The sequence below is a fragment of the Pyxicephalus adspersus genome, chromosome 1, assembly GCF_032062135.1.
Source record: "Pyxicephalus adspersus chromosome 1, UCB_Pads_2.0, whole genome shotgun sequence".
Classification (NCBI taxonomy): domain Eukaryota; kingdom Metazoa; phylum Chordata; class Amphibia; order Anura; family Pyxicephalidae; genus Pyxicephalus; species Pyxicephalus adspersus.
Window position 1 is genome coordinate 116,277,650 of NC_092858.1, and position 144,179 is coordinate 116,421,828.

General features: G+C 36.9%; 5 protein-coding genes across 25 annotated transcripts in view; 2 read left to right on the forward strand and 3 right to left on the reverse strand.

Moving 5' to 3' along the window:
* The window catches only part of NFASC (neurofascin), a 91,454-nt gene extending 72,502 nt beyond the window's left edge, over nucleotides 1-18,952 (forward strand). For 6 of the 21 annotated variants that reach the window (XM_072424736.1, XM_072424800.1, XM_072424759.1 and 3 more), the window contains 10 exons: nucleotides 1-47; nucleotides 1,300-1,473; nucleotides 1,875-1,889; nucleotides 5,752-5,934; nucleotides 7,228-7,344; nucleotides 10,172-10,324; nucleotides 11,315-11,446; nucleotides 13,994-14,063; nucleotides 14,448-14,459; nucleotides 16,249-18,952. The exon at nucleotides 1-47 is cut by the window's left edge and continues 76 nt beyond it. In XM_072424736.1, coding sequence (XP_072280837.1) covers nucleotides 1-47; nucleotides 1,300-1,473; nucleotides 1,875-1,889; nucleotides 5,752-5,934; nucleotides 7,228-7,344; nucleotides 10,172-10,324; nucleotides 11,315-11,446; nucleotides 13,994-14,063; nucleotides 14,448-14,459; nucleotides 16,249-16,480 — 1,135 coding nt within the window. In that variant the 3' untranslated portion in view covers nucleotides 16,481-18,952. Of the gene's footprint in view, nucleotides 48-1,299; nucleotides 1,474-1,874; nucleotides 1,890-5,751; nucleotides 5,935-7,227; nucleotides 7,345-10,171; nucleotides 10,325-10,974; nucleotides 11,447-13,993; nucleotides 14,064-14,447; nucleotides 14,460-16,248 lie in introns of those variants that run through there. The other 15 variants (XM_072424852.1, XM_072424843.1, XM_072424860.1 and 12 more) reach the window with 7 other exon arrangements.
* Nucleotides 18,953-35,390: 16,438 nt separating this feature from the next.
* CNTN2 (contactin 2) lies at nucleotides 35,391-98,925 on the forward strand. The gene is made up of 23 exons (XM_072424900.1): nucleotides 35,391-35,552; nucleotides 57,477-57,535; nucleotides 58,940-59,084; nucleotides 63,948-64,123; nucleotides 66,154-66,249; nucleotides 67,782-67,991; nucleotides 69,306-69,408; nucleotides 71,084-71,259; nucleotides 71,963-72,099; nucleotides 73,446-73,575; nucleotides 74,600-74,750; nucleotides 75,882-76,009; nucleotides 77,142-77,317; nucleotides 78,187-78,307; nucleotides 79,362-79,520; nucleotides 83,078-83,227; nucleotides 84,515-84,585; nucleotides 87,921-88,155; nucleotides 94,366-94,475; nucleotides 95,172-95,358; nucleotides 95,445-95,557; nucleotides 96,648-96,816; nucleotides 97,782-98,925. The coding sequence occupies exons 2-23, from the start codon at nucleotides 57,484-57,486 to the stop codon at nucleotides 97,883-97,885; spliced, it is 3,099 nt and encodes a 1,032-aa protein (XP_072281001.1). The 5' UTR covers nucleotides 35,391-35,552; nucleotides 57,477-57,483; the 3' UTR covers nucleotides 97,886-98,925.
* Nucleotides 98,926-105,053: 6,128 nt separating this feature from the next.
* Nucleotides 105,054-111,931, reverse strand: LOC140339978 (retinoblastoma-binding protein 5-like). The gene is made up of 3 exons (XM_072424911.1): nucleotides 111,820-111,931; nucleotides 109,355-109,546; nucleotides 105,054-105,578 (listed from the first exon to the last, which is right to left on the reverse strand). Exons 1-3 carry the CDS (start codon nucleotides 111,848-111,850, stop codon nucleotides 105,550-105,552), a joined length of 252 nt encoding a protein of 83 aa, XP_072281012.1. The 5' UTR covers nucleotides 111,851-111,931; the 3' UTR covers nucleotides 105,054-105,549.
* Nucleotides 111,932-113,386: 1,455 nt separating this feature from the next.
* On the reverse strand, nucleotides 113,387-119,606 carry LOC140339986 (retinoblastoma-binding protein 5-like). The gene is made up of 4 exons (XM_072424925.1): nucleotides 119,405-119,606; nucleotides 116,453-116,478; nucleotides 115,504-115,676; nucleotides 113,387-115,280 (listed from the first exon to the last, which is right to left on the reverse strand). Exons 1-4 carry the CDS (start codon nucleotides 119,421-119,423, stop codon nucleotides 115,142-115,144), a joined length of 357 nt encoding a protein of 118 aa, XP_072281026.1. The 5' UTR covers nucleotides 119,424-119,606; the 3' UTR covers nucleotides 113,387-115,141.
* An 8,690-nt stretch (nucleotides 119,607-128,296) lies between these two features.
* The window catches only part of DSTYK (dual serine/threonine and tyrosine protein kinase), a 48,894-nt gene continuing 33,011 nt past the window's right edge, over nucleotides 128,297-144,179 (reverse strand). Inside the window, exons 6-13 of the mRNA XM_072424935.1 lie at nucleotides 143,942-144,118; nucleotides 142,049-142,178; nucleotides 141,370-141,526; nucleotides 139,611-139,743; nucleotides 135,675-135,788; nucleotides 133,705-133,819; nucleotides 132,595-132,729; nucleotides 128,297-131,954 (exon numbers count right to left, since the gene is read on the reverse strand). Coding sequence (XP_072281036.1) covers nucleotides 131,773-131,954; nucleotides 132,595-132,729; nucleotides 133,705-133,819; nucleotides 135,675-135,788; nucleotides 139,611-139,743; nucleotides 141,370-141,526; nucleotides 142,049-142,178; nucleotides 143,942-144,118 — 1,143 coding nt within the window. The 3' untranslated portion in view covers nucleotides 128,297-131,772. The remainder of the gene's footprint in view (nucleotides 131,955-132,594; nucleotides 132,730-133,704; nucleotides 133,820-135,674; nucleotides 135,789-139,610; nucleotides 139,744-141,369; nucleotides 141,527-142,048; nucleotides 142,179-143,941; nucleotides 144,119-144,179) is intronic.

Below are 144,179 nucleotides of genomic sequence, written 5' to 3' on the forward strand. Positions count from 1 at the left end.
ACATCCCAATGGAAATCTAACTGGATATAGTTTGCGCTTCCAAGCATGTGAGTAAAAATCCTGGAATCAGGCACTGTGCAACAAGATAAATGCTTATTGAATACTATTCCATTGACTTTTTAACTTTTTAAGTCAATAACGTGGAAGTATTCAAATTAGTACAAATTCAGGGAAAGTAGTCATAATATTAAGAAGGTCAAGTATTTCAGCTTTGTATCAGAACAGGATTAATTTACTATATTGGTGATAAAAAAGCAAGCATGCTTTCAGTGGTAGAGGTTTCTCATTTGGAGACCTAGGGGTCTATTTAAAAAGCAGTGATATGTCTGCAGTACAAAAAAAGCAAAAAGGAAAAAACTACCAAGTTTATAAGGCAGAGTACTGTGCTTTACAATGTGCATTTCATTGTACTGTATTTGAGGATTCCATAACAGGCAGACAGGAAAATTAAAAATGAACAAAAAAAGTAAAAAAAATAAAAAAGAAGGGGGTAGCAAGAGTGACCTTTCAAGGTCTCCTCCAACTTATACTATCAATAGGCGCAATTATCACAAGTTTGTAAGATCTGGGATAGACAACTTTTTGAAATGTCTGTACTTTTTGGGTCTGATTTATTAAAGCTCCTCCTGACTGGAGAAGGTACACTTTCATCAGTGAATCTGGGTGATCCAGCAAACCTGGAATGGGTCTGGTCCATGATTGAAAACATTTGCTAACAAATACAGGTTTGCTGAATCACCCAGGTTCACTGATGAAAGTGAATCTTCTTTAGCTTTGGAGAGCTTTATTTAAATCAGGTTCATTGTGTATTAAAAAAAAAAAAAGCATTGTAAAAGAAAGCTACTTTAAAGTTAAACTAATGCAAAAAATTGCAAAAATGAAGGTTCTTTATTGAAGAAGAGACAAGGGGTGCCCCTTCTACAAAAAAACATTTTTTGTTATTTCGACTTTTATTTACATTTTTTCCAATCTTCAGCTATTTTGATTGGCTAAGCTGGGAGGATGTAACTGCTAGCATATCCCGGCATCATGTATGCATAGTTCAGTGATCTTGAAAAAGAAGATTGTGAACAGACAGGTAAGCAGGTTTTTATTGCAGCAGGTACATCATCTGTCAATTCTGCTATAAAAATCCTGCCTGTTCACAATTTTGAATGTGGAACTATAGTTCAACTTTAATTGAGAACATCAGATTTAATGGAGAATGGATAATATAAATGATTAAGAAAATAGTATAATGTCAAGCATAATTGTTTATTATTGTATTTAATAAACCTGATAATATTTGTTCCTTTTAAGTTAATGGAACCAGATTTGCAAGAACAGTGAGTGAGGTGCTGTCACCAAATCAGACAAAATACACCTTGACAAGAACAGATCCTATCTCACGCTATCGAATCACACTGAGTGCCAGGACCCAGGTTGGAGCTGGAGAAGTTGTCACTGTTGATACACCTCTCAGACAAGATGAAGGTAAAAGATAGATCTTGGGCGAGTTGACCAATAGTTTTTTTTGTAGAAAATATTGATATTGCAATAGTTTGACCATACAATATTTTGGAGTGTAAATGAATAGTTGATGTTTTGTAAAATAATCTGACATAATCGATTGAAAATGTTTGGCTTTAAGTAAATGTCTGTGTATGCAGATAGTTAACATCGGCTTTGGTGATGTCATTTAATTTCTAGCATGCATGCAGCCATGAATATATAAAGCTGGGGTGATTTCAGATGCATAAATACCCCACTAAACTGGTTTCTCATCGTCTTTGATATATGAGATCCTTTAGTATGTGTGTTCATGTGTTCCATTCTATTTCCTTCTTTCTGTTCCTTTGCTCTTGCTTACTCTTGGCTTTCTTTGAGGTCTGCAGTTCCCCCCACTTCAGGTAAAGTAGTGATAGCAAGGTAACATGCATGGGGGTATCATGCATGTTTACAGTTGAAATGTTTGCATGACTATCTTTCTTCAGTTCAGGAAATTATTTCTGGTGTGGTTGGCATTCAGAGTATACCGCAAAGTGACTGTACTTTGTAGAAATTTGAACACTTGGTTCTAAGTCGTAATAAGATAACATTGAATATGCAATTTTTTTTTTTTTTTTAACATTAGTCAACAATGACAAAATGGTATGCTATTTTATTAACTGGCGGTTGAAGATTATCTGTCCCTATACATGTACGCTGAAACAATTGTACCAAAACATCATTGAAGCTATGTAACTATTTTCAACAAAAATTGCTCCAACGTTTTTATGTTGTAACAATACTTAGAAAGGAAGATTCCCTAGTGTCTTCTATTTTTTTAGACTGTAGGCAAATATTGACAGTTATAATATACTAATTACAGTTATATTATACTAATTACATTATCAGTTAGTATCTGGTTAAAAGCTAATACAAACCAAAATCTTCTAAAAACAGTAGGTAAACTGAAACCCTTTTATCATGAGATAAACTTCAGCTATTTCCATGCCAAAAATTGCTTTTATGCTTCGCATCTATGTATAAATATTGTATTTTTGTAACTTAGGGGTCTATTTATATAATATATTTTGCCCAAGATTTACCTTTTTAACATTTTAATGGATTAGAAAATAAAACATAGGTGAAAGCTAATTCACACATTTTCTAATTGATTCTAACCTGAAAATGTGTAAGTTTGTGGAAAAAGTTAGATGAGTATTATTAAAAAAAATGTATAAACAGACCCCTAAAAGTATTAAATGCTCAGTGGAATCAGTTGAAGTTTTTTCATCCCAGAAAGAAGAAATTAAACTATACAAGTAAACTACAACATGGAGAACTTCAGTTACAGAACCAACATACAAATCATTTACAAGCCAAAGTTCATTTGAATCCTTAACAAACAATAAATCAGCTTGTCTCTAACATTGGGTGCGCTAGAGACTCATTGTTGTTATAATGACTTTAGAGGCTATTCTAACAACATTTTTTTTTTCACGATCCCTGGTATAATCAATGATAAGAAAGATATTGATATTGATTAACATTTTTATTCATGTCTTTTACCAATCTCCTATTCTTCCCTTTTAATTGAATTACTTGCATTTTCTTCTATATTTCCTATTTTTTTAGAATGTTTCTCAATTTGATAATTCTTTATCTTATTTAACTGCTTTAAACACGCTAATGAGTAGAATAGTTTGTCCTCTACATTGGGAATACCATTTATCTATGCTTTATAATGGTAGCCATTTCTGGAAAAAGTTTCAGTTTGTAGGTTTAAAAAGTTGCACAATAAATTTACTCTCCTCTATAACTGATATATTGTCTAGCAACATATTTTAGTTAACATCAGAACATAGAACACTGCATTCTTTGTTCAGTTTCATATAGGTTTAACAGATGCACAATTTGAAAGTGGATATGGTTAAGTTTTATTCTGTTGCCACTTCAGAACAACCAAGGGATGATTCATAAATAAAGATGCCTAATTATCAGAAATCAGAAATATTTACTCTCAAATTGTCGAACTGTTTTGAATTAGTATTGCCTGGCTATGCAACAGCATTGATAAAGGCTCCACAACATCCTTACCTTTGTCATCTGCAAGCTTTACTTTACTACTGTTTCTTTTAGTTGCGACAACTAGATATATTTATTAAGTCACACATTTGGTATTGTTCATCTTTTATACTATAATTACAAAGTGACTATGTATGTGGGAAATAGTTGATATTTGGCATAAATGGTTGTTTCAGAAGTTTCAGTAGTGTAGTGTACTTTGTGATATGTGCTAAAGTATCAGCTGTTGCAGCGAGCTTTACACTTTTGTAATGCCCACCTTCTGTAAATGTCTTTGCATAACTCATTTCCTGCATAGGTAATTATAACTTTATAATGTTTTGTGTTCTGCAAGTGATGGTGATAACCAAACCACTCACTCAAACATGGTAGTTTAGCAGAATTTAAATGAATATAGTTTTAGAAAAAAGATTACATAAGACAATTTAGATTGCTTGGTAAAAGTTACAGAAAAAACACAATGACATAGGCTTACAATACTAGGAAATTAATTTACTTAGTTTGAGTTGGTATTTCAATCATTTTTTTTAATTTTTGTAAATAAGTGAAGTTTTACAGTCAGATTTATTAAAGCTCTCCAAGACTGGCGAAGATACACTTTCATTAGTAAACCTTGGTGATCCATCAAACCTGGATCAAATTAAAATAAGCCCCCCACCTGAAGATCCCACAACACAAGGGTCAGGTTATGGGGAAAAGGTGGGGACATAATTCATTGTGCCCACTTCTGTTATACTGTCAGCGACAGTTATATCATATTATATCATACAGCTCTTTGCCGACAAGCTTTATTTGTTCCAGGCCAAATGGCTGTTGTTTTGGCCAATTTTCACACAGCTAAATTTGTAATTAAGATTCAGGAGTGCAGCTTGTAAACATGGGTGCATACCAGGTAAGTGTGTTTGATATGCATTAATTTCACTGGACAACATGGTACTTCGGAAGTATGTGTTTATTTTTTTTATTTTAGTAAAGTACTGTTTCATGTGTACCTACATTTAACCCTGGGTGTGAATGGCTATAAGGGAATTTATTAAAATCATTTTTTTCATTCCTCCTGGAGGAGACAAGTATCTGCTCACCCCTAACAAATCCCCCCCCCTAAAAAACCTTTATCTCTTTTGTATATAACTCCCTTTAGTAAAATTAAAAGCATGTGGTTTGGTTAGGTACAGGAATGGGGCAGTGCACGCTTACTGCCTTTCCTTTCCAATCCATGTCCAAGCCACATTCCTTGATAGGGGTCTGTTTGAAACTGAAACCTTCATTTAAATTGACCAGACCAAAGATACCAGGGATGGTATGGTCAGTTTGTATAGTTAACTAAAAAATTGTGTGTAGTTCAATGAATCTGTGCAAAGATGTAATATGAAATACAACTGTTTTGTAGGTTAATGTGTAAAAGTCGTTGGATCAGCTAGATGCCTAATGCCCTGTGTTTTATCTGTGTTTTGTTTTATTTGCATGACGTACTGTTTCTGTATGCTTTTTCTTCCTAACCATTATGTTGGGAAAGAAAACTTTGCAATTTCAAATGTTTCAAGTTTTAGTTGCTAGAGAATCTGGTATTTTTTTAGTTTTATCTACAAACAAGAGTAATACTCTTTGTGACTTTGAACTCTGGTTTACTCCAGAATTTAAAAGATAGCTTCATTTTTAAGGAAAAAAGGTGGGCTTTATGTTGCTAAACTTCCCAGCAGCTATGCTAATGGCACACTGGTAACATTTTTAGGGTCTCTTTCATAGTAAAAGAAAAGGCTAGAAGTAGAAGGAAGGAAGGGGGAAACGGTTTTGTAGTAAGGTTGCCAATTAATGATAAGTTCCAGACTCCAGAATATTTTCTCAACCTACCCCTTATAGTTTTTTGCAGGATCACTGAAAATGTGAACAAATTGTAACTAGATCCCTTTATTGAACATTACAAGAGTGCTACAAAATGAAGAGTATTACTTTGTTCTGCTTTCATAATGGGAATGATATGATGTCCCACTGCATGTACTTGTATTTGTACTAGCCTTGTTTCGAGTGAAGCGAACGCATTGCACCAAATATTTTTACAATCTGTAAAAGATATAGTGCATGAGTGTAAAATCGAAATTTACATTTATAAATTGATATTTGGACCTAATATCATAATGTTTGCTTTATACCTCTTGTATAAGGCTTGCATCTTTCTCTTCTACTTTCTTGTCTCATTCCTAGTTGCCCCTACGTCTCCTGTATCTCCCACAGAGGTACCAACAGAAATACCAACTGTTCCCCTGACCACTCCTGGTACTACCACTACTGTTACTACTACGACTAGCACAACCACACTCTCTACAACCACCATCATTACTTCTATTGAAATCAGGCAAACAACAGTGGCTAGCATCCATGAAATAGGTACTGCCACACATAGCTATGCATTCTTTCCTTTTTATTGGTCATGTAGATAGGGTTATCAAATTCTAAACTAGATCAAAGTTATATTTGTCTGTTTTTTTGTAAGTAGATGGCGAGCAGATTACAAAATTTTATTTTGTGCGTGTATCAGACAGTTAGTTGATTTGTGATAGAGGTAGAATGTGTTAACTCTTGCAGTGAATTTTCATTTAGCTAAGTAAAAAAGGTAAGTCTAAGTGAAAACTGATATTGCAAAGTATCTGAAGGAAAATGTACTTGCAAATAATAAGATGACTGGGTAGTCTTAGTACTGGGTAGCAATCTGCTTTGCGGGGTTAACATGCTTTATTCTCTCATTGGTGCTTCACCTGGGTGATGGATTACCAGAAAAGAGTGAGGATAGGAATTCAGCACCTGGGATTGGGTCAAAGACAGAAGAGGGGAATAACAAACAGTGAAAGCAAATCAAAAGCAACCGATGGGAAAAAAAGTCAGTAGAAGCAGATTGTAGTGGGGCAAGGAGAAGCCTTGAAAAATGCTGAACAGAAGGAACACAGTCAAGCAATATTTAATTGTATTTTATAATTACTGTAGTTTAAATAAAGTAAGCCACAAAATGTAAAAAAAAAAAAAAATCAACTTTAATACTCCCTATATGGGATTATTTTACTTTTCCTTAGAGATGGTATCCCTATGCTTCTAATAACCTTTCCTTTTTGCAGTTTATACATTACTGATTTTTGTCAGTAAAAAAGGTCACGAATTGGAGGTGTACCTTGTGTTTCGGTGCCAAGTTTGGAGCTAGGTTTTTCTTACCTATAGGCCCCTGAAATGTAAATCAGGCCCTTTCACAACAGTATCATTGGGCAGTCTTGGGCTATCTTGCACTATGCATTTCCAGGGCAAAACAAATCAAACAGTTTTATGACACACAAATTAAGTTTGCATCAATGTGTTGCATTAATGTGTCCTAAAAATTAAAAAAAGGAGTCATATATTTGCATAGTGCATTCTGACACGCTATAACATTGTCAGTATTCTGAAGTGCTTAGTGCATAGTAAAAATAAGAGTAATGTGCAATTAGTGTTAAAGTTACACAGACTTTTATATAATATTCACATTAACACTGTACTGTGGTATAAATAGGGCATTGCAGAGGGTAATTGTTTTTTAACAACATGAATAGAAAAGATATAATTGTTATACGTTGAAAAAATAGACATCCAGATTGCAAGAATATTTCCCTAAATAAGCTGCTGTTGGTCTTAACCTGTTTTAAATCACTTTCCTAGCAACACCTGGACAACCTATTTGGAACATCACAGCTTTGCCCAACAGCCACTGGGCAAACATCACCTGGATGCATAACTTAGGGCCTGGCTCTGAGTTTATGGTTGAGTATATTGATAGTAAGCATCACTTCAGCATGTGTATTGTGTGTAGCCATAATTGATTTTTTTTAGCTACCACATACAGTCACTGACTTATGCACCATGATTGAGCATATTACAAAAAGGCACTTCAGGAGCTGGCTCTGAATACTAATTATTTGCCAGCTGTTTTTTTGTATTATAGCCACAACACACACTAGTTGTTTGGGGTAGTTAATAACCACTTCCCTACCAGATCATTTTTTTCACATATCTTTCACACACATGTTAAACCATGCATTTTAAGGACTTAAAATTACTTGAAACCCCTTGCACAGTACATATTTTTAAAGCAGAGAAAATATATTAAAAAAATGTTGGTTTGGGCTAGATTTGTGCAACTGTTCAAACCTTTTAAGTAAAGTCATGAAAAAAAAAAAATTTTTTTGGTAAAATGTAAAAGATGACTGGGTTGTATCATTCCTTATTACTTTTTGCTCCCAGCAAAAAGCCAAAAGCTACCATTCTCATACATGCACACTCCCTACATATGTGTATGCGGAGGGATGCTTCTTTTGTTATTTTGTTTTATTCTATTATAGTTTCATACTTTTAATTTGGTTTTTTAATAAACGTTATTGCTTTTAAAAAGGGTCTGGCAAAACCCCTTATGTGCATTAGGGAGGAGACAGATTTGCTTTAAAACACCTGTTGTTTGTCCTTCAATTTAACTTGGAAAAGCCAAAAAAGCTTTGTTAGGTGTGCTTCTCAGACACTCAGATCACATCCAATTTGCCTCTAAACAGGGAAAACGTAACTGAGAATAATGGTTGATTGGGAATAGCAGTTTCCTGATCCACCTTGAATTTTATGTACTGCATTGGAAAATCAGGTTAACATGGAACTAGAAGAATAGAAATACAAATAAAGAAAACCTCCCATATACTTTCTTTTTAAATCTAGATTATTAATGAGACCAAATAATCAGTACATACATGTAACTAACATTTTCCTCTTATACCCTCTATAAGAATTACAAAAAAATGGGTTTTGGGATTATTTAAACATTTTATCAACATGAAACTTAGGCACTTTACACAAGTTTATCTTCCTAAATACAGTGATATACAAGATTGAGCATCTTCCTGGTTTGGACAGGTTTCTCCAAGTTTCCCACTCCTGGAGTGTCTTTTTTGTATTTAATCAGCTTTAAGATAAGGTTAAGTGCTACGTCTTTGCATACAAGTCTATAGGAACTTTCACCATCTGTTGTTGAACATAAACCCAGATCATATTTGACATTTTATAATATAAGACCATTACACATGCTCCCAAAAGTGCAATAGCTCTAATTTACAAAACATAATAGTCTTAATAGGTATACTCTGAACTTTCTAATCCAAAAGCACAATAGGATATTTTCATCTTTCTCTGGGGTGGAAGTTCCTATATATGACTATGAGCTTGGGACTTTGCATAAATAAGGTGTCCAGGTAAACTTTTGTTTGGCATGGCATTTTGCCCATTCATTATGTTATCTTATATTAGAAAGGTCTTGCCACCTCATATACTGAAGAGCTGATATGCATTGCACTGAACTTGCTTTGCGTGTGTGTTTATTTGCCATGTTTATTTGTCATGCTTCATGAGAACAGCTTCCGTATAGTCCACTACTAAAAGACAAAGCCACATGGCTGCACTAGTGGTGATAAGACTTAAGATGGAAGTGCCTTGTTATGAGCATTGATTAACCAGTGATATGCATTGTTCACAATCATTCCTGTGTTTCCAAAGGCTTACTATAAAGTCTTTGCTACAATGATGCTTATAATGGGGTTTTCCTTCTCTTTGACAGATTACATGACATCAGTTGCTCATATGAGCATGTTTTGAAAAACTATACATATAACCTAATAAAAACAATTGTTAGATTGTCAGGTTTATTAGTACGAATATTGTGCACACTTTTTTCTAAATTAAAAAAAAAAAAATTTCCCGTTTATATTATAGACTTGATTTTAATATGAAAATTTTTGTTTACCTAAAATCACTTTCTTTATATCATACCGGTAAATGGCATTACTCATACCATAATAAATCGATGTTGCCTGCTACTCTATTCCATCCTTCCAATACCAGATTAAAAATTCACTGCTTCCTTCTCAGATGCCATGGTCTAAAAAAATGTCTTATATAGCTATATTATATATATATATATATATATATATATATATATACATATATATATATTTATATTTATATAAATATATACATTATTGTCAGCACTGATAAAAATAATTGTCACAGAGACTTCCTTTCTCTGAAAATTAAATTAGTTAAAATTAACGTAGAAATACATATGTCTAGAATAGAGTAGGAAAAGTTTAGAACAAGGTTTAATAATGTCTGTGCACCCTTAGACCGATTCATCTTTATTTCTTTGTCTGAAAAACTCCTGTTATCAAAACAGCAGATAAAGGGAACATTATACAAATAGAACACAGATAGTAAAAAAAAAATTGACAATTTCTAATTATTCCCTACTATACTAAAAAAAGGTCCTGTGTTTGTACCTCTGTAGAAACTTGGTAGAATTTGGTGAAGATGTCCAACTATTGATGGACTAGGGAAAGATGGATCTGGATACCTGATCTTCACCATCAGGTTTACATACTAGATTCACACATTTGGGTATTTTTGTAAGCAATGTTATGGCCAGAGTGTTTGAAGGTGCAGTTTTAATTTAAAGCCATTATTTGTGTGTATGTGGGTCTGCAGCTCATTGCATGAAACCTTTGCTCTGGCTTTCCTCTCCATCTCCTGCTCTCAACTCAGCCAACATTCATCCTTAGCTCTTTCCTATCAGGTAATAACATGAACAGAACTGTTCCAGTTAAGGGTCATCCCCCCTCAATTCAGCTGTCTGACCTGGTCCCCGGGATGACCTACCGAGTACGGGTTTATTCCCGGGAGCACCACTCAGTCACAAGCCCATATGTGACGTTCGAGACCAGCTCAGGTGAGGGCTTTGTGTTCCTTCAATGGCAACACAGGTACAATATTTCTGATCTTTGTAAAACAAAAAACTGATGCGTTTTAAGCGATAAAGAGGATACTTTTAAGTGTTTGTATAATTTGCGGTCTATATGTTAGTCCATTCCATTTTATGTGTTTATTACAGGCTTACTTAGGCTATCAAATCTGTTCAAAAAAGCAAAGCATATTGCAGTTTCTATTTTGCAACATAAAAGGTAATACCTTTTTAACTGGTACACCCCTATCTTGGTTGACTAAGCTTTTACAATTGTTAGCAGGAATCCACCTTCTCATTGCAAAATATTAAATTTAGTATTAAGTGATCAGTCAGAAATATTAATTATCCTTTTTTTCCATAATGCAAAATAAATGCAAACTAGGTTCAATTTCTATGAATATGATCAATAAGGTGTGAGTTTTTTTTTTTTTTTTGTAAAGTAGATTGTATTTATGTTTTATGCTACAAATACATGTTTTCCTCTAAGCTCTTTATTGTTTGATACTCAACTTTCTTGCAAGATGCCATTATGTTGAAGAATTTCGCATGCAAATTTTGTCCACACACTATTGTTCCATTACTGTAGGCTAAGTCATATTCTTTTCTCCTTTGCTTTTTTGACTGTCTAACTACAGAGGTTCCTTTCTTCGATCCTGAACAGCCCCCCTAAAAACCTGGTTACTTGGTCTCTTCACATGAGCTCCAGAGAAACTGTGTGATTGACCCATACATACCAACCTTCTATCCTGTAAAGAGATAAAAAAAAGACTACTGTCTGAATTGAAGGACAAGGTTGGGGCTCTGTCTTCTACAGTCCTGATGACATACAAACTTTCATCATTTTTTTTTAATACTGTTGAAACTGTTACCTTCTTTCTTGTGTGGGTTATGTATTTGTTGTACACACACATTGCTGTTTGCCATGTTTACATAAGGCATAGTCCATCTGACTTATTCTTTTCTTACCTCTGGCAGCTTATACAAAAAACCAAGTTGACATTGCCACTCAAGGCTGGTTCATTGGACTCATGTGTGCCGTTGCTCTGCTTGTACTTATCCTGTTGATTGTGTGTTTCATCAAGAGGAGTCGAGGAGGCAAATACCCAGGTAACAGGCAAATTTCCTGCTGCATCTAAGATGCATGAGAAAAATAAATCTGATTTTCATCATTAATTTCACATTTAAATAATAAAGGTCACTAATGTAAAAACTAAACAAAACATGGCTATACATTGCAAAAATAGTGTAATAGGTTAGATTCACTAGACATATTATTATATAACTACCGGTAATGTCTATTTAATAACACTTGAAAGAGATATTTGTCAGACCTGCTCATTTTCCAAACAAGAATTAATTGTCCTTTATTAACAATGTTTTTTAGCCATTTTCAAATAACAATCGTCGAACAAAAACAAGATTCTCCAATGTGCCAGGCTTCTTCCATGTATAGATTTCGACAAATATGATTTGCCTAACATCTGTTCGCCAATGAAAATATGTTTTCCAGTACTTTTTGGCCTATTCCTAACTCACTAAATGAAGATTCCCTCTGAAACATTCCACTGCCGTCACCATTTTTTGCATAGCACAATATTTAAGTAAATTAAGATGTGTATTTTATGGACTTTTTTACTCTAAAGCTGTGTAACCTATGGAGATTGTTGAACCTGTGATTTTACTACAGGTTCAGCCCTTTTTTTTTTTCTTTGTGGAAATGTAACTAATAGGCGGAAAGCACCCTTTGGCCATTTTTCGACCAAATATAGGGTGTGAAGACAAGGGAACTACACCCAGAATTTTCTGGGCCCATTGGGGGGAATATTCACAATGCTGGAGTGTGGGAGCTATGTTCCTTCTTCTTTTGAACATTTAACACTAGATCAGGATGTTTTTTTTTTTTATACCCTGGACTTTAAAAAAAACATTGTGTGTAGTGTGTTGATTTTTAGCTTTAGGCATTTCATGGATTGGGTAAGGGATATTATGTACCCCTGTACTGATTACTGAGCAAGGGGCAGAAATCTGGTGACCCCTTGCCACAAACATTTGTTAAAAGTGGGGGGAGCCCCGCACCATTTTCTTTGTTTTTGTTTTTTTTTTTCAAGTATTAAAAATACCTTGCATTTTTCATTAAAAAAACATTTCATTAACCTTTGTTGCTATTTGTTGCATTTTGAAACAGATAGCCCAGATACATTTACCTGCAACACTACAGTTGATGAAATAGGTAAAAATACCTACTACTGTACTTTTAGGATTTGCTGTAATATTAGGATTACTGAGATTTACACAGAGAATGTAGCAAAGTATTCAGAGACAGTCTTAGTAGAAATTGCTGGGTAAATCCTATCAAATCTTTCAGAACAATGTATCTGTTTTGTTCTTGTGAGTGGAAATCTCTTGGCATCTCTGATAAATATAGCCCTATTAATATAATTTTTGTTGTTATTTCAGATATACATATACATTTTCTGCATATACTGGCTACTAATAGGCCGTTCTGCACATATTGCCCCATCTTTTATTCTCTTCACGCATCTACTGCATTTACTGCTTGCTGATACTCTCAAGGCTTTTTCCTGTGCATACTAGCTGCCATCATGCTATGTGCAGAACTTTTATCCTGCACATGCTGCTTACTCTCTTTCCATCACTTCTCTTCTGCACATCCTGCTCACCTTCGTACTCTCCAGCACTCCTCTCCTGCACAAAATGACTACTATCCTACAATCCCACACTAATATCCTGCAAACCTGTTTGTTATCACACTCTTCAGACCCTTCTCTTGCAGATTCTTCATCATACCTTTTGCAATCCATACTGCCTGTTGTCATATGCTCTACAGGCTTCTTCTGTAATTATTGCTCCATCTTTACACTCCTACTCTTATACTTTTCACACTCCTTTCCTGCAGATCCTGATCATTTTTATGTCCTCGGCATATGTGTCTTGCACATACTTTAGGCCCTTCTCTCTTACAAATACAGTCCTATTTTGCACATACTGGCTGCTATTATACCCAATTTCATTTTACTCCTGTGCATACTGCCCACTGTCATACCCACTAACACCCCTAACTGCACATACTGCACAACCCCATACCTTCCTCACTCTTCTGCATGTACTGACTATTGTATTGCTCTCTACACTTTTCCTGCATGTACCGTTTGCTGTCATACCCAAACACTCCTCTCTTCTACAAACACTGCCTGCCTGTTAACATCCAACACTCCTCCGCTGAATACCTTCCTCACTCTTCTCCTGCACATACCCATGTTGTCTTACTCACCACACTACTTTTTTGTTTGTATTGTCTACTGTCATACCCACCACATTTCTCTTCATTTATAGCCCACTCTCGTTGTTATGCAAAAAATGTTCTTGCATATACTTTATGCTCTCCTCTCCTGCACATACTCCCCACTATCATACCCTTTGCAGCTCCTCTTCTGCACATACTGACTGGTATCATGTCGTCCTCTTCTGCCACACTAGACATTGTCAAACCTTCTGCACATACAATCTGATGAAACAATTATATTTGTTTGCTGTATCATTTCTCTATGACCATGCCTCGCAAACTCTTGCTTCTCAATTATTTCAGTGATGGAGCCCCATAAAAATGTATTTAAAAGTCCATTTTTTTCTTAGTGCGAGAAAAAAAAGAAGTGGCTTTGGGTCCTGAAGATCAGAAGGATGAGGATGGATCATTTGATTACAGGTGAGAATAGGTTCCAAAAGTATTAATACATGTAAAAGGAAATGACATGTAAATGCAATACAGATAGATACCACTAAATAATACAATTGTAATAAAATTATTTTTATTCTTACTTATGTTTAAGTACAATACTACAGATACTGTAAAATAAGTAAAATGCATGTGTTACTTTACACATATGCAAGATACAACACTTTAGGTAATAAGTGTCACATATTTGTTTGCAGCAAACAAAATGTTTCAGATATATGTCCAAGACAGTCAGACTTGTTGAGTGGCCAACACACAGGGTTACAGTGTCACACAAAGGACAATTCTCTGCCACTGTTTCATATCGGCCTGTGCATGTAACACGTGTGCCTTTGTTTTCGTCCTGCTCTCCAGGAAAGAGCACAGGTGAGGCACGTCACTGCTTACGTGTCACCCTCTGTGCGTCATGTGTGCCAGCAATCTGCCAATAGAACAACCAATAGTGTGCTGTGTTTTTGGACAAAATCTTTAAAGGGCTAAGCCATGTGCATCTTTTTGGAAAAGAAAAGATAAACAGCACACAAAGAAAAATCTGCTTATCAAGCAAGGTCAAATCTCAATAAAGTAACTCTAATAAAATTGAACATAATTTTTCAAAAAGCTATAGTGGATTCTTTCTTTTTTATCATTTAGGCTGATAAGCATCAGTAAATGTGTCCATGTTATAGCAGTGCGTGTGCTTCTTTTTCCCTTTTCCTTTTATGCTTACTATTTTTTTCATATTTTGCGTGTCTCTGTATTCTTTGTATCTGTTTTCCCTAAATAATGATCATATTTCTATTTGTTCCCATTAAGGTTTTTTGGAAGGTAGGATAAAGTTATTTGTCTGGAAAAGTAAACATTTCCTTGTTGATACTAACGTTAATAAAATAACCTAGCCACTCCTGTGGCTTGTGGAATAAAGAAGGGTGCAAAAAACTTTTTTTTACACTAACATAAATCTCCACTGTATATGGAATACATGTGCTTCAGGAAGCAATCATTATTCAGAACCTTAGGTTTTCCAAAACACAGAGAGAACGGTTTGCAAGCACACTAGTCGTACATTTATGCATAAATAGATGAGGTACACAGAACCAATTACAGTAATTATTTACTTATTTATTTTTGCAAAACAATATGACAAAATCTATGTGCATTTAAATAATATATGCTTCCGCAGCACTCTAGTCCAGCTGCAGCATGGGATCACTAAGTTTTCAGCAGGCATTCTAAATACTTTTAACTTGGTGGTATGACAAAGATTTTTTTTTTCCTCACCTAGTATTAGACAGATATATACTAGAGCTGTGTTACAAGTAAAAATAATTTTGAGGCTTCTTAAGAGAGAAGACACACTTCATTAATATTCTACATGATTCTGTAGCCATTGCATTTACTAATCTGCTGTAGACTATATGCCATCCTTTCAAATCCTTAATAATAGCTGAACCAAGATGATTTACCTGTTTTGTCCTCCCTGAAACAGTATATACAATTCTCTATGTTTAAAGTATATCTAAAACCAAAACCTTTTTTTTAGCATTTGTGGATAAAGTGGAATAGAGTTCAAACAAATTTTTTCTGTTCCATTAGACATTTGTAACCGGTAAAAATTTCCCCTAATTACCTGTGACGACTGTTAACTTATAGATTTCCAAAAATTTGTGTCCCAGTAATGATGGCATGGTTTGTCTTCCCGGTGGGGACACAGACTGCAGAAATAAACATTACTAGGTTTTAGGCTGGGTTCACATTTTTCTGCTGTGGTGCCTTGCAGTAACATCCACCAACATGCTAAGGCAACGCTCAAATGCCCTTGCGTTGTGGTACATTTCATTACCATGATAATGCTGGTGGGAGTTTTTGATGCATTTCTAGTTAATCTATTGGAATAAATTGCTATAATATATTGCACACTAACCCAATGCACCTGAAAAACGTGAACCCAACCTTAATAGTACACTGCTATATCCAAAATGCAAAATAGATATACTTTAACTTGTGCAACATGTGCCGTAAGCCCTAGCAATCAATCACCATTTTATTTTACTTGTTCTGGAAGGTCTTAATTTGTAAAATAAACCTGATTGATATGGATTTCTGCATTTTGTTGCACATATCTGTTAAATTAGCCTGCTTAACTAATATTTTCTTTGTTTTTGTTTTTATTAAGTGATGAAGACAATAAGCCACTTCAGGGTAGCCAAACGTCAATAGATGGAACCATAAAGCAGCAGGAAAGTGATGACAGTCTTGTTGATTACGGTGAAGGAGGAGAGGGGCAGTTTAATGAGGATGGCTCCTTTATAGGGCAGTATACAGTTAAAAAGGACAAAGATGAGACAGAAGGAAATGAAAGTTCAGAAGCCACTTCACCAGTTAATGCCATCTATTCTTTGGCATAGGACATCACCACTTCCCTTACCTATTCCTTTACTACCACCTCCATGTCTTTGCCTCTTCATCGTGCAAGATTCAGATGGTAAACCTGCACCTGAGTGTGGATTCTGCTAACATCCAAAGGACAACTACCATCTTAAATGCAACTAGGAGGCATGGAAGTGTAGTGCTCAATCTCCTCCTACAGCTGCTGCAGTTTCTGTACAAGCCACACACAGTATTATTACCTGCTGGGACATCCTTGAGCCTTGCCTTGCAATCTGTTATTTGTAGTTTCATTGAGTTCCTCAGGTGGAAAACTGTCTGATATTCAAAATGCGTATGAATTTCCTTAGAAAGCTTAACGTCTCCTAAGGTTCACAATATTTGATCTAAAGGTCAAATTCTTGTCAGACTGAACTGATTATTTGTTATTTTGTAATGTGACATTACAATAGTATAATTAATGATCAGCTGTGTACCTAAACCCTATGTAACAAAAATGTTGTAACAATTAATTTTAGCCCTACCTCCAATTTTTTATGAGTTATATCTTCTGCTCCAGGGTATTCTGATAATATGACATATATAACTAATAGGGCAATAATACACTCTGGATTTGTGTTGTTTCATTATCATTCCCCACAGGACAGTGTCTTCTCCACTGTTTTTACGGCTTATGGGGAACCTGGTACTGCCATTGGACAAATCTCAGTCACATGGACCATTGATTGTAGCTGCTATCTTTACATATCCCACTATCTTCTTGTGTAAGGGCCATTTCCTGCCATTAACACTTTTTCTGTGAGAAGGATTTAAGGAGCAACACAGTAGCAGTACTAAGAACATGAAAAAACTGTGTTACATACATAAAACTCTACTCTCTTTGGCACTAATGATCTATGCAGAAAATATCTGTTCTGTCTCGTCTTCAGTTTGGATCACCCAATTTTGTCAACTACTTCTAATTTTGAAGATAATTTTTGCCACAAAAAAGGTGTAGATGGGACCAGCAACAACCAAGGGTGTGTAAAAAAAACTTGTGAAAATTCTTGCGAGAGATCAGATGCTGAATGAAAGTTATAAATAATTTGCTAGGTTAGGAAAACTGCAAAAGGTCCAAAGTTGAAACTGTGCACACTAATAAGAATGCTTGCGCATATGCATACATATAAGATGTGTGTTTTTATGTGGGTACGGCACCCTTGCTATATTGGTATGTGTTTCCATACCTTAACAGATGAGTATGCTAGAAAAATATTGGTGACAGATACACTGTCCCTTCTATTGCATTTTAAGTGTGAGAAGAAGGCTGGAACTTCCACTGCCTATACTGTACCTTATCAGAGTTTGTTAAAATTAAGGGGAGCTGGCACTGCCTTAGTATATATCAAGCTGTGTTCTGAAGCTTTGCCAAACTGGGCCTTAACAATCACCCAAAATTAAAAGGGTGCCTTCACCCACATCTTGTGTAGTCGTACTGGTACAAAGATGTCCCAACTGTAACACCCGGCCTCTTTTTGCACTAAATATTTCTTCATTCTTTATGTTTTGAATAAGACTTGTAAATAGTAACTTAAATCCATGTTTAAATACCACTCAGAGAAACATTAATATATTTATATCTAATCATTATACATTAATCACCTTTATACCACTGAAATGTGGGTTTTCCCATACTGATCCTTGGTACTAAATAACATTTCTTTCTTCTACTGAGCAGGTTTACTTGCTAGAGCTAAAATGTATAATAAATAATACTTTTGCAAAAGATGCTGCAAAGTCATTCAAGACTGTAGTGATCCATTTATTAAAAACTTAATGATTAGAGTTTTTTTCCACAAATTGAATTGGATCCCATTTATGTTTTTATGGAGCAAGCAGAAAACTGCATGAGCACCACTAATCAGTTTTATCTGTCTGTTGTCTGTTCCTCGTTCTGTCTTTTTTAATCACTGTAAAACAAAAGAAATAAATTCATTTTTTTCTTTTTTCTGTTTTCATATTTTTCATGTAAAAAAGTGACACAGTATTTTATTGCTGCCGAATACTTTTAATGATATAATGTAATAGTAATTTCTTTTATCATGTCATTTAAAACCTTTCAAACTTTTGTGCAATGAATTTTCTTTTGCCATTGCATAGTTCCTCTGCAACATTATTCATTTAGTAAGCAGACTATATAAGTTCAGGCTATATATTGCATGATATGCTCTGTCCTGGGCCTGCTTCCTTCTAATCTCAAAGCAAGACTGCCTTTTTGGGACTGCCTTTTACTCTTGGCATTATAAAATATAGATAAAATAAGTAACAGCAGTATATTATTGATTTCTAGTATATCCAAAATCATTAGAAATCCAAGACAAAAAATAAGGTTAGCCATTTTCTAAAAGCTTGATATTACAAACAGGAAAATCGTATGTTTAGATGTTCAAACAAGGCTGGTTGATTTTCTGTTGTTTAACTGCAGTAATAAATGTAAAACAGATCGACCAAAACGTTGGGATTTTATTTTATCACTTTCTGAGCCATAATATACACCCTTAGTGAAAAAGGACATAAAAAATCTCTGTACTTTACAAATGCTCTATGTTATCCCCTACAAGTGGAATTTTCTATAGGGGGTATATTAGAGCAGTGATTTTCAAACACTGTGCTGCAGCACACTAGTGTGCCATGAGAGATCTTCAGGTGTAACGTGGAAAATTATCTAGTTACCATTGTCGAGTGTCTGTGCTGTAGTGTTTGGCAGAGTAATGTAAGACTCTTTCAAAACAGTGGGTGGTAGTAGGTAGCTCAATTGCCTTGTTTTTTCTTAGAGATAAGTTAATTAGCTACAGAGTGTAATTTTGTAATATTTTTGATTTGTGGTGTGCCACAGGATTTTTTCAATGTAAAAAATGTGCCGTGGCTCAAAAAAGGTTGAAAAACACTGTATTAGAGGGTATAGTAGGTACTCTAAATCTTGTGAGAAGACACTGCTGCACAGTGGCCATCTTCTTAGTAAGCTTTGAAGTACTTTTTCCAGATCCTGCCAGAAGAGAGATGACATCACCTCACCTCTTCACCTGCATTTTAGCTACAAGACCCACTTTAAAAACTGACCTTGAAGCAAGGGGGATGGGGGAGGCTAAAAAAAACCTTAGTTTTCATGTAAAAGTTTAAAAATAGAGCGTTGGGATTCTTTTAACATAAATCTATTGAAAGGAAAAGGAAGCAATTACGGTCATAATTGAAACAATTACCAACACTTGCGCAAACCCCTGTTTAACGTGACTTCTACAGACCTGTTTAATACTAAAATATTGATCTCTATATTTACAAATATGCATAAAATTCTTTATAAATGCACCTTATTCACTTTCTTAGATAAGCATTGCTAGTATCATGTTGAACCCCTTTTTGTCTTTAGAACTGCTATAATTCTTTATGACATGAATTCAACAAGGCACGTGAAACATTGTTCAAAGATTTGGTCCGTATAAACATTATAGTATCACAAATCAGTTGCTGTGGAATTTTTTTGGCACACCCATGTTATGTTATGTTATGCCAAAATCTTACTTTATCTTGCTATTGTTGAATCTCAAATCAAGATTCCTGAGACCAGACAATTTTCTTTTCTCCTTTCCAATTTTGCCCATTTAAATTGTAGTCTTAGGTGCTTGTTCTCAGGTGGCAGGAAAAGCACCCAACGGCTGTAGCCCATCCTCTTCAAGGTTCAATATGTTGTGCATTCAGAGATGCTCCTTTGCATACCTCAGTTGTAACAAGTGGTATTTAAGTTACCATTGTCTTCTATCCACTCAAACCAGTCTGTCTATTCTCTGACCTGTGGCATCAAAAAAAGCAATTTTGCCTAGAGAACGGAAACTCACTTGAACCTTGGAGATAGTTGTGCATCACAATCTCAGAAGATATGTAGTTTCTAAAATACTCAAATTTTCCCTTCTGGCACCACAAACCATGCTACTTTCAAAGTCACTTGGATCAACTTTCTTTCCCATCCTGATGCTTGGTTTGAATTTCACTATGTCTTCCTAACAATGTCTACATACCTAAATGCAAAAAATTGGTGCCATATGAATGGCTGATTAGAGTTGATTGCATATATAATATTACTAAAACAACTAGAAGTATAAACATTACACAAAAGCTTAAAAAAAAATCAGCAGTTTGGGCATCATTATTACTATATAGTAAACAAAGCTTGGGCAAGTTGCAGGGAAACAACATTCCTAAGCTTTGAGAATCCTCTGTGACTGAATGCTCAGTAAATAATATAGTCTCACAAAGCATGGTCACAAACAACACATGGTTAAGCTTCTCTAATTTAAAAATATGTAATTGTAATTTCCAAATCTTTAGTTCTTGATATAAAATAAAATAAACCATTTTAAAGTGTAACTTTTTTTAAAATAAAAAATGTACTTACCTTTTCTTCCGCAGAGCACTCAATCCCTCCTGAGCTGTCCTTATTAAAGTCCCGCGCTGGGCGCCGCCATCTTCCTTCTTTTACCTAGGCCACCCAATCTTGTACTGCGTAGGTGTGAGATTGGGTGACAAATCTCGCTGTAAGAGTACCAATCTCACTGCGCATGCATGGAAATGCCCCTTTTGCACTTGGCTGAAGCTTCCAAGAATTTGTGGCGTAGGTATCCCAGGAGGCTCTGCACTCCCTTTCAGTCTTTAAAGACAGAAGGGGGGAGCTTAGACTTTTTTTTTAAAGGAATTAAAAGAAGAAAAAAATGCACATTTTTACTTTATATAAGAGGACTATCTACCCTTAAAGTAACAATTTTGTGATAACAGGTGCATTTTAACACTGGCCACACAATGTTATTGTAAAATAAATGTTCAAAAAAGGGACTAATTTATATGAAGGAACACTGTCTTGAAGACAAAAAACATCACATATACTGTAGGCAGTAATAAACTTGCTAAACCTTACCAAGAATATTTGACAGAGGATGGGAGGGCCAGAGAGCACAGAGGATGGGATCACAGAGCACTAGAGGTGAATGAATGGGGAGACTTGTCCTCATTTAACCTCTAGTGCCCGGGGATCCCACACTGACAGGAGGATTCCCACGGCTGTGCTCATGAATGAATGCAGCTGTGGGAATCATCCTGCCATTGTGGGATAACCTGTAAAAAAATAAAAGATAGTTACATAAATCACACACATTCAATAATTTACTTTAACATTAAAGCCTCTTTTTTTTTACACACAAATTCGCAAACTCAAATCCATATCCGGGTCGAATATAAGGACAACCCGAATTCGAACACCAACAGTACTCACAGTACAGCAACAGAGGCTTCAAGATGCCGATATTACAAAGCAGGAGTCCCAACAGCAGATAATCTGACTACTCAGTGCCCAGATAGCAGCATTGACAGATGCTGAAACAGAGATGCAGAGACAGCTGAAAGGGACAGACGTGCCAAGGTTGCAGAAAGGGACCAGCATGCCCAGGCTGAGGTGACAGCAGCAATAATTGACGCTGCTAACAAGGACAGAGAAACTTTAAAGGAAGTTTTGCAGAGGTTATCTTACGAGGCCCCCAGAGAGGACTAGACTAAAGCACAGTGGGCAGGCATAGTTGCACCGTTTCTGCTGGGTGAATTGCATAAAGTGAATTTTGATTTGGCTCCGGAGGCTGCACAGGATTATGAAAAGCTAGAAATCCTTTGCCACCTGGGTGTCTCCGTGGCCATTGGGCCATAAAAAGTTAATCACTGGGCATACCATTGTGAGAAATCCCAGAGGTCTCAAATGTATGATCTCTGCTACCTAGTCCAAAAGTGCTTACAGCCTAAAACACTCTTGGCACCAGAAATTGTAGGGTACACTGCTATGGACTGCTTCTTGACAGCTTTGCCACAAAGTCGTCTGATCAATTGGTGGACAGATGATATGCTGCCTGGCGGCGGAGGGATACCTAGCAGGTGACCATCATCTGGAGACTACAGGTCCAAAATGACGGTTACCAGGGGCAACAGGGAAGTATGCAACAACCAAGGATATTCTTTCTGGTAAGAAACCTTTGGGGTGAGTCAGCCCCCCAAAACCATACAATAGAAATTGCTGGCGCTGGCTACCTGCTTACGTTGTCAGGACCTGGTCAAATTTCCCTTGGCTGAGTATGACACAGGCAGTCGGATATCTTTCTTTACTCGACCAGCTTTTCTCTCTATACCTGATCTCACATGACTACAGTTAAGGTAGGGGAGAATAATGTCCAGGCCCTTCTGGACTCTGGGAGTCTGGTCACCCTGGTTAATGGCACTAAACTAACTCCTAAACAAGAGAGGGAAGAACCTATTGCTGTTCAGTGTATCCATGAACATGTCAAGAACTACCTGACAGCTCTAGTAACAATAGAATGACCAGGGGACTGCCTCTCATGTAGTGGGTGTGTCCAATGTCCTAGTCTAGTCTAGTCAAGTGCTGTTGCTATTTCTCTCTTTTACACAAATAAAGAATGTATAAAGAGACATTTAGTTATGGAACCCAGGGTTCACAAAACAAAATCACTAAGTGATTTTAATAGGAGTCAATAAAGAGTCCACGACCATAGACAAGGTTCTGATCCCACACAAACACTTCAGCACAGAGTGCAGAATTAGGTGCTGTAGAATAAAACATTTTAAGCTCACTGTACAGAATAGGACAGAAATAACACTGTACAGTGCAATGTTCAGAATGAGGTGATGTGGAATAACCACTGTACAGCACAGTGTGCAGAATGAGAAGTGGAGAGAATATGGACTGTACAGTGAAATGTAAAGGTGTGTAATAGTGAAAGTACAGCACAGTGTACAAAAAAAGGGATTGTGGGATAAGGAACGTACAACTGCACTAGAACCATATACACAAGAACAGAAAGCTAAGTGAAACAGGGATACAGATAGTATTACATTTACAAATGTAAAGCAAAATGCAGATGTTAGTTTATAATAGTTAGTTCACAATAATTGGATCTTGTGCATGCTTTTCCATACACACATAATAAACACTGTGAGGATACATGTGCTAGCATACAAACAAGCATAAGGTGTAGTAAATCAGGTTCACTAGTAGCTCTTGTTGATGATAAAATGGTCTTCTATGCTTTTTCAGTCTACCAAAGCAATAGCATTATCTGGAGCAATGAGGTAAAAGGCCACTAGATGTCACTATCGATTACTGTATGCTACTTGTAAATATTACCTGTTATCACAGAGTTCATGTACAGATAGCACTTCCTGTCTCTGCTAGCTGGGTAAGAAACCCCAGACTGGAGGACTATGTGTGATAAATAAGGTAGATTCCAGGAACTACTGTCAGAATTAGAGCACATGGCCACTTATACAGGAATGCTAGCTGCAGGTGGACTTTATGGAATCTCACAGACCAGAGGAAGAAACTAACAGGCAAGTGTGCCATATTCTTTTAGTAGGATTATTGATGCACCTGTCTTCTGGTTCCCATTAGGTCTGGTCACAGAGTTATACCTGACCAGGTCTGTGTATTTGTGTGCATGTGAAGTAATTCACCTTGTAAAAAATACTATAATGGGCAGCATGGTGGCTTAGGTGTTAGCACTCTGGCCTTTGCAGCGCTAGGTCCTAGGTTCAAGTTCCAGCCAGGACATGAATGGACTGCATGGAGTTTGCAGGTTCTCCCCATGTCTGTGTGGGTTTCCTCCCACATCCCAAAAACATGCAGTAAGGTTAATTGGCTTCCCCCTAAAAATTGACCTTAGACTACATTATTGACATATGACTATAGTAGGGACATTAGATTGTGAGCTCCTTTGAGGGACAGTTAGTGACATGACTATGGACTTTGTACAGCACTGTTTAATATGATGGTGCTATATAAATACTGTGTAACAATTAGGTGAATCTATCTATATTATATCTTATATAGAGCTACAGTATTTTGAGTTACTGTTAGCCCCTCTTGGTCTGGGAGCTTAGTTAGAATTAGAGCAGAGCTCCTTAATCAGAGTAGGTTAGAGCCTGGTTAGGCAACTGACGGCCCATAGGGAGCTTGAGGTCCGGTTGCAGCAGCAGGATAGGGACCCCGTAGGGATTGAGTGTCAGAGTCGATAGGCTGACGCTGAGTTCCAGTGTCACACTGCTGACTTCTTTAGAGACAAGCTACTCTTCAAGGTGTTCCAGTGCCTGTTGGAGGATCTCCTTATCTCCACCATCCAGATCCTGGAGTTCCAGCTGACGCCATATCTGCGCTCATCTTTCAGGGCCCCTGCAACTGAACTTTACTACAATCTCTATCTGGAGGTATCTTTGCCCTGGATGTGTATACAACTCCACCAGGACTCCTGTTGGGAAAATTTGCTCATATACTATTTCTGTACGTTGAATGTTTATGCTAATAATTAACATTTACTATATAAACGTATTGTTATTATGGTATGCTGGGTGCAGTAGTTCTTCTACTCCCTAACATTTCATTTAGGTTACTGGTTCATTTCTCAGGGTTTGTCAGAGTTTTGAAGTATGGAAAAAGCATATTCTACATGTCTGACGGAGTGGTCCTGTTCAGAAGATGGCAAGAGAAAGCGGGTCACTGAATGTTTGCGGTCCCCAACCACAGAACTAATCTACCTGTGTAGAGACACTCATGATGTCTTAGGTGTTGTCAGACTGGACATTTTATTAAACAGTGTCATTAGAATGTTGAGGGACCTTTTAACTAACTGATGCTACTGTCTTCCTTGAGAAACCCAGGAGGATTGCACCAAAATATGTGCCCCTATGCCCCACCCATTGTGTTGGTAAGGAAAAAGTGTGGATCAATTTGCTTCTGTGTAGACTACTGAACTCTGAATAGAAGGACAATACCTGATCAGTAAACACTGCCTAAGATTGGAGAGGCTTTTGTTCTTATGGCTTCTATCAGTTTACTTGTATGCCTCAATGTTTTAGAAGTTATTGGAAAGAGTTTTGGGTGACCTAGTACCCAGGGAATGTTTTGTGTACCTTGATGACATTATTGTGTTTGGGGTCACACTTAAAGAACAGGAGGAATGGCTCATGAAATTGCTGCATTGGGATGAAGGATTAGAGCTGTCAGCAGACACCTCACCTATGTAGGTGACCTTGTTTCTGCTGAAGGGGTGGCCACATATCCAACAAAAGTCAAAACAGTGGTGAATTGGAGTTCTTAGCACGTAAGTGGGCCATTTTTGAAAAGTTGGATGCACCAGTGCACGCAATATAGCTCCATTACCAGTATGGAGATACATTGGAAGTAAAAACTGATAAACACCTTTTGACCTACATCTTAACAACAGCCAAACCACAGGACATTGCTGGTTTGGCAGCTTTGCCCAACTATCAATTCACCATAATGTACAAACTTAGCCCAAAGAATATTGGAGCGGATGCTTCATCCAGATGCCCCCGGTTGACAGCGACAACTGGTTTTGGAGCTTTGTGTACTATGGCTGCAATACTTGAAGATCAAGTGGCCTTCTCTGATATGCTTTAAGGCCCTGGCCCAGTACTTGCCAGACGCCAGTCCTCCAACTGAACGCTGCAGTCTCCCAGTACACGGTTGCCCCCAGGACTTAATGTGCAAGGGATGGTTCCTGGGGAAGGGCTGGGGAAAGACTGAGAGCCCACAGGTAATCAGTACAAGGTTCTACAAAGGCAAAGGTCATACAAGGGTTATCAGTCCACCAGACAAGGTATCCAGGGAGTAGCACAAACCAGAGTTGGGGGTCACAGGTAAAAGGTTAGTCCAGGAAGCATACAATCAAAAGATCAGGAACAGGAAATGGTCAGCAACAGTAAATCAAACCAAACACACACCAGCAACATATCAGCCCAGCTAAACGCTACACCAGGCACTGGGAGCTGAGAGCAAAGAGCCTATAAGGACCCAGCAGTCAATTGCAGCGTGGGATTGAGATCATACACTATCTGCACATCAGTGGCAGGAGATATCTGAATCCTATCCGCTTCATATCTCCACAGTGGATGATCAAACTCAGAAAGCTGACCCTCTAATTTGGCCCCTGTATAGGGCAGTGAGTGCCAAAGACCCAGATATATTGAAGAAATCTCTACTACTGAGTCTAGCCAGTTCCTGAGAGATTGGAAGAAGTTTGAGATAGATTAAGACCTGCTATGTCTAGTGGTACTGTATTATGACCATCCTGGAAGGTGACAACTTGTTCTTCCATATTGTTTCTGAAAAATGGTCTTCAGAAGTCTTTATGATTATCATGGTTACCTAAGACCTGAAATAATGTATGACCTAGTGCAATACAGATTTTATTGGCCCAAGATGAGAGAAACTGTGACCAGTCTTTGTAGACGGTGCCTTAAATGTCTACAGACGAAAGTTTTGCCAGTCCCAGCTGCTCCAATGGGTCACTTAAAGAGCTCAGGGCCCATGGAATTAGTTTGCATAGATTTTCTTTTCCCGATACACCCTAGCTTTTCCTAAAAGAAAGAGCAGTCACAGTTGCCAGAGTGCTTTGGAAAAAGTATTTTAACCATTACGGTCTACCCACAGACTGCACTTAGATCAAGGCGGAAGCTTTGGGAGTAGGCTGATTAGGGAGTTACTCTAGCTGCTGAACATACGCAAAAACTGGACCACTCCTTATTACCCTGAAAGTGGGGCTTTCCCTGAGGGATTCAACAGAACCTTACTTGATATGCTAGTTTCTCTACGGGCTGATGACAAGCATACCTAGAGCTGCAAGGTTGAAGCCATGCCATGGTCCATGATTATAATAACACAAGGCATGAGAGTACAGGATTTTGTCCATATTTCCTGATGTTTGGAAGGGAACCTAGATAACCCGTTCACATGTTGTTGGGACTTTCTACTGATGGTGTTAAACATCAAGGTCATTACCAATATGTGGCTCGCCTGAAAGATACCATCCAGTCAGCCTACTGTTTGACTGAAGAAAACACAGCCAAAATAAAAACAAAGGAAACAAAAGAAGGTTCTATGTTTGTGTTAGATATAGAGACTTGAAACCAGGCGATCGAGTTTTGATAGAAAAACCTGGGAGCATCTTGGATACATAAACAGTTTGATCGATGGTGAAGGGACCTGAAGGAAGGAATAAAACTTGCCACCAAAATCATCTGCTGCCTAATCCTCAGATCAGTGATGAAAATTTTTCAGATGACCAGTGTGACCCACCTATAGACCCATCAAGACTCAGGCAGACATTACATCTGACCTTCCAAATACCTATGAACATGCTTGGAATGAAGTTCCTGAGGCCTCCAGCCTTACAGCTTTTTCTCCTCTAAGAGAATCATTGAACCCTATATCTCCAGAGTTCCATCTGTACCAAGCTTAGGTAGGAGCAGTCTCCAATCTGGTCAATATGTTGCCTGTTTTTGCATCACCTGGCATGAATTGCTACTAATTTGTTGTATTTCCACAGCAAGCCATTGTAATGGAGAGTGGAGGATATTGTTTCTTGAAATTTTATTGACTATGTATGCTGTATCTTTGACGAGTCGTAAAGATTTCACCAAGGGGGGGTGACATAATGTAATGGCAGAATGATCTACTATTCTGTTTCACAATCTACCAAAGCAATTGCAATAATCTCAGTGTTCTCCCTAGAAAAATTTTTTATAATTGGGTGGTGGGAAGCTGTAGCCAGGTGGTGAAAAAGTGGGCGGGGCAAGACAACAAATTTAGTGTTACTAGTTGTTTAGTTGTTCATGTCATAAGTATTCATTGCAACTTTCTAATGCCTGCCCCCTTAATATGTCTCTTAATATGTCTATTAAATTATGACCCAATAGTCTCCAGTGCATGTATTGAAACCCAACTTCCCCGTGTTTCCATGTCTTTGTTCAGAGTGTAATCCTATGCAGTAGTATAATAGTGTAATGAATATAGTACAACAAGTTAGGACTAGTTCACATTAATAGTAAAAAAAATTTACCGCTCCCGAGTGACTACTGGCAACTGATAGTCACCTGGGATTATTACCAGATGTTATCTTCTAGGCTTTTTCAAACCTAGTTTTTTTTGAAGCAGCAGTGGTTCCTGGCATGAGGAAGCAGTTGATGTAACCTTACTGCCAGCGTGAATTCAGATGAACTTCAGATGTGGTCCCTAGGGCTAAATCTAGTTGAAACACAATTGTATGTAAAAAAAAAAAAAAAAATACCTTTAGCAATGACAAGCCCTTGTTCTATCCAGTGCTTACCATTCTGTCTAGCACCGCCATCTTCACCTTTTAGAGGTAGCCACCCACAGCCTCCTGGGATATGTGATGCAATTATGCCAGAAAGCTGTGGGTTACCCCTTTGGGTACCACCATAGCGGTGAAGATGAGGGGGGGGATCTTCCTCATAGGCATAGTCACATTTTTTATATCATGTTAAAAATGTGGTAAGGCTTTACATGATATGTGATAACAGAGGAGGGCGGGACTGCTGGTGTACCCCTCTCATCACTGCAGAGCACATGTTAGCCAGTGCCCTGCTCCCATCAATGCAGAGCACTCCTATTAGCAGGGAGAATCACTTTAGCTAAAGCTTGGAAAACAAGCACATTACCTTTAGATCCCCTCTTCAACAAAATTAATTGGGTTTTGATCAATGATAGGCTTACACACTCTCTGAAAAATACCCTGGATAAGTTTGATGATATCTGGGAACCCTGGATCTCTTTCAAATCTAACTAATAAGTGATCCATAGATGTTTTCATATGGTTTGAAAAGTTTTCAATTTCTGCCTTTCTTTCTTTCTTTCTTTCTTTCCCCTTTCCCATTTTTTGTTTTCACAGCTGTTCCTTCTTTTTTTTTTTGTCTACTAATGGATGAAGGGTTGTTAAGTAGATAATTTTGTTAAGTTAGCTACATTTTCTTATTACTTCCATGCAACTCTGGTACAGTTTTGATACATATCTGTGAATTGCTGCTTTGCTTCCCCCTTCTCATGTATGTTTTACCTCTAGTGTGTGTTTTTTTGTTTCTTCAAATGTTTATTACCCTATTTTCACTATATATGCAGAATTTAAGCCACCACTGGATTTTTGGCATTTCTTTTGTATGACCTTGTTTTTCGTTCATATCTCCTAAACCGTTGGTCTGAACACAGGGTGTGCACAGGGTACCCTCATAGCTACTAGTTTTCAAGAAATACTTCTGAAAATTGAACATTGAGGTTGCTGTTTCAAAAGCAAGTGTGCCTTGGAGCCTTAAATGGGACCCCCACGGCCCCTTACATTGCAAGGAGCATTGGCTCGTGGCTAACTCCCCCTACAATTTCATTACTATGGCATCATCCGAACATGAACAGCTCTACTAGTGCTGCTCACTTCCAAAACTTGAACACCAATTTCTCTAGAATGGGGAGGTGTAGGAAACGAAATATATAGGTACAAGTGGGGAACATCTGTGGCTAACATCACCTACATTTTTGGTTTCGTAAACCTTGCTGTACTAGAAACATTGGTGTTCACATTAGAGAGGTGGATTATCAAATATGTGTAACAGGGCAGTGTGTTTTGATGGGTAGAGTTTTTTGTGTAGAGTTGTAATTATGCTATGGAGATGAAATTTTGGGGGTTGTTATCCACAGTGGTTCCCCTTACACCTACATTTTAGTTCACCTGCACCTCTCTGTTCCTGAGAAATATAGAGTTCAAACAGGAGTTTTTTTTTATGTCCTAATAATGCCAAAGTAATTAAATTTTAGGGGTTGTCAGCCACAACTCTCCCCCACTTGCACCTACATTTGTGTTTTCCTACACCTTCCTATTCGACAGAAATTGGGATTCAAAGAAGGGAAGTGGACAGGATAGAATATCATAAAAGGTATAGTTTTGTGACAGGTAGGTATAAATTTAGGGGCCCCACCCCAATGCTCCTTGCTATGTAAGGGGCCCTGGGGGGGTCATTGAGTTGTATTTTCAATTTCGGGCTCCTAGGTGCACTTGCTTTTGAAACAGCAACTTCAATCGTTAAAGCATAGGGGCTGTTATTAGCTAAGAGGGTCATCCTGTTTAGTAGGTGCTTTTTTTGTAAAACAGCAGAGGAACTGCATAAGCCCAGCTGTCATCTGTTCAGATGACAAACTACCACTGATGGGAGCAGGGCGGAGAAGGTACATGTGGTGGGCGGATCGCCCAGGAGAAAGCCTCTGCAGAGAACTATGAATCTGGAGCAATGTGGTAAAAGGCCACTAGATGTGGGATTATTGATGCACCTGTCTTTTGTGTTCTTAAAAGATCTGATCAAAGAGTTGTACCTGACACCTTTGTTAGTATTATAGGCACAGTGCTGAGCTAATACAGGCTGTGCAAAGCTTATTAAACAGAATAGGACAGAACCAGGTGAGGCAACCGACGGGCCATTGAGAGCAAAAGGTTTGGTTGGAGCAGCAGGATAGAGACGCTTTAGGGCCATCTCAAATAACACCCCCCCAAACAGGGCTATACTAGTACCCCTGGCATTAGAATCTTTTTGTTCATAGCCCAGTCATTTTAGACATTAGGTCCTTTATAATTTACACAATTCAAACAGCAGAGTCAACAAAATGGTAACACTTTTAACCACCTAGCCGGTATGCCCGTACGAAGGTCGGGCAAAAAAAAATGGCTAGGATGGTTAACCCCGTAATTTTGTCACATCCTTACCTCCATGGTCCCGCTGTGCACATCCAGCGGGACCATGGAGGTAAGGATTCCAGCGTCGTTTTCCTATTCCAGCGTCGTCCTCCGTCCATCGTCGTCCGTCGATCTCCCTCTACTTGCGTATCCAATCCAATACAAAAAATAAAAAAAAATAAAAGTAAATAACTTGGAAATTCAAATTTATATTTTGTATTTGATTGGATACAAACTTGCGTATCCAATCCTATACAAAAAATAAAAAAAAAGTAAATACCTTGGAAATTCAAATATATATTTTGTATTTGATTGGATACAAACTTGCGTATCCAGTCCAATACAAAATAATATAAAATTAATACTAAGTACATAACTGGTAAATTCAAACGCTCATTTTGTATTGGATTGAATACAAACTCCGGTATCCAATCCAATACAAAAAAATAAAAAAAAATAAAAGTAAATACATTTTTTATATTCATATTATCTACTAGAACCCCTGTTCGGACATATTTCTGTAAGTTACAGGTTTACAATTTAAAAAAAAAATTTCATGAAAAACAGTGCATCACTTTTGGTACAGAAATCTAGACCTCAGTGTAACGCTCAGGTGGTTAAAGCTGCTGGTATGTAGAGGGTTTTAATATACAGAAGTGAAACTTCCTAAAGGACGTGCTTTCATATACAGTGAATGATTTAACACCAGTGAATAGTTACTGTCATATCCACTGATTTTTAAATAGGCCTTTTAATAGCCAGCCCACACATAATGCTTAAAGTGGAACTAACCCACTCACTACTCACCTATTCTCGCCCCATTTCAGGGCTCTGCTATTTTCCTTTTTCTTTTCTTCCTTCCTTATTTTCAGCTATCTTGATTGGCCATGCCGGAATGATGTCACGTGTCACCAATGCTGGTCGGAATTTATTCTTGACATACAAAAGGGAGAAGCCTGGATTTCTGGATTTCCCCAGCAAACAAAGGTGACGCTGCAAAAAATATTTGACAGCTGGGTGGTGAGCAGGCAAGTAAGAACAGTTATTGCCAAATGGACAATGCTTATATTCTTTTCAAAGTAGAACTATAATTCTACTTTTAAACATGGTTTCACACAGGATATTTACCTGGTGTGTACCTTTTCTTTTTAGACCACATTTTTGATATGATTAATAGTAAGAGTTTATTGAGAGTTTTTTTAGATATGTATCAACACTTCTGGCTGTGGGTAATGAGGTGTTGGTAGGGTGGATTGAAAAGTACAAACAAGGAGCCATTAGCGGTATGCTTTATTCAGTAACTGCTTTATTCACAACCAAACACAGGTGGTTAAAGGGAGCACAGCACCTTAAAACATTTGGTTCTACAAGTACTTAGTCATAAGGTGTTGGTATGATGGATATGTTGGTAGTTTTACTGGCTGAAACTGTAAGATAAACATCCTTATCTGCTCGGAAAAATAAAAAAGTCTCCTTATTTAACAAAAAAAATTGAATACCATTAAAATGTAAATAACATTTCCTATATCTAAATGGCAGAATTAGTAGGAATCTTAAATTGAGCTTATTATTGTAAGCCCTTTTCCTAATCATTGGTCAAATCATATTGTGAATTGTTATTAACCATATTCTATTTTAATATGCTTGTAATACTATCTATTTAAAGCAGACCATGATATTCCCCCAAGCCTATTACCGTAAGGAAGCTGATGAAATGTGACATTTCAGACATGTAGACCTGCAACTCCATAGCCCAGTTATCATCTGTTTGTTCCAGTTCTTTTGATGACGTACACCTCTCCTGTTCAAGTATAAGAATATTGTATGTATTACCTTCCTTAAAACAGGCCTAATTTTCCACTTCTAAAAAATTTGGATCGAGCGGGGCATTTTTGCAGAAACGGATAGGTGATGTCACTTCTGCAATAAGCATTCCTACTGCTTCATAGAGCTGTAAAAAGTGTTGAACTGTGCATGCCAGGATACCCAGTAATCTTGACTTCCCCTTCAGTTTCTAGGACTGAATGGGCTTGTGTGGGAGTCACATCTGCCCAATCAAGATAGCTGAATATGGGGCCCTGCGACAGACAGATGAGTATAGCAGGGTTTATTTCCTCTTTAAACAACTTTTTAACAGTAGTCACATGGGCTTATGAACTTTCTAGCACAAAGGACACTAAATTAAAAGCTAACGTTGTCTACATCGTGGTTTTACTTATTTTTAGTTTTCACGCACATTGTCTAAGTGCATGGCCAGACACAGCATATGCAGCGATGTGCTGTGTTTACAATCATGGATGGAATAGTCACACAGTACACATTAAGAATGCACTACTTTTGTAAGTGGTACACTGCATTTGCAAGGCTTTAAAATAAACAGGTGTTGACCCTATTTCCAAAAAAAAATCAGGTTACAAACACTTCCGCATGAAACATGCCTATAAAATATAAAAACATTGTGCACATAAAATGATAGCATAAGGACAGCATCAGTAATACATATGCTCCAGATTCTACATAACTGTAGAAATTTCCATTATTTGTACCTAATTCATCTACAGTGCATCAATCTAAGTTCAGTAGCCTATAGCAACTAATCATCATTTACTTTACTTACATCACACCAGTACAAGATGGATGGCTTGCCATAACTTTTATACCTTTGAACTTTGCTCCTTGTTTTGATGAGTAAGCCCAATGGTATGGACAATATCAATCAATAAACAAGAAGTCTTCCCTATTTTGTCTTATGAATAATGTTCTTAAAACTGAAGGGTCCTTAGAGCAGTTTTTATGCTAACAAGCTTTGTCTCCTGTTTGTCCATTAACCCCCTCACTCTCATCTTGCATATTCCATTATTCCACTTGCATTATTAATGAAAAGGGAAAGGAACAGATGGGAAGCAGGATGTGTCCCTGTGACCCCCTACTATGTTTCTATTCTCTTGACACTTTCTGTTTCAGACCAGAAGTCTTACAACCTTACACCCCCTTAGGGGTAACCTTGTGTTCAGAGAATACATCTAAAGGGCTATAGAACCAGATCCTACAGTAATGTCGAAAGCACGCTGGGTAGCTAGGAGCCAAATATACAGTTTCAAAGATTAAGAAATATACTTTTTTTCTAATTACATAAATATTTATTGATTGCTCTCATGCATTATATTACATTATTTCATACATTTTAAATTGTGCACTAATTTGCTGTTGTAAATGTACACATATTTTAAGTTCCAATTTAGGAAATTATTATTTATTGGTAATATATATATGATATCAAGCATGTACCGGTTATATCCAATATGTTGCAGGCATCTAACTTCATCAGATCACAATTCGATAAACATATAGGATATTAACAGAGAATAAAGAACCACATATATACCCAAAGTTGTATCATGTAGTTAAAGGAAATGTGTACAGAAAAATCTTGTCATCCCCAACCATACCCACATATATTATTATATTTAATACATTTTAAAGTGATTATTTTAACATACATTAAAAAAATTAAACTATTTTAATACCACAAACCTATACAGCAATTTACTTTATTAGCAAACGTTATACTTGAATCAGTTGTGCTGCATCTGTACAAAAATAAAAAATTTTCCAGCCAACTTTTTGTTCGGTACCTTTTAGTGTCTCACGGTCAAACCATGTTACTAATTTACTGCCCAGTTGTAAAAATAATATTTTATAATGAATCTATGTCAATGCACAGGTAAACTGCGAATAAGGATTTTAGACCTAGACTGCAAATCAGACTATCCAGGGAAAACACAATACAAGCTCTAAGCATTCAATTTTGAGCCCCTTTGAGGAGGAAGGTGAGTTTGTAATTCCTTGTCTAATATATCTCCATTATTTAAATACAAGATAATAAAATGAATAAACACACAGCACTTTGTCCAGCACAAAATGCTAATTATCCATGGAATGGCTTGCTGAATTTATTCATACTTTGCATCCTCATTTGATAAGTTGCTGAGTTTGATTAATGCATCTGTGAAAAAAATATCTGCAGTATGACAGTAAGGAAGCTGAGATTTAAAAACATTAAATGTTAAAAGAGTATATGCAGCATGTGGGGTAATGTAAGAGAAAGATAATCTTTAATTTTCTGTCTTTTACATATAAAAGACCTAGTGCACACAGTCTGTGCATCTGCCAATGTCTGTGTTCCTGCCCTCACAGGGAGGATTTTGGAGAAAAGGGGAGGGAGTTAGGGAGAGACTGAGAAAAAGGAAGGGAGAGAATAAGAGACAGTGAGGAAAGGAGAGAGAGAGAGAGATAAGGAAAGAGGGAGAAGAGGAGGAGGAGCATATACTGATGCAGTCAGCTTGCAGCATCCTGATACACATACATATATATCGCACTGGACCTACACCCTCCCTCCTTGCTGCAGATTTCTGTGTGTGATGTGAAGAAGAGAAACACACAAGTATTCACTGCTGTGGCACCTGTCATCAGCCTACAGGTACAGCTGGGGTTACTGCTATTAAACATGCTTTCAGTTTCTTACTCCTATTTTGTTCATTGGCAATTTTATTTAGATTTTGGCATCTATGTATAATTGGAGGCATTTCTGTAATTTCCTATTTAGGTTTTTTTTCATATGAAGAGATATGTTTAAAGGGACCATTGAGAAAATATGTACAGGAATGCACATCTAGTTAGGTCTTAGCGCTCTTTTTAGGTCAATATGAAAATTACTCCAACCTTTATCCTTGGCCTTGCAATCTCAGGACCAGGTCTTGCATGCTGGATTGGGCAAGTGTGTTAATTGTTCGTTACAAGGTTTTAGAAATATAAAAAATCTAACAATTTAGGAGTACTTTAAAGTAGATAATTCAATTAGAATCCTTAGGTACCCCTTGATATGATATAAACAAGTGTGGCAAAAAATACACGCACTTTGAAGTCAGTTTCTAAACAAGAGATTTTAGAGGTGCAGTGATAAAACATTAGGAACCAATAATCTGCAAATTTGTGCCAGACAGTGGAAGATAGAAAGTATACAGGAAATTAGTAGAGACAGTAGAGGGAATTCAGTGCCATGTGATGGGTTTATAGGTCTTGGTTTTCATGTACATGTAGGTAGCATATTAACTTAGCATATAGTTAGTGTAGTAAGCAAATAGCCTATTGCATCCTTAGAAAGAGTTTATAGAACAGGCCTGTGTGTATTCTACACAAATATAATGTCAATAGTCATGATAACCAGACATTAACATTTATCGAAAATTCTTTAAAAGGCTAAACCTTAAAGCTGTTAAATATATGATAACATGGCCCCTGCTGCAGCTACAAGGTAATTAATTCTACATCCAAAGAGGTGCAGATCATTCAAAGCCATCGACATGAATTAAATATTAATAAATTAAAGTATTAGTCCAATAGTGATCAATATAACATGATCCATGTCTATTTAAGCCAGATCAAGTTATCTTGTTTACTACTAGACTATTGTAAATCTTAAAACTTGTTTCAGTTTTATAATACTTTTACAGCTGTTTTTTGTGTTAAATTATTTCTTATTGCTTGATGTATGCTGTTTCATTTTGTATTTGTCCCAGAAGTTCTTTTGAAATGTCAGTGTGTCTGTGTGATGTACATTTCAATATAGGTACAGCACCTGCTGGAACTTTGCTGTATTATATCTATGCTACCTGGAAGTGAACCTGGTTTTCAGTAGAGATGTGCACACTGCTCATTCTTGGCAGGAATTTACTGTATTGCTTGCTTGACTCAGTCCAGCATGTAATAAAGTAAAGAAGTAGTTTCCAATTAGTATTTTCCTATATGATTGCCTTTAGATACTTTTCTCTTTATAAAACTTCATAAGTCTATTTTAGGTTGTACATATTATTGGTCATTATTGTTCGTAAAGGTAGCCTAGTCCAATGGGTTTAATGTAACTTAGTACTAGTGATTAATTTATGTGGATATACTAAGTGTATCTCAATGTATCTGAAAACAATAAACGTACAATTAAAATCAATTACAGAAAAATATCCAATTAAATATAAATAATTCAGATTCTGAACGTAAGTGCTTTTGAGGACAGAGCTGCAGGAGAGTCTTCAATATATTCTACATTTATTATACTCGCTGGTTTCAGTGATCTTCTGACACTTTAGTTTGGATTTTGTATAATACTACATAAACCAAATAATCCCATGTGCATTTTTATTTTGCATAGCACATTTTCCATATTAAAGTATTTGATAAGATTAGCACTGGAATATTAAAATAGTATGCATTCATTAAAGGCCATCATCTGGTAATTGCACTCCAGCTATGCTATGTACAATACAGAATCCTGACTGCTACACTGTGTTCACTACAGAGACTTATCTCCTGCATGTGTACGCTATAGAAATCTGGCTGCTGCACTGTGTACACAACAGAGTTGTACCGATTGTGAAAGAAATTATAAATATTGAGGACAATATCCAATAAAATATGAATATTAATTTAATATTAATAATTCCTCCTGTAAGTTCTGAGGAGATCGTTGGCAAAGGACATAACACACAATTGCATAATAAAATGGTATATTGTTTACAGAATCATATATGCGGGAAAAGAGTCACATAACACCATTCAAACAATATTATAAACAAGGCCTACAAGCAATAGTTACCCTCCTTTGGCCGGGACCATTTTATGTCCCCTCCCTGGGTCACCTGCCTTCTGCTTCTCCTTCCTGTGTTGTCCCCTCCCTGTGCTCCAAACACTGTCTTTAATCCTGGTCTCATGGAAACCATACAATTGTTGTATATTTGTAATAATGTGTATATTTCAAAGTCCCAACCACTGCAACCACTGTACTCTGTACCCTACATAGACTTGATTTCACAATGTCAGAGTAATAACTGCTATACAATGTACACTAAAAAGTCCTAACCACTGCAATGTATACTAGTAACAGTAGTAACTGAGTCGTAACAGCTGCACTGTGTACTACAGAGTCTCAATTGCCATAATGTGTACATTATATAGTTCCAAATGCTATATTGTGTACACCTCAAAATTCTAACCAAGTAAGTTCTAACTTTTAAACTGTGTACATAACAAAGTCCTGATTGTTGCACATGATGGTTAGGTACAAAGACTTAACTGCCCCATCGTGTACACAACAAAGTTGTAATCACTGTACACCTCAAAGTCCTAGCCACTGCATTGTATACTATACTACAAATATACTATACTACAAAGTCCTGATCATGGTACACTAGGGAGTCCTGCTTTACTTGTACACTACAGAGACCTGACTGCCTCATTGTATACTCAACAGAGTTGTATCCATCGAAGTCCTAACCCCTGCACTATGTACATTACAGAGTCCTGGTTTCTACACTGGGTGTTCTGGGAGGACCACCTCTATAGCAAGTAGGAAGTGTTTTCCCCATTTGCAAAATGTTCAACCAATTTAGAGAAACAACATTAAAAAAAACCACAACAACCTATTTATTATACCACATATAATAAACTATTAAACACATACTAATACACTACACAAACATGATTTAGAATAAATCAGTACTATATTCATATTTAATCCAACACAATGGTTGTTTGGAAATAAAAATGTTTGAGTTGCAATCAAAAGAGAACAGAGGGAAACTCTTCCAGTGGGGATACATGCTACAGTTGTTCAAACTGGACATACATAATTGTTTTGGAGGATCAGGTAAATGATTGATATGTACCTGATATATTGTTTGCCTGGATTCTAGCCATGCACCACTAAGTACTAATTAAATTTGCACCAGTTATTAGTCAACAATCTCAATGTACAATTTAGATTTTGTTTAATATGTTTTGTTTTAATTTTAATTTTTATCAAAAAATATCTGTTTTTTATTAGATTTTCATGTAAGGTTTTCATAAAAACTAATAACTGATTCATTAAAACCATTGAAAACTAAATATTCTCTTTAATAGTGGTCCCCCTTACATTTTAAATATATATTCTCAGTTCTGATCATTCTACGGGGCAGGAAGAAAGTGAAAACAAAAAAAATTAACTATTCTCTAACCTCTCCAAAGATAAAAATGTTTGGCTTGACAATGTCTACTTTTATGAATATACTAAACAAAGGTATTGACATATAGGCTGATATGCCTTATGACATATGTTCCTTCCTACATTTGAAGATTGTTTTGGGATTTTTACTGCACTGAGACACTTACAGCCACATTTATTGTGTACCTTCATCAAAATAGCTTTTTTTTTTTACCCTATCTTGCTTGTATTGAGTGGTTCTTATTTGGCCATACTATCCTGGCATTTTATGCCTGTATTCTCATATATTGTTTGCACATATTTTTAGCATTGATTGCATCTATTCCCCTATAGAATATATAGCTATTTCACTTAAGTAGTAAATTGTTTCACAGTACAAACTTATGTTATTATTTTATTAGTAATTATAATAATTTACAATTGTGCATTGAAAAATCCTTATTTCCTATTTAGGACTCTGATCTGACAACCATGTTCATTTATATAAAACATTGATAAATTCTTTAATTTTTATGGGTTGAAGAAAATGTGTTAGTGTGTGCTTAACATAAATGATGAATTTATCTCAACTAATACATAAAAGCCATACACAGCAAAAGATAAAAGCACCCTGGGCCAAAAACTCACATCAAGACAGCAGATAATCATAACATCTCCAAAACACAGAGATAGATTGTGCCACAAACCCACAGAAATTGAAGCCCCAGAACCAAAATCAAAGCCTGTATCCTTTGCGGTTTCCTAGGCTAATGGTAGAAGCTAAACGCATCCAGCCAAAAATTGAGCACATCCATAATGTGACATATGTCTAACTAGACAAAAAGTTTTAGAGTAAACCTCCCAGAAGCTGTCAATGAGACAAAGACCATACCGCAAGGGATGTAGTTTACAGTTCATCCCATTTTGGGAGAACAGTATTACAGTCACTCCAGGAGCTGGTGTGTGTTATCCTTTTTTAATTACTAGCTCTAAAAGAAAACTAGGAAAAATGGTATGTTGTTTTACTAACTGTATAAAATATGTAATATATATTTTAAATATTATACTGTGTGATTTCTCTGGGTGGAGGCTATCATTGGGAGTCTGGGATGATGCAGGTGGTCATTCTTAAAATTGGCCTGGGCATTTCTAGTGGAAATATGAATGTGAATGTTCTTCCAGGAAATCTATTGTTTTCAGATCATGTTTGCAATCCACCAGCTAAATATTATACATCATATACAGTTCTTACTGAAACCTGTAGGCCTCTTGTCACACATCCTATTGTGTATTAGGTCATACTAAGGCACACATTATTATACAGATCCTGCTGGTTCCTGCGAACACCCTCATTCACATACTAGAACGAACTGAACCAGCAGCATTTTGAGGCTGTGGGTACAAGGTAGGATTCCAGAGGTCTCATTTTTAGAATTTGAGTGCCATGTGTTCTGTCTCCAAGGTGATTCCCGTCTTCTGATGGCAGTGAAAGATAAAGGCACATATGTAGCGATATTCACTGAGTGCTTTAGTGTAATCATTTTATTTTATGTAAAGGAAAAGGAGTCCATCTATCATACTCTTGACCCTTTCACTTACTACATTGCATATTCTTGATACCTCTACTCTTTATTCAATATCATGAATTACATACTCTTGAGCAAAAAAGTTGCCGGTTGCAATAGTCACAGACTATTTTAATGAAGTTATTTTTTGAGAAAAACTTAGACAAACTGTTAGCCCTCTGACATTGTGCAGAAAACCCTTTGGATTTTGATTTTGATCCAAATCCCTTTTGGATTGTTTAAATTGATTGCCCCTTTTCCTGTCAGTGCAATTTGGCCACTGCCAACATTTAAGGAGAGCCTGCTTGCATGGGTGCAGCAGGTCTTCCACAATTCCAACACTTATGACATATATACACTCCTAACTCCTGCAAGACTACATTTTCTCATATAGGATACATTTTCATCAGTGAAGCTGGGTGATCCAGCAAACCTGAAATGGATCTGGTGTGGGATTGAAAACATTTGCTTACAAATAGCAAATCACTTAATAAAAACCATTCCAAGTTTGCTGGATCACCCAGCTTCACTAAAGAAAGTGTATTCTCTCCAGCCTTGGAGAGCTTTAATAAATCAGGCCCATAGTGTGAAGTGGGACACTTTTGGTGTTCAATATTTTCAAGAATTTTGCTTTTAATTTGCTTTTCGTTTAATTTTTAAAAATACAATATACCATAAAATCGACTTTTAAAAAGTAAATAAAATACTACAAAAAAACATAGCAACAACAGTCTATGTGCTAAATTACTAACAAATAAACTGGTAGAAGAAAATACAAAATATAGAAAACTGCAGTGTATAAACCCTAATAAAGAAATTATACAAACTACGAGAAGCTAAAAATAGAACAGGGGGAGAAAATTTTTGCTGTTTGACAATCCATGCCCCTTAATACATTCCTACATGTCAGCTAATATCCAACATGAACACTTGCCAAAAGACATTGCCATCATTTCATTGCAACAAGGACTAAATTGGTCTTTAGATTAATTAATAAATTAACCAGTAACGTGCATTAGGTTTTATTGGATGTCAAAGGAATAAAAATATATTCTCCTCAAAGTCAAAGAAAGTACTATTTAAAGCATGTTTATGAACTTTTTGGACAGAATGTGAAATTCTAGCACACTTCAATTCTAATTCACAAAGTGATATGTTGCTTACATGCACTAAATGTGAAAAAAATGTGTGTAATGTCATGTGACATTACAGTTTTTAAGTAAAATAAATGGATCTTCTCATTAACTGAATTGTAAATTATTTCTATGGAATGGAAAGAAAGAACTATATTGCCCCTGATAGGTTGTCCAAAATGTTTGACCACACTGCACTGATGTGAAACCAGGCCAAGTGGGTTGAATTCCCTCTACATTCTTTATGATAAGTGGACACCAATTTGAACCCTGTTTCATCGCATAATTCCCACTCCATAAAGTGATAGAATCCTAATTCCAATTACTGGCAAAATGCAAATTCATGTGATTGTCATTAATTTGGAAATAATTTTCTGTATCCTTTACAGAATCTGACCACTAGTAAAATGGGGTAATTAATATAGAATCCACAACCACAACATAAAATTGGAAAAGGGTTCCTGAAATGCCAATATCCTCCCACCAACCCATTTAAAATTTGCAAACAACAAAAATTTTACTTCATGGAAGCTCACCACCTCTACAAGTAGAAAGCTCCATCAAACAATATAAAAATGTAAGTAAAAAAAAACAAAAAAAAAACACTGCTAATACCAAAATTTAATTTGTAATAAATATGAGCTATATTTGAAATTTCACATACACAGCAATACAAAAAAAACTGACTGTACAAACCTATTGCTGTACCTTTCTACATTATAAAATCCAAAATATTTTGTAAATTTTAAATTTATCTGTCATGCAAATAACTGTCATAGGAAGCAATAGTATTTATTGGGTCTCTAAATGTGAATATGTCAACTCACTTTTCAATTGCAATGCTAGTTCAAAGATTTTTAGTTATAACTCGGCCTTGTCAGTAATACCAAGCATAAATGACAAAAGTGTAGCTTATTGCTTTGCAGAGATTTTCAAGCATTCAAAAAGTCATGAGTGAATGTGATATTGTTTTTTAAATAGGTACTGTGTAATGAAATGTATAAAATCTTTCAGGTTGAACATGCAATGGAATGTACATCATCAGAACCAACATCAGTAGGGTGTTGCATATATTAATATTATTATTATTATTATTATTATTATTTAGAAACTGGATTTATATAGCACCAACATAATACACAGTGCTGTACAATAAATAGGGGTTGCAAATGAAAGACGAATACAGACAGTGACACAGGAGAGTGATTATTCACAAATTGAAAACATTTATGAGAGTTGTTGATCTTTCTAGGAGAAAATTCACTCCACATTCACTTTCAAGCAATTTTAATTTAAGGTCAGACAGTGCAATACTTGAAATTTTAGAAAACTCAAAAATTACATATCAGACTCTACAGGTCTCAGCACATTAGATATTACAGTGCATAAAATAATAGTGTTTTGAAAAGTTGCCAAGAGAAAACCTTTCTAAAAATTTTACTCTATACTATAAAAATAGACACAGCTTGAGTTTTTAAAGTTGCATCTGAACAAGATAGAAATTCCTAGTACAATTTCCCTTCTTGAGTCGAATGTTAGGCCATCAATTAGAGTTTGCTTGAAATTGGGTCCTCCAACAAGACAGTGATCCTAAGAAAACCAGAAGGAAAAGATTGATACTATGCTGTAATGGCCCAGTCAATGTCCAAACCTCAACCTGATCGAAATGCTGTGCATAAAAAAATATCCGGAGACTTCAATGAATGGAAGCAATTTTGTAAAAATAAAGTTTGCCAAATTCCTAAAAAATTATGTGGAAGTCTTATAAATGCACACAAAAAAAATGATTACTGTAAATTACCCTATAGCTGCTTTTAGTGGTTCTACAAGTTATATGATATTGCTTATCATAGGGGTCTTTTTTGTGTTTTTTTTTTGTCTTTTTATACATGGCTTTTCTATTTTGACTTTGTTTTTGGTAAATTGTGTGTCAGAGGACACTCTGGGTCTGATTAATTAAAGCTCTCCAAAGCTGTAAAATACACTTTTATCAGTGAAGGTGTGTGATCCAGCAATCCTAGAATGCATTTCTTGAAAGGTATTTGCTAGCAAATGTTTTCAGTCTTGGACTAAATCCATTTCAGATTTGCTGAAGCTCCCAGGTTCACATCTAAAAGTGTATCCTCTCCAGCCTTGAAGAGTTTAAATAATTATACAAGCTGGGTAGGACCAGATGATTTTTTATCATGTCCTGATATGAAAAATGATTATAATAGTTTGGGTTCATTTATTATATTTTACATTCATATATTTAAAACGATTATTTTGATTTTTGTAATTGTGGTGCTTAGTGAGTTTCTTAAAAAAACCCTAAAGCTGTTTATTTTCAAACGTCTTCACATTCAAGCACTGTATAAAACATTTGAGCAGAGCAGACTGGCGGCAGGAGGGATTTTTCTGAGTCACTAAGGTTAAATAAATAAAAGAATATTATGTTTATTCCGATACTGTAGTCACATGCAATGCCAAATCCTGTTACATTTTTTTTTAAGTGAAAACTGATTTACTTTGGTTTGCAAAGTGAACATACTTCTTCATCATACTAAATCAACCCAGGTTAGTTATGTATGCAAACTGAAGCTTATGTATTTGAACTCTGCCAAGAACAGGTTTTTATCAGTAAATCTGCTAGAATAATAGCCTAGGAAATATTGTTAAAGAATTTTGAGATCCAAAATATTTGGTCATTAACCTGGTTGAAGTTTAGATATAAGATATTTCATAGTTACAAATCCTATACTACAAAATAAACAAACATGTCTATGTTAATTTATATTCCTGAAAATAAGTATGAACTAAATGCAATATACACAAATATATTATACATCACCTTGTGATTTAACAGTGAAGTTAGGCTATTTGAATTAAGCAAAGTGCAATTATGTAGCCAATTTTTATAAATGGGCATAAAGTCAATTTAAAAGGCTACTTTACAATGCAGCCTTCAGTGAAAAGCTTTAGAAAGAACGTCTTTGAAGGTTTTGATAAAGAATGTAAAGTTCAGGCATCATCTATCACTTCTGCATACACTAATGGAAACCCATAAGTCAGACTGGCTCAGCTTTGGGATCACACACTAAGTAACATCTTGTAAAATCAGATGAGATCATAGAAATTAATTAGAAATGAGCTCTAACAAGATGATGTATGGTGAGTAAGTTATGTCCAAGTATATTGCACCTGATATCTTTTACACTATTAATAAAAGGAAAACCATTTAATATTTTTTAATCACTTACCAATATTTCATGCCAGTATAGAAGGGTTTATTTTATCGCAGGTCAATGTTTATTTGACATGAATTTAAATTATATCAAGCACTATCCTAATAAATGGCATATTTGTTTTAAATAAAAAAAAAATATTAATTAAATTATTTCAAGAAAAGGTAAAATTCTGAAAATTACTTAAAAGAGCAGTGTACATTAGTGTGAAAGTTTTTAGCATTAAGATATTTTTCTTGTTCACATCAGCAGGATTACATAATGTCTAAAAAGTAATGTCTATAAAAAGTGTCTATAAAATAAAATATTATAGAAATTACATTACTATATGAAGAAATTCTCCAAGGAGAATAATAAAAATAAGTACAACATTTACAAATTTACATTTACAGTTAAGGTCAAGAAAAACAGTTTTGTATTTGCTAATATAGGTTACTTATATTTTACCATTCTTAAAATGAAGATAACTTGATATTTATGTCAATATTTTTATGCAATTTCAAACATACTGTAACTCTTATGTTAATATATAAATAAAGCATGATCCTCTCAAACTTTCCATTTCAGTTTAAAAGAGAAAATAATCAAACCTCAGATGCTTATGATTGGGTTCCCATGCCAACAGGAGTGTAAACAAGAGGTTTTGTATCATGTTTTTGCATTCCATCTTGAACCCCATAGTTTGCAAATGGTTCTCCATCTCCCAATTTTAAGTACTGACCTAGGTAGCCAATGAAATTTGTCAACCTGCAGAAAATCTTCCACCATTGGGTTATGATAGTTCACTGTTTTATGGAGAATGGAAGATCAAAATTACTACATGTACACTGCTGTCAGCATTTGGCAAATAATATACTTGACTCTGGTGCTTAACCAGGTTCTAAGAGAGCAAAATTTAACATATTGTATCTACTTATTGTTTAAGAGATATCCAGCCATATTTGGCCTTCTTTTGTCAGTAAGTGTGTGTTAGTTAAAGAAAATAAAATAGGGCACGCATAAGCTGTACACATTGGAATCGCAGGCTCGTGTGAATGTGGAAGTTCTTCTAATAAGATGTACAGTACTGTCCTAATAAACCATCTACTGAATATTCACATCTTGTTCCCTTTCTGCTTTCTCTTTTGACAGGCTGTACTAAAAATTAGTACAACATATTTCTTGTGTGATTAAAGTTTGTTTTGTGATTAGCTTACCAAACTGTGAAGTACACGTGCCCAAGCAAACAAAAAACTGTAATTACCATATGCTGATCTTTTAAAAAAGTCAGCATTTATATTCCAGCCACCACCATAAAAATTATTGTATTCCTCTTCCTATTTCAAATGCTAACCACTGGCTGGATAGACCCAAAAGCAATACAGAAAATAACATTAACTTAGGCATGTCATGATTTAGCGGGTGTATGTTCAGATTTTGAAGTGTATATTCTATAGCAAACCACCCTGGTTAATGAATTAGCCTTATATGCACAAAAATTGAATCTGCACATGCAAATCTTTACATACCCCACTGCAGACAATAAAGAAACACCTGAACATACATTCTGATCTAATTTTGTTGGCAAGCAGTCAATGTTGCAAGTTTGGTTTGGTTAAAATTGGCAAAATTCCCAAAGGTATTTAGTGAATGTTTATCTAGATAAGAATAAAAAAATTATGTTTGTGTGATATTGTCTCTGACTTTCTAAGTGTGCATATAGTGCATTCTTATGAAGGCACATACCCACAACCTTTATCTGCTTCTTTTTTGCTGTCTCTATCCTCTTAAATTACGAATTAGGTAAGTTGACAATGCATATTTCAAAAAAAAAAAAAAAAAAAAAAGAAACATTTTGATTCTCCATAAAAAGTTGAGTAAAATAGGTTGATGTTTTGAAATATATACACTACAGATACATGGTTCTCTGTGTTTTCCTTTGCTTTGTATCACACTTTAAATTATGTTAGTTTCTTAAATAAATGATGCTGTTATGAATGCACTCGTTGGTTCATTTTCTAAGTGCTTGCTGAAGAGCTGTTATCTATTAATTGTATTCCATAAAAAGCCTATGATGATGTGCATTTTCCTTGGGGTGGGAGCCCTGGTGGCTGGTGAAAAATTAGGGTCTATATTTCATCAAAGAAGTAGCACTGTGTGACCTATTTTAATGGATTTAGTGACCTTCCCATGAGAGCAATAAAGCCAACAAAGGATTAGGAACAGAAAAAGAGGGAGGGGTGGGTGTGTCTCAACATCAGTGCCTCCATTACATCACCCTAGGGATCATGTTCATTAAAACCAAATTTATTAACAGAGTCTTCAGCCTGGCAGATTGGGTTTTCTTCCCTATATGCAATAGATACATTTGCAAGTTTGGGATGCATTTTTTGTTATTTTACTATAGATTTGAAAGTTGTGATATCTATAAATCAATAGAAAACATCAACACAATATTGTCTCAACATCCTAAGGAACACTGTATATAAATACATGCAGGGGTATAACAAAGCCATTTACACATACTTAAAATGTAAGAATTAGGAATCTTCCAAAAAGGCTGCACAATCGTAAAAAAAATAGTATAGGGTAGATCCCAGAGGTAAGGGAAATTCTTTCCAATAGGTTTAGATGGGCAGAAATACATTTTCCAGATCACATATTTAAGCCACCCTATTCTAAAAAGTATTAAAGCTCTGTGGAATTTTTACATATGATATTCTACCTCCCGTTCTAAATTCAAATGACCAGTTTAGCTTCTGTATCCTGCCTTTTACACACATACACACTTTTCTTCCCAGTGTCCATACGACCCAGTAGAACAGGCACTTGCTCATAGCAGACATACTCAAACAACAACATACTCAGTCACAACAATTCAAAACTCTGCATTTTTTTCAGTACATATTGCAATCTCTCATGTCATCTCTACTCCTCGCCTGCACATAATAGCCACTACGACACTTCTTTATCATTGTTTGTAACATATCCAACCTTGTCTATTTGGTAACGGGTACAGTTTTGTGAGTCTTTGAGTCTTTGATTCAATCTACCAGTGAGGCTGCAGTGCATTAATAAATAAATCTGAATACTATCTTTCACAATGAAAATTAAGCAATTTGAGTCTACAAAAAGTGCTATGTGCATAGATAATCCATCCATATGAAATACTAAATAAACCAATTTTCCAAACTAACAGCAAGGAAAAGCAAAATATAAAACACAGGAAAAAAAAACAATGTATATATATTCACACACAAAAAAAACAGAAAACAGTAGGGGTCTCATCCTAAATCAATCTGACTTTTTAAAAATAATTAAACTAATTATTAATAACATAAAGCATGGATGAACATTCAAAAGAGATTTGAAACAAAAAATGGAGAGACTTTCACAATTCACAATTCTTAAAACCCATTTGCTGTCTACAATGTCCAAGAATTGAGACAGCTTTCCTAAAACAGACAGGAAAGAAAAAAGTAACAGTTATGTTTAATGGAAAATTAGAAAGCCAAATTGATCTGCAAAAATGTACATTTGTTACATGTGTGAAGCGAATCAGTGAAGGTTTGGGAATAATTATGGAGTGAAAAATTGCTCACACTATAGTTAATTTAGAAAGTTTACAAAAGGGCTCAGAGTGGAAGAATTTTTAAAAGCCTACAGTACCACCTTTTTTATCATGAGAGCAAAACATTTATTAATATTAGGCTAATGTCAAAAAAAGGTTGTCTATAAAAGAGAAGGAAAACACACAGCTTCCCTTTAATATTTTATGTTTTCTCATATTAAAATACTCTGCAGAGATTGAAAGATTCCCATTTAAACTGATAACTTTAGCAAAGGGACAGATGCAGCTTCTTTGGCAACAACTCTAAATTGGTCCTTTTTTTCCATATCAAAGAACATCCAGAGATAGGATCAATATAGCATTTGGTTATTGGCTGGCAGGGTCATGTGATCATCAAATCCAGTGTAACCTCAAACCTCAACTAATAAAAATTCTCTTTAGGAGTTTTCCAACTATCAGCCAGTTGTTGCTAAAAAAATATATGATGCACACATATGTTTAAAAAGGGAAATTTGTATTAACTGGGATACATTTATGTGGGACAGAGCTATAGCAGTACAGCAACTTTGTTGTTTGTTTGCTATTTACAAACCACAGGTATATCGTCATATGGTAATATCTGTATTTTAGGTAAAAACATTTATAAGTGGACTTTATAAGAGGGCATCATGGTATGTGAAGGTTAACTGTTTGTCACAGAACATTCAACTTTTGCTGTAATTGTAATTGGATTTGTTTTATTGTCAACTGAGGGGCACAGCATTTTATATGTGATAACCGTGGGCCATAAAGCCATCTGCAGAAGAAAGGTCAGCCTCCTAAGGGCCATAATCCCTTTTTATCCATCCTGTTATCCATCTGTTGATTTAGGACTTTTCTAAAATTATACTTCAACCAAAATTCCTATTTTATCTCAAATGTCTGGTTTTATTATTAAAGGCAACCTTGCATAGTTTTTTATTTTATTTTAGAAAGATAATAAAATTTAAAAAAAAATACATCAAATGGAAGGACTGCAAAACCCTGCAGCTAGAACTTTGTCAATTTAGCCATGTAATGGTCTAAAGCAAAATGCAATATGTCAACTTTTGTAACATTTTGTAGAGGTATGAACAGAAGCCCAGGTTGTGGCAGATTTCTGAGCTCTGCAATTAGCTGAAATGTGTAAGAGCATGGATCCAGTTCATAAAATAATTTAACAAATCTGTACAGAGATGATAGAAGCTGGAATAGTCTTGCAGGGACCATCTAGAACCACAAACAAGGTAATCGACTTCGAGAATGAGATGATGTATTCAGAGAGAAACCTGGATGATTCTTATCACATTAAAGGACTGAAGAGCCAAAAAGCCTCACCTCCCTTAACTGAAATAAAAGGAAGAACCCTACCACCATAAAATAAATCAGAATTTAGCAGGACCACATAACAGATTCCACTGTGTCATTATTTATTTAACAAAAATGAAGCCAAAATGAAGAAGCCGTGTGACAAACTAGCTACCCCGCATAATTCAATAGCTCGTAGAACCACCTCTAGCAACATTTATGGAATCATTTTCTTTATGACTTTCTTTTGCCCACTATTCTTTACAAGCTTTCTGAAGGTGCCACCAGATTATTTTGTTTGGGCTCAGGTCTAGACTTTAACTGGGCCATTACAACATCTTGATTTTTTTTCCTTATTACCAATCTGTTGTCTATTTGCTTGTGTGTTTGGGATCATTGTCCTATTGCATGACCCAGTTAAAATTTAGCTCTTGCACATTTGACTATAGAATACTTTGGTATACAGTGGAATTTAAAATCGACTCAATGACTTCAAGTTGCCCAGGTCCCATGAATGAAAAACATGCCCATATCATCACCTCTCCATCATCATGCTTGACAGTTGCTTTGAGAGGTGTTCGTGCTGATATGCTGTGTTTGGTTTTCATTAAACATAACAATGTGCATTATAGCCAACATCTCCACTTCTGTCTAAAGGACATGGTTCCAGGGCTCTGTGGTTTGTTTGGATAAAACTTTGCAAATCTAAACCATGCTGCCATGTTCTTTTGAGACAGAGGAGCCTTTCTCCCTAACCCTTTAAAAAAGCTATACGTGTTCAGTTATTTTCCAATTGTACTGTCATGAAGAAGCATATATCTGTTGTCAATGAACTTTAACACCAACTGTGTAAATGACTGACAGATGGAGTGTCCCTCACAATGTACAATTAACTGTACATCCTATTTATATAATATATACAATATATATCTAATCCAGATGTTGCTGTTTTGATGATTTATCCCATTTATGTCTAAATCCTCTACGTATGTCTTTTCAAACACAAAAAAGATCTCAACATTCACCAATATCATACTTGGGAGTCTCACATAGTAATTATTCATAATTTTAAGAAACATTTTCTTTCATTCAAAATTCAATGCATTGCAAGTTTTTAATGTAAAGATTTAAAACACTTTCCGTCTACATGACATGTCTACATGATGATGCAGAATGATTCACTTTTTCCTCAATTTGTATTTTGAAATAACTTATCTGTGTATTACATTTGAGAACAAAATGATTAGTCACATTGATTTTTTACTGACCTAATTACTGTTGGATGTCCTCTGAGCCTTTTGCAAAACGTTATTGTTTTCTTTTCCACATATTCTATGTTATACATCTAGGAAGTGATGACAATAACTACATACCTAGTATTACAATTCACTAATTGACCGATTTTATAAGTTTCACACTTACCTCTTCCTCACTAAAGTGCAGCCATCCCTCTCCTGCGCATGCTTGCAGTCCTGAAGCTGGGCATGCCTCAGACTGCACTTTCTGTTCGTGCAACAAGTCTTACTAGTGCTGAGCTCCTTGGTTCTGTGAACTAGTTCCTGTACACCTGCTGCTTAATCCAGTGTTTCCTGTGTCCAGCTTCTGTGATAACCCTTCATTGTCCAGTTTGTTGGTTCCCAGCCAACTTCCCTCTGCTGTTCCTGTGTTCCTGTCTGCCTGTGGATTTCCCTGCATCATCTGTACCTCCTGCTGTTTCCAGTGTCTCCAGTGTGCCCTGTGCCCGCAGTGGCCCTTGTGTCATTGATGTCTGTCGCCTGGATCCCTGGCTATTGACCCCTGGAGTGTGACCTGACCTCTGTTGCTGCCTGTCTCGACCCCATCTTTCCTTGACTATACTTCTGCTTAGTGATTTGGTACGGTGCTTTGCCCACCTTGGTGTGCCCAAGTCCCGCAACCTGCCGGTGGCTCTGGAGAAAACCTGGTTACTGCTTAGACTCTGGACCTTGGCCCTTCTCAGGGCTCACACCCCCTCCGTGCAAGCCACATGTCCATCTTGTCCTTAAACAGTTATGCTTTCCTGACTCTTCTGCCTGTAAATGCAATATCACAAAATAGACTCCTAGTTTTAAAATCTCATTAATGTCAGGATGCTGATGTAATATGAGTAAGTATTTCTTAATGATCTCCATAATCCTGTTAAATCCTACACTACTTCTCCTTGAAAACACAAGCTTTTCTTCCCCTCGGTTTGAGCAGTTTGCTTTTTCTTTTGAAATAAATTCTGTCATGTCTAAGTATTAGCATACTCATATGCATATTATATCAATTATGGATATCTCCTCTTCAAAAACCTTTCCTACAATTTATTGGTCTTATTAAATGCCATTAAATCTGTACAATTTATTTAATTTTAGGGCTCTAGCTGTTATATTGAGCAAACTGTTATAATTGTTGTAAAATATACATTTTATAGACGTTTGCACAAGTATCCTGTGATGTTCAAAATCGGAACAACCATCTTTTTTCTGTTTTAAGGAAAGTTGTGATTTAGGAAACTTTGTAGGTTGATGTTAACTCTACCAGGTGTCAGGGTGGGCTAAAACTTTAAATACACTATAAAATACTGAAAATACACATATATGCAGTTTAGTCTATGCTCATGTAGCTTTTTAGACATGCGTGCTAGCTAGAAAGATAGAATACATGTGGAAGTCAGTGCACTTATAGGAATGTCAAAGGTAAAAAGGGAGAAATTGTTGTGATAAGGCTTAACTCACCTCAAGGTGACCCACAAAATAAATGTATTCACATTATATAACTGTCAGGAGACACTTATCAGGCCAGCAATCTCATGCTGTGCACCGCCGCAGTATTGAACCCAGTTTATTCTGTCACTTGCAGCAGCAAGGAAAATGAGGATTTAGGAGCATATCTTGCTTCCCTTTAGCTGTGCAGCTTGAGATGCACTTTCTTGGCATCCCCAGCATACACTCTAAGGTTGTGCACAGCTGAAGAAGAATTTAGGAGCAGATTAGTCCCTGGCTCAATCCTGCGCTGCCATTGGCTGCTGGGACTTTATAGCCTCGCTGGTCCCACTCAGTGCTCCTATTTGTTATTCTCCTTCCTGCTGCAAGTGACAAAAAAAACAGGGTGTGATACTGCATTGGCCTGATAAGTGTTCCTAACAATAACCCTCTTAAGTGTGAACAAAGCTATTAAACTGAAACAAAAGGTTAAAAACGGCCAGTCCCACACACATACATATCTAATTCATACATATTTACATTATTTGAAGTTAATAACCCCTTATATGCATATCTATTTAATTGCCACAGCAAACACTTTTTGATTTGCATATCTTTCTGTGAAGACATACCTCTTATGACCCATTTTGTTCAGAGAATATTGCAACTTGCTGACTACACCACATCTGCAGAACATGCAGTGTCAACTTACTAAGACGTAGAAGTGAGATCCAACAAAATTTATTCCAGGCTTGCACATTACAAAATATGCTTTTTTTGTCTTTCCTCAAGGTGAAAAGACTCTTCTGTTTACAGCTTACATACTCTGTAAAAGTCACCTTTTTCAGAGATAAAAATTGAAGTAACCCTGAACACCGGGAAACCAATTGACCAATTATGTATGTGAACATGCCATACATAATAAATTGATAGAATAAAGTAGGCTGTGTAGCACTAATTGCAATGTACTTCCCTGTAAATGATTGAACATTTTAAAAAATGTATCAAAGAGACCAAGCTCAGTTTGTCAATTAAATCTAATCTACTTTTGTAGACGATTTTTAAGGCCTATTCTTTACACACGGTTAGAAAAAATCATGTATAGTCAAGTTCAGTACAAGATAACTGTTCATTTCACATCAGGGGGGCTTTCCTTTAAACTGTACTCATCCACAATATACATAACACTGGGGAACGCATTTTTTGTTGAGTTAGATCTTACACTTGCTTTTGACTAATTTTTGGGTGGTGAAATCAGAAATGACCCCAGTTTGCTATCACATCCAGTTTTTACGATACAGGGTACCCTCCATACAAATTTTACATTCAATGAAAAATAATGAAATATTAACTTGAATGTACTGTTTATTTATGTTCATACAAAGGGTTTATTGTTACTCTATGACATTTTTTTTTTACAGTAAAACATTTAAAAACGAATCGGGTAAGCAGTTAAGGTAAAAACTTACGCCTATAGCTTTTCCTGGAGTGTTCAGTATTAGGACAATACCGCCGGGTGCTCCAACAATAGTCAGCCATCATATGTACATCTCATCTATCCTAAAACCGTCCTTCCATGACCCTCAAATCTTGGTGGAATCCCTCACCTTGCTCATCACTGACTGCATGGGAAATTAGAAAGATGGCTATGCAGAAAATGCACCTTGATGTTCATATTGCAACCAAGCATTTTGTAGCTCTCCAAAAGTTTCTGGACAATTTCATTGTAATTATTTGCTCGTGTGTTTCCAAGAAAGTCCTTGAGAATGGCTTTGAATGATAACCAAGCGTTCTTTTCAACTTCTGACATTGTCCTGATGTCTTTGATGAGCTACCGAATTTGTGGACCATCAAACACACCGGCCTTTATTTTTTCAAATGACAGGATTGGAAATGCCCAAATGAGGTACTTGAAACAGTCTCCTTCAGTTGGCAAAGCTTTATTGAACTGCTTCATCAGACCCAATTTCATGTGCAGAGGCGGGAATATAATATTATTTCTATCAACAAGTGGCTCATGTAGAATGTTTGGATTACCTGGTTTTAGGGCAGATCTTGGAGGCCAATTCCTTTCCACCAAATGCCTCTCACGAGCTCTGCTGTCCCACATGCACAGATAACAGGGATACTTAGTGTATCTGTGTTGCTGACCAAGAAGAAAGCATACCATTTAAAGGTTAACACAGATGACCAAATTGTGTTGGTGATATTGCAAAAACTCAATGACTCTTTTTATGTCAGAATATTCTTCACAAAGAGAAACTGAATGGCCAATTGGGACTGACCCAAAAATATTGCCATTGTGAAGGAGGACACACTTTAAGCCTTGCTTGGAGCTATAAATGAATAGTCGCCATTCAGTTGAGTTATAGATTGGAATTCCCAACTCCTCCATTAAACCAAGTATGTTATGGCAATACACAAAGCCACTGTCAGTTCCAAAGTATTGCAGAAATGCAATTTCTCTTGTTCCTTTTTCAAGTAAGTTTTTCTCTCGCACTCTTGATGTTAGGAGTTCTGATGGTCCCAAATCACGTGCCAAATCAATCAAATCATGCTGATCAAATCCCATATGAACAGAGTCCTCTTCAATTTCAAACTTTTCATCATTGCTGTCACCTAGTTCATCACCATAATCATGTTCTTTAAGAGAGGGTAGTGTAACGAAACCAGCACTTGGATTTCATCTGAATGAGCCACTTGGCGTATAGCCGATGATAGACTAGGATACTCTATGTTACATTTATTTTTCTTGTTTTGTCCTGAAGTTTTCTCTATACAAAAGTAACAGTCACTGAAATGATCTCCTGGCTCTCGCCAAACCATAGGTATACCAAACTGCACCTTATCACATGTTCCCTTTGTCCACATCCATAAACCCTCAACATGCTGTTTGCACACCTTATGAGGGGCCTAAGACTTATCTTGATCACCAAGTTTAACTTTGAAATATGCCAAATAGGCTTGCTCTACAAATGTGCTGATATTCGCCCTTTGACTGGGAATGGTGACACTGCCACAGATATAACAAAATGAATCAGAGTTGTTTAGTCACTTACGACGAGAAACAGCAGAGCCAGACATTATCTGAAAGAAAGGAAATACGTGTGTAAATAGAAAAATAAATTTTGCTTATTCATTACCCAGAGCAGCGAACAACCTCTGACCACACTGTATTGCATGCAAATGAATAGCCTTTAAAAATCCATTCCACAGTAATCGCATTAATATAAGCAGTAGAGAAAAACTTGACATGATAGAAGAAAACTGCACTTTCAGAATCAGCATACCTATTTTAGTGTAAATAAGCTTAAAAATTAAAGACAACAAAAAATGTGTTTAAATTATTTCCCAGTGTAATAGATGCTTACAGTAATGCTAAAAGGTTTTTATGCATTTTATACCTTCCAACTTTGCTCTCCTTCTTTCAGAAGATCAGCCCCAATTCCCCATTCTTCCCAGACAGTTAGGGGTTTGTCAGACTTTCTTACCATCACAAGGTGTGTAGCCAGACTTGCAATGTTTTTTTATCTATTAGTAGACAGTCCTTTAATATTTTCCCCTTTTATGTTCCTCACAATGAGAATAGCATTTTTATTATCATACTTCTTTCACAAATAGGAAAAAATGTATTCTTACAGCAGTACCTAACACTACTGACAGCCATTTTCATGAATCAAAAAGAAATTAGAGGTTATCTTAGGTTATCTTAGCACAACTACTGTATATGGTAAATTACTTTAATATGAAAGTTCAATTTGTAGTATAAATGTAACTCTTAGTGGCCTTTATGGAGCACCTAATAGCAAAAGCTGTTTCCTCGGTTGCTTTTCATGACATAATGGATTTAATTATTTGGGCTTAGGGAATGATGAGGTGTATTTTTCTGTCATTTCAAAGTGCCCTGGGTTACTATTTTAGTACAATGCACAAAATTGCAATGCATAGTTCTGGATGAGATATAAACACTAACTAAACATTTGAGGAACTCAATTTTAATAACCCCACTACCTATGCTCACTTATTTTACTTGTATTTATAACTTAAAATATGTGCTGTCCAGTCCCGGGGGCTGTACCATATTGCTTAATACTATGTTGGAGATGTCTACAGCAGTATTGCTTAATACTAAGTTGGAGAAGTAGACAGCATTTACATTCTGACCTAACAGAAACCCGATACACCTGCGTAAAGAATGTTCATTTCTGCACCTGATACCAGTATATGAGAGGAGAGTGCAGTAGGCATATCTCTTCATTGCTTCTGATCATGTGATGACCTTCCTCCTTTTAAACCAGCTGCAAACCAGCCAATCATTGGGAACTTAGAGAGTTTCTTGTCTGATTTAATGCAGGTTAAGGGATAAAAGGCACAAGGAGAGGCAACAGTGCCTGCAAGAAGCCAGAAATGCAGAAACAGATAGATAATAGGCTGCTTTGAGGGTCTATCACAGAGCTCTTCATTGGGGGCCTGTACTGGGGGTCATATGGAAACAACAACAACAGCACTTCAGTTTACACAATTCTTGCCTTTTTATAAAAGCAATGTCATAACATATTAAAAAGCCAAAATTTCAGGACAATGTGGGTTTTTCCTCAAGGCAACAAAGTGACAAAGGTTCCCAGCACAGACCTGAAACAATGACTTTTTAACATGTTGTTTGAGTGTTTTTATAATAAAGCAAGATTCCTGTATTTTGGAGTGCTTGTAATTTTGTGTTATGTTTCCATGCGTTCCACACAGCACCAACCAGTTATCATTTCAAGCTGTTTGTTTACTATAAAGCGTGCATTCTTTTTTAAATAAAAAATACATTTTTTTTAATCAAATGTGCTTTTTCTTCATTTCTCTTTTATAAACTGACCTATCTTTGCTCTGTTTGTGCAGAATCACCATGCTGCATTATTCTGCTTTCTTCCTGTGTTCCCTTCTCTTGCCCTTCGCTGGTAAGTAACAACTTCTTCTATTCTAACTTTAAATACCTTTTCCACTTTTTTCTTTTGATTTTAAATAATTTAATTTTCCATCATTTTGAAAATTCCACCACTTCATTACTGGATAGCTATTTTTTATTATTATGCTATTCTATTTTGGATTAAACTGTAAAAAAGGGCTGCAAATGGATACCTTTAACAACTCTGCTGCCACAACCACAATTATTGTGGCAGGGCAGTCAAAAGGCAAAAAAACAAGCACAGGCTGCATTAGCTTATAATAAAATTTATCTTCTGGCTCTTGTTTTACTTTTTTCACCGCTCTGGCTGCTGCAGTCTCTAATGAAATTCAGAACTGGTCTTCTAAAAGTACAAGTTACTTGGGTGGCCTACGTTTATCATGTTACCAGTGGTTACCTCTAAAGAAAGACTAAGGACAGTAGTGAGTGGTTCAGTAGCAAACAAGGTGCCAATCATCAGGAACTGTCTGATAACCACTGTTCCCACCTCCTTTCTGAACAAATCCTTAGAGTGGCAGTAAATGAAGGCAAAGGAGTCTGAGGAGTTAACTCATGAACTTCCAAAAAACTTCCAAATAAAATAATTAAAATTAGAAAAAATCCATATACAGTGAACAATGTACATTGTGATACAGGTACAATAACCTAACACACACAATTATGGCAGGTGTTCCTTGTAGACCTAAAAGTTATTTTGAGGGGTTTCCCATGTTAAATACTTGGAGATTTTCCATGAGAAACACTGACCTAGGGAGTCTGCAAAGCCTTCCCAGTCCACATGTTAGAAACTCATTCATTATTGCCCCTGCAACCTCTAAAACTCTTTGTAATGATGCTGACAAAGCTTTCTATGCAATCTACAAGACGTTATTATTTTATATTTTAGTTTTAGTGTCAATCTTTCTCCCATCCCACTCAATCCAAATAGCACAAAAAAAGCATCAGATACTATTGCCAAAAAAGGCTCTCTAAAGCAAGGGATACGAATAAATGCAATTCACTTTGTTAAGCTAACACACCAAACCTATTTTAGTAAATCAATCCCATTGGATGCATACATGGTTGTGTAACAACGAATCCTATTGCACCCATCCTAGAGCTTCTGTTGGCTATGCAGAAATCAGATTACAATATTGGTATGAGAAAAAAATACTATAAATATGGGGGTTTTTGTCTTCAGTATACAATTTTTCCTGAAGGTGAGCATGTATGCAAGACAAAAAAGAGGAACCTGCCACAAGGATGTGAAAAACACAATAATCAAAACACAAAAACTCTGTATGTATTCTCAAACAAGTTGGTATGATCTGATAAGTCATTTTGATAACCTTTGGTCATAATTAAAATACCATTTACATGAACTAGTTTAAATTTTGACTAGAATTTTCTCTTTCAGCCTTACAATCTACCAAAGGACCTACTGGAGGATATGGTCCAGTATTTGAGGAGCAACCCCAGAACACATTGTTTCCAGAAGGTTCAGCTGAAGAGCAAGTATCTCTCTCCTGCCGTGCTCGGGCGATCCCCCCTGCTAACTACAGGTATTTTTTTAAGAGTATGTATGCAATGTATCCCTAACTGCTGGCCCCTGCTGCCATCAGAGAGCTACCAACGCTGCAGACTTACTTTCTTTTACCATTTATGGAAACGCGTGGATACCTTCTACCTCTCTTTCTTATCAACATGGACATCAAATATCAATGATATTACTTACTACACTGGGTAACACCGGTCTCATGGGATACCCTTAGGAAGCCGCTAGGCGAAACTCGTCGGAAAAGAGACATACAATACTTACCTTTAATTAGCCTTACCTAGTCAGGGATTCTCAATGTATAGTTATTGGTCCATATGTCCTATGATAATTAAATGGGCATGACCATATACTACAAATTTTGCAATATTGTTATTTGCCTTTCTGAAATTCACATCAGTACAGTTGTATTTTTGCCTTAAAACCCCAGCTTTTCTTTCTTCATTTCACAACCAATTGAATTTACCACACCAATATCAAATGTCAAACATTCGACTGTAAAAGTAAATTCAGAAAGAATAATGATCCAGTGTGTCCAACAAATCCCTCTCCAGTCAATGGCTGTTTGCCCATGGCTACCTCAGCCTTGCTCACTTCCTGTTACATCATAGCGTTTTCACTGCCTTCACCCTGCCTGTCAGCCCTGTTTCTTGAAAATACTAGTTTTCAGAAACCTGCATGGTCGTCATCACTATGTTGGTTATGAGGCATTTTTTAGACTCATTAACCCCTGAAGTCCATCTAAATCCAAGAATTATTTATCTATATTGCGGCCTGCTTGTCCTTAGATGTGCTAGTAGTATACATTTATTTTTAGAAAAGCTTGTTTGTTTATATTCACATGGTAATCCTGTCAGTAACACACTTCTTGTCCTAGAGTGACAACACTTACTGTCCTAACCTTTCATTCATTCGATATCAGTTCTTTTATTCATTAGGACTTAGGCTACGTACACACGTGCAATAATTATCAAACCATTAACGACCGATCAAGGAACCTTGAAAGGCAAATATAAATAGGTCAGTTGTCATCTTTAATTCCTTTGAGCCAAGCTGTGTTTTAGTGGACTTCTGGAAGCCAATAGGAGAATGGCTGACCCATAATAACCCCCCCGAGCGGTAACCCAGAGTGTGACTTGGGGTAAAAAAAGTTGCTAAGAGCAGTAACCCCGAGTCACACTCGGGGTAGCTAAACCAATGTAAAACAATAGTTAATACAGTCTTACCTGATCCGCCGGCATCATCCTTTGTGATCCTCTTCTTTTTTCCTCCTCCGGCCCACGTCCTCCGCATTTGATGAGTCACTGGGAGTTCCCCGTGACGTTGGTGCATGCGGACGTTCTGTTCGGGGCATGGCAGGGAATTCAAATCTATTTGTATTGCATTCAATACAAAATAATTGTATTGAATGCAATTCAGTGAATTTATATGTGTAAAAGCAGTACAATGTCTTTCATGAACATTTATTTTACAGTATAATATAATAATATGAGTATAATATATTTTTTTTTAATTAAAAAAAAAATTGCTTTAATTTATTTCATTTATTATTTTGACATGATTTTGTGTTTCAAACTTTATTATACCCATATTAATATATTATACTGTAAAAAACAATGTACCGCTTTATAAATCTGGACAGAAATGAACCGCCAAGCAGGTTAATGAATTGAGTATACACACAAATAATGGAAAAGCCAAAATCTTGATGGAGAAAAGATCATGCAATTGGTAAGTATAATCCCAGGTGATTTGCATATAGTAGGATGGGGGAATTTTTTTAAGGGCCAACTTTGTTAACGGTGAAGTTGTTTTTGTAATTTTTGGAATTATACATTTTGACTAAACAGGAATAGTTAGAACTTGGCTCAGGTTTTTTGCCAGCATGGTTACAACGGGAATTGAGAGAAAGAGGTTCCACCCCCTACCATTCTCTTCGAAAGTAAAGGAAAATGTTTTAGAATAAGATGCACATGAGCTTTGATTTTTTTCCCGAATTTTCAGCAGCCTAAAGCTTCCATTTTTTGAGCAATGACACATGTACATTATAAGCAACCACCAACCCACTAGGGCAATAAAGAGGATAGTGGTCTACCCCAACCTTGCAGCATAATTTAGTTGTAACCAATCACCCTCTGAGCTAATATTCATAATACAGCTAACTGTATGAGAATTAAGGATGAGTATTTCTGTAAGTACCATACCAACTAAAACCATAGGCTTTACCGCTAATCTGCATTTCAGAGGTTTTTTATTTTTGATCAGAGAAATCCCTCTGGGGAGGATTACCACATTTACATAATTAAATTAATAATTTCTTAGGATAACTGCTGGCATGATTAATATCAACACCCTGGAGGGGATCTTAGGTCTATGGGCAACTTCTTAATTATAATTGTATGAAGTATTTTATGAGAAGAACAATCATCAAAGGAAATAGTTTGATTGGAGAAGGGAGATCCTTGGAGGAGGAGGAGATAGTGGAGACTTTTGCTTTATAATATGGATTTTGGTCATTAAGAAGGCCAAGAAGAGGAGAAGGAACCCTCTGTAGATCCCTAACTGAAGAATAAATATTGCAACCATAGTTTAGCTATAATATGTACTGAAATACATAAATAAAATGTACATATGTACTGTAATTCATATCCATAACTGTTATAATGTCTCACACCACACCCCTGTGCTTTATTTTACCACCAACCCTTTTTTATTTGAACACATCAGTACCCCAATAAATTTAAACTGCCCACTTATACTTCAAACATATGCTGCATACAAACACACATTATATACACATCCATCCACTGCATACACACATACACTTTGCTATTCCTGCCTGCTGTGGAATAGGGACTGAGTTTTGGAAATAATTAATCTGCACAGCATTCCAACCCTTTCTCACACTGCTATTCTGTCAATTGGGGTCCTGGAAATCTGCCCACTTCATCCTTCCAAAGACCCAGCCCTGGAGTCAATGGCAGACATAACCAACAGTGGGCCCCTGTGCAGAACTAACTAAGGTTCTACTGCTAAACTGGCTTAAGGCCCCTATTGCCCTTGTTGGCTGAAGATGTTCCAGGACCCTTAGACAGTGGCACACTCAGCATCTCCCTATGACTGCCCCTGCATTGAGTGCAGTCATTTAGAGTTGAAACAGAAGGCACAAATGAACAGGCTTCGTGACACATTTCGCCTATTATATAGCTTCATCAGAAAAACAATCTCAGCACAATTCTTAACAAACAAAAATATATTTTATATGTATATCACTGCATACATTGATTGGTAATGCCCAGCAATATGAACAAAAAATCAGCAAAAACTACATGTACTTACTTTAGTTTTTAGGGATGACAAACGACAATCACCAATTACTCAATCATTCAAAATGAATGATAAAGATATCTTTTGTTTTGCAGGAGGTAATATTACAGGTATCCAACTGAAAAAAGCCACACATTTTAATAAGTGGGAGTGAAAGGAAAAAACACCTATTCTATTCATACCTATATATTTAATCATGCCCCTAAAAAACATTTATTAAAAATCAATAACCTCATAATTTTCTCATATAATATTATTCAATTGTGCTACCCAATATTCATAAACTATAACATTACCTCCAATAACAGTGACTATCACCCCATAATTTAACTAATTATAACCTCATGATCCATTTAAAAACATAATCCAACATAAATAGCTGACTCTCAGTGATTACATTAATCCACAAACCATAAAGTATCAATAGTCATCTGATTTTTCCCTTAACCCCACTCAAAGCTGATTTCAATTCACAATTCAACAGAGCCTCCAAGGTAATTTTGTTTTAAAACTGGGATCAGGTTGCATCTGTCTTATCATTAAACTGGTCATGCATCATGGCTTCCAATCACCCATGTTTTTTTACCATACATTGAGTTTCACTGAACATTACCCAGCTCAATGCAGTGACAGCTTCTTTTTTGTTTAGTAATAGATATTGTCTGAACGATTTCATTCTCTATCATTGTACTTACCAAGGTAAATAGTGCGGTCCCAGCATCCAGGTGTATCTGGAAACACCCTTTTGCTGACAATTGTCAAGCTGCAAAACCGGAAGTTAGTGGGACGATGACATCCACTGCTGCTTGTGTTTCACCCTAAGGAGCAAGCGTCTCATATCCTGGGTGGTCACCAACAAATATCCACCAATTACTTCCTAAGGGTTTATAGATCACCATGGGTGACTAGACTCCTTCCCTCTCCACCCCCACCCCACACAGAGATATACTTATGATTTAATTGAATATCCCAGCATAATTTATACTGATGAGCAGGTAAGTATTGTTATATTCTATTGTGAGTGAGAAAAAGTAACACATAATGTAGACTGAAAAATTGATTAAGTTATCTGTCATTATTATCATGCATTTATATAGTGCTGACATTTAACAGCACAATTTCACTAAGTGCCCTCCGAGTGCTCACAATCTAACATATCTTAGATGATTTATCACCCGGAAGCCAAGTAATCTACCACTACATTTTTGTGATGCAGAATGAAAACAAAATGTTGGTACAAAGCCCACACAAACACAAACGTCATACAGATGGTGTCCCAGCCAAGATTCAAACCTGGGAATCTGTGCTGAAAGTCCACAGTGCACATCACACCACTACTACTGTTCATCATTTTATACATACTCTAAATACTTTTATAAAGCAGTGAATGAGATATTCACTAAAACATTCTCTGATAGAGCATCTCCTAGACCCATGTGTAATTAATACCCCATTAGGAAATATTTCTGAAAAGTACCACAAATTGTTAAACAAAAAAGAAATGCTCTGTCATTGACATAGTCTTTTTTCATCCTGTTTGCAGATGGAAGCTGAATGGTACTGATCTAAACCTTGCTGAAAACTCTAGTTACCGATTAATTGGAGGGAACTTGGCCATCTCTAATCCTACTCAGTCTAAACATGCGGGGACCTATCAGTGTGTTGCCTCTAACTCCTTTGGTACCGTGCTCAGCAATGAAGCCTCACTGCGATTTGGATGTAAGCAGAATACCTAGAACAAAGCATTAAATTGCAATTGAAGCCTCAGCTTGCGTAGACATTATACTAATAACTATCATTTTTATAATATTACCTCGACTTTCCTAATATAGCAATTTTGAAAGACATGCTACATATGATTGTGCAGTGCAATAGGTAACAGTCATCCGTAATTACACTCAGTTATAGAACAAAACGGACTGTTCCCCTTTTCCTCTGCAATACAAGTCTAGTAGATGACACTTTCTCTGAGGTGTGGGGTGGTTAACCTGCCAGCATTTATTACCTGGCAGTTGGAGGGTAGTCACAACAGAACTATTATGAGATAAAAATATAAACATGTGAGGCGTATATTAGGCTTAAAGCCTCAAATGAGCCAGGCGCCGGCCAATAACAGCCTTTGACACTGATGCATGCACCATGGGATTTGTACCACATCAAAAAAATAATCAACACTTAAACAAAAATTAAACAGTACTTTTACTAAAAGTGCCAAAATAATAGACAAAGGGAAAATATAGGAAATACCCACAATGCACAATGGCTCACATGATCATACGGCTTGTTCACATGGACGATTATCCACTGGTGTTGTAATAGCTTCACATCACATGTAAACTAGGCTGCCTACAACTATGTTGTTGTTCGTCCATAGCAGTGCACAGCCTATGGGTCAGGCGTAGAAAAGACAACTGCCATCTGTTTTTTTTTACTTCAATTGTCCTTTTTGTGGAGGGTATCCTTTATTTCCTGTCCTATACATGAAACAAGAAGTGAAAGGCAATTTCTCTAAAGTGAGAGTTGCAGTTGAGACAGATGTTACTAGAACAGGTTATTGTAGCCCATCACCACTGAAAAAAGGAAATGGGTCATGACATTGCAGGTACACTGTCTTGGTGCCTTTGGGTGCCATTTAAAATGAGCTATATTACCACAAAGAGTGCAGACTCCTTTTATTTTTGGCCTCACTACTTCCTATCACATGTTACAGTAAGTGTCATTACATGCCATAGATTTATTCAAACCGGGTGAGCTCAGCTATAAGTCACTGAAGTTCTTTGGTGCTTCCATTTAGTTTCATTAGTTGCCATGTACCCACCAAGTCACACCACCTGTCATATAACCTTATTACAGGTTTTGCTGTAGATGATTGTTTATTCTAGAACAATGTACACTGTGTAGTGCTAGTGGCTGCCTAGAAACCTGCCTACGACCAAAAAAGAGCAAGAGAAAATGCTGACAGTACTTCTGAATGACAGGCTATAGGGATACACCAGAGGAAGAATAATCTGCAGAACAGCTAGAATGAGATCAGGGCACTATCATCTGTATGCTGGGGATGTATTGAGGCTGTGGGCACCTTCAAGGCAGCACAGACTAGAAAGCATGCTTCTCCTGTGCGTTGTCATCACATGCACCCCTACCAATTCACTTTCCTTTGACCAATTGCAGTACTATCTTTGTCTGGGGAATCCACCTGGGCTACTGACTGCACCATTGTGTGCTCTGGTGACATTTAGTAGTCAATGTGCTAACTGCAACCTGGGCACAGCACAAGATGCAACATGAGATGCTGTGCTCTGGTTAATAGGACATCTGTCATTTTGACAGGTGCAATGGCAGCCCCTAGTGGCCATGGTGCCTTAGTTCATGGCCTAGGTAGTCTAGTGAGAAATCCGACCCTGATTTTGGTTACTATTTCCAACTTTCTTGGCCCACAAACGTGCTACTCTTTGCCAGTTGGGTATTTGCTTCATTGCTAGTGCAATCACATACAATATAGGACCGGCAGCCCACCATTATATTTGATGATGTCAAGGGGGGGACCCCACATCAGGAGCAAAAGAGAGGGGGAACAAGGAATAAGATTAGTTTTTCTTTATATTACATAATTCTGGGCTAACTGAGCATTTAATCCTTTGTACATAAAAAACGAGGGGCAGATTAATATATAATAGCTTTAACAGGAGTTCAGCTTTATTCTGTTAGCATGTTACACTTTGCTTAACTACATTATTTGTTTTCTGCAGATTTGCAGGAATTTTCACCAGAGGAGAGGGATCAGGTGAAGATAACAGAAGGACAAGGAATTATGTTGCCATGTAACCCTCCACAGCACTATCCAGGTATTCCCTATACCAAAATTATTAAAACATATTATTATAAAACAAATATTATACAAAAACATTTTTTTAGGAGAGATGTATTTGTTGTGTACATTACTTCTTCACTTATTACAACGAGGAGAAAATAACTTTTTTATGTAAATATGAAATACAATTTTTCACTGGCAGTGAATGAATTTAAATGAATGAGTGCAATCAGCTGTGAAATGTGCATGGCCTGCACTGACATGCGAGTGCTCGAGTCCCAGGTGCCAGCCACAGGGAGCCGACTCAGAGTGAACCTGGAATTAGGCTTTGAGCAGACTGGCCATGAGGTGTGTTTACTACTTTCACATGCCAATAAACTGCTGCCATGGGAGAGATGCTACAAGTAGTTTTTTTCCCTGCAGCAGCCCCATGGAGAATGAATGGGGGCAGCAGTGAACAGACCATTGTTTTTTTCTTTAAAAGTCCCAAAGTTTCATTTTTTTGCTCTGTGGCTTTTAAACACAAAAGCAATTGTCTATAACTAGAGCTTGCATAGGAACAATTTCAGAACTTTGGCTGGGGACTTTTATCAACTTTAACTCTCAACTGTCGCATAGCAGGGCAATTCTGAACAGTAATACAGGTTGTATTACACATTTACTGCAAGTTTTTAGTCTGAGCCATAAATTATCCCCACAGCTATCGTACCACAGCTCTGTGACACAATAAACCTGACCCTAACCACTCCTTAATTGTTCATCTGTTAAAAATGAAAATCTCAGTCACCTTTAGTAAATAAAAATCAATCACAGAGCAATGAACATCTGTCGCAGTTTGCTGCCAAGGATTACAGTAACAGAGATTGTAAATACAAAATATTACTGTCCCGAAGGCAACACAGATTGATTTGTACAAACCTCTGGTGCTAATTTTGTTTGATAAATGCTTCCAATTCTATTTAGCCAATTGGCCCCTTTGGACTTTTGCGAATCAAAAGTCTCTTGAGGTGTCCACAACTAAAAAGCATTTTAAGTCATGGTTACCTCAAAAAATTGTTTTTCAAATATATTGTTCTTCAATGTGTGCCTGAACTTAAATCAAAGATAAAATGAAGATTTACTAAGGTGCGGGTAACAAAACTCACAATTTACTATTCACTGCACAACTGATCAAGGTACAAAAAAAATGGCTGACCAAGATCATTTGAAAGTAAGTTTTATTTCATTAGACTGGAAATGAATCTAAAGTAAAAAGTCAGTTTATATGTACATACTGATAATGTCATGTAGGAGGGTGCAGTGAATATTAGTCAAAAAGATTATTCAATTGAAATTGAAATGATGTAGATGGTAATACTGAAAAGGAGTGTACAAGTGTACAGTAAACTCACAAATATGATAATATAGGAAAGGCAGTTCTTAGATCCCACATTTCCCTGGCTATGCCTTCTTTAACATAGTTGATTCAGGTAAAATAAATCAAAATTGTTTTAATTTACTGTTTTAATTTAACAATTTTACAGTTTTTGTTTAATGTTATATACATATGGGTTTTGTTTCTTGCAGGTTTGTCTTACAGATGGCTGTTGAATGAATTTCCTAATTTCTTGGCCAATGACAGTAGGCACTTTGTGTCGCAAGTGACAGGAAATTTGTATATCGCACGCACAGATGTTGAAGATGAAGGAAAATATTCCTGTCTTGCCACCAGTCATATTGCTTTTACAACCAAAAGTGTTTATAGTACTTTTACTCCACTTTTGATCATTCCAGGAGGTTAGTGGATTTCTGATAATATTTTTAGAAATTTGTATTGCAATATCCATTACCATATATATTTTTGGCTGATATCAACACATTTGAATACATATGTTTTTATTGATATTTTGCACTCTATATTCTTTTGTGCAATGGATTATATATATTTGCATATATCTATGTTACAATCTTTTTTATATATATATATATATATATATATATATATTTATATATATAATAAAATTTTAAACATACAAAAAAATGTTTATAGGCTTTCCATAGCACATGTATTTATTTTGTACACAACATGGATCATGTTGTAAATGACCTAAAGAATTGTCAGGCTACCAGAGACAGATGTTATGAGAGAAATAAGGCATGTTACCAAGGACTACTGCAATCAGAGACAGGGTGCTCACATTATTAGACATTGTTTGTTTTTGTTTTTGTGCTTTGTTTCAGGGATAATGTTACTGATCATAACATTGCAATACACTATTTGATATGTTTAATAGACTAGATAGACTAGAGATTGGATTTGATAAGAAACATTTGTATTTACCCAATCAAGGATACTCTTGATTGATATTTGTTTGCAAATAAATTAATGATATTCGCCCTTCCCAATTATCTATGTGCCTGACTAAACTTTGGTTTGCATTTGTCAATTCTCACTACCAGACAGCAAAAATATTTGTGTCTGCTATCCCCTTGTACCCTAAAAGGAAATTGGATGAAAGAACAAGAAAACAACTGAGCCAAAGGTTGGAAGAGTCCAAAAGGAACATGCAAGAACCACATAAATCAGCAATTTGCAAGTCAAAACCTTTCCTGATCACCAGATCAAATAACAGTAAAATTTTGAAAAGAGTTCTTGACCCAGTAGTTTAAAGAGTCCAAAGGCAACTCTAATTGTAATGTTAGAATCAGTTGTGTTTTTGTTTTGGTTTTGCGGGTGGCGGTTAAAACCCCTCCCCATCAGGGAATTAGAATCACCAAAACTTAAATAAATTATATTTTCTTTTCCATATGTATTATAAAATTGTAGTGCATATATATCTGCAATCTGTAAACCCAACATGAAAGTTCAACAAAAATGATGTAAGACATGCTATTTTACAGCAATGTAATGTATAATAAATGTACCAGAACCAATTAGTGTAATGTACATTCTACATTATATTGAACATTATGAAATATAATATAAAATAAAAATTTTAATGTTTCACAAGATACATATATTTGTTGTTTAGATATGTGGTGTCTGTTAAGATAAGTAATCTTTGTCATAATGCTGGGCTAAAAACAAATGTAATGTTTTGTGTTTTGTAGCAGAGCCACGATTATATGCTCCAAGTATTAAAGTGCGTTTCCCAGTTGAGACATACACCCTTGCAAAGCAATCAGTGACATTGGAGTGCTTTGCTTTTGGAAAGTAAGTTCTTTTGAAAAAATAAACCATGCTAGTGGAAGTATTTAGGATATTACTATGCTTTTATTATCATGTCATCAATAAAATGTACATACCATGCAATAAAATCCATTGTACATGTGTTGGTATCTGAAAAAACAGGCAGTCCCTAGAGTCCACGCCACAAGGTGGCTACACTTTATGATTGGTGAGAGTAAGGTATACTATACACTAACCCCTGACACAAGAATATCTATGTACTATAATATACATTATATACACTCGGTTTACCCAACCACATAATATACAAAATATATTGCACATTTCATGTTAGAAAAATAATATTGTATTAATTTCATATACCAGGCAGCTCCTAAAATTGTAGGTCCTAATTGTATACATTAAATAATATAAAAGTCATTCTTGGACAAGTATAATATTTATACTGCATTTAGGTTATTCTTTCATTTTCATTACATTGCTTCTATAGTGTCTATAGGCTGCACAGTATTTGAGGCCATTAGTTTAGGAAGCAGAGACCGTTACTTTAGAAAGTAGGGCTCGTCATAATTGTTTTAATTAGTCTCTTGCTGATGTATTGGGGATGTTCATCAGTTTCTATGAAGGGTGAAGCATGGGTGATCCAGGGTGGCTGTGTGCCTTAAGTGAAAGATGCTTGGCAGTCTGTATTCCAGGTGAACAGTCTACATGTGTAGAATGGGGACAGGTAGGGTCATATCTGCTTAGCTTGTCAGCAGTATTCAATGTGCATTATTTTTTATTAGGTAACATTGTCTAAGGCAAACCTTTGATACCTTTCAACCCTCTAGAGGCAGTTTTGGAGGGAGTTGTGGACAGTAATTATTATGTATGTAAAGGCATGAAAATACAAAGGTAACACAAAAATTGCATAGAATATGGGCAGCACGGTGACCTTTGCAGCGCTAGGTCCCAAGTTTGAATCTCGGCCAGGGCACTATCTGCATGGAGTTTGCAGGTTCTCCCCGTGTTTTCGGGGTTTCCTCCGGGCGCTCTGTTTTTCTTCCCACATCCCAAAAACATGCATTTAGGTTAAAACAAAATTGCCCTTAGTCTATATGAAAGACATATGACTGAGTTAGGAACATTAGATTGTGAGTCCCTTTGAGGGACAATTAGTGACAGGACTAATATGATGGCGATATATAAATACTGTGTAATATTAATAATATGATAGGGTGAAAACTTCTGGATTTCATTGCTGCCTGTGTGTCATCTTTGGAGATTCAAACTCACAGCTGTGACCATTGTCTCTCGTATATAAAAATATAGTAATGCTAACATTTTTTAGCTGTCACAGGAACAGAAGGAAAAGACAATGTTTTATTGTTAAAATTGTTCTGGACTTTTAAGAGAGCTAATTTTATTCCTTCATGTTTATATTCCTTTGTAGGAATTGAAGAAAATTTTCTCCCACAGAAAGGAAATAAAAAACTTTAGAGGGACTTTACTTCTCCTTACCATAAAAATTGTTCTGGTGGTACATTTACTTTAGATAATTCAGTTAACTGGTGGAAACCCCTTAAGTGAGCTTTTCTTAACAATTAGCATAACGTACATGTAATATAATTTTGGTTAGGTTTAATAATTATCTGATAAATGCCATTACTTTTTATGTAACTGTTCCTATATTTGTGTCTACTTTTCCATTTCCCTCTAGTCCTGTGCCTCGTATCAGGTGGAGAAAAGTTGATACCTCACAGTCGCCCCAGTGGTTTGCATCAGACCCCGTTTTGCATATTCCAAGTGTCAGTTTTGATGATGATGGGACCTATGAATGTGAAGCTGAAAACTCAAAGGGTAGAGACATTTACCAAGGACGTGTGATAGTACAAGGTGAGGCGCCATTCTGTATAGATGGTATCCTTTAACAAATCCTCAAAGAATATAAAAACAAAAGGAAGAAAAAAAAATCACCCTCTAAAATTTTTTAAACCAAATCGTGATGTCACAACATCTTGGCAACATTGGCACTATCCTTTTTATTAATATTATAATTATTAATAATAATAAATATTTGAACATACAGGTTTAAAAAGCAGTTGTTCAAACATCAGGTAACAAAGATTTGAATGCAATTTTTCCGGTTTTCTGCTTTCAGAAAATATATAATTAGTAGGGTGTTAGATAGAGGGTAATTTCAGGCCTTAAATGTAAGTTTAAACCTGTAAGATACAAAAAAAAAAAATGTTCTGGTATGGAAACAGCTAATATTCCTGCAAAGCTGACTCTAGAAATATTGTTTTTTACTATGTCAAAAATGCTTGTGGTCTTCTGCAGATGCCACTCCATTTCCCAAATTTTAAATTACAACTGACGTGCCAAATGCTTAACCATTCTGTAATCTGTATTATCATTAAACTTTTTTTTCAAATAGCCTCTTGGACAGAGAAGTAAGGCAAATAGCCTTACTTGGAGAGTAATTTTCATCAGAAATAAGGCAGTTCTCCTCCCAGTTCTCCCTTTGACTATCCAGCCCTGCTTTTGTAGTTAGTAGAAGTTTAGTAGAAGTTATTGGCACTATCTATTTCCTGTGCAGCTCAACCTGAATGGCTTCAGATTATTTCTGACACCGAGGCAAAAATTGGGTCTGATCTACTCTGGAACTGTGCTGCTTCTGGAAAGCCACGTCCCACAATTCGTTGGTTGCGTAATGGTAAACCACTGGCTTCCCAGGTGAGAGGGTTTATTTACCCACATTCTTATATTATTAATATTAATATTTGGTATAATATGTGTACTCCTTTCATTCTGTTTTTTGTTAAGTCTTAAATCAAGTTGTAGATCTGTAGACCACTCAGTTTGAGTAAATATAAATCTTGATCTTGAACCCTACTTTAAATGCTTGGTTTGTATATTCAGGTTTAAATCAATTTAGCTAATGGATCTTTGGCTAGAGGAGGAGCAAACTGTGTTCAAACTACTACTGCTAAAACTACAACCAAATATTGCCTGTCTGTGTATAGCTGCAGAGATGTATAACCTGCATTATTATCATTTTCATGAATTATTGGCTGAATCCAACTGGGCTAGAGGGTAATATTTAGACACAATGCCAACTGTTTGTGCTCCGAGAGGTAGTAAAAGCTAAAGCTAATGTGGGGCAAGAGTAAAGCACAACTTAAAAACAGTAGTAATATGACCATGAGATGATCAAATAATAAACAGAAGAAAAACTAAAAAAGACTGCAGACCATGAACTGGTCAAGAACAGAGGAAATATTAATGAATTAGGAAAAAAAGAGAGAAAAGACAGTAAGCTCTGAATATGGACAGGAATAGGCAGAGAAAAAAAAGAGATCCAAAACAATGTATTGTGAATGGTAATGGTGGGGGGATTGCTGTCACAGGTCCTGGAGAGATAGTGGCAAGGTTTCAGGTGGGAGCCTTTATCCATGTACTGATGTTCACATTGACACTGCAGAAAGTAGGTGATACATTTATCATTATATGTAATACATTTTAATATACTAAAATATACTTTTTATAAGTAAAATACATATAAAAACATTTTTCCTCACTTTTGCTACTTGGCACACTATGTACTGCATTTACAACACTGGAAAAAAACCCTTCCAACTGATCTAATTCTTTTCTTTTGTGGGCCAGGTTTTACTTCTGTTAGAGGCTGTTGGAGAAAATCTATATCTTTCTATATCTAGAAATCTCTCTAACACAGCACTTAACAGCTGTAAAACCGGACGGGGATTTTTAACCTTTCCACATTCTTTCCAAAACTATAAAGGAGTTTTGTTTAAAATATATTTTAACACTAGCTTATTTCTCCAAACACATTCTTTAGCCTAATTTAAATGTAAAATGTGCAGCTACAATCAATTTCTACAAATGGGCAATAGGAAAAACTTTTTTTTGCATGAACTTCTAATAATTCTTCCTTAATCAAATGATATTCATTTATTATAGAACCTGTGTTATGTCAACCTATGTTATTTGTCATACATTTATAATGTCCTTAAACAGCTGCTGATTCTTTGTTTGTAATTGTTAAAAATCTGTAACAGGCACGAACAGAGGTTATCAATGGACAGTTAAAAATCACCAATCTGCATCTACAAGATTCAGGCATGTACCAATGTGTTGCAGGGAATAAGCATGGCACCATTTATACAAGCGCAGAACTAACAGTGCAAGGTAAGGGATGTGAACCACCAAATACTAAGCTTATAGCAGATATTTGTTTAACCTTCAAATACTACAAAGACTTAAATGATTTCAGTAGTAAATTCAAATCCACTCATTGTTACATTTTAAATGTCTAATCAATGCAATATGTATATAATATGGGTGATAAGTATTACATAATCATTCACATACCAAATTACCATTAAAGTCACATTGATCCTGCATACCTTTGCCAAAACATACTAAGAAGTTGCCATCCATTCCGCTAGCCCCATTAAAAGCTAAACTGAACTAGATTATGATCAACGATAAACTTACGTGCACACACCTCACATCTTTGAACCTACCTGGGACCCGTGGTCCGCTTACTGTTCCTCAATCCCATTTCCTTCCTTATGTATATCCCCCAACCTCCACCACCCCTCCTTACTTACCCCATACCCATTTCCCCTTTCCTATCTCTGTGTATTAAACAGGTTATTTGTTGACAAGAGATCTCTTCAATGTACCTGTTGTAAAATTTTGCAATAGTAACTAATAGGATCCTCTCTGTATTGATGTAAAAAAAATGCTATTGCTTTTCCCATGAATGTTTATGTCTTACAGCTCTTTTGTTTACCTTGTTACCTCAATTCTTTTTTGTTTTTCACTGAATTAAAATGTATTGAAATCAAGTCACATTGACACTGGCTATAAATGCTGCACAATTTTTTAAGAGAGATACAAGATTTGGTGATCATATAGATTGCTCATTCACCTAAAGACCAAGGTAGGTCTGGATACCTTAAAAGCAGCATGTGAAATAGTTATTATCCATAATAAATATTCTGTATGCCCAGGACAGGGAACTAGACAACCAATTAAATTATGTTACCAATACTTGTTATTAGATGTTTAGAATAAGATTAGCTTTATCTCATATTTTGATTACTTCACATATATATTTGTTAAAAAAACTTTTTACTTTTTTTAATATTCTTCCATTATTTTTGTCTTTTCTAACAATATGAATCATTTTGTATCTTTGATGCAGCTCTGGCCCCCGATTTTCGTTTGTCACCAGTAAAACCATTGATCCCAGCAGCTCGAGGTGGTGAAATTACCATACAGTGCAATCCTCGTGCTGCTCCAACTCCAGTTATCCTTTGGAGTAAGGGAACTGAACTTCTGTACAACAATAGCAGGTAATAAACAAAGCCTGTACTAAAAGAATAAAGAAACTGCCTTTGCTTATATTTCTTTTTAAAAATACCAGTTTCCATGTTGCCTTGTTGACCCATTGGTCTCAGTACTGCCTGGGGCACTGACCTCTGTGTATAGATCAGGAGTTTTCACTTCATTCTGTCTTTCTAATCTGTATGCTTGTTGCAGAACAGTAACGCTGAAGAATCCCCTCATCTTTCTACAGGTTTTATTTAAATGAAATCTAAATCAAAGGACAAAAGTGCAACAGTAAAATTCTGCAGTTTTAAAGTCTTCAGAAGTGGTGGCTGGCCTCGCACAGGAAGTGTGTTACTAGCAGGATACATATATTTGTTGGTTATATATATATGATTTAAAGTAATTTCCATGGCAGAAAAAAAAAAAAAACATCTCAAATATGTCAGACTCCTTTTTTTACATTTTTGAAGCTGCCACATTTTGGTAAATTGAATTAAAGCAAAAAATTAAAAAATAATAAAGGAAAAAAAGGAAATGAAAAGAAAGAAGAAGAAAACAACAAAACTTTTTCCCAAGTCTTTGGTTAATAAGGATAATACTGAGATTCCCAACAGTTTTGTAGAACAAGTCTATAATGATATTTTGTGTATTGATATTTTTTTTTTACTATGTATATTTTTACCCCATGTTTAATTAAAAATGTTTTATAGTTAAGAATGCTTACAATTACAAACATTTAGTTTCTTTATGATCAAATAAACCCATTGGTGAAATGGCAGTTTTAGCTTTCTTGCGGTATAACATTCTATATTACAAAAATAGCCTATGCTAATATTAATATTCTTCCAAAACAATACTGGGAAGTGCTAAATGGTTATAAATGTAAGGCTGATAATAATTTATAATAATATTAATAATTCCTATACCTGGAATCTGTATGTCACTAATATAACGTTCATGTTTCATATAGCTTCCCAAGAAAGTAATTGTGGTCAAGTAAGTCAGGTTTTTAGTATTTGAATTGCAGAAAATCCCTAAATTAACAGATTAAATTAGGGATATATTTTTGTTTTTGTTTGATTGAACAGCACTAAGTCACCTATGTCACTAGATATCATGAAAATGTTAAAGTGTATCTTCTTTTTGTCAACTAGGGTGACCGTAACAGCCAATGGGACACTAATATTAAAAAACATTTCCCGTACTGACGAAGGAAACTACACATGTTTTGCTGAAAATATCATGGGAAAGTCAAATAGCACCGGAATCCTCAGTGTAAGAGGTAAGACTTTAGGGGTGTGTATCAAGTGGTTTACAATGTATTTAAACTCAGAGATGCACAAAGACTTTAAAATAAAAAATAAAACAATTTAAACTAGTAACCATTTTTAGATTTTTTTAATATACACTGACTGGCCACTTTATCAGGTAACAACCCAGTAGTACAGAGTTGGATCCGGATTAAACTGTTGTGATTCTTCATGGTTTAAATGCAACAAGGATCATGCTATCATGTCAATATGGACCAAATTTAATTTCTTCCATATTGACATGATATCATCACGTTATTGCTGTAGACTTGTCGTCTGCGCATCCGTGATACAAATTTTCCATTTCTGCATCCCAGAGGTGCTTGAATGGATTGAGATCTGGAGACTGTGGAGGTATGTTGAGTTAGGTCATCATAATTTAGACAGCATTTGGAGCTTATTTGAACTTTTCTTTACCTGTTATCCTGCTGGAAGCATGTATCAGTAAAAAAAAAAAGGATGAACATTGTCAAAAACAATAAATAGGTAGGCTGTGGCATTTACAAAGCCTTAATAGTGTTAATGCATTTCTGCACTAACACTGTTGCAAGAAGTAGCCTTTTTTGCTAATGACAAGCACACTTTAGGCTCAGTTAGATATAATTGCTTTGTTCTGGTGCATTAACAAATTAATATTAGGGTCTCGTTCCCACCACAGCTGTGGTCCACATTGTAAAATAAAATAGTGCATTTGTGTGTATTCTGTTAGGACAGCTAATATCACACGCAAATGTAGTGTTTCAAGCATGTGTTTTGTGTTGTTTTGTGTTAGCAAGGTAAAATTGAGGTGCAAATGGCAATCCAGCATACGAACACAGGTGCTGTGCTTCACCACGATGCACTAGTTGGAATAAGCCATAATACATATTATGTTAAACATTACATTTATTTTGAAGAGAATGAATGCCAGTCAGGGTATATTCCACTAAAAATAAATGGTATGTTATCATAACAGTGTGTAATGTTTGTCATGCTTGGGAAAATGGAGCCTCTAGGGGGCGCAACGGCTTGCACAAAAGTGAAATGTAATTATTTTTAGTAATATGCATTGACATACACTTTATTAAAGTACTTGTATGATGAACCACAAAAATTACCTTTCAGAAGCGACACGGATCACTTTAGCTCCTTCTGGATCTGATATTAATCAAGGAGACAGTGTTGTATTGCAGTGCCATGCATCCCATGATCCAACTATGGACCTTACATTCACGTGGGAGCTTGATGGGTTACCAGTCAACTTTGAGGAAGAGTATGAACACTACCAAAGAGCCTCAGCGGTAAAACCTAATATTGCAAACATTGTTATGAGTTTAGATATTGTAGCTTGTTTGTTATCAGGGCAAATTTATAAGTACCTTTAGTAACCAAAATGTTTTTCCTGAAATAATCAGGTAAAACGTGATTGATATAAAAAATATCATATAAATATAAAATTAAATATCCTAAAAATAAAATAATGACTTCAAAAATTTAACCCCAGGTCACAACAATTGCATTGGATGATCTGGATGACATTTGTGTTTATTGAACATGCATATTACTATATAAGTAAAACACAATATTACTTGAATTTTGAAACAAAAATGTAAAAAAAGGTGATGTGCTAGATGTGTCCTAAGCAGTCCAACTTCATTTTATTTAAATGTATTGTTACGTTACGGAAACCATTTTTTTCTGTGCTTTGCAATGTAGTACCATGGAGAGAATAAAGCTCTGCTAAAGTAACTGTTACTTAAAGTTGCATTAATGTAATGTAATATTTTTTACAAAAGACTTTGTAGGGTATATTTTCTGTTAACTATCTGCGGATATGAAAATTACCTACATGTTTTAGAGTATCTGAAAAACATTTTAATCATTTTCAGTATTTTTTTTAGAATAAAGCCCCTTAACAAGCCCTTAACCTTACCCTAACCTAGAGGTGGCAATTCTAGTGACAACATACAATGGCTGTCATTTCTGTGCCAGTACAGAAAGCCCCAGTTTCAAATATTGACTTTAGGTAGCCATTTTTGTAATATTTTTAGAATGTTAGCAAGCAGTTACAACAAAAGTTTTACAACAAGCCTTCACTGACTTGATGTGCTCTGTAGTTTTCTGTAATGTTTTTCAATTTTTAAAATCTAACAGTTTGTTGTCTCTAAAGGATGAATCTGTTGGAGATCTTCACATAATCAATGCTAAATTAAGGCATGCTGGAAAATACACATGTACAGCACAGACCGTAGTGGACCGCACATCTGCTTCAGCTTCTCTGCTTGTGCGAGGTAACAACATAATGTATATTAAAGCATGATGACCTTAGTGATGGCTTCAAAGAATTTGCATTTGCTCACATAAGTTATTAGTGTCGGTTAAGATGTATAACCTTGATATTTTATTATCTATTTTAAAATAAAAATAGAAGCCTCTTAAAACAATTCTCAGTGAGTGTTTCTGTTGTACGAAAACAAATAGACCTTTTAAATATCTTTAACCCCCTGGGCAGTTACCCTGAGCCTGGTAACGCTTTTTGCATGGAAGTATGGAATGATTTGGAACACTCGGTGTTCGTGTACCCGTCCCTCTTCAATTCCTGATGATGTCAGTGCATGCGCCCGTCGATGGGGGTCGAAGCGGTAAATTCAAATATTTTGTATTGGATTCAATACAAACTCCTGTATCCAATCCAATACAAAAAAAATACAAAATATATTTATGTGGTTTTGTCTATAGGTATGTGACGTTGGACTCTTTTTTAAAATTTACCACACTAGGGAGGTGTTTTAGAAAAATATAGTACTATACAGTATACAGAATTATTGCATTTTCAGTATTTTTGATTCATTTATGCATTCTTGTTTAGGCTGATTTTTGTGTTTTTTTATTTAGTTTTATTAATAAATAGTTTTTTTACATGATTTTGTGTTTCTTTATTACATTCGGGATATCTACTAGACCCTTGTTTGGACAGGTCAACAATTTAAAAAGAAAATTCATGAAAAACAGTGTACCGCTTTTGGTACAGAAATCCAGATATCAGTGAAATGCCCAGGAGGTTAATGGACTCTATTTATAAAACAGGTAATTCCCTCAACCACTCCCTGGTGGGAACCAATTAATGCCATTGAAACATGTGGACCTGGAAGATTCCTTGGGGGGGAATGTTTGAGGGAATGTCAGATTCCCTGTTTTATATATAGAGCCCAATGTGTTGAGTGAGGTTTTTGAGGTACTACCTCTGCAACTGTTTTTTTATAAACAGATATTAGAAGGATTTAGTTAAAAAAACGTTACGCTTTGCAACAGTAAATGTAAAAGACTCCATTTAATTTCATGCAGGCCCCCCTGGACCACCAGGTGGTGTGGTTGTCAGGGATGTGAAGGAAACAAGTGTTCAGCTGAGCTGGAGCCGAGGGTTTGATAATCATAATCCTATTAGTCGCTACAAGGTACAGGTAATGGAGCCTGAGACAGAAATTTGGAAAACAGCAAAAACAGGTCAGTTCTATTTAATTTGTTAATATAAATGTGAATTGGAGGAGCTTTTAGGTGCACACTCATTTATTCCCATTTTCAAAGCTGTCAACCCAGGACGTAATCTACCAGGGTGGTCAAGTAGCATATACTGCATGCCTTGTACAAAATGGGTGTGGCTAATTTAAATAAGAAAATAACTAATTTGATTTAGGGCCAATTTTACATTATACTGAAGATGGTGAGAGACTTCACACATTCTGTAAGAGACTGTCAAAGATGTCCAGGAACTGTGCACATCTTCTATATAAATAGTAAAACAGAAAATTGAATACTTACCTACAGTAATTTTCCTTTTCTGACATGCTCCATGTCAGCCTACAACTGGGTTAATACCCTTGCTCCTCCTACTCCCAGGATTGTAACTCAATAAATTAGAGGTAACCCTAACACCTGTGTTCCCTAATTAGTCGTCCTCTTTAATTAGGGTGGGATCCTATGCTGGCACTGAGCATGTCAGGAAAGTAAAATTACCGTAGGTAAATATTCAGTTTTCCATTTTCCTGACAGCTCCATGTCAGCTTACAAATGGGAAATAACTAAATCATGCCAGGGTGGGTTGCTCAAAAATATTTCATGCAGTGAGACAGTAGACAGTATTTTCTGCCCAAACTCAAGGTGTGGATAGATGACCAGGTTGCTGCCTTACAAATGGTATCCAAGGACACTTGCCCTGCTGCTTCCAAGGATGTTGAGATACTGCAAGTCGAATGAACTGTAAACCCCCTAGGAATCTGTACACCTTTAGCCCTGTATGCCATAAAGATGGTTTTAACAATCCATAAGGCGATAAGTCTGCTAGATGTTTTTCTTTGTTCATGCCAGAAGGAACAGTAAAGAGGTGCTTTCCAAATATGTCTGCAGGGAACTGCCCACGTCAAGGTCACTTGTTGTAGGACTATTTGTTTGTGCTGTAAGAGAAGGAGTTTGTCTTACAGTAGAATATCGTCTAAGTAGTGGTATATTCGTATGTCCATCTGACACATCAAGGCTCTTACTTCCAAATGACTTCGGAGAAGATCCCTGGGAAAGGTTGTCAAGCTGAATGGGAGACACATAAATTGAAAGTGTATGGGCCTTTTGCAAAACGAAGAAACCTTTGGAAGTTTTTCTGTATTGGATCATGAAAATAAGCATTATTAGATCTATAGAGATCAGCCAATCTGCTGGTTGAATTGCTTGTATAATCATCTGCAGCAACTCCATCTTAAAGTGTTCCTTCTTGATTGATTTGTTGATGGCCCTTAGGTCTGTGACTGCTTGCTATTCACCCGACTTGTATTAGGAACAGAAGCAAAAACAGGTGCATAAATGTTGTTGGTGGTATAATCACCCCTTGAGCCAGCTGAGTAATGACATAGATCCACATGGGGTGCTTATTTATATTGCCAGAGGGGACTTTGGTTGTCACAAATTGTATGGTTGGCGTACCAGTGAATGACCATGAGTGGGCTTGGAAAATGGTTTCTAGGACCCATTTGTTGGAAATTATGTTCGTCCAAACTTCCTGAAACAAGGCTTTTGAGAACGCAGTCAGTGCTATGGCCTTACAAGCCTTATTTTATTAGCCAAGTTTATTGAGTTACAATCTTGGGGATAGGAGGAGCAAGGGGATTAACCCATTTGTAGGCTGATATGGAGCTGTCAGGAAAAAGACTTTGCAACTGGTTGGTGTAAAAAATGTTTTCTTCTAATTATAGAAGTTTATAGAAGATTCACCCAAGATCTACCCAAAGTTAAACAGTGGGTGTAAATTTTATACACACATTAACCTTATCATCAATATTACCCCCATTAACTGAGTCTTTTTAAATTGGAAAAAAGGATGCACCCACAGAAAACAAATAAATAACCAAAGTCATCAGTAGTGCAAGCATATACTTTAGTCAAGTATGTATAGAAATGCAAGGTAAAAAGTTTCAGGGGTAACTCTCTCTCTTTAGTGTCATGTGATGTCTTGTCTTTGTCAAATGTACTGTTTACTTTGTCCTGGAGCTTTTGCAAGTTTTCTGTATTTATTAAAATGACACAACAGCCATTTACTTTGTGTGGTGTATAACCTTATATTACTTATGTATTTTTGGGTCTAAGAGAAAACACCCATCTAAAGGTACAAGCACCCATGTTTGCTTTTAAAGTTTAAAATTAATAATTTACTAAGGTGTGAAAGATATTAATTATTTATCTCTTCAAACTGAACACACAAGCTACACGACATGTTTTCAGTAAAAGATTGCTGCTCACTTTTCTGTAAAATAGGAAAGCAATTGTTAGATTTCAGTTTTAAAAATCACAGCAAGCAAGGTCATTTGTCCAGCAACACCCCTTTTCATAACATTATATCAATAAATCAGCTCCCTAATATGAGGGGGTGCTGAGGGGGTGGTGATGCACTTGGTACAGCGTAGTTGCAGGTTTTCCAGACCGTTCAAATGAAAGTCCTTTGGTTGGGCCGCAAACCAGCTCTGGGCAGCATCTTTGACATCAGAAATGTCCTCAAAACGTTGCCCCTTCAGGTGTTTCTTCAAATTCGGGAACAGATAATAGTCCAAAGGGGCCAGGGCAGGTGAGTAGGGGGGATGGTGGACCAATTGGAAAGGGTGTTCAAGTCGGCAGCCACAACGTTGAAAGTGTGCACAGGTGCATTGTCCTGCAAAAAAAGGATCCCTTTGGCCAACTTTCTCCCGGCGTTTCGTCCTAATTGCCTCCTTCAGCTGGTCCAGGAGCATAATGGCCCTGAGGTAGGTAGTCCACCAACAGAATATCGTCTTTATCCCAGAAAACTATGCTGTGACTTTTTTAGCCGATTTCTGAGTTCGGAACTTCTTTGGCTGCGGGGACCCGCTGTGGCGCCATTCCTTTGACTGTTCCTTGGTTTAAGGATCATAGATGTGAAGCCAGGTTTTATCCTCGGTCACTAACCTAGCCAAAAAGTCCTGTGCAGCTTTAAAATGGGCCAAAACGGCTTTGGATGCTTCAACTTGTTCCTTCTTCTGATCACTGTTCAAACATTTGAGCATGCTCCCATGGGATTTCAAGTATCTGGCCTTTCTTTTTTGCGGATATTCGCTGGTCCTCAAAAATCAGCTCATGGACATCATCGCAGGTTGCCGGGTCAGTTAACGTTGGGGGGCCCCAACTGCAGGGCTCATCTTCAACAGTGAAATGAACTGAAAACTCCCCCAGTGTTTGTGACATGTCCTTTGCTGACTTCCCCTGGCGAAACAAAAACTTCATGACGGCCCGTAACTCCAACGACGTGAAACTTGCTAGTGCCTCTGCCATCACATATTCTCACTAAAAGAAAAAACAGTTTTAGGAATTGCAAGGACCTGATATTTGCACAATTACATACTAAGATATTAGGCTGCCATATGCCCCCACACTCATTTTTCTATTTCATCTGAAAGCCAGGAACTTCTCAGCACCGCCTCGTACATAAGGGACCATTTTTCATATTATTATTTCTGTTTCTCCGTATTTACTAATAATACTTTTGCCTAATCTTTCTGTTGTCACAGATCCACCCACTGTGGAGGGTAATGCAGAATCAGCTCTTGTGGTTGGCCTTACACCATGGACTGACTACCTTTTTCAGGTAGTTGCCAGCAACATTTTAGGAGTAGGGGAGCCAAGTGTCCCTTCTTCCTTAGTGAGAACAAAAGAGGCCGGTAAGATACTGATTTTGAAAGGCTTTGACCTATGCAATGCTACACTGTATGTAGTGAATGATTACCTTTAGAATAAAAGTGTGAAAATAGGTGTTTAGCAGCTGGAATTATTATATATCACAATCATTAGATATATATCACAATCCAACCAGTTTGATGACCTGGATAAATATTGATCACAGTTCTAAAATGAGTACAATTCAATAAATGACTAAAAGTATCCTTGATATCATTGTTGAATCAATACATTTACTTGATTATGCACTTTTGGCCTTTGGAGTTCTGCTAGACAAGATATTGGCACCCAAATGTCATGAAAAAACAATAATTCTTTAAATGTTGGTTTGATGTATGCCTTAAAACTAGTTACAGTAACTGCCTTAACACTATTTGGTGTTGCAGAACCACTATGGTTTTGAAGGACATTTTCAGTGAAATTTTTCTTTAGCAATGCAGATTTGGCTGTGAAATGCACTTCTAAAAAATACTTTCCTTGAAAGCCATAAAGATTATGTAACCCCCCCATGCAGTTTTAGGGTATTCCCAATACCAGCAATTTATAGGATGTGTGTTTTATCTTTGCCACCCTTGAAATTGCATGATAGGACCCCACAAAAGTGATTATTCAAATCAGTCTCTCATTGATATTGATACAATTTTGCATGCTCTCATCACTAAACATTTGCAACACTGGGTTGTGTTTGGTATTAGAAAGTACCCAGTCTACTACACATTTGGATTTTAGATAAATTATTCTAGGCTCTTGTAGATAAGTGTCATGCATAATATTTTCTACCTTTATTCCAGATTACCCTGTAAAGAACAAATTACTTTATTTATTTTTTAAACTTTAATTTACATGTCTCCAACTAAGCAGGGACTGGCATATGACTAGATGCAATTCCATTTTATGACTGTCAGTCACCACTGGTATTCAGAACACAATAGCATTTAGGAATGTTGTGTCATGCTAGGAAAGCACCTTTAGAGAAGGAGATCCTAGTCATCTGTTTCTAAGGCAAATATTTGGTTTCTACAGATCTCTTTTATTGAGTAAGAGTATGATGCAGTGCGAAGCAGAGTAAGGGAGTTAAGCATTTTATGATTATTCCAAGCCCAAACTATAGCAAACAGTACAAAAATCCACTTCTGCTAGTCTGAATATTTCTAAAAACTAACAATTGAAATGTTGCTTCAATGAGTCAATCTTTTTGTTGTGTTTACCATTGCAGGTAGCCTTTGATAAGTGTTAGGAATTGTATTAAATACACATTATCATTTTTGCAGCTCCTAATGTGGCACCATCAGGGCTGAATGGAGGAGGAGGTACACCTAATGAGCTTACTATTAACTGGACGGTGAGGTTTTGTTTGTGCTAAAATTCTGCATTCTTAAGTACATTTTAGTTTTGTAAAGTTTTGTAATTTGTAAAAATGGTATCTTTCCTTCAGGGTTTGGTCTATGCAAGGAATAAGTGTTGACCTATTTTACAGTCACATTTTAGCAGCATCATCTCACATCAATGTTATTGTACTTTCCACTTTCATAGTATGTTGACATACTAATGACCCGTGTTCATCAAGACTAATTGTTAGAAAATGAACACATAGGGCTCTTTTTTTAATGTTTTTGCAAAAGATTTGCACTGCTTACACCTATAATTTACACATTTCAAATTCATCCAGTTAAAACATTTTTTGTAAATACATTGTGTGGGACATTTTTTTTCATACCCTAGGCAAAAACAAGTTTTTAACTCTTGCAATGTGGGAAGTGCCCAACGACAAGTGTCAATTTTTTTTTTATCCTCAGCTTTAAGCTTTTAACAATAAATCAGTATTGTACTGTAAGATGATCTGGACTTGATAGTTGCACCATCCTAGTACAAGGTTGATCCCATGACTTCAGTGTGTAAAGGATGGTGTCTGAGGAGGACTTGCAGAGGATCAAGAGTTTACAAAAGGAGGACAAGGGAAAATGGGAAGTCATACAGTCCAGGGTCAGTTACGAGGTGATCCACAGATAATGCAGTGCAGGAAAGTCAAGTAATCTCACCACCAGCAGGTTAGACAGGCTAAATGCTACAACAGAAATCTTGTGCCTGGGAGCTGAGAAGGATCAATGGCATGACAATAATAAAGCCAGGAACTACTGTGCTCATTGGTTGCAGTACATACTCCTAAATCACCTTTAGCTGTAAACATTCTCAATTTTGGGAATGCTAAAACAGACACATCCACAGCTTAAGGGAATCTGGGGATGTCACAAGCTGCAGAGCAGAGAACAGAGAGATAATTGCTTGCTGTGGAAAGTGACGTTGTTAAAGGAAGCTCTTGACTGCTGGCAAGATATGCGTCACCTAACATGTACTTTATAATTACATTTCAAATGTCTTCTGCTTTAGTGTGTAAATAGAAATTAGGCTATGCACACGTTCAAAAAAGAGGAAGTAAATTACCTGGTTGTCCTTTAGGAAAAAAGAACAAATATATTAATAGAGTATTTTCCAGTAAAATATTTTGTACATTTCTAAAAAACACAATTCTGGTGTTTAACCCCTCTAGCGGTATTCCCGAGTGTGTTTCGAGGTAGATTTTACTTGCAAAAAGCGGTAATCCCGAGTCACACTCAGGGTCGCCAAAAACAAAAAAAATAAAAAAATACCTTGTTTCTTTGGCATCCCCCAATGTCGTGCTTGTCCATGCAGGTCCTCAGAACACGTCTTCTTCCTCCGGCGACTGCAGAGACATTCTCTGGGGTTTCCCGGTGACGTAGGTGCGGGAGGGAGGCACGACGGGAAATTTAAATCATTTTGTATTGGATTCAATACAAAATAACTGTATTGAATGCAATACAAACAAATCTTTATAAAATTTATAAATAATTATATTATACATGCTACTGGACTGTTATATTACAGGTTTTTGTATTTTTATGCACCCTTGTTTCACCAGATTTTTTTTTTATTTAACCTCCCTAGCGGTTCATTTCTTTCCGGTTTTATATGTCTAAAAGCGGTACATTGTTTTTCATGAAAAGTTATTTTACAGTATAATATATTAGTATGAATATAATAACATTTGACACACAAAATCATGTAAAAATAATAAAATTGAATAAATTAAAAAACCTATATATTTAAAAAAATACATATACTCATAATATTATATATACTGTAAAATAAATGTTCTTGAAAACAATGTACTGCTTTTACACATATAAATCCAAAGTATTGCATTCAATACAGTTATTTTGTATTGAATGCAATATAAAAGGATTTTGAATTTCCCGCCCCGCCCCGCCGGCAACGTACACACGCACCGACATCACCGGGAACTCCCCGGTGACTCATGGGATGCAGAAGCCGGTCGGAAGAAGAGAGAAGAAGACAGAGATCGCAGCGATGGACGACGCAGGACGCCGGCAGATCAGGTAAGGCTGTATTTACTATTAACTCCCATAGGATTACCTAATCCCCGTGTGTGACTCGGGGGTTACCGCTTTTAGCAACTTTTTTTTACCCTGAGTCACACTCGGGGTTACCTCTAGGGAGGTTAAAGTTTATTATTAAATTTATTAAATGTTGGACATATTTCAGTGAGTTATGCCTAAAAATTATATGCCTACAATGTAAAATAAATTTCCATGCAAAAAATGTATTGCTTTTTTCATGAAAATACGGACAGAATTAGAAAGCCAGGGGGGTTAATTAGGCACATTTAGAAAGCATTGCTAAAGAATAAATACATGAGGCCAGTTTAATACAGAGTTGAGAATCTTCACCTAAAATTAATTGTATTTATTTAGGCATGCAAAAAATCATTCCTGTTCACTTTGAATATACAGCCATGTTGCAGATGAAACAGGTTAACTGGAATCTACTCATCATATAATTGGATAATTGGAATCCACACAATTACTAAGATTCTTAAGTAAATCAGCCAGTTTAGGTTGACTGAAACTGATTAACTAAAGTAGAAACATGTTTGTACAGGACAAAAATCTGTACATATAACTACTATGCTAAAAAAGGTGGGAAAGTGATACAAGTAAGCTGTCCCATACCTTGCAAAAATTAGCACTGCTACAATACACAATGTGCCTAATATATTAAAGCTCTCCAAGACTGGAGAAGATTGACAATCATAGGAGAACTTTGGTGATCTGAAACCTTTCTTTTTTGCTAAAACCTGAAAAAGCATTTGATAGTAGTTGCAAATGTCTTCATTCCTGGACTAGATCCATTCCGTGTTTATTCGATTACCCAGGTTCCCTTGCGATAATCTATTTTCCCCAGTCTTGGAGAGCTTAAAAAATCAAGCCCAGTGTGGCTATCTTGCATCATCAGTGTCCCTCCCAAGCAATATTAAAATAATACAAAAATAATATAAAAAATACAAAATTACTGGCAGATGTGTTTTCAGATGTTTTGTCCAAGTTTTTTCTGCAAAACCATGCACAAGCTGGCATGGTTACGGACCAACATACTTAGGTGTCCCTAATTACTCTTAAACTACTGCCTCCTTGGAGAATTATGGGCATGTTACATTTTCCACCTTTGCTACATTTGTTTTTAATGTAAACAAGAGATTCTCACCACATAACTTTGGCAAGTCAAATAACTTTGTATGCCAAATTTCAAGCTGGCATATTATATAAAAAGCATTTCATATTGTGTTTCTTGATGTTACAGCCTCTTAGCAGACAATATCAGAATGGAGATGATTTTGGCTATATCATAGCATTTAAGAGAAAAACTGACGACATCTGGCAGACATTTAGAGTACCTGGTGTACAGTCCCATCAGTTTGTATACCGGAATGAGACAATTACAGCCTACACTCCCTTTGATGTCATGATCAAAGCTTTTAATCGAAAAGGTGAAGGTCCATACAGTCTGGAGACCACTATATATTCTGCAGAAGATGGTAAGATTTATTTTTAGATATAACTACTACATTTTCTCTTAAGATTAAAATTATCAGGTGAGTGCAAAGAATATAGATTGACAATCAATGGGAGGATAACTGGCTTTGAAGAGGAGTGAAAGAGGCAATCTACATTGGTTTAAAAAACCTTCTTTGAACAGGTGTGGGGCCATCTGGTTTCCACCTATATTGTCGTTTTAACATCTGTATCCTGGAGTATTTACAACAATATACACCTTCAGCCATGCAATTTGAAGTTATAGCACCAATGCAGACTTCCTGACACCAAGGGTGGTTAATTGATACAGTTTTCAGTTTTTGTTTTTAACTTCCTAGTTAGACTCTAGTAAAGAGACTTAATAACAGACACAAACCATAGATTGAGAAGAACACCAGCTTTGCCCCATGTACTGGAATTAAAAAAAAAAACTTTTTAAAGGTTTATCACTATAGCATTGCAAATCCCTGCTTTCTTTTTATCACTAAACCAGTTAAATCAAGGTAAAGTGGATTATTGTTAAAATCTGATTGTTTTTGTTATGAACCCAACTTAAACATAAAAATATTATTTACACTATGTTATATAAACTTTTACAACCATGATATTGGCAAGTGGTTTTAAATAGATTATTATTAATTAATAAAAATATATTATTAATAAAATTATTATTATTAATAATAATAATAATAATAATAATATTGATGATAATAAACTAATAATAATGTGTCATTTTGGCCTATGATTGGTGACTTTGCAGGGGTCTTTTAAGGTTTCTTTATCAAAGAAATAAAAAATGTTTTCATTATCTCAGACCCCATAACACCAGGGGACCTGTACCTTCTTCTGTCACCCACCATGCACTCCCTTGCAATCAGCAGCAGCTCTGCCCAGGAATCCTATCCACTGGTCACTTTTTTCTCTGAACCATGTGACTCCCTGAGACCTGCCCCTCACCCCAGAAGACTAGAGTATTCTGCAGATGTGCTCCATCTTTTAGGGGAGTGAAAACACCACTTGAGCTGCCTTTGCTCCAGCACTTCCTCTGGTAGTGGGTTTGATTACCTGCTCGTCACATGACTTCCTCCATACAAGGAAGTGAATGTCAACAGGACGTTGCTTGAACAAGAAGTTCTCCTAGGCTTTGCTTTCAGGTTCTTGTCTGCATTCCCTAATCCTAATTCTGACTTGTTGGTATACCAACCCTGGCTCTGTCTTACTACTTCTGATTGCCGCCTGCCCTGACCTTTGGCTCCCTCTGAGTATGCTTCTGCCTCACGCTCATGTACTATGTTTTGGTTCTACCCCATTAGCAGTTACCAGCCCCCTGTGTGTGTGGGGGTGCAATTTGGGCACCGCTTTCTAAAGTCCATCACCTATTGCGGGGTTTGCTAGTGAAGATGGAGGCTGGTGACTCTACACCCTGTACACGTCTCTGCAAAGTGGGCTTGTAACACAGAGGCTCTACCATCCAGCCCTGAAACACTGTGACAGTTTTTTCAGGCCAAGGACCCCATTGACGTGATGCTACCTGACTCCATGCAGTCTTTGCAAAGCGAGGTTGTGGAATTCCTTCATAGGTGTGATGAACCCCTGAATGAACTTCAGTCAGCCATTAATCTGATTTTACCTCTGCACCTGCTCCTGTGACTCCAGTTTCTGCTACAGTAACCCCAGTTATTGTTTCTGCTTTAGTCCCAGCCTCCATGCAACCCTGCTTCATGCTTTGAATTCATATTCCACCTTGCTATTCTGATAACGCCAAGCTCTGTCAAGGATTTAATAAACAATGCCAAATCCAGTTTGAATTACAGCCCTGGAACTTGCCCACGGAAAAAACCAAGATGGCATTTTTCATTTACTTGTTGACAGGGGAGGCCCTTGTTTAGGCTTAGCCCCTCTGGGAAAAAAGCGATCCCATTTTCAGTGAACCAGGCCAAGCCTCTTCTGCACCCTTCGAATTCCTTGGCTTACATCAGGCCTCCCTCACTTTGGCCAGTACACTGTGAAATTTCAAACCCTGGCTACAAAATTAATTGAAATAATGATGCTCTGGCATTCTGGAAGGCCACATAAAAGATGAACCTGCATGCTGTGACCTTTCTTTTGCGCTTGATGACTTGGTGTCCCTCTGATTCAGGTTAGCATTCACTTCCTGGAACGAGCACAGAAAACCAAGACAGTCTGGCACCCCATCAAGTTGGCTCCAAATTTTCAGAACTCTTCTCCTCTGGTGGTTGGGCCCATGTAGGTGAATTCAGCACGACTTGCTCAAGAGGAATAAGCTCAATGCAGGGATCAGAACCTCTGCATGTATTGCGCTGTGGAGGACCACTACAAGGAATACTTCCCAAACACCAGTGCCTAGGGAAATTGGGAGAGGATTCCCTAGGCAAACCTCCACTTTTATAGATAAAGTTTCCTCTTGTGCAACAACCACCATTTCTGATCCCAAGCCATTCAAGACTCTGGTGCAGCTAGGAACTTTATTATTCAACAACTGGTGTCTGAGTATAATATTTCTGTGGTTTCCTTATCAAAACCTTTATTGGTCCCCATGGTATATGGGACAATTTTGCCAGACAGTATCCAGCATGCCACCATTTTATTCACTTTGAAACTCAATGCTTTTCAATCTGAGACTATTTCTTTCCTGGTTATCCCAAGGTAATTCATCCAGTTTTGCTCGGGTTACCCTGTCTTCGAGAAAATGCCCCTGTCATTGAATTTGTAGCTCTAGAGATACCCACTCATAGAGTACTACATGTTTTCAGGAGTGTTGCCCCAGACTCCATCCTGTTTGTAAAGTTTGCTCCTCAGCCACATCCCTGGTATCTTGGTTACCAAAACAATACAGGGAATTTGTGGACATTTTCAGCAAAAAGCAGGCAGAGACTTTACCACCACATCGTCCATTTTTGGGTTACAATGTATCGGCTGAGGGTGGATGGACCCTGCCAATATTTTCATACATATATTCATGACCAAGAAGGGATGCAATTGTAAATTCTGGTCACCAAAGGCTCTCTAGGCCTTCCAGTTACTACAGATAGCCTTTGCTGCTGCCCCTGCTTTGATTCACCTGGTCACCTCACAGCCTTTCTTCCTAGAAGTGGATGCTTTGTTAGTTAGAAAAGATATGGTTCTTTCTCAGAAGAATGCTTCTGGCAAGCTCAGATTCTGTTTGTTTTCTAAATAATTTACTCCTGCAGAGAGGAACTATTCTATCAGACGCTGCAAATTACTTGCAGTCAAGGTTGGCCTAGAATAATGACGCCACTTGCTAGACAGAGCTGGTCACCCAGTGACTATTTACACCAATCACAAGAACCTGCTGTACCTAAAGACAGCGCAGCACATGAATCCTTGCAAAGCCCAATGTGCACTTTTTTTCTCCCCATTTGACTTCATACTCACTTATCGGCTGAGCTCCAAGAATGTCAATGCAAATGCCCTTTCTCGTTCCTTTGAGATGGAGGATCCCCAATCGGAACCAACCTTCATCATAGACCCTGTTTGAATTGTGCCTATTGCTCCAGTCCAGCTGGGTCAAATCCCTCCTGGGAAGTCCCTTGTTCAAAAGGGTCAGCACCATTTGGTCCTTCAGTGGGGGTATGCCTCCAAATTTGCTGGGCCTTATGGGCAATAGAAACCTTTCAAATGCTGATATCCAGCAGGTTTGGAAAAAGGCCCAAGAGACCTTGCAATGCTCTTTAGCGTGCTATAAAAGATGGTGTGACAAAAATGATGGTGTGAAAAAACCTTTTCCTGTGCTGTCCTAGATTAACCCTGTCACCTACAAGCTCCGACTGCCTCCTTCTTTGAAAATTTCTTCCATGTCTAACCTCAACCACTTCTCTAAGAAGCATGTACCTGTGTTCTGTTCCAGTTGCCTCCGAAAGAGAATACGAGACAGAGCAGATCCTAGACTCCAGAGTCATCCGGGGCTCTTTACAGTTGTCACGGAGTCACAGGGCAGGGTGGTGGACCCTCTGTGTCACCAGCCCACACGTGCACAATGTACAGTGTCTAAGCAAGGTTGCGGCCCCCGTGCACACAGAGGCTGTTGACTGCTGACAGACAAGAATAAAGCTTGATCAGACAAGCAGCAACTGGTGACACAGACAGGTACAAGTGAACCTGGGAACAAACCGAAAAGGAACCCCTTGTTCAGGCAACTTCCTGTTGCCAGTTACTTCCTTTTGTAGGGAAGGTCATGTGATGGAATTGAGGCCATATGACCTGCAGGCATCCTACCCTACCACATGGAGACAGGTGCTGGAGACAAGGGGTAGATGTGGTTCACATGTCCACTAGCAGGTGGAGCGTGTCTGCAGAATATTCTAGTCCATTGAGGTAAGGGAGCAACTGACAGAGAGTAACATGACCTGGCCCAGGAAGTGAGCAGAGGAGGAGATCCCTGAGCAGAGATGGTGCAGACAGCAGAGGAGTGCAAGTTGGGTAACACTGAAGATCCCGCAGGCATCTGTGACAACAGTATTTAGTACATTGGAAAGACTATGGTCCTGAGTAACGTACCTTGGTCCCCTTAAGGAAACTTCATGCTCTTCAAGATGTTTCACTCAAAATTTCCCAACTAACCCTGGAGGGATAGGTTGGGGGGGGTGGGCAGGTACTGTCACAAATCCCCACAGGACCAGGGTATCTGTGCCTACTTCTATGTCACCCACCTAGCACTAGAAACCCACCCTAGGAATCCTATTCACTGGTCACTTGTTCCCTTACCCCAGAGGACTAGAGTATTCTGCAGATGCGCACCATTCACTGGTGGTGGAGTAAATGCCACCTGAGCTTCCATTGCTTCAGCACTCATTCTGTTGGTGGATTCACCAAGTTACCTGCTGGTCACATGATTCGTTCTATAAAAGGAAGGGAATGGTAACAGGAAGTTGTCTGCATTCCCCGATCTTGATTCTGACTCCTTGGTATACCAACTCTGACTCCTTCTGACTATGCTTCTGTGTGGAGTTTGCAACCTGTGTACCACCTACTTAGGTCCATCACTCCTTGTGTGTTGCGCTGGTGAAGTCGGAGGCTGGTGTCTAAGATTCTGCATCCTGTATGCGCCTCTGCCAAGCAGGCTGGTGACACGAAGGGTCCACCATCCCGCCCTGAGACATTGACACTTAAAAGGTGTTTTCATCATTTGGACTGCTTTATAGATGGTATGGTTATTTGTGATTGCATTGCAATATATAGACATGTCTAATAATAAATCTAGCTATACCTCATATTAAAAGGTATCTATCAGACTATTTATTATGCTGAGATAAGATAAGGAAGATGAGAGTCCTTAGACAATGCATTATGTAAATATTCAATACAGTTATGCAGGTATGAAATGCAAATTATCTTTTATATTTTTTATCTGTACAAGATTGAATAATTGCAGTGAATAGTCATTCAGTTTATGGTATCAAGATTTTTATCTCATTTGGTAACTGAAAGACACCTTCAAAGCAGCAGATTTGTCTAAAGTTTAGTGGAAAAAAAAATAACAAATATGAGAGAACTATAAAGTATTAATTAAAATTTACTAATATGTAACTGCCCATGAACCCCAATTTTTGAAGGAGTAAAAGATGGATCTGTAGCGCTACAAAAAGCCCCATATTTTTTTTTTTTTGTCAACCATCTTTGCTACAAAAATAGGCTATTTTATATAGTTACCATTTATTTTTGCAACCGTTTAAAAAAATTATCACCTAGAGTAGGATAAAGCTTTGAATTACATGTCATAGCAGTTGAAAAAACAACATGCTTGTTAAATGAATATTACAAAATGTTCTCATCTCCTAGGTTCTTGTGTCCTAAAAACGCACAGCATTTTTGCTAAACGGAATCCCTCCTATTGTTTTCATCCCCACAACATAAAGACTCATTGTTTATGTAGTCCAAAAAGGAACTAAGTAGTTTAATTATCCCCTGTATAACACCGGATGCAGATGAGCTCTGGGTTTTTCAGCACTTTAAGGGACAATTTTATAAAGTTGTGTATCTGATATTCACCAAACATTTGCTAAGGTGAATATTCCAGTTGTTTTAAAAAAACTTTTTTTATTAAATATTTTTAAATTCTTTGCTTTTTAAATGTGCCCTTAAGTGTAACAGTTTTCAAAAAGTTTTATTATATTTGCTGAACAATGGCTGATTATGTTTGTAAAATAATAATTTTAGTTATTGTTCTTTAGAGCCAAACATCTCCCCTTCCAAAGTTAAGGCTACAGCAATATCATCAACAGATATTGAAGTGGAATGGAACTCTGTGTCACCAAATAATGGTGTTTTGCTGGGCTATGAGGTAAGAGGAAACAGTAGTGAGTAATGAATAGATTTTTATGTTAACCATGAAAAGCAGCTGGCAGTTTAAAAGAATTAACTTAGATGCAAATAAGTCTTGTCTACTGTAGCTTTGGAAAGCATGTCTGAAAAACAATACACAGGTACTTTAAATCAAACAATAAGGGCCATTTCAGACATTCAGGTGGCTGCAGTGTTGTACTGCAGCCTCAAAGATTCTCACAACCTTTAAATGGGAGCGCTTGGGAACCATTTTGTGCTTGCATTTGCTTGCGGCTGCAGTTGCAGTTGAATGGGTCCTGCAAGCAACAAGTTGGTTCTGGCTGGGTGGGTAATTTTCTTCCTCTGTAGGAAGACCTGAACATGTAAAAAAATGTGGTGTGGTGTGCCACTCCTGGGGGCTTTTTGGTTTGTATCTGGGAGCATCTAACAGCATGGCTTTCCACCACATATGTAAAATGCAAGGGATTCAAAATTAAAATTTGTAATAGTTAACAGCTAATATCATAATAAAGAAATGGCACAAAGAATCTAAAGGATCTTTTCTAAAAACATAACATTTTTGTTTACCAAAGTTAAAAAAGCTTTCAAGTGTCCATAAAACCAAATGTTATAATATCTACCCAATAGCACTTGCATGGGTTTAGTGGATTTCTACTCATTTTACATCCTATATATTATAAACATATGCCCACAGATTCGTTACTGGAAAGCTGGAGATAAAGAGGCAGCTGCGGATAGGGTGAGATCCCCCAGTCTGAATACTTCTGCAAAAGTGAGCGGACTGAAACCAAACACTCTGTACCATGTCACTATCCGTGCTTATAACAGAGCTGGTACTGGACCACCGAGTCCAAGTGCTAATGTAACTACCAGCAAATCACGTAAGTGTATTATAGAAAGACAATAAAAATTTTAAATTTTCAGAATGTTTTAATTTCACCACTTTTTGACCTCTTTTGTTCGTCAGCTCCTAAGAGACCTCCACGCAATATTTCCTGGACTCTTTCCCGCTCCAGCATTAATATCAAGTGGGATCAAGTTGTTGCAATGAAGAATGAGTCCCCTGTAACAGGATACAAAGTAAGAAAGTGCTACAAGTAAGACTTGCACTAATGTATAGAAGTTACAGTTCTTAAAACCTAGATGAATTGAAAACTATGAAGTCTGCTGTTCATAGAAAATGGTATTAAAGTGTTCCACAACATCTATTCATATCAGTATTTCTGTACAGCATATAATGGTTGCTGGGGTAATACTACACCACAGTTTACCTTTGCCAGCCCTTGCTGACACATTTAAAAAAAAGTAAAAAGGCATGTAGGGGAAGAAAACAAAATTACTTTTACTTTGGCTTCTTTGGTGGATTATCATTCTAAAATGATCCCAGAGAAAGCAAGATCTAAAAAGATCTGCATTCTCTCCTCAGATATTGTGAGAAGGAGGATAATAACACTTTCATGTGGGGGCATGGATAGTATAAAGAGTACATATGGTATTCTTTCTATTTTTTTTGGTACAGGTAAACTGCAGATTTTACTTTAAATGTGCAGGGTTCAAAATAGGTTCACACATTTAGCAATTTAACAGTCCTAATATGTAGCATTTTCCAAGTCTTTTTTTAACTATCACTATTTATCTGTGTACACTTACTTCTGTATCGTATTTATGGAAGTAGCTGTGGTTGTCAAACAGGTTGAATATCAAACATATCCGCCTTTGTTCATAGTGGATTGGGAGGGCTAGCAGAAAGAGCTTAATTATTTGAGGATAGCTGGTAAAGTGACTAAAATAAGTGACATGGGTTCTCTTCTAAACTGGGAACTCTCTTCTCCAATGGGAGAAAGAACTACCCGGATTTTCTTTTTTCAGTCATGTTGTGATCACCCAAAAGTTAGCTTTGATATCTTCTTTAGGTCTCTGTTGTCCATAGCTTTCAGGACAATATTATCCAATGTTGTGTAGTGTTATCTGCAATTGCACAGAATTTAAACATACTGCTTTATGGTAACACCTAACTTATACAAAAGGATGTGGCTATAGGTGAAGTAAATACAAGTGTACAATTAAACATATATTTTATTACATGCCTTCATTTTGTTTACTTTTTTGAAATATTTTATAAAGCATATTAAAGTAAATATTCTTTGTTAAACAAGTATCATTTTCCCAGATACTGTATAGGTTGGATTCACAATTAACTCCTACCCTGTATGCAACAAGTAAGACAAGAGCAGAGCTTCCACTTCCTGAAGGTGCCAGTCATGTGACAATTCAACTCTGTGCCACTGGAAAAGGTGGAGATGGGGAGCCAGCAGAAGTACATATTCCCAAAGATTCAGGTATTGGTGCTTTTACACATGCCAGTTGTAGTGAATTAAAATAAAATACACTACCTTATAACCAGTCAGAAACCAAAATATTTTTAAATATAAAAAGCAACAGCAGTTGCTATATTCACTATTACCTCGATGTGGTCCTTTGCCAGATAGATCTTTCTGAAATCTGTGATAAATGCTTCTGGTCGTCTTACTCTCTGCTTCCTGTTTTATTAATGTAATAGTCACTGCAAGCAGAAGCAACCACATAGACTTCCACATAGCAACTAATTCAATAAATAAAATAGCAAGGATGGGAAGTAGAGAGTACACTGATTTTGTATTGTACTGCATTCAGATAAGGGTACAAGTGGATTTTTGGAGAGCTGTATTTGGGAACATAACCACTTCCCACTATCCTTCCTTTAAATATTTTATGGATCTCATTTACCAGGTCTATTAGAAATAAAGTATACTACCATTTTACGGTCTATTTTTTTAAATCCAGTTGACTTAGTTAACATAACCTGTACAACTTGTACCTGTACAATTCTGGTAGCAAATTTCTTTTACCAATTGTAGGCAGGATGGATAAGGATGAAAAGTACTTACCTTAACTAGTGTAGAAGACATTCTGGACTTGGAAATAGAAATACATGCCTTATAAGAGTGATCATAGGAGCTCCACAGAGAAAGGGGGTGGGAGGGGGTTCTGCCTTCTGTATTATTACAAAGTTCGGAAATATTTTAGATGAATCACAAAAAAGCAATGTTCAGAGTAAAACATGGACAGCCTAAAGGGTTTCAGCTGATATCCCACCTAAAGATCCATCCTGAAGTGCCATAGTTACCTGGCAATTCTAAGATTTCCTTTAATTATATCCACATTTGCTGTGAATAATGTTCTGTTGTCTGTTTAACATTCTATGTAAAATGCAGCTTCCTTGTTTATTCTTTTTATTATACTTGTCTTGTTTTATTTTTCCCAGGCACCAGCATGATGGTAGAGAACTCTGCTCCTCCAATCCTGACACAGGCTCAGGTGATCAACTCTGCTGCTGTGTTACTGCTTTTAAAATGTTTTGCAGTCTGAAACATCTCATTTGTAAAAGCTTTGATGGAAATGTGGCAAGAGCCTCTCTCTCCTCCTTGAAGCTGAAACACAAATATCCTCAACAGCCAAAGGCAGCAATTTTATGTAGTTGAGGGTTAAAGATGGGGAATGACGCTTCTGAGATTTGAGTGCCGTCTAGAATAGCAAATCACAGCTTTAGTCCTTGGTAACCACCAAAAGTGCATGTTTTTCAGAGTTCTGTGTAGAAGCCTAACTTTCTTATTGACAAATTTAAACTGAGATAACAGATATCTCGCATTTGATACTTAAGGCCTGTATGAAACATGGGAAAACATGACCTGTTGGAGGCCAATAAGGACTTAAACTATCAAACAATGATCTAGAAGAAAAGCAGTTATTGCACCAGAAGTGTTTGATAACAATGAAAGTGCATTTACCTTTAGAATGTTGTGGGAAATGGGGAAGGGGTGGGGTTGGGGCTAGTAGAAGTCCCAAAAGCACTTTTTGATGAGACACATAGGGAGTTCATGTCTTATTAAGCCATGTATACATGATTTATAAACTGCAAGATTTTTCCTACAGTTGCTTCTGCTTCATTTTTGTTCTCTTCTTCTCAATTTAATATAGAAAAATGTTTTTCAAACTAGGTATGTTGGGAAACAATAGTACTTGTGTACAAGAAAAGCAAGCAAAATATATTTTCCTATAAATCCTGCGCATTTATTAATTTTACACAATCTGTTGGAAGTTGTGTGGGCAAAACACTCTCAAGCCAAAGACATAAATCCATAAATTTCGCTGAAATCACACTACTGAAAACAAGATGATTTTGTACAGTGAGTCACTACATTTTGGCTTTCTATACTAATAGTGTACTATTAAATTACTGTCCCAGATGAAAATGGAAATGACTAAATAAGGTGTTAAGCAACCCTGATACATGTCTAAACCCAACAACCAACTAAAAGTGAGTCTATCACAAACCTGAGCAATCTAGACTTGGCAAAAGCATATACAAATGGTTAAAACATCTTCCATAGACCTGTAGCCAATAGTGACCAATAGAAAGGTAAGAGAGGAAGCAGTGATGGGACCAAGCTCAATGTTCCCTGGACAAATTAAGATATACATTAACATAGAAATATGTTAGTGTATAGCTGTGTACAGAGATTTCCAACATATGCACCTTGACCTTTCAGTGTGTTGAACTCAAGTCCTACACCTAAAGAAGTTTCAAAGTAGGTTGCATTTGTGGGAACACTGTTACAATATTGCTTGGTGAAGCCTTTGGTATTAGGTAACCATGATGACCCTATGAATACTGCACCAGGTTATGAGCAACTGCTGGATCTCAATGAGCTTTGTGGCAGTAACACACACAGCTTGATCCAGGAATCATAAATTTAATATAAACCTAAAAATAAAAAATAAAGAGTTCTGAACTCCGATTGCTGGATTTAGTGTGTAATATGCTAGCCATTACATCATAGAACCCCTACTAGCAAGGAGAAAGCGAAGGCTTGAAATTGTTGCAACACTTGAATATAGATGGTTTTGCTAATAGTTTTACTGGCTTTCATATGGGTTTTCAGCACCCATTCATAGCAGCCTAGGTGCATCCACCTTTGCCTTTCAAGATCCAGGACACCAGATTTTGCTTTGTTTGGATGCAACAGGGGATCGTATGAGAACAAGAAGAACTTTGAAATGAAGAGGAGCCTGAACACTCAGTTACCTTGAGAGCATGCACCACAGCCATTCAAGCCAGTTAAGGATGATTGCTAAAAAAAAAAAGTCAGCTCCTTCGAGAAACACTTCAGGGACCTGTGAACCAAAAGCATCGAGAGAAACACAGCCCATTGTCAGTTCAACTGACCTCATGGCTTGCTGCCAAGGAAAACGAAGTTCCCCAGTTTGTGGTTTGTCAAGGATTTAACAGGTCCACCAGTGGGAGGAAGTGGAAGAACCACTAGCCCACTGTCAAGGGATTTCTAATGTAAAAACCATTTATTGTTGACTACTGTCCTTAAAAAGGCACACTTTTTTTAATTTAAACATCATAGAATATAGACTTGAATTTAAATATATTCAGCTGACATGATAATGCCCATCCTCAGAGGAATCTTTTTTTCAAAGAGAATAGGTTGAAAAAGTGGTGAGGTCGTACTAGTTTTAGTGTATTTGAGACTATAGCTCATACTGGGTTGGTTCAATCTCCCAGGGCTATCGGCCCCAAACAAAGTGCCCCCCAGTTGTTCTTGCTGGCAAACTGATGTAATGTTACCTAATTAAATGAAAGGAAAGAATGGCAATTGAGATCTGATCTGTTCAATCACTACAGAATGCATTTCCCTTCTGGAAGGGTTCATACCTTAATTGGGGCACACTACATCATAGTTATCATTGAGACCCTTGTGCCTATGACTTTAGGGTATCAAGTCACCATGAATGACATTGTCCTGCAGCCTTGTCAGATTCTTCCCAGAATGACTGGCAGAATATGTTTATTCTACAATGTTAGAACCATACCTTGACCCCCCAGATATACTAGGTCGGTGTGGGAAGGAGACTCTTCTATAAATTTACCTTCCACACAAGTCTTTCAGTGGAGATGAAAGGATCCCAATGGGGGAATATTGTCTGGAGAGGCCACTTCTTCCAACATGACCTGGATGACATAGATAGCCTGAAGGGTATACAACTGGAAAAAAGGTTGCATGCTAAGCAAAGAATTTCAGAATGTCTCATTGTGGAGGAACAGGGAAGAAGGTATCTAATTGATGGAAAGAAACAATTTTGTTTGCAGAACCACTTTAAGGAGGAGGCTTCATGTTAAAGGATTTGTTATTTGACTCATTAAACTGTTTCTGTATCTGACTGACATCAGTTTACTTGAAATGAATAGGAAGAACCATCCATAAAACATTATTCGTAAAGTACAGGGATAGTTACCCCCTGCGACAACTGGGTCTTCACATGCATAATTTACTTTATCAAGAGCAGGCCTCCTTATTTGGCTCTCTCTTGTATCATTAGGAGTCTTGGGAAATGAATCCTTACTTCTCACTGGTAATTCTGGCAACAGCATAATCCAGTTTGTCACTGCAGAGGTTCTGCCTCCCATAGGAAAATCCGCACCAGCCTTGCTTGGAGATGGAGTCTGCCACTCATGGCTTGAGTCTAAGGGCCCTTAGCTGGTAACTGCAAAAAAATAATTCTGACTCCATATCCGACCAGCAACCAGCCCACATTCTCAGATGTTTAATTACAGTAGATATCTCAGGTTTACCAAGTTTGCTATATCAAACTTCTGCTCAAACTTCAAGTGCTTCAGAGACTAAATTCTGTGCAATGGTAGGTTTACAATCTGCAACAGCTGTTAGGATGACCTGTTTAAGATCAAGGTTCATACTCCTCTGTAAAGCATCACAGAAAGACATGACATTGTGAAAGGGAGACCTATGGCTGGCAGGGATAGACTGAATGCATTCTGGGCTGAGGTTGTCAGAAACATGATAACTTGATGAGCTAGTAAAAAAATCTTCATTACACAAAAGGCTGGTATGGTGTGCCACCTACCTTCTCTGGCTAGGCTGGGCTTTGTTAAAGAATGGCTCCATGATGCACATGTTTGAACCGGCAACCTATAGACTGCATTGGAACCTGTGTGATAGGATGAATATTGATGAATGCAATTGCAAGGCAGGACATGATGGTTATTTTGTACTAGAACCTTCGTGGTTCTGGAAAAACATTCTTTGGACAGATGAAACGAAGATCAACTTTTACGAGAATGATGGCGAGAAAAAAGTATGGAGAAGCCGTGGAACAGCTCATGATTCAAAGCATACCACATCATCTGTAATACATGGTGGAGGCAGTGTGATAGCTTGGGTGTGCATGGCTGCCAGTGGCACTGGGACACTAGTGTTTATCCATGATGTGACACAGGACAGAAGCAGCCGAATGAATTCTGAGGTGTTCAGAGACATACTGTCTGCTCAAATCCAGCTAAATACAGTCACATTGATTGGGAGGCGTTTCATAATACAGATGGACAATGACCCAAAACTTACAGCCAAAGCAACCCAGGAGTTTATTAAAGCAAAGAAGTGGAATATTCTTGAATGGCCAAGTCAGTCACCTGATCTGATCTGATGTTGAAGACTACCGTATTTTCCGGCGTACAAGACGACTTTTTAACCCCGAAAAATCTATGACAAAGTCAGGGGTCGTCTTGTACGCCGGGTACCAGTACTTACCTGCAGCGTCCGGTGTCCCCGCGAGTCCCTTCTCTGGTCTGGCGTCCCTGCGAGTCCTCCTGTGCCACCTTCTGTCTTCCTGCTTTTCAGCTTACACGAGTCCTCCTGGGCAGGCTCGCGTTGCTTCACAGCAGGACTCGTGTAAGCTGAAAAGCAGGACGTGAGCCTGGATTGGCTCTCCAGTGGAGAGCCTGGATTGGCTCTTCACTGGAACACGCCCATTCATTAAAGGAACGTGCCCATTCATTACTTAGAACTAGTAGTGTACAGTTCTTTCTGCCTCTCAGTTCTCACACAATAGTGAGATCTGACAGGCAGAAGGAACAGTACAATACTGGGCATATAACACGACCCCCAAATGATTGGTTAGAGTGGGGGGTCGTCTTATACGCCCAGTCGCCTTATACACCGGAAAATACGGTAAACTTCGGACAGAAATGCCCACAAACAGCAACTGAAAGCCGCTGTAGTAAAGGCCTGGCCGAGCATTAAAAAGGAGGAAACCCAGCATCTGGTGATGTCCATGAGTTCAAGACTACAGGCTGTCATTGCCAGGAAAGGGTTTTCAACCAGGTATTAGAAATGAATTTTATTTTCAGCTTTTTGATATGTCCAATTACTTTTGAGCCACTGAAATGAAGTGATTGTGTTAAAAAAGGGTTTAATTCTTCATATCTTTATGCAATCTTTTTGTTCAACCCACTGAATTAAAGCTGAAAGTCTGCTGTTCAACTGCATCTGGGTTGTTTTATTTAAAATTAATTGTGGTAATGTACAGAACCAAAATTAGAAAAAAGTTGCCTGTGCAAATATTTATGGACCTAACTGTAAAAAGCTTTCATTGAGGTGTCTCACCAGAATAACCATTAGGCGGATTCCAGGGTTCACATTATGATCCAAACATAAAGAGAGATTACCATACCTTTGAGCCATAGATGGGGAGTGTGTGTAATTTGTTGCTTACATTTATCAAGCACTATACCATGGCCCGAGGAACCAGCAGCAGGGCTCCTCTCCAAGGTGACCTCTAGCAACCATACAGGGGGGACCTTATCTGGATGATAGATAGCCAGTGATTTACTCCAACCAGGTAGGTGGCTACACCAGTGTGGACACTACACAGTAAAAAAAGGAACACTAGGGTATGGACCGCTTTGAATTTATCCACTTAGGTCCTGAGAGTGTAAAGGGATAACCCCATCATGTGCTGACATGTAGCAATCAGGAAAGTATTTGTGCTAAAAAACAAAACAAACACCAAAAAAAAATCAGTTCCATTCATTGTTTTTACAATAGGACATGCAAATTACCAAAAGGGTAAACAAAAAAAAGGGGGTGGGAGAGCTACGACATTCAGCTACCTCAACTTCCCTGGGAAATCTCAACTTCAGGCTGCCGGACATCCACTTGCCTATCTAAACCTAGATGACAAAAGGAAAGCTTACTTCAAGCAGTTAATTGGGTATGGGAAATTTGGTTGTGTATGCCCTCTATAGAACCATTGTCTCAAGACAAGTTGGGACAATATGGTGCCAGCTACAGCAGCCTCAATACAGAGACTATTTCCATCACTAACGTCACTGTGGCGGTAAACACAGGATGTGGAGTGGTGGCTGACTTCTGTGGGAATGGGCTTTTTCACAAAAGAAGGGCCCAGTGGACCTTGACAGACCCCACATGACTCTTTTGCCTGATGTGTCACATACAACTCTCTAGATGTGGGGGTTACCTGATGCCTCTATTAGACAAAAGGAGGAAGGCTGGTTGCTGGTGCTTCCCATTCCATTTGATCGTACACAAATCTGGAACTACATATTTGCTATGCTCTCATTTAGACCGAACTGATCTCCACAAATTTCTAGTCTATGGCTCTTTCCCTCTGAATGATTGGCTGTCTCTCCCTTTATGGCATAATATGTGACACGACAGACTTCTTTTTATAATGTTCATGGCAATCTGCCTAAATGTCAGTCTTCCATTCTACCTTGGCTTGTGTCTGGGTATTCATTTTCCCTATGGGTTGTTGACTAATAGACTCTAGATTGGAGGAAGCCCACATTTCTGGGTATGGGCACAGTATGGGCACCTTCTGCTCTTGGGCACAGTCTGGCGGACTGCTGGGTTGCTCTGTTTACCCAACTGCTGCTGGTTGCGCTCTCTAGATTCCTTTTCAAATGAAACCTACAGAGACTTTTTTTTATGGGACTGTTCCAATTAACCTGTCTACTTATCTGTCCTTGATTGTTTTTTTCCCTGTGTAATGGTTGTTTATGATACAGATAAAGACAGGTTGTTATAATAAGGAATAGTTTGTACCACTGTAACACAGGACAAGGGCTGGGGGTCAAGAATTTTTTTTCCTTGTTCCACTTCCCCTCCCTTGGTTTTCTTACCACCACTTTACAGTTTTTTACCTTATTGTCCTCTCCTTCTCCCTTTTTTGCTCTACCATTTGTTTTTTCTCTTCTTCCTTCTCACCAACCTTTCATCTCCTCTCTCCTTTATAAAATTAAATATTTGAAAGAGAAGGCTAAACCCTTTGAAATTTAAATCGGGTGAAAGGACTGCTCTATTTTGGTTTGATTGGTGGGGGAGTGGGTTGAAGCGGCTCCTCGTCCTCTAACCTTTGCGTTATGAGTTTCCTGGTTTCCTCATGTGGGTACTTTAATCTTCAAGTTTTATTTTTGCATTTGTTATTTGGAGGCAACACAGGCCTCTTATTTATGACAGGGCTGGGTGGGGGTGAGGGGGGTTGTACTCCTGGCTAGCTGGAAAGCAACAAACAAAGCCTTCATTCTAAACTCAGATTAAGTTTTTGATGGACTCCAAAGGATATAGGACACAAGTTAAAAGTAAATAACAGTCAGTTATCTCAAAACTATACAATAAACAGAAACTCCTGAAAAAAAAAAAATTACATAATATAAACAAAACACAAGGCAGTTTTATTTCCCCCACTTTTGAGGGACAGACAGAAATCCATGGGATCAAAAATCTAAAATCAAAAGTGCCAGAAACTTTTTTTTTTATGAAGATTGGAGAACGTTGTTTTTTCATGGATTCTCCATTTTCATACAGTGTTGAATTCTATTTCTGGCAAAGTCCAAAAAAGAGGGAGCCATTCAGAAATTTGATGAGTATAAAGGGCAAAAAATGTCCAGCTGTTCAGTAAAACTGAAAGAACATGTTTCTTCTGGCAACGTAAAACAAGAAGTATGGTTTAAATGTATCCAATTTACCACTGATAAATTCTCTGAACAGGTTCATATATTAAAAGTATATCTGGTATTAAAATACAATGTGACTACTGCTCCTTGTTCTAACACATGACATGATTATTGTCACTGGAATGGATCGGTCCAAGATTATTGGGAACTTCAGAACAACAAACGTGTGTAGATTTTCATCAATCAGGCAGATTTACAGGAGCTCAGAAATTGCACCACCTCCTAAGAATAAGCACACAAGATGAAAAGTTAAAAAAAAAACAAAAACAACCAAAAAAAAAAAAAAAAAAAAAAAAAAAAAGTGTAGATTTTCATCAATCAGGCAGATTTACAGGAGCTCAGAAATTGCACCACCTCCTAAGAATAAGCACACAAGATGAAAAGTTAAAAAAAAAAAAAAAACAAAAAAAAAAAAAAAAAAGCAGAGCAAAACTGTCGTGACAAGAAGGATGAAGCAGCTAAGCAATATTGAAACTGCTAGTTAATTGGTGACAATATTGTAATGTAGTGGTTATAAATAAAAACCTAATTTGCTTTACTGCAGACGAGTTACAAGGATTCTTATTGTTCACCACTTAAAGTGAGTTCAAGATGCATTCTGTGCAAGCCATTGGAAAAGCAATGTTACTTCATGCCTTGAAATTGTTCCATAAGAGAAAAGTTGTGTCTATGGTTCACTCTTGTTTTTACCAGCAATAAAAGCATTTTATACTAGCAACATCTGAATAAATGTTTCAGAACCCAAACAGGAGGAATACACTTTCACCTAATATTTAGGCTGATAAAATCCAGCTTGCTGTAAACTGTCAAGAATTAGTAAGGTATAAAACCCGATATGAAAATGGACTTTGTAAAGCACTGTGTAATATGCCGACGCTAAATAAATACTGGTTAATAATAATAATAATAATATAGCGTTTAGTGTCATCAGTGTCCATTGTTGCCTACACATTTTAAAATTCTAGATCAATGGTCCAAACATCCTGACTGTAAAAAAAAAAAAAAAAATTAATAAAAAATGGATAGACAATGCTCATAAAAGACAAAAGCTGCTTTGCCTGTGATGGTCTATTTTGCTGTAGAAACACATGTTCAATATAACATTAAATCTCTTCAGTTAAACTGCCTGGCTCCTCTTTCTGCAATGTATTACAAGGTAACCTTGCAGAATGTTGTTAGATACCTTGCAAGGTATCTAACAAAGATTGGGCTACCCCGATTCAGTCATAGTTTCAGGTAGAACATCTACCATTCATCCATAGCTTTGTTTACATCTTTTTACAAACAATCGTTGCTGTTATACAGTAAACAATAATTTGAAAACCTATAAATTATACAATTTAACTTTTAGCTTTGCTGCCTCTTTCTAGGCATTGGCTTGGTGACCTGCCAGACTTCAAATCTGCTATCACGACAGGTGAAAGGGCAGAATGCAGTTAGAGCGGTGGCAAACTAAAAGTAAATCTTTTCAGTAAACAACCTTTTCAGGTAATACATAACACTATCTTGTGAATGGGGAGACATCATCTTTCTTTTCACGAACTATACAGTAATATTATGCCACAGTTTTCATAGCTGAACTAAATCATTATGACATAGAAGTTCTTCTTGATGAGATCAAGCATATGGTGTAAGAACAATCACAATGGTACCTGCCCTATACATTTGATGGGTATGTTTATGCCAAGACAGGAGCTGATCTCTTTAGGGAAAAAAAAATAAATTAGCTGCCTCACTGCACCCAGATACTCTAGCTTAAATGCATACTAAATCACTGTTCTGTCCTTAATAGCAGAATATTTGTTACAGGTCAATGATTTTTTAAAAATAATTATGTATGGAATCCACAGAATGACAGCTAAGATTTTCAGGAGATTGGGCTTAGTGTTAACCAGGGGAGAACTAAAGCGCTTTGTACAGTCTGGGACTATGATTCATGAGGCTCCAGAATACATGAAAACATGTCATATCCTTTGCTCACTGTATCCCAGTGGAATAATTAGCAACTGTCAAATATGTATGTGTGCATTTTTTTTACAAGTATTGTGTCTTATCAATCAGTAATGATATGGCAAATGATTATATACAGCTTTGGGGAAAAAAATAAGATACCACTGCAATAATGATCAGATGATTTTTCAGGTTTTATCTTTTAAAGGTGCAAGTAGTAAACTGAAGAGCTTTGCCTTAACTTTTTAAGAACTGCTGAATATATTTTAATCTCCCTGGCGGTATCCCTTAGTATTTTAAAGTTCCCATCTGGTCCCGCCTCCCAGCCACATGCTCGCAAGCAGATCCCCGGCCGGCATCTGCTTCCCCTGGCCTCGCATGCTCGCACCGCATCACCAGGGGAAGAAGATGCCCGACATCTCTGGAGGACACCGCGGGCACCGCTTACCATGTAAGTTAATAAACTCCCTTGCAACTACACCCCGAGTGTGGCTCGGGGTTATCGCTTTTGGTATGGAAAATTTACCCCGAGCCACACTTGGGGTTACTGCCAGGGAGGTTAACTAATTTCAAAATAAAAATATTGTTCTTTAGAGTATAATTTTAAAGGAAATGATAATACATCAAAATAAGAGAAATGGTGCAGTGTTTGCAGAAGTTGAATATTTCAAAGAAAACAAATCCCCTGTTCACCCTTAAAACAAATAGCAATAATGTTTTGTCTTTCGGAAATCAGCATTTAATGGAATAACCCTGATTTGCAATCACAGCTTTCATGGGTTTTGCCATGCTCTCCATCTTTTTTTCACATTGCTGTTGGGTAACTTCATACCACTCTTTCTGCCAAAAAAAAATCAAAACAGCTCAGCTTTGCTTGGTGATTTGTGACCATCCATCTTCCTCTTGATGTCATGTCAATAGGGTTCAAATCTGGAGATTGGGCTAGACAGCACAAACTCTTGATTTGGTGATTCACCAGGACCTTGATTTCCCTGGCTGTGTGGCATGGAACATCTTTCCAATTCCAGCCTTGCTGAAGCACCACCAGATCATCACTGACCCTTCTCCACATTTTACAGTTTACTGTGGGTTGTAGGCTTCTCTAGCTTTCCAAAAGTGTTGGGCAAAGCTGAAAATTAGACTCATCAGAGAAGATGACCTTACTGCCTGTAGGAGCCTGTTTCAAAATGTTTGTGCTATGCATTTCAAACATGTCTCAGTTTGCCACTGTGTTTAAAAGGTCATTTGTTGTCAGCCTACGTTTCTTGAGTAGCATTCAAATGAAACGAGTTCTTGTGTACTGTCGCTATGAAATTTCATCAATAAATAAGGTTTAAATGAGGTGATCACCTATGAAGTACCTCAGAAAATAGAAGAAGATGTGCTTGTGTGGGAATTTACCAGATACTGGCATAGAATGGTTGTCGTACTCAGAGATTCTTATTTAAAAAAAAAAAAAAAGATTGCAGTGGTCTCTTTTATTCCAGAGCTGTATATATATTTATAGTGAAAAAATTGAAAAACAAAAGAGGGGTATTACAATTTACAGGAAATGATCATTGCAGTGAGGGAAAACAAAGATGGTAGAAAACAAAACAAAGATGGTACTAGTCTTAAACCAAACATTGTGGGGCAAGAAAATTCACCTTCTTGCTGACACTATAATACATTAAAGCATACTTAAACAGCATTCACTCTTTGAAATAAAATTCTTGAAAAACAACTTTATTTTCACTCATGGGGGCTTCCGATCTTCTACAATACCCAAAAGTATCTTGGTTTAAATATATTTGAAATAGCATTATTGTATTTACAGGAAGGAAGGAATACTATGCATCCTTCTCTAATGAAACTATGGACTTTGTTTGTAATAGGTTTCCCGAAATAATAATTGAAGATTATGAAAATCAACAATAAACATAAGTTTTCTAACAGATGCCCACCTGTATTGTATGGTTTAAGAGCAGTTTGCGAGGGTACGACATCTGCGTGAAGCCAGGGGCACAGGAAGCAGAAGTGATATCTGCAACAATTAGTACTGCCCTTACCTGTCAGTACTTGTGGCAGCTCATTCTGAGCTTTGCCTTTCATTGCAGCATCCAGAGACATGCCCCTGTCACCCTTGCAGGTTTTCGGATTAAATTGAGAGTCTTTCTCTTTACCTTTAGCTCCTTTAGGCCGTCCAGACTGCTTCTTCTTGGATTTACTGTCTCCCTTCACACCAAGTAGGGGATGGACTTCTACCATTGAGTAATACAAACAAAAAGAAGAGATTGTATTGAATAAATTGAAAAATAAAAATGTTAAGGCACAATTTAAGTGATGTAAAACAGGATTTAATAGTACTGCTAAGCTGAATGACTTCTAGACTAAAAACTTGTTTAAACAAATTAAATATCACTTTAAGATACTATATGGAATACAATAAAGCATCGATCTTCACAAAAACAGCTTGTACCTTTTAATACAATTGAATCTAGAATGTATTATTTAATATAGAATACAACTAAAGGCTCCAAGGTATGTTTCTCACATGCTCCTCTCCCAAACACTGCAACTCACACTGGGACAGTTCAGAAACAGGGCTGTCCTTGAAACAAGCTGGCTACTGTTCATGTTCCAACACACATAAAATATAATTTGGTACACACAAGTGACTGGGCTTGAGGCAAAGTATGTAGTTACCAAATTCTAAGGAGATTTAGCCTGAGAAGTAAGACTTTGTGAACAAGGCCAAAACTAATGATGCCCAAGTAATTCCAGTTCTTGGAAATGAAGTCTTCAAGAAAAGGACGGTAAAAAAAAATAACCTATTGCTTTAGTTTTCGACTCCCGATGTAAGAATAAAGCCCAGTGCATAGCTGTATTTCTACTAGTGTGAAGTTCAGCTGAGCTATTATACAACCTGATATTCATATTATTGTAATCTGGATTATGTACATTACAAAAAGTGTTTTTATTTTATTTCAGATATAATGTTTTTAACAAGTTCATTTGAGTGTAAACAAGTGTAATGATATAGGTGTAGGAGAGTGCTATGGCCTGATGTGTGTCCTGTCTGCACTCTCCATATATGCTCCTATCCAGGGCTGAACTTTAACATCATTTTGCACACTACCTTAATACTAGGAAGTTAGTTAAGTGGCCTTCATGGCCCTGGAGCCTCTCACTGCCCTGTCTTCAGCAGAAGATCAGCAAACAAAGATAAAGGCAGCAACGTTTATGAAAGGGGACCTTATCCATAATTAGGATGGCATGCTGAACACTCTTTTCACTAAAAACATTCAAAACCTTGTCAATAAAATTGAGGAATGCTTGATTAAATGTTCGTGCTTGTGACTTAAAGTGGAGGGTCCCATTTTTATTCCTCACACAACAAACTGAATAATTTCTGGAACGCACTCCAGCCACAACTTGCACCGCCCTTTGCCCAATAACAGATCTTCCCCTTTTGGTTCTCATTGAGATTTTAAAACCTACTTGATCAAGAAAGTAATGTTTTTTCCATCTTACTTAGCAATGAGATCAAGCATTTTGTTACCAAAGCTAAGCCTTTCTTGAAGAGAGTGGGAATTGTTGAGCCTTGCAGGAATTAAAGAAGTTCTTTTTAATGACCATTGGAATTTATCAATCCATCCATCTATTGTTAAAACAGATACATTAATTCCAAATTTGGCAAATAATATGTGGGAGGCATCACTTTCATTCAGATAACTGTCTACTACTCTTTGACGTTCTGCATTACTTAATTCTCTGGCCATAAGGGTAAGTGCAATACTAAATATAAAGCTAATAACTTTGAAGATAAAAAGATGAATATTATGGTCATCTTAAAACTTAAACGTTTCAGTATAAATCCCTGAAACAAAGATATTTCATTTTAAAATAATATAAAGTTAAAAAAAAAATATTAGATGGCAAATCATCATTTTATTTTTATATATTTTTCTTAATGTTTCTTGAGAAAAACTTTTATGGTAAAAATATTGTGTTCTATTTAATTTTATAATAAATGTATTGATTTATGAATAATTAGGGGTCTAAATTTTTGTGCAAAGTTTGAATGCAAAAGTGTGAAGATGTGTCGACTCCACAGCCCTGAATAGGACACATTCAGGTGTCATAATTTTTTATCCAAGACACTAGTGGTATAAGGTCAAAGCGAAAAGTAAAACTACATTTTTTTTTAGATTGTTGTAGCAGACTGGAACCAGGACAGGCAAATATTTAAAATATGTAATATGCTAGCCCCCACCACCTCACCACTTACTGGTTCAAAACAGACAGTACATGTTCTTATACTTCTTTTGCATAAGTTTATCTCTCTAGCAGTATAAGTTATTAATTAAATAAGTTAATAATTATTAATGCTCACTACTCCCAGTAAAAATATATCCAACGTCTTCCTATTATCATTTGTGTTCAAATTTATTGGGAGTTTTTTTAGTAGCTGAAATACAAGATACTGTAGTTTGTCAATCATTCACCTATAATAGTAAAAACTTAAACTTACCATCATTAGGCACTCCTTGCAATTCAATCATTGTGGTTTTTGGTTTCTTTTTAGGTGGCTGACCTCCATCTGATGAAGCTTGACGTTTCTTTTCTCCAGCTCCAGTTCCATCTGTTGGTTAAAAAAATATACACACATACAAAAATAACCTGAATCGTCTCTGTGTTTCCAATACCTGCTGTTTAAAAATCCTACACAATGCTCTCTGGCAATACACCAGTCTGGTTCTCTGTGTCAAACAGCAATTAGGAGGACTGGTGTAGGTGGAAATCTTGGACTTGTAATAGACTATAGCTAGGTAAAATTTATCCTCCTTGGAGTAAGGGCAATCTGCTACAACTGGCATTCTGATGGCATCCTGTTTGCTTTATAAGACTTGCACCCATCATCTGTAGGGCTGAGCCTAATGGTCTTACCAGACAAATTTTTGTCAATTCTCCTAAGGACACCCAGTGAAAGATGCAACCAAGAAGGATGTGGGAAAAAATTAAGTCAAATTATTACCAAAAACAGTGAGGCAAATCATTTTATGCTCAAAAGAAAATGAAAAAAGGGAGTCTGTGTGTATATGTATGATATTGTATGTCAAATGGTATTTTTTTATCCACTAAAATCAAAAGGGATTACACACACACACAACAATTCCAATTTAATTTATTTATTGCTTTTAGTCTATTTCCATAAACTGACAGTCACATCAAACCTCTTAACAGCATTATTAGCAGTATACAATCTGCAAATAAAATGCAAAGTAATCAAAGAAAAATTTCAGACAGTTCAAGCTATATGCTGTTGATAAGGTGAGAAGCAAGCAAATATCTATAGAATGTCTAACTGCATTTAGCAAATAATGAATAATGAACAGGAAATGTTGAAGTGTTTTATATATGAAAAATCCAGAATTCCTATAACCTTTGGGTTACCTTATGTACGGACCTGTAAAAGTAAAAACCCCAGAAAGGGGACAAAATGAGTAATATGATTTTACCCTTTTATCACACACAAAAAACAAAAGGTTAGAAACCCTCCATTCAAAAAGATATTACGTGCAGAGATGCATGTAAACTATTGCAATGTAATTATTGTCTTCTAATTAAATGCAACTATAAATGTCCTGGTATTTTTGTTTTTATTTTGTCAGGTCTGAAACTCAGGGAGAAGGGAATGTTTTTTAAACAAGGGAGGCTGCTATTTATAAGCTACTGGAATCACCTATTGATCAACTATTATTTTTAATGTTTGCTGTGGTCAAATATATACAAGATCTATTGCATTAAATGTGCTTTTTTTATTAGTTTTTTTTTAATCAGTTTAGTGGTTGTTGCACATTCCTTTGCTTTGAGTTTACTTCCTTTTATCTTTATACATTAGGCTTTGTATAGTTATATTTTTTTTTTTAAGTATTTTATCTGAATTTATGAGTGGCTATGACAATGACAATATTTTTAGTTTTGGATTGACATTGAAAGACCTGAGCTTCAAAAAAATTATGATTTAGCATGTGAGACATGGGACACAGTAAATAGTCTCGTATGCCTGCTCCTGCTTTGACACAGGCATTCTTGTCTTATATCTGGAGACTTGAAACCTAGTTTAATGGATATCCTGAATGCAGTTAAGAAGTGTGAAAAAAAAATGGGCAGCGTTTAGAAAGAGATTTTACTAATATGCCAGGGCATGCAAAGGATGCATGAACATGCTGTTGCATTGGAGGGTAAGATGAGTGAGATGGAAGACAATATTGCTTGGAAAGGAATGGTATGGAATTAATCACAACCCCCTGCTGACACTGTCAAGGATCAAGGCCTTGTAATCAGACTGCAAATTTTGGTTTTCCTTTGGTTTTTTAGTTTTCCTGACTGTACTGAAGGTCCCGGTACACCAGATTTAATTTTTGTGAGCTGGTATTAGCAAAAATTCAGTTGTGACCTTTTTTCTTGGCTGTTCGACATTGAATGTGCCCACAGCATGCACACCAGACATCCACTGCCATGAATCATGGCCCCCCCCATATTCTGAGGATTCTCAATAATAAGGATAAAGAAACATTCTTTGATATTTGATATTAAAGGAAATGTTTTCTTTCCCATATTTCTCAGCTGAGATATGAAGCTCAGTTCTCAAGTCCTGACAATTTCTCCTGCATTTGTTCCTCTTATGTCCCTTCATCTGACACATTAGGCACTTTATATGAAAACATCACTTATCCTCAATTGTAGCTGCTTCTTCTGAAATGTCTCCACCTACTCCTGGTGTCCACTCCAGGCTCCACTCTGAGCGACCTGCTGTAGCCACACAGACAGTCATGAGATGTGCTACCAATATAGAGGGGTGCCCCTCAGATGCTGATGCAGTACTATAAGCTTCATTCCTTTTCCTATGGTTTTGCTGAGCATTATTTAGTTACTAGCCTATAACGGACCTTGTGCTGTTTTTTGTCCTTGGTAGTAATTATCAGAAAAGTTCTGTAAATTATTCTAATGCAAAGTACATATGGATCAGCTTTTTGGCTCTTGGCTACATGGAGTAATCTGTATAAATCTATTACTGACAGCTCAATGCAAATTACATTTTAATTGAATTTTTTTTATTTTCTACACAAATACCAACCATAAGAACTCTGGGATGGTATTTGTATGTGGGTTGTATACTTTAACATGTTATAAATTTTATAAAAAAAAAAAGTTGATGCCCGGTTAGTTACCAAATTTAGTACATATCAAGGGAGTAAAGTATAGGCTACAAACTCTATTTTAGGATGCTCTCACGACTTTTGGAGGAGCAGATTGCACTAAATGGAATGTAATGTATTGTTTGCCTAAACAGAGTTTTCTGACATAAATGGGATGACTTTAATACTGTAATCTGACTCTTCCCTCTGTTAAATGGAGTCTAGTTTCCGCAAACCCTGTCAATATTTTAACAAAAACTTAGTCTGGATAGCCACAAACATTTATAGTATTCCTAAGATGCCTGTGTTTGCAGTTACCATACGAGTCCTGTGTTGCAAACTTCTAATAACTCCAAAAGGTGGTGGGAGCCAAAAATCTTGCTGATCTATGTGGGTAAGTTTTATGTAGATCCTAAAGCCCAAGTTCTTATACTCTTCTGTATACAAGTGTAAAAAGGGCGATTTGTTAAACCTGTAATTTCTTAGTTTTTTTTTCCTATTGAGTTTGTGTGTTCACCAATAGCTAGTAGTGAAGATTTTATCTTGACTCAGATTTATTCTGCCTAGCTGAACCAAATGTGTTTCCCAAAATAGGCATAAAGCTTTCCTGTCCACCACCTACTTGAACAGGTTAGCTACAAGAGATACTGGTTATTTTAATGCACAGCCTATATGAAAAGTGCGACATGTAAGTGTTGACTCCCTATGACTGACTGTCAGTGGCATCAACCAACACATAACTATGTTATCCGTAGAGGCACTCACAAGCTTATGACCATCTCTGCTCCAGCTGCCAAGTACAAAAAAATATATTGGATTTCTAAAATTAGTATTATGGATGAATGCAAATGCCATGAAGAGTTTGATACCACAAGCAAAAAAATTCTGCATAAATACACCGCAAACACAGATTGAGTTTAAAAAAAAAAAAAAGGCATTCGTGATAATCTATAATAATGTCATTTGAATTGCAGTAGATTGTTATTTATAAAATCAAAGTAAAAATTACTCACCATAGAGAACACACAGGATGAATGTGAGCACTTAAGATCTTAGCAATGCCTCGCGTTAAGAAGTCCCATATAACAATACGGCCGTCATTACAACCCACAGCAAGAAGCGTCCCCCACCTATTAAAGGTACAGGTGAGGGCCATGCTAATGCAATCCAATGTGCCATCTGCTTCCTATGCAAAAAAAAATACAATAAATGTCAATAGATTGGTAATGAAAAATTAGCACAATGTTTACAAAAGTAAAACGTTCTAATTTCTGATTTAAACACAGCTTTAATAGTGCCAACTTCAGAATGGATTTAGAGACTGGCAAAACCTACAAGAAGCTATATATTATTTCAGAATATACAATAACTGATATGGACTGAGAGGAAAACCAGGTGAAGGTGATAGAGAAAATTAGCCTGTGAGGCCTGGAGACTCAATGTTGGATGGAGGTTTTACCAAGTACGCCTCCCAAAATTTGAAGATATGCTGTGCATACTTGCACATTATAGCAAAAAGCACTTGGGGTTTTACATAGTGATTTATTAATATTAAACAGGTTTCATAGCGCCAACATATTACGTAGTGCTGTACATTAAATAGGTGTTGCAAATGACAGACAGTGATGATTTACTTATTTTTTTTTTAATGTTTTCTTCTTAAATCATAAAGGGGTATTATGCATTAAGTAATACGTTACAGGTTTGATTTACCAAAAGTATGACAAAGCAGGGGAATAAAAATTGAGGCAAACTGATTAGTCAAGATGACTTGGGTGAGGGGGGTAGGGTGTTGGATGCTATTCGAAACAGCTAATATTCTTACTGACCCCTACAACCATATTATATCCTGAAGACTTAAGAGTCAGTGGGAGTAAGCAGGGCAAGTAGTGGGAGACATGTTGATACACCTCATATTTTTCTTTATTAATTTGATGTGCATACTAAGTAAAATTTACTCACCTCTGGGTAGTTCTGTCCAAAAGATTCTGGAAAAAATAGAATGAACACAACGTTGTAATATACACAGCAAGAAAAATAGCACTTATTTTCAATTTTTTTATACCCTAATAAATGTATTTTCTATTATCTTGATATTAAAAGAATACTAATTATACACAGAAAGGGAAACCAAGGAAGTGAATATTTATCAGGGGCATAAGGTGGAGTTTCCAATTATTGCAATAAGTTGACACCTTATGCAGTTTAAGTTAAAGCAGCCCATGACACACCAAAAAAGGTGCATGTACTTTGTTTTTCCATCGCAATGCATGGTAGTGTAACACACATCCATTGTCGAACAGCAGTATTGAGCCATTGAAAAGGAATAGCACTGCATTGTACTAACATGCACAACAGAGCCATAAACATTGGGTATGAGAGGCTGCCATGCCTTATTTCTGAAACTGCTAGCTGCCTGGCCAACATGTTTCAGTTACAGGCATGGAATAAGTGTGATCTAAATTTGTATTAAAAAAAATAAATAGAAAATTGTGCCAGTTTCTATTCTTGTACTGGGTTAGTAAATCACATGCCTCTAAAGTCAAAGCATACCAAGGACGGCCAGAGAACTACATTTCCAAAAGAAAAGTTCAGAAATGGCAGTCCTTTTAAAGAAACTTGGCGCTGAATAGAAAAAAAAACAATTAAAAAAAGTCAGACTACATTTTGCATTCCATAACAGCTTCTGAAGCTCTCCTGAAAAGGCCGAGGAAACCAGGGAGTTCTAATGCTGTCCAGTTACAGGATGGGTCCATGACAGTCTGGGTTCAGAGGAGGTGGGCTGAATGATGCTGTCATTAGACTGTGGATATTTAGTGGGGCAAAAATACTATGGATTTGTTTTTGTTATCTGGACATTTTGCTTGGAGTTCTGCTTTTTACTATATGCAAACCCTCAACTTATCTGGTTTGCTCCAACTGATCTGTTAATCATACCATTGAGTTTTGTTTGATTGGTTCAATAAACACAAATATACTTAATCCGATTTAGCTTAAGGACTGGCAAGCTAACAGTTAATCCCAACAATAAAATGTATTGTATTGCAGTTTACAAGTCCTAAAATACAGTGGCTGCATTTGTTTTCTTTTTAAGTACATTTTTGGAAGTGACTTATTGATCCTGCCAGAAACCAGTGTCTTTAAACATCCAGTGGGTTAAACTAAAGCTGCAACCAAAGTTATCAGCTTTCTTCTGTAAATTTAAAAACAACACCCATCTAGTCAACTGAAATAAGCAAATGTGAAGGTGTTTATAGTCCAAATCAGAAGTGCAGCCTAAGGGTTACATCTTTAGTCTTTGATATGTACAAAACACAAATTAAAGAAAGAAAGAGAAGAGAAGGGGTTTGATGGTTAAGGTTATAAATATGTATTCATAAAAGTTCTTCATACTTAATTACAAACAATCAAAAGATACATGCCATGCTCATTATGTTATTTTCAGGATTGGGATATTTATACTATACATTAACTACTAATGTTATACGTTTAACCGTGTCAGTCTCTTTCACCCGACGCATTTCGCCTAATACCCCTATATTTTTTGGACTAAATGGTATTATTCAATATGAGGATAGACAAAAACAAAATTCCAAATTGCTAATCAATTCTTCTGAATATTGTGGAAAAGGAGAAAAGTTGGTTCTGGCCTTTTGTGTACCTAACTCTCTGTAAGTATTTCAAACATATAAGACAGGTTGATCTCTCATTTATAGAGAAGAAAAAGACCAATTGTCACTTGGAAGAACCACAGATGTGTGTTCCAAAGTAAAGGTTTTAAGGGTCAGGGATTGAAGATCCACGAGCATTGCTGTAGCAGGGTGTCCTGTGTGTTAAGGGGGATAATCTTTTGATTGTATGTAATTATGTATGAAGAACCTTTATGAATACATAATTATAACCTTGGCCATTAAACCCCTTCTATTCTCTTTCTATAGTTTGTGCAATGCGCAGTTCTGGTACCGCTCACTGCCCCCCCCCCTATTCATTTTCTATGGGGCTGCAGCCATGTAACATCTCCCCAGAGACAACAAGCAGTAAATGCACCACAACCTCACCTAAGATGTGAACCTTGCCAAAGGGATAATAATTTAGACTCCACATCTAAGAAATCGTTAGCGGCAATTTGTTTTGGGGTGTTGATTTATTTTTACTTTTAGATTTCATATATAACAAATCTTAATAAACAATTTCATGTCTCTTTCAACATTTCCAGGGTTTTGTCATGGTGGTGGTGTCATACTGTGCTTGGTCCAAAGATGACAAGAAAATCCTGATGTCTTATAGTTCACATAGCAATGTCACAGGCATGGCTGGCGCTGCTGCAGGGTTCAGCCCAGAAATGTTTTTATGACGGGTTGGGAATAAATTGTAATTCATCAGTAATCACCCAAAAACAGCCAGGGTGGGTACTGAAAAGTTCCGGGTGGTGCGCCCAGTTATAGGAGTCCGGGGGATCAAAGAGCTGCCTCAACAACCCCAACAAGATGTGCAGTGTACATTGTAGTCACCGGACTGCCGCTTTGCTACATTTATTGGCAAAATTCAGACATTTTTCATTTTCAGGAAAACATTCTCATTACCATTGTATACATATGGAGACAGTCAGACCTTTCCCAGTAATATACCAAGCAGATTATAAAGACAAGTTCTACAGAATGCACTATAACCAATAATATTAATAATAATAAAATAATAATAAATAACCAGACACTCTCACTAGCAATGTATTCCATACAGGAATTTCCCAGTACGTCAGGAATGCTTCATTGTTACAATATTACACAGAAACCTCAGTGAGGGATTTGTGGAGAGCTGATTGGGACTCAGCCACATAAACAACACCGGGCCTCGCTCATCCATTCTTTCTTTCATACATCCCGCTCCTTTTATCCGGCCTCTCGTTCTGCTTACCGAGTAGCTCCAAATTCATTGCTCCCGTCCTCGATTACTTAGCCGTCCTTTACAGGCGTGCCCCTAAACTGGGGCGGCAGGAAACATGAAAAATGAGGCGAATATGAACTGATCGTACACCAAAGATGTGACGGATCCGGCAAAAACCACAGGCAACAAAATATTTTACAACAGGCACCTTAACAGACAGCCTAGGCCCTCAATGTTGTGTGCAATTAAAATACGGTCCGCGCGGTAGCAGACTTCTATTACAAAGGTTCCGGGAACGCTTGTGTTCCTACAACAAAACTCAGGAAAATAAACATTTTTCTAGTAGATACGGTTCTTATTCACACGTGTGCTGTGGTGTTAGTATATTATTAGTATTATTATGATATATGTATAATACATTCATAAAATCAGTTATTTAGAGAGTGTAATGATGGGTAGTTTACTGTTTTGTTGGGAAAGTGAAGATTTAAAATGTATTTAAACCCAAAAAGTTTAAAGTTGTATATTCCAGCTTGCTAGTACGCACTTGCAAAAATTCCTTTCCAACGACAAAAGAATGCACGATGCATGAACGAGTGCTGTACATACAGCGCCACTATGCTCCATGGGGAGGGGAGAACGATGAAGTGGCACCCTGCTGCACTCTCACTCTCCTTCACTTGCATTACGATTGTTCGTCGTCCGTAGTCCATCCATCTGCCGGGATGGTCGTTTAAACGAAGAATGACAAGCACTGTACACATGCAAGATTCTCGTCTGATATCAGCCCTGAGACGATTTTTGGATGAGAACCATTGCACGTGTGTACCTAGCCTCAGACATCATGGCTGCATTTATTTTCTGCCAGCACAGGGAATACCTGGTAATCTTGATTAAAAAAAAAAACAGTCCCTGTCACTTTTTGCGAGTTAAAAAGATGACATAAACATCAATACCTTTATTGTGTAAACTACTAATCCCATCAATCCACCATGCAATAGAAATAAACAATGGCAGAGAGGGCCATTTCAGATTTACGGTAGACCGCAGCAGCTGAATAAGAGCAGTTTGGAAACATTTTGTTCTCATGTTTGCATATGGCTGCATTTGCAGTGGGTTTAGAGAACAAGTTATTTCTGACTGGGGGAGGGGGTTTCTTTCTGTCTCCGGACGAAGAACCACATTTGCAAGGGTAGCACCTGGAACTTAGCTGACCTGCGGAACCTCTGTCCCAGCTTCTGTGACAACAATAGGTCCTTCCATACATACAATGGAGAATTATGCCTAGCCACCTATCGATAGGAAGTTTGTAATTGGTAGGATTACCAGATAAAAAACTGTGACAAAAAAATAATCAATTTTAGGACAAGTGCGAGGTGCAATATATTGTTTTCTATTTTTAGTTTATGTTTTGAATAAAGCTCTGTTCAATAAACTATTTACTATATGTACTAGTGGTACAACACCCTTAGGCTCTTTGCTGTGATGAATATTCCCCAATGGCAGGAGTAGCCAACTAGTGGTCCGCGGCTCAGAAAATTTTGGTGGTCTGCGGCTCTGAAGGAGAAGGACTCCGCTGGGGGGGGCGCACCAGCCAGAGCTAAGTACTATATCTCCCGTACCATTGAAGGCTGAGGACGGTGGGCGGGTTTTGTCTCTGAACACAACCCACTCTACCATCGCAGGCTCAGACCGATGGGAGAGTGAGCAGGTTCTGGCATGATATGGTATGACATGGTATGATGTCACTCTGGGGGAAGTTTCTTCCCCTTTGAGTGACACACTGCTCCCTGTGCATGCGATCTGTAGATCCGAAAAGGTTGGTGACCACTGCCCTATGGCGCCTGGAGGGGCTTAGTTTTGGCCCATATCTTTGCCTCTGGTTTACTAGTTGTCTCCCTTTTGGACCACCCTTTGTAACTACCGTATTAACCACCGCGTACCCTGGAACACAAGCCCATGAAATTCTGGAGATACTCTGACCTAATCATCCAGGCATCAGAATTTGTCCTGAGTCACTTACCACCACCAGTACCGGAACTGATTTTCTTCTGAAAATATAGCATTAACTATTTATGTGTATGTTGTATTTTCTCCAATATTCATTAGAGCCTCCACTGTGTCACATAAGGAAGTCTTTACCTGGAGCTTACAAGTTACCAACACAATATATAGCAAAAGATTGTGGGATTGAATTGTTCCATATTAAGTAGAATGTTTCCAATAGGGGAAGGTTAAAAGTGGAAGGGTGTGTAAAGTTTAGGCATATGGATAAAGTCTATAGGTAGTAAGTCATAGATTCTGAAATAGGAAATTCCAGAACTGAGACCAGGAATTCCTAAGGGCAACACATTCATGGGATGAGGGGTCCAGTCTAAAACTGATCTCCAAATGTGCATAGGGCATCAGGGCTGGGGCATTTACCTGTGGGAAAGTTTTTTTTTATTGTGCACTTCAATTATTCTTGAGGTAAGGCTTTATTAGAATGCTTTTGCCAGGGATAATTGATGTATACATATATCTTTTTTCCTAATCATTTTATTGAGGAGAAAGTATTTAGTCAGCACATACCTATGTAGGCATGTGTGCTGTGAGTGGAATGGTTCATAGGAAATTGTGTCCTGTTTTTCCATAATTTACACTCTTTCAATCTGGATTAATTTAGTGTAGGCCAGTCTAACATTCTGGCATAATGGCAAGTCCCCTGTCCGAATTTCCACAAGTATGCTTCCTTTCAATCCTGATGTGATGGAAGAGTTGGCAGTATTAGGAAAGAGGGAAATAATGAAGTGAGGAGAGACGGAGGGCCTGCTAGAGTGTGTTAAGTAAGCTGCTTCAGTAATACGATTAGAGCAGAAGACAAAGGAATGGCTTTGGAAATTCAGAGAGATGGAGGATACTGGGTGTAAAAGCCCTCTGGATGTACCCTGAGCTTTATGTCTGCAACAATCTAGAGCCTTCATCATGTAAGCAGCCTTATGATATAAATAAAGTTCAGGGAATACCAACCCATCTATGTGTTTTGGGAGTTTTATTATCACTTTCTTGATGCATGTTGATTAGTTTTCCTAAACTGGTATCAAGTGTCCTGGGTGGATTTAGGGAATGTGCTTGAAGAATCCATATAGCAAACAAAGGAGGTTATACATTTTTATTATTTTGATATCTGCTAAATGTGAAAGGTCCACTGTTGTAAAATGGTGTGTGTGTGTGTGTGTGTGTGTGTGTGTGTGTAAGCAGTGGTCTCTCTGTAGAGGTNNGTTTTCCTAAACTGGTATCAAGTGTCCTGGGTGGATTTAGGGAATGTGCTTGAAGAATCCATATAGCAAACAAAGGAGGTTATACATTTTTATTATTTTGGGGGGGGGGGGGGGGGGGGGGGTATTTGATTGTATTGTTAGAAAGTTTAAATGGAGAAGTCTGTTTCATGCTAATTAGTTTTTCTGGGGAGACACATCAAAGTCTGGATATAAAGCAACTTTGTGTCACTTTACAATCTATTTGTGGAAGTGTCCAAGAGGGAACCTGAAGCCACATTAGAAGTCCTCTCTATGAAATAAAAACTCCACAAATTCATGTAGGAGCAGCCCCAGGAAATGTTTTAAAAAGGGAACTGGTTAAGATTTTTGTATATAGATCAGCCAATTTCAGTTCCTCCACATGATGCTGGGGGTTCTGTGATCTATGGATGATTGCCCTCCCATTTTGTGATGTCTGCAAAGTTCCTGCAGTAATGTCACTTTTCAAGGCCAGCAGCATGACACCAAATCATTTTTTTCATCTTTAGGGTGGCATTACCACCACTGTAAGAGGATACTCAGCTGACCACTGATGTAAGGGGAATTTTGACCACTGAAGCCCAATTTATTGGTTATATCAAAGATCAGGAATTTATTTAAAGGCTTCCCCTGGCATGACAAGGTTGAGAAAGGCTGGTATAAATGTTTCAAATAAACATCTACTACATCAACAACTTAACTAGTACTGGAAGATATAACTACTTAGGAATATATAGAATAATCCTTATATTGTGTGAATTGGTGCCTGGGAATTGCATTACCCATTAAATATATACTCCTTTAGTTCCCTTAGAATCTAGGTAGGGGTTGGGAAATTTACAAGGCTGTAGATTTCAAATCTGCTCCATTTGGATAAAAGCTTCCTTTAGGGAGGCCTTGATAACCAACCTGCATTTGTCCAGCACATTAAAGCTTCAGATATTCAGAATCATACCACAGAAGTAGAGTATCATAGTCAGGGTTAGGGCAAGTATTTGTAGTTTGAAAAGGGTTGGATAAGAGGTCAAAACCTGTTGAGTAGAGTCAGTGAGGCCTAGAAACTAACAAGAGAAAAACTCTAGAGGCTCCCTTTATAAATTATTCCCCTGTGAATTGGCTCTAGATTTGTTCATAATTTTCACTTACACAGATAGCATTGTGACAAATATGCCATTAGGGTATTGACCACTGGATGGCAGAACAAGTCATTGTTTTTAAAAGAAACTGAAAAGATACATCTAGAAACATATGACCATCTGTCAGAGAATTTCAGACACATTGGGCCTGATTTATTAAAGCTCTCCAAGGCTGGAGAAGATACACTTTCATCAGTGAACCTGGGTGATCCAGCAAACCTGGAATAATATCTGGCCCAGTATTGAAAACATTTGCTAACAAATAGCAACAGACTCTTAAGTAATCCATTCAGGCCCATCAATGGGGGGAATAAGTTACAAAATAGAGCCCAACGTATCTTGGTTTACAGGTGGTGGTGGGGTAGGAAGTGGAGGTGAAGTTTGAGTAATAACTCTTCCCTTTAAGATATATTAGATCTGGGTCACCTCTTATGAGGCATAATATGGTAAAAATCCAGTGTGGGTTAAGTAAATAAAATTATATGAGTAAATAGTCCCCCAGTGCTGAATATTTTACCTTGAAAATAAGGCAAGAAGGGAGAATACTCTTAAATCCCCTGAACAGAAACCTAGAACAAAAGTATAAACAATGTGTAAATGCAAACAAATAGGGTAAACCTTTTGCTGGGGCCACATATTCTGCTGCTAGTTTACAATCCTCTGGTCATTTGCCAATATGCGTAAACTCTGCTCTGTGGTGCCATGCCCATATTCAATCACCTAAGTTCAAAGATCAGTATACATTTTTTTTTCTGTCAGATGCTTGTTTATGGCTGATGTAGGTCAAGTGCTTGTCACCACAGGCAACATAAAACAGGCAGATGGGCCAGATTTTGCCCTATGATGTAGGATAAAACAGGATGTTGGCAAGATCAGTAATTTTCCTTTCATTGAGACAGGTGCTCAGGTTACAACCTATTTAGGGTTGTGACTGTAGAAAAAACATTTTTAATTTAGGTGTGCATGGGGCGCTGACCTCAATGTATAACCAGCAGTTTGGAAGTCCTGGGACCACAACTCAGGCTAGTAGATAAGTAAAGAGTAGAATATTTGCATGTAGTCTCTGGTATAAGACTGAACAGTCTCTCATAATGACTAGTTATGTCTTCCACAGACTAGTCGGAATGCAATAATTGGCAAATAATATAGTTTCATGCAAAGCCCACATAAATTGTTTTACTGAAATCCAACACACAACAGTGAGACTGTTGAGTAAGCATTTCAGGAAAGTTGCAGATTCAACCCTAAGCTAGAAGGGCTTTGATTGGTGGAGGATATTTTGTGAAGGGCAGCCCCCAGGCTGCAGGAGGCTTCCACTCATTGAGGAAGTTGCTGTTCCACTTTAATCTAGAAATTGTTGGTTCACTGGGATCCTGGGATGTTGGTTATGGTAAAAGTATCGGAATTTATAGAGCTGGCTAACCAGACAGATTTGGAAGCGGAGATGGAAATCACGCTCAAGTTTACCCTTGGTAAACATGTATTAAATTCACACCCCACTTTTTATGCAGCTGAAAGTAGGGTTAAAGTAATAAAAGGCACATGGGTGGAAATACTGAGCATAAGGACCCTGCTGTTTCAAATATTTGTTTTTAGCAAATATGAACCCAGTTTAAGGCATTGCGATTACTCATCTCCTATTTAGAGAGTGGGGCAGATCCCAAGATACAAAACACAGTGCAGCACATAATTAGGAACATGGGACATTGCTCTCCATGCAATATATGATGTCCTTGCATATCCTACCATATGTGACATGCAGTGAAAAGCAATGTACTTTGTATAATAGTGGCAAAATTGAATCTGAAAACTTACTGTAGAAAGCATATTGTTTAGATTCAGTGGCAAGGGATTGTATTTAGGTGCAGTGTGTAATCCTATAGGAACTGGGTGAGCTCCATTCAAAATAATTCTAACTACAAAATTATGCTATATTTAGACTAGCAATGAGGTTGCAGTGTTACTGCTTCCTAGTGCAAGTGAACTACTACTACTACTACAAATGGTTCTACCCAGAGCGGTCATAAAGAGAATGAATGGAGACCATATTCCATATCTATCCATATGCCATCTAGGGATCCCAAAAACCTCTAAGACCCTATTGGGTGTCCCATTTCTCTAGCCCCATCTTGATACTTTGAGATATTTATATAAATATCCACATCAGATCCTGGAATCAATCACTTGGTTAATGTGTTTTATTGCACATACAAGTCTAAATATTTTACATATAAAAAAATGCAGCGCTTATCTTAATACACATTTACAGTCTAAATGTAATCTGGAATGCTGAATACAAGGGTTGACACATAAGCAACATACCCCTTTTATCTAAGTGAACTACAAAAATAAAGTAACATGCCATAGAGTCTTCTCAAATACTTATTGGTAAAATTGATTTTTTGATCACTATTTTTAAAGGGGGCCTTTCAACATAGTGATATACCTTCAATTCAAAAAAATCACATCCTGAAAACTATACAAAAATATAAAAACGCCTGCTTACAAAGTAGCATAAGAAATAAATGTATTTATTTTTCTACACATCTCACCTCAGCATCATCACTGCAGTCCACAAGAGAGCTGGTTAGTCTGCTCAAGTCACAGACTTTCACCAACGTGCCCACAAAAGTCTTTCTAGGATCAGTGGATTCCCATGCAAGCCTCTGACATAGGCAGTCTACCTTTCCCTGTTTTTGTTCTGCATTAATCCGCAAAGAGGTCAAACTAGTTGAACAGTGCTAAAACCTATTTTTTTTTTCAATTCTTTGTAAATGCTTTTTTTATGTACATATTTAAAGCTGCACAAACATTTAATTGGAAGTTTAACTTGCTTATAAAGACTATATTTATTTATACATAAGACTATCATATATTTAAATTTTAGAGTGTTTGTTTTGATGCCATATATTGCCAAAAAAAAATCTTTTCACCATTTATAACATCAGTTCCAAATATAATTTATAAATTTAACCAGCAGCTTTTAGGCTATAATATACTCACAATGCTGGAAAGTTCAGTAATTTTAGGGTAACTGTATGTATGAAGGAATACAGAGTAACTGCTACATATACACACACACAGTACAAAGCGAGTATATTTTAAAACAAATTTGAGGATTTCAAGTCCTCTCTCATCAATGTGCAAAATACATATTCAAATAATAATGGTATTGCAGGCCCTAGATAATACTTAAATAGAGATATTCTTCTTATGAAAACAGTAGATGTATGTCCTTTTTTGTAGAGTAAAAAATACCTGTGTTTCACTTACATGACTGGGCACGCATGCAATAATATAAAAATATTTATGAACATATATATTGAACACCTTTATGCAAGTATTGGAGATATACTACAACCTTTTTCTTTTTAGGCAAAATGCAATCTTTTTGTAGTGGATTTTCAAGTTCTCCTATCCAGTACTAAACATTGGGGCTCAACACCCTATGCACTTTTTGCTGCGCTTGTCATACTAAAGTTGATTGACAAAAACCCAATTTTTTGCCACAAGTAATTCTATTTTGTAGGATCAGTATAGTAACCTAGTCAAACTGTTGACACATCCAGTGAATTTAGTAATTGAAAATCTCTTGGTAGACCTTTTCTAGAGACTTGTGAGGACTATTGCCATTTGTCTAGATATTTTATTGTTTTTGCATGCTACACATCCACCCCACATTTTGAGTTAATTTGCTCATGTGCCTCGGGAGCTCTAGTCCATTAGCTGTACAATCTCGGGAGGGGGGGGGGACACTCTTCCTAGTTTGCAAGGTACAAAGATGGAAGTCGTTGTACAGATTTCGGTAGCGTATATTAACATTTTTTTTTAATGGTATAGATGTTTATGTCAAATGAGTATTTGAATGACTTGTGGAAACAAGGACAAAATAATATACATTAAAGGTATTTAAAGTGAATCTCTGAGTATCAAGACACAAACTGAATCACTAAACGACTAGTCTGAAAGCCCTTTTTGTTTAGCTAAATCTATCATGCTGAAACACTTAAGGTCTTTAGCTTTCTCTTTTCCTTCAAGTAACCATACCACTGCCTGGCTGATCAGTGGCCATGTACTTTTAGATCCTAAAAACGGTTTAGTTCTTAAAGAATGTCAAATGTGTCAGAAAAGGCACAAGATGACCATACTTAGAAACAAAACCAGCAAAAGACATGTGAGAGCAGATTAGGGAGAATATAAAAAAAGGCATTTTAAACCTATTTTTAAAAACTTTTTGGGAGGGTAATTGGTGGGTTTTCCATAGAAGGAAAGATGGAAGTACCGGTAGTTAAACATGGTTTAAAACATGTTCATATGAAATATTATTGTAAAAAGTTAAAAATCCTCCTTTTATATTTGTTTCTTGGATTGTAAACAACTATGCTATCCATGCAGCTAAAGCTCTTTCAGAAAAGGGGGGGGGGGGGGGGGGGGGGGCAGAGAAAATTTTTTTTTTTTAGTTTTGGATAGGTTTTAAAAGTCGTAGTCGTTTTAAAACCCCAAACACATTTGTATTGATATCTTGTTGAAAGATTTTGTTTAAATAGACGTAATTCGCCAAAATCAAGGCATTCTATTGCTTTTCCATTCTATCTAAAACTAGAAAAACTTTTACTGGGACTTGCTATACACTTTAAGCGATATAATATACCTTACATTTGTGTACAAAAAAAAAAGTTCAAGGCAGCCAGACCTCTGGATGTATAAAGCCTACAACATAAATTATGCACATATAAATATGTAAACATAACTACCTTAAATTCAGGAACTTTACTGGTAAGGCCAGCCAATTTCAGGTTGCTAAAATAGTATGCAACAATGTAATATACACATAACACTGACAAAGTTCCTATTTTCTCTTTATATAGACGGACACATAGGATGACAAATTTTTGAGGAAAATACTTTTGTGCATGCCTAAAAATTAGCACAATATAATCTCTTGTTAAACCATAAACTACAAAAAAAAATCACTAGATAGACTGCTACTAAAAAACATTGTGTATTGTGAACCCTGTGAATATTTACAGATTGCATAAAATTTGATAAATCTCCATTGCAAAATATGTTGTGCCAAACATTTTGGATTTTAGGGGATTTTTTTTCTAAGCCGTTTTAGAAATCTATTTTAGTGCTTTTATTTTTATGTTTTTTTGCTAAAAGAGTCTTACACCTTAAAGCCTAAATACTTGGGGGCCAAAATATGCCCAAATATGCACAGTATTCACTTAATATTACGACAAACCTACCTAGTTAGACCTTTTCCAGGAATGATAGGTTAATTTTTTAGGATGCTAAATGTGTAAACTGCGTGCAAAAACTACCCTTTTAGCAATATTAGTTTTAGACATTTTTTTAGTGTTAAATTAACGACTATGAAGATCAAATTTCCAATGGCATTTGGAATGGCTACGCCTTAAATGTGCCATTTGTACCTTTCCTAATTTATGAATTACCTCTTGGAAGAAAAGATGCTAAGCAACAATTTTAACAGAGTAAAAAGGAAGCAGTATAGTTTAAAGCAAGCAAGATGCTCGTTACTTAGGCTTGAAATTCTGTTCACAAGGATGAAACTAGGATGAAATTACTTTCAGGGTCACAATATACCCACCAATAAGCATGTCCTGTCACTTTAGCCACATGTTTGGCTATCTCTGAGGAATCTTTTGTATTTGGAAAAACTGTAGTATTCTTGAATACCTTGAACTTTAAATACTTGTCATGAATGAATGAACATCCAAAAATGCAAGTTACCTGGCTGTTACAATGACCCATTGGCTTAAATACTGTCGCACTCAAAATTAAGGAGTGCGCACCTGCAGGCTTGCTCTAGATCAGTAATTCCATGTAACGAAGGCTAGAATGTTAACAGCTTTTTAAGTGCATAAAGTAAACATGACTGCCAAGCAATTAGCATCTTTAGCTCAACAGTTAAACACTGGCAGGATAAATCCTACACACAGGCTTCCTTTTAAATAAACTTTATTGCAAAACAAAGAATGTTCATCACAGCTGTTGTGGTATAGTTAGGCTAGCTGTGAATACAAATTTACTGCCCCAGGAAAAACATGCAGTGCATGAGGTAATAAAACCTTCTTCTAGATTCTTCCTTAACATGTATTTTGTTTTGTTTTTTAAAACATGTGAGAACCCCTGAAAAACCTTTCAAGTCTTAGGGAACTTAGCAATAATTACTATATTCACAGCTCACAGTACATTAGTGTGGTGGTCAGTAGGAAGCATGCTTCCTTACACCGTTGGACAGTGAGAAGAATGTCAGCCTCAGAGATAGTCAAAAATTATTGGCATCAGTTAAAGCGACCTGAAAGGCACAAATTACTCATTGCTCAAGAAAACCCTAGCAACCTCTGGAGGAATCCTTGTTGATAGACTAGAGCCTTGGATTCAATACTTTCTAAACATGAGTTTCCTATCATATTCCTACCTCGTATTATTTTAAAGTTGCTACTGGTTTCACCTCTAGAACGCAGCTTTACCATCCTGTTAGATTTTCAGTAGAGAAAGGGTGATGGAGCTATGGTCATTATTCTACAATGGAGAAGTAGGAAGCAGTGGAGTGTGAGAAATGAGGTTTCAAATTACTAAGTTACCCAAAAGTAAACCTTGCAACTCCTTTTCCCTAAACACGGTTACAAACTGCTTAACCTAGGGAGCCAGAAAACACAACTGGACTTATTTTAAATATAGCCTTGAAAGGCCTTCTCTTAAACAAAATAGTTAGTAGAATAAAAACAAAAGCAAACAATACTTGAAAATAACATTAAAAAAACATGCATACATTTAAAAGTTTTAGCACCTTTAACACAAAGTAAGCAAAAAAAAGACAAACATTTTTGATAAAGGAGTGTTAACAATATTTACAAAAGGATTTTTTAGACAGCAGTGCATTTTGACAACAAATTGGAAGGGGCAAATTTCTGCAGGAAAACATGGTGAACTGCAGGACACTAGACAAACAAATACATACAAAATTAGAGTAAACATGTGTTATTGTTTTACCTCTCAAAAAATCTTCAATCTATTACACACTCCTGCCAAACAGGAGAGTTTGATGGTGATACCCCTTGTTCGTGCAAGATCATGTGGAACAGGTTGATCAAAGACCTAGGAAGTGTTGTGCAATTATAAAAAGCCCAACTGGCTTACAGTGTGCAATTTTCCCCTAACTGGGAGTCAGACTGATGTGCAGGGGAACAAGCAGTCTTTAAAATTCATGTTTATTAAATATGTAAGTCACTTGGGAGGAGTTTTCAGTCTATCCACTTTAAATGCTTGTATAGGCCATACTATCTTTTACTTAATTTTAACTGTACGAAGAAATCTCATTCATGCTGGATGCTTTGTGCAGATTATGGAAATTATAGAAAAAATGTATGCATGTGGTCTGTGTTACAGATGGTAATTCCTATGTTCAAGTCAATAAAAAGGGTTTTCTTCAGTGTGTGTTAAACCCATATAAAACATAAATATATGAATGCATTATTTACTATATCAGAATTTTAGGTGCCATAAATTTAGCAACTGATTTGAAGTGGGGAAAAATAGGTTAAATAAAACATTACTTTTAACTGCACAAACCTTGTATGGCATTAAGTTCAAAAGTAGAGAAAAAAAAATCAACAGGGAAGGGACAAACCCATACAAATACAGGTTTTATACTGTAAACATAAGTTCTCAAGGACTTATTAGGGCCACTGGAAAAAAAAAACACAATTATCTTTTTACAACACATGAAAATATAAATTTTACAGCCATATTAAGTGCAGAACTAGGAGATAAAGAACAATTGCCACTTGGTGCTCAAGAAATGATGGCCAGTACAGCTAGCTAGAACTGTGCAGATAAAAAAAATTGCAGGCTCAAGGCAAGCAAGCCTAGGCTGTACAAGATTTGCACATCTCTTTTCATTAGGGACAACAGTCTGATTCTCTTTAGAGCCAACCTACAAAACATTTGTATGCCATCATGTGGAGTCTTCCAAGGTTTTGCTGGACTCTTGATTGCGACAAAGCCTGTCTGTGATGCCTTGCAACATTGGCTGCACAATGCCTAACAGAGGGCGTAGTGAGGGATCCCCATTCCAGCATGCCTCCATAAGCTTCCAGCACTCCTCATCAAAGATAGCCAGCCTCTCAGGACGGACACCTGCGACCAGAGAAAAAAAAAGGCTTGAAATAAAAATCTGGACAAACAAAACAGAAAAATAAAAACACTAGCATAACTGGACATATATGCAGATTTAAGCAGACCGGTACATTTGAATTTTTCCCCAACAAAAAAAATACCTGGAAAGGATATAGTTAAAATTAAATTTGCCTTAGCGTGTTCTGCCTGCAGCACCTAGGCAAGGTTGATGCCACCCACTTCCAGGTAAAGTCTGTGATATTCTGGAATATTTTCACTACCCGAAAGGATGGCTACATCCCACCCAGTGATGCAGAAGAAAAGGGTAAAGTGAATATACCGGTAATTCTAACTTCATCCAAACCAAAATCCCAAATAGCAATTATGACTTGGGAAGAGAGAGTGACAGAATTCAGCTAGCATGTGAAAAAGGTCCACTTTAATGTACATATAAGTTTGCCCATTAGTGTTCAGTTTGACTACATCCCCTTCACCCTGAACAGTCAGGGTGTCAGTGAGGCCAACAGTCACATATGGGAAGCAACTGCAATATGGGAAATGCAGAGGTCAGCTTGACATTTATAGACTGTTTGAGATTTGTACATAAGTTAATCAAATAAATACATTTTTCTCACCTTACCAAGAGAAAATGACCATTTACCTTTTCTAACATTGTTCCATAGATGGTCTTTGCTGGAACATCTTTCAAAAGCTTCTGGAAGTTTTATTGATCCTGAGCATATATACCAAAACAGAATCCCAAAAGCATAGACATCGACCGAGTTGTCATATTTGCCTGGGAGAACAACAAAGAAGAGAGGTTGTCTACTGAACATACCATTTGCGTTTGGTAAATATAATTATAGTCACATGGTACACATTTCAAGATCAACTGCTAAATGCATAGCACTGAACGAAACCTAGAAATGTTGGTATTTGCATGCTAATTTGTAAATATTTGTAACTATGTTAAACCATGATTGCATAATGTTATCACTACTAAAATATTTAGAACAGAATTTTTTTCTTGCTGCAGATTTTCCATCACGCTGTCTGGAAACACATTTGTTAAAGTGACAGTAAAGGGAAATCTCCTCCCACCCTCCCATACCCAAAATAATAAAATACTTTACAGGGGGTTCTAACCCTTCATTTCCTTAAACAAAAAAAAATGGGTGGATATTTCCTTTAAGATTTGACTTATTGCAAAACTTTAATTACACATTTTTCAATAGGGACACAGAATTGCAAAACTTTAATTACACATTTTTCAATAGGGACACAGACACATTTGGGAAGAAAGAATTCCAAGTCTTAATTCAGTCCTCCAGTCTTATGCAAAACCCACCAAAAAATAAATAAATAAATAAATAAACAAACACTGCTGACATAAATTTTCCAAGAACCAGAGTTATCATTATAGATCCTAGCACACATTGATAGGCAAGCTTCAAAGACACTTATTACACTATATTACTAGCATAGAAAACTAATTTTCAACTCTTTTCTGGGAGAATTTTAATTTATCTCCTGTCCAAACACATAAAAAGAGAGGGAAGCATCAGACAAAAGCTCTTCATGCTGCTTAATTTCTCTTTACGCTGCAGTTGTACTTCAGCCAGGAGCCATGAGATACAAAATATGTGCGTTTGGCTACAGAAGTGGACTCTTAGAAAGTAACACTGTGAACATCATTCACTGGCTTCAAGATGGTCTTGCATGAAGATAAATGGAAGGCAAAATATTTATTATATATTGGTTTTGTTTTTACCTGAAAAAAGCTCTGGTGCCATGTGTATAGGAGTTCCCACAATACTGCCAGACATCATAGCCTCTGGCTTGCAAAAACCCAGGTCTGTGATTTTTGCTCTGTTCTTTTTGTCCAGCTGTAAAAAAGGCAACAGTTTATGGTGCAAGTGACATTTTAGCGGATTTATTTGAGCAGAATAATCTATACCAGGAATTCGCTACTTTTTTATTTTTTTTCAACAGAGATCAAAATTTTCTTCAAAACAGTAAAAGAACCACCTTAACAGTTGAACTTTAGAAAACCAACTACATAAACTAGCAATAGCTCTGTTATAAGTATGTAGAATTGCAATTGAGGTGTATCTGGGCATCAAGAAAATATAGTTCTCATGCATGAAAAGAAAAAAAAAAAAAGGGGGGGGGGGTGAAAACGGGGGAAACGGGGGAAAATAAAGGTAGGACTGCCCCTAGCCTAAATGCTAACAGACTGTATGAAGGAGAGTTGTGCCCCATGGCTCCCAGATATTATTGAAGACTGTCAAATTATGTTTTTGAAGAGATGTGAGTTATTTAATTAAACTGATATCATGAATCTTCCATATCAAAGATACATATGATGAAGTAGCTGTGAATTTGCAGTATGACACAATAAGTCAACAATGGTGGCGGTCATGAATGTGGGTAGCCAGCTTTGAAGCCTAGGATGGAAGACTAGACAAGGGAAGGCCTAGGAAGAAATTTAATATTTTTAAATCTGTATGGCAACCTGTGAGATCTACCAGCAACTGACGCACTTGTGACCAAAAAGGACATATTAGGTGGCATTCTCAAAAGATATGTTCTAAGGCAGGGGTGCCCAACAGGTAGATCGCAAAGGCAACGCAAGTAGATTGCAGAGCCCGGTCTTTCAAAATAATAACTCCTGTGCATGGTAGAGTTTTAAGTCCAAGATTTTATTGTTGGTAGATCATTTTGACTTGGTCATTTTAAAAGTAGCTCGCAAGCCAAAAAAGTGTGGGCATCCCTGTTCTAAGGTGTACATACAACATCCCCAACAGCGATCCCCATGAAACCTTCATAGATTATTCAGAAGCACCGGAGTATGATGGCTATGATAACATTTTTTTTATATATATATAAATGTGGTACAAATGGAACTTTTCTGAGAATCTTGCCAAAAAGCAGACCACCTCTGAATCTAGCTCATCGCTAATAAGGTTTTTGTATAAATAAGGTCAGTAATGAACCAACAGATATAAGATTATATTTAGCTTTGCACTGTCTCCATTGTGCGGCGTAGATCTTCCTCCATAAGAGGGAGGGATAGGGATAATCAAACTTTCTGGCTCCTCAGATATGCTGCCAGGTAGTTTTTACATAAATCCAGCCCTCCCATACCACCTCCATCCCTGAGAGAGCACACTACCTACCTCTCTCCTTCTGCAGTCTGTCATGTTTATAACGCCAGATAAAGTTAAGGAAATCTCTTTTCAATGTTTTGTGTCCTCCATTTATCCATGCTAAATCTAAATTCATGGATAGGGGTGGGATGTTCTTCCTGTGTTCAAAGGATGATGCAATTTGTACACCCAAATAACGTATACATCTACAGTCTTCACTTAAACGTTAAAGAATATTGTAAGGAAGAACGCAGGGGGGGTGGCATATGTAAAGTGTGTGCTTCCTGTTTTATTTGGGTTAATCTTATACACAGACACACGAACACAAATAGTTAGTTATTTCCATAAGTTTTGGAGGGAGAATATTGGTATAGTTATACATACAAATATATGTATATTGGTAAAAGTTTTATGGTTTATGGAGACTGCCTTAATATTTGTGTTAAACTATGTAAATTTAAAGTACATGACTGCATAGAATATTTTTGAGGCCACAATACAATAATGTTTAATGTTGCGGATTAGACTTCAAACAGTGCTTTAAACGGTGTACACATTAAAGCAAACAGTAAGTATTGCTCTTTATTCTCACCAGAACATTTTTCAATTTGATGTCTCTATGGACCAAGCCCTGACTATGCAGGAAACGGATGCCTTCCACCACATCTAAACCAATCTGTAACCGATTTTCTAAAGAGAGACCAGCCTAAAAGACAGACAAAAAACTTGATGAGCAGCTTATACAGTTATTTATACATATTTTTTAATATTACATAAGTGTTAACATTTCCAATAATATTAAGATAAACCCTTTTAAAAAATATTTGTGCTATGTTACATTAAATCTGGACTTTTTGTTGTGGTTTATTAAACATTAATTAAAATTGCTTATGGTAATTAAATTTGCCACTGCTGCCTTCCTAGGATTTTTACATAGCAATTAGGGGCCTTATAAAAAAAAAAATAATTCTGTTGACTTCAGAAACTACAAATCAAAAAGTAAAATGATTAACTTGATGGAAGCTAAAAAGAAACCACATAGATTCCAAGAATGCATTTACATCTTTCTCGTTTTGCCTTCAAATCAATGAAAATACATGAAACCAAATCAAGAAAAGATCCTTAAAATTAAAAGGCATGAAAACAAAATGTCAACATGTGTATATTTTTTTTAAGCATTCCTGGTGATTTTATTACTATGTGCGTCAGACAAACACAAAGTCCTTGGTCTCTGAACACCTAACCAAAATAAAAGTTGAACTATGAACAAAACAAAAATGACATAAGCTGCAGTGTTATTAGCAACAACACTTCGTTTTAGGGGACAGTGCAAAAAACAGTTTTATTACCAGTTGATTTTGACAAAAGCTCCATAAATTTTATGAATAATTTTTAAATTTTCCTTTGTACTGATCAAGCTGTCCATCCAAAGTGGCTAGTACAAGGGGTTGGGATTAAGATACTGAGGGACTTTACAATAATTAGCTTTTAAGAGGGCGTGGCTTGAACGGCGGCATGAATGAAGAGGCTCGGGTGTGCATTTTTCTGGCACAGGGAGCCATGCATTCCCACATATGGGTAACAGAAAATGGCAAAAAGAAAGCTGCAGAAGTTGGGATCCAATCCAGCCAGATGTAGACCCCCGAAAGCCTCACTACAATATTATCTCTGCCCCGGTTCCCCTGACCCAGCAGGGATGGAGAAGATGGCACCTGAGTACACGTGGCCAGCAAGACAGAATCCTCCACAATGGGAGGCTGCTCTAGTGCTCTCATCCCCACCACTGCAGTAGGGAGGAAATTTCCATACCACCTTGTGTGGATCTCCAGTAGCAGATTCCTGAGCCTGCACACAATTGTGCAGCTCTGATATTGTCAGAAGAAAGTCTACAGAGTCAGCAGCAGGAGCACTCTGCTCCCATGTAGTCAGCCCTGCAGGATCAATGAAGACTACCCTACCAGGGACACTAGGAGTCCCTCTGCTTGCACCTTTACCCAAGCCCTGTACTACTTTTTTTTTTTTTGCTGGCAATGATGGCAATGCTGTGCAGTGAAGTGGGCCACTCAACCCTTTGACCTGCCACTTGACTTTCCTCCCTACTCCCCCCCCCCTTTCTTTATTCTTATCTCTTTACAAGTAGAGTGGTTCTGGTGTGCATACCCTAGTACAGTTGCTGGATATGGAGGGCATCATAGATTACTTCTTAGAACAATAATGGTCCATATTTCATCCTCGTCCACCCCACCTATAGCCCATCTCTTGGCCTCCCAAACACGGGACCAAACAGCCGAATCTACCCCTATGGCGGTGCAAGATAATCAGAGGTCCCTATATTATAATACTAAGACTATTGCTGGGAACTTTGGTGAGTTCTATAAATCTCTATAATAATCAGTGCATGACTCGCAACTATAGGATCAATTCACTCTTGCCTCATGCATTGATGACTTATCTAACCCACTTCTCCCTCCCCACATTGGAGACCTCAACAATGGACACTCTCAATTAGACCATCACTGTAGAAGTAGCTCTCAATTAAAAACTTTCCACTATAGAGTGCATTGGGCCTGGATGCGTTTTCATAAAGCCATTACAAAACATTCTCCCCACACCTAACCTCCCTCATTAACAGCTTTTTGGAGGGGCCATGAATCCTCAGTCAATGCTGTACTCCTATATCTGTATTCTCTAAACCAAGAAAGAAGCCACGGGATCTCTCAAGTTATTGTCCCATAACGCTTCTCAACTCAGATGCCGAAAAAGCATTCGACCAGCTTAACTGTCCATTTCTCATACAAACCCTATTTTGGATCGGGCTCCAGGGTCCCTGCCTCCAAGCAGTAAGGGCCCTCTACACTGTTCCAACAGCAGAGATAGATTGGTGCATGCCAACTCACCCCTTATTCATACCCAAAATGGCACCAGACAGGGCTGCCCACTGCCATCACCCCTATTCGCCACTAGCCCTGACAATTCACCAACACCCAGATATCATGGGGGGTCCTTATTGGGCCTAAAACATTTACCATCACCTTTTATGCTGACTATAGATTACGAACACTTACAAATCCTTCATTTCATATCCTTTATGGCTAAAAAATGAATGCCTTCAAAACAGAAGCCATCACAATTAACTTACCACACCCGCAGCTACAACAACTACAATCTCAGTATCCTTATCATTGGGGGTCTGATTCCATTAAGTACTTATGTGTTTACATAACTTCCACCTACAGCACTCTGTATAGCACCAATTATCAAACACTCCACTGCCACCACCACAAACAGCGTGCCCTCGGACATCCTTTTTTGGATGCATCATCCTATTAAAAGTGTCTATACTCCCTAAAAGATTGTATTTTTTCACCACTTTATCAGCTCTGGTTTCGCCCTCTGCCCTTGGACAACTGCAGGCTGCTACCCTTGATTTTTTTGGGGGGTATAAACCTCACCAGCTGCCTAAATCGCAGCTTTGCACCCTTCGGGAGAGGAGAGGATTAGGTTTTTTGACTTTTTCAATTATTTGGCAGCACATCTTCACCATTTCTTGTGGAATTCCACTAACAACGTGTTTGGGCCCCATGCAGTTCACCAAGCTAATCTGGCTCCAGTGCAAGGACGAATTCAAACTAATGGCACCTGCTTCCATACTTTCATCCCTCCCTTTATAACCCTCAACTTCCCGATAGCATGGACACTCATAGTTGGGGGTTGGCAAGCCGAAGGTCTCCTTCACATCAGGCACTGATAGTGCACCCATGCTCTTGCCAGCTTAAAGCAACCTTGGATCCAAGGTAAATATAAAATTTCCTGGACCACATTCTTTTGATACCTTGGTTTTTCATGTCCTAACAGCTGCAAAACAGCTTTAATCAATATAATTTTTAGCTTTTTTTGTGGGAACTGCCTAAAAAGTGGCTAGCTAATGTTGGGCTTTAATTGTATTTTTTTTTACAATCCATTCAAAACTATCTATCTATTTAGAGACTGATGTCCAAGAGTGCTGTTGTATTTATATACTGTAAAGCAAACTGCATTGTCACACTGGAATAAAACAAAGACAGCTGACTGCTGACTACAAAATGAAAAAGAAGCAGAAGCTGATGCAAGGTTTGAAGGATTCAGTGATCTTCCATCATCACTATGGTCAGAAAAAAACATTATTTTAAATTTGCATGTCAAGTTAAATATGAAAAAATATCTTGTATATACCATGGTGCCGAATATAAGCCTGCGAATGTGACTACCTGGTATGTGCATAAAGATTTGTTAAGCTACAAATATACATTTGTGTACAATGAAGATAAAATCCATGAGCATATACTTGCTTTACAAAAAAAACAGCATTAGTGCACAATTGTACACACATCTACATATATTCAGCATGCTGTCAAAAAGGGGTGACAATCATTTTGCTATAATGGAGTTCTTCTGCTACTAAATGGCTGGTTTGGTTCTTTGGTGATCTAGACTAGATCTAGATCAAGAGATTGACAGTGTAGTGTAGTGTAGTGCAGAACATGCTTACCTTAAGTCCAGCATAAAGATCTCTATGAAGACGTTCTGTGATTAGTAGAACTGCGATGCTGGAGCCTCCTCCATAATTATAATCAATAACAGAGCCATGCAAATCAACCAATCTCTCATGTTTAGGCAGCGACCTACAAGAGCATATTTTCACTAATTATTGACATAAGTAAAAAGAAACGTTACGTTATGATTATCACCCAAAATCCAGATTAAACCGAAGCTTTATTTTTTTTTCTTAAAAGTGATATTTATTTAGCTCACTTTATATATAGTCACTTTAAATAAACAAATCCCACTCCTCAACTGTTTAAACTGTTGCAATCTAGGCAACATAAACACATAATAAAAAATTATACAAGATGAGATGCCTTCATAACTGCCATGGTAGGTTTGCAGGGGTGAAGAGGGGAGAACACCAAAGCTCCTGAAAGGCAAAAAATTATTAGGTGCCTAAAATTTTGAGCATCTACTAAGAACTGAATATCGAATCAAGGTGATAAGTGCTCTAAATGTAGTTGTAGTGTAATTATTAAGTAGCAATCAAATCAGCCATACAATTTTAAATAACAGATTAACAACTGGGCTTTCTGGGCATTTTAGCAGAATGGTGTACAACATTTTCCATGACTGAGGTGACACTCCCTCTTTATCCTCTATAATCTGAGCTATAATCTAAACTTTCACATTTCAAATCTTTAGAAAACCCTATTAAACAGTTAGCAGTGTGGGTGTTCGAATTCAGGTTGTCCTTATATTCGACCCAAATATGGCTGTTCGATTTCGGATAGACCTGACCCAAAAAAAAAGGAGATTCGATGGCAAAAATTTGGATTAAAATATGTAAAAAATGGTGTTAAAAAAAAATAATGTTAAATTAATTTATTGAGTGTTTGTTTTTTGTTTTTTTACAGGTTATCCTACAATGACATGATATCTCTTACTCGAGTTACATTTTTCTTTTATCCACTGCCAGAAAAATGTAACAAATGTATCATATTACTGTGCTGGAAAGTTTGTTACAGAGTAAGAGATACTTATATTAGAGCACCAGCGGTTTTGAATTGGGGAGACTTCCAGCCAATCAGAGACTTCTAGTGCCGGGCATCTTCTCAATGATTGAGCCCGTGAAATGCGATTAAAAAAAAGGCTTTAGTTCCTCACATTTTCATGCAATCTTTTTGTTCAACCCACTGAATCAAAGCTGAAAGTCTGCAGTTTAACTGCATCTGAGTTGTTTCATATAATAATTAAATAATAATATAATAATTATATAATAAAATAAATAATTGTGGTAATGTACAGAAAAAAAATTAGAAAAAAGTTATCTCTGTCCATATAATTATGGACCTAACTGTATATTACAAGCCAATCTTAAATCAATAAATAGAAATATGCTAGATGCCACTTTCAGGAGAAATCCATGTCAATCCTTAAATCAAACATTTTTTGATTTGCATGAAGCAGCGACCTACTTAATGTTTTCAGATAACTCTGTACAAAACTTCAAAGACAGAAAGTGTTTATGTAAATATCGTGAATCATGTCGCACTCATTCACCCTGAATTCAATGTAAATACACTATACAACATATATCATTTAACAGACTAAATACCATTACAGAGTAATTATGAAGTGTGATTGTAACTAAATGTAATTAAAATGTAAGATTTTTTTAAATAGGCAACAACTTTGACTTTAAAACCAATACTTCAGAAGCTAACAAAAGTATAGTATTAAGTTTTACTTGTGGTAGTTACCTCATGTAGTGAAATTCTAGAGCAAGATCATTCCAATGTTTTTCATCTGGAGGTACTACAGACTTCAAAGCACATGGAAAATGTCCACCCCAGGTGTCACACAGATAGACCACACCATACTGGCCCCTTCCCAGCTCACGTCCTAGCTTTGGTTTTCCTGAGGGGAAAAAAAAAAATCATACACATACACACAAACTATCTATGAAGGGTCAAATGTAAGCAGCAAATGAGAGGTTTGACTAGGGAGGGGGGGGATGAAAAGAGTATGAACAATAGTGGTGGCATGGTGAGAGCCTTTATGTGCAGTACAGAGGTGGATTTAGGAGGGACATACAGATGCAGTGGTTAGATTGGAGGAAAAAAGAAGACATACAAAAAACTTAATTTGTTCTACAAAAACTAGATACTGCAAAAAAGCATCAAAAGAAGCTGTAGAGCTTTTTCAGTATTTAGATTGTGTTTCAGCACGGTAAAGAATGCTCAACTAAATTATATGGAGGACTTTTTTTTTCCTTTTTTTTTCTTTTTAACATGCTGCAGTTAGAAAGCACTTCATTACTCATTTTTGTAGGTTTTGCTTTAGCATATCCTCACCACTCTGTAAAACCTTACTAACTACTTACCAAATGCTTTTTTTTTCAGCAACAAAATGTAAACAATTTTCAATCATGATTCTTACCATGCAACAAAACATCTCGCAGCGATCTGCTTTCCAGTGACAGCCGGGCCAGACGTGGTGCATGTTCTTTACGAACCTTTAGCCAAAGATCTTCAGTTTTCTCTAGCCTGCCAGAGTGACCAACTTCTAGCTGAAAAATTGAATCAAGGCAAATACCAGCAATATATCAGAATATATAAGAAGGCAATTTTAGAAGCTTTCCACCAGTTTTCATTCCATCTGATCTCATATATGGTGGTTAAGTCAATGAAACCCACAGTGATACCAGTGAAAATGTTTACAATGGCAAGTTCTAGCAAAATTTCAGGAATGAAGGCAATCAAAACAAGGAAACTATCCATGACAAATTGTTGGGAGACCACAATCTTTATCTGAAAGCTCATGAAATACATTAAAAAATAGAAACAAAGTTCTAGAAGTAGGTGGTCAGCACAGAATACAATATGCTTGTACAATTTCTGATCATACACCTTTTGACCCTAGATTTAAAGGGTAAGTGCAAATGTCTTTCTAAAATAACTTTCAATAAGTACCTCAATAAAGTACCCCATCTGGGTTTGTCACTTGTTCAATACTGTAGGAGCCACAAGAAGAATATGATTACACAATCATCTTCTCATATATACATACAATACTAGGGTACAAGAACCAACTCCCATGTTGAAACACTGACAATCACAGAAAGTTTATAACTCACTGGCTTACACAAAAAACTTTTGATAATCATTGGTGGAAATGTTGTCTGCATGTAAGGGATACAGAAAACAAAATCAACATCAAGTCTTGATTGCACTTTGCCAAAACACAATTTGAAGTGTGTTTTGCTGAGGCCAAAAGGGAATAATCTAAAAGCAAGACAGCTCACCGTTCAAAAACATCATATCTAATGAAAATCATAGAGACAGTTGTATCTTGTCTTTGGGTTTCTCTGCAGCAGGGACTGGACCACCAGTCAGGCTAGAAGGAAAAAACAGACTATGCACAATATTGTCCAATTCTTAATGAAAACCTGCTGTCCTCTTCCAGAGAATTGGCAAGAAGGTTTACCTTCCAACATGACAACGATCGAAAACACCCAGCAAAATTGACCACACAGTAGCTTAAAGAAACAGGGGAAAGTCCATGCGTGGCCTAGTCTTGGCTCAGAAAAACACCAAAAACCAAATCTGTGGAATTACTTAAAGACTTCAGACCACAAAAGGTCATCATCCAATTTGGGTGCACTTAGACAGTTCTGTTAAGAATATTTGGCAAAAGACTCCGGTAATTAAAGCAAAAGGTAGTCTCAAATACTGACACAGAAAGTGATCCTTTATCCATCTCAGGGATAATGGTTTTTGTTCAAAACTTTAGTTGCACAATGATGTAAACACAGTTAATAATTTTTGTGTGTCCTAAAATCAGAAGCAAAGCAACAAAATGTAAATATTTTGAAGGAGGTGATTTTCTTTTCTGTACCCAAAGTATATACATACTTAAGTATATTGTTTAAGAAATGATCAAGCGTACATATGAAACCAGAAAATGCACAAAACTATCAAAAAAAATTAATAAGGAATTACATTTTTTTTAAAAAAGAAAGTTTCAAGTGGGCAGGTTGTTTATTAAAGAAGGGACAGGTGTCCTTTTTGCAGAACAAATACCTGCCTCTTCCCATGCTTGTACTGTACACTATCAGGTAAAATCCTTCACCAACATAATGTTAATAATAATAATGTAACAGAACTACAAGAATGCATAGATAAAATGAACCTACCTTGAAACATGTCTAAAATACAGATAGGAATTGTCTTTTAGAGATTTTATCCATACAGGAACTTCTTCCTTAACCAGTGATTAGGTTAACAGGCACATAGACCAAGTTGGATTAAACAAAGCTGATAAAACACCCACCTGCTTGAGGGAAGCAGCAAAGGCTTCATGAGAACTTTTTAGACGTTTACAAAATTGACTGCAGATACTCTTGGCAAGCTTGGATGCACTCAAGCTCTCAATTGCATCTTGAGCCACTTTACGCTTCCACTCTGGTGTGATAGCTGGGGGGCTGACCCATGTAATGCGCTGTATGATCTGTGAAAAAAATGTTTGGAGTGAGCATGCTGATTTTTCATACTCTTAGCTTTTTATGCTT

Excerpts from the sequence above, each read along its gene's own strand:
- CNTN2 (XM_072424900.1), top strand. The coding sequence starts at position 57,484 with ATGCTGCATTATTCTGCTTTCTTCCTGTGTTCCCTTCTCTTGCCCTTC. Across the intron at positions 59,085-63,947 it reads ATCCCCCCTGCTAACTACAG|ATGGAAGCTGAATGGTACTG; the intron begins GTATTTTTTTAA and ends TCCTGTTTGCAG. Across the intron at positions 69,409-71,083 it reads GAGTGCTTTGCTTTTGGAAA|TCCTGTGCCTCGTATCAGGT; the intron begins GTAAGTTCTTTT and ends ATTTCCCTCTAG.
- LOC140339978 (XM_072424911.1), bottom strand. The coding sequence starts at position 111,850 with ATGATTGAATTGCAAGGAGTGCCTAATGATG. Across the intron at positions 109,547-111,819 it reads GCAAGGAGTGCCTAATGATG|AAGTCCATCCCCTACTTGGT; the intron begins GTAAGTTTAAGT and ends ACTCAATGGTAG. Across the intron at positions 105,579-109,354 it reads GCTGCCACAAGTACTGACAG|GAGGTGGTGCAATTTCTGAG; the intron begins GTAAGGGCAGTA and ends GCTTATTCTTAG.
- LOC140339986 (XM_072424925.1), bottom strand. Across the intron at positions 115,677-116,452 it reads TTGGACAGAACTACCCAGAG|GAAGCAGATGGCACATTGGA; the intron begins GTGAGTAAATTT and ends TTTTTTGCATAG. Across the intron at positions 115,281-115,503 it reads CATCCTGTGTGTTCTCTATG|CTGGAGCAGAGATGGTCATA; the intron begins GTGAGTAATTTT and ends TGTACTTGGCAG.